The following is a 129,625-nucleotide window of genomic DNA, read 5'->3' on the forward strand; positions in this document are numbered from 1 at the left end:
AACATTTATATTTCAATTTTAACATATATTGTGTGAATACATTAATGTAAGTAAAGAGAATATTTCTTTGATTCCATAAAAAGCACAAATATCAAAATCAAATAAATAGAGTAACTTTTACAATATTTTTGAACATTTCTAAAAGATGAGAAACATGGCCTAAATAACTTACCCAGAAGATATCCACATTGTATGTTAGCTCCATGCCACTTTATTTATAAAAACAAACATCTTTTACTTTACACTACTTTGTTGTATCTGATGTTTGCAAGTCTGTACTCTGCAAAACTCAACATATAAGAAGATGTGGCTTTGTTTACTGAGATTCAAACTTGATGTGATGCTTTAAAATAAACTCAGAGTTTTTACAAACATAAAAAAAAATTGACTGATTGACTATAAAATGGAAGTCTCCAAGATCTATCCACAGAGGGGTTGTGATTTGTGTTTTCACTATACTGTGGTTCTCAAGAATCTGTTAATTAGTATCTTAATTATGTTAATGTGGCTATGCTCTAATAGCACTAACTCCATCTTGATTTTTCTCTTGTAACACAAGCTGTAACTGATGGTCACTTTGGCAACCAACTGATTGATAGCTATACTGATAACTGTGCACTGATATGTAAATGAGATAGTTGACTCCTGGAATCTTTCCCTCCAAATTAACATCTGGAAATTGAGATAATATACCTGGGACTACAAATACAATGGCTTTAGACTCCCATTTTGAGACACACCTCACTATGACATTGTTCTTTAATCATTCTGAATTGGCATCAGCTCTGGAGGCTCTGTCAAGAAGGAACAATTCCTTACTTCATTGCTGATGTTTTGATAACAATAAGGACACATTCAATTGTCACCCTTGAAGGAACTTTTCTCCTGGACCATGTATACAGTTCTTTCTGTAGAAGTATGATTTTTTTTTTTTTTTGTTCATTGCTAGCCTTTTGTGCACAAGTAATTTTCTTTGACCTATTTTTACCTGTTTTTACATGTTTCAGCATAAGGTCATGCTGAGAGCCATTGCCAAGTAGGAATGACGCATGGCAATTTCTTTGTCAGCCTACCCCATGTTGCTTAGAGGAAGGACTCTCCATATTGGACCCAGGTCATTTGCAGTGACTTTGCATGAAAGGTGACCTTGCTCAAGGACCAGGTCGGATCCGAGTTTAGGGCATTCGGGTTTAGGGCGATCCGGGTTTAGGGCAGTTCCAGGTTTAAGGTGATTCCTGCTGGGAATAGGGCATATCCTGCTGCCTCAGGTGCCTTGAGTTCCCATTGAGTTCTCGCAGGATTCAGAGAGTATTTTGGGATTCAGAGCCTGGTGGAGAGCGTGGATTTTGCCCAGAATGTGTGTGTAGAGTGCCGGTGACAGTTCGGGAATAAAGAGTTGCTGTTTGAATCTGCAAGGCTGTGTGGTGGCTCGGTTATTTTGTGCCCAGCTAGACTGTGGCAAGGTCAGGCAGCACTGACCAAAAGGACGCAGATTAAAAATGCTGCTGAACAAGGGTTTATTAAGATTCACTCCCAGGCGAGACCCTCCAGACTAAAAAGGTATCTGGGGAGAAGCATATGGGGGTCAGCCAGACTGAAATTTTTATTTGGCTTAGAGCAGGAAAGGAGGGCTTGGGACAGGAAAAGGAGGTATTTAGAGTCCCTTGTCCTATTGGGTTGGTCTGGGGAGATTGCTGAAATCCAGGATTGGTCAGGAGACCCAGGTGAGTTGCTTGGTGTTTTGTTCCTCAGCCAACCTCAAACTCTAACATCCAGTTGATGCAAAATGACCACTGTGCTTTAAAGGAAAATAATACAACATTTTATTATGAACTAAATGTGAGGGACTCAAGCCTCAGAGCAAAGGTTTAAATTGCTTTAAATAAAGAGTTCCAAAGAAAAGGAGGTTGTGATAATTTTTATAGATAGAAAACAAAGATAACTGTAAATTAACACTTTCAGTGATCACATGGTCACTGGGGGCATTATATAAGTGAGTTATGGTACAGTGGGGAAGTTTTAACCATTTAACTGAGGTGGTACCTTACTACATTCTTAGTAGAAGGATTTGGAGATCCTTCCTCATTTGTACACACAACCTCTAGAATGTAGACCTTTCTGTCTATTACAAACATCATTCACTCCAGATAAAATTAGTAGTCTGCTCTTTGTTAAGCTGTGGATAGTTAACCAGGTCAAACCTACATCACAGAAAGTTTACCTAATAGACATGATAGTGTTAAGTCAGATACAAAAGTCAGGATTAATTAATTGTTTTCTAAATGTTGAGGGCCACAGCCAAGTTGTGATGATGCATGGTATTTTTGCCAGAATGGAGTGGTTGAGAGGTGATGCCAGCAAGCCATTGAGATGATGATGGTTATGTTAATCTGTGTATTCAATTGTATATTAGACCCCCTGGCCTGCTACTTTGGAGTTCTCTCAGGATTCCTGGGGAGTTCCCATTGGTTGGGGAAGTGCTGGAGGAGGGATTTCCGGTTGGTGTGTGGTGTGTCCCCGGAGAAGGCTGCATGCTTGACGTTCATGGGAGTGTGGAGAATAAAGGAGTTCCTGTTTTAAATTTATTTTTTTTAGAGAGAGAGAGAGACAGACAGAGAGAGAATTTTTTATTATTTATTTTTTAGTTATCGGCGGACACGATATCTTTGTTTGGATGTGGTGCTGAGAATCGAACTCGGGCTGCAGGCGAGCGTGCTACTGCTTGAGCCACATCCCCAGCCCAAGGAGTTCCTGTTTTGAACCTACAAGGCTGTGTGGCGGCTTGGTTATTTTGTGCCCAGCCTGACTGTGGCATCTAAAGACCAAATTAACCTTTTAAAATAAGCCTCAGGTCTCCTACAAGTCTCCAGTAAGCATGCCTGTGTTTATTTTACATGTTCGTGTCCGGGGAAGATATTGTCTATCTAGTTCATGCTTGAAAAAAATCTAATGGAATAGTATCTTTGGGTAAGTTTAATTTCACACTCCTTTTGTTTATTGTTCCTTATAATACTTTTGTGCACTTCATAATAAAATGATTACTTTGAGAACTATCTTTGTTTTGCTGGACTTATCAATGGATAAAAAAAAATGTGGCATATATACACAATGGAATTTTACTCAGCATTAAAAAAAGAACAACAGACACCAGTATTGCTGTATCTATAAACGTGGCTGTATAACCAATGTGATCCTGCAATCTGTAATGTGGAAAAATGTGAATTCATACCCCATTTGAATCAAATAAATGATATGTCAAGATCATTGTATTGTCTTGAGCAACTAATAAAAAAAAGAACAAAATCATGGCATTTCCAGGTACATGAATGGCGTTGGAGAAGATAATGCTAAGTGAAGTTAGCCAATCCCAAAAATACAAATGCCAAATGTTTTCTCTGATATAAAAAGGTTGACTCACAGTGGAGTAAGGAGAGAGAGCATGGGAGGATTAGATTAATTCTAGATAGGAAAGATGGGGGGGGAAGGAGGGGACAGAGGATTCACAAGGATGGTGGAATGTGATGGACAGCATTATAAAAAGTACATGTATGAAGACTTGAATTGGTAGTCAACATACTTTATATACAAACAGAGATATGAAAACTTGTGGTATATATGTGTATTAAGAATTGTAATGCAAAAAAATACATGTATAAAGGCATAACTTGGTGTGAACATTCTTTATGTACATAGATATGAAAATTATAATTATAATGCTCCTCTTGCAAGAGGAGCAATATTTTTATTCTTTTTTATCTTTTATTGATATTATTATTATTTTTAAATACACAACAGCAATAGAATGCATTACAATTCTTATTACACATATAATCTTTGAGGTTAAAATTATTCCCATGTTTTGGCATAGTGGACCATATTTGTGGGTTCAACATGACAAAGATGATTAAATTCTGTTATTGAGTCAGGAACAACATTGAACAGAGGCCAATAAAATTTTATAATCTCCCTTGTTGGATAAAGGGAAGCCTGAAATAGTATAAGTTCAAAAGCAGGCTTCATGAGTTCTATGTCACTACTTAAGGATTTGGAGATCCTTCCTCATTTGTACGCACAACCTCTAGAATGTAGACCTTTCTGTCTATTAACATTACAAACATCTCTATATTATCAAATTTTTAAATATAAAGAAATTTACTGTGGATATATGTATATTAAAATTATGATCCTAGGATATACTAAAAAATATATACTTGATCTTCATCCTCAGTTCTAGGCACACAGCTTCTAAAACTCTTGAAATTTTCTGGGCTGTAGGAATGATAAGAGTATCTTTTGTTACAATATTTGTGTTTTTCTTCCAATTCCCAAAATAGCTCCAGAGTAAGAAAGATAAAAGGAGCCAGTTTGGTTATTCATAACAATACCCTTTCAACCATACCCAAGTTATCTTTGATGGTCACCAAGATAGCTTCAGAGTGGGTGCTACTTGGGATTAGAAAGTTGAAACTTTCGATCCACTAAGGCCACAGGTTTAATTAAATGTGTCTATGTAATGGATCCTCCATAAAAATCATGGACACATTATTGAACTCAATAGGGCCTTTTAAGTGTCAGGGCAGTTATAGCTATAGGTAATGATGAAACAGACTTTTTGGTTTGAGATGAAATAAATCACAAGGAGAGATGTGGTTATAATATATGACTGTCTGTTTCCAGTTCCCCTTCAAGATGAAGAAACACAGCCTCCAGGATTGAGTCACCTAAATGTTCAGGAAGAGAAGCATTCTCTTCAGCTATATATAGATAAAACAATTTAAAGACCTTTTTTCTTCCTTACCCTTCTCCAATTTATGCTCCCCTAATTGCTTTCTGGTCTTGATCTATGCTGTATTCTCTTTGCTTATTTCCATTCCTTTGTCCTGAACAGGTTTCTAGATTATAGTGGTATGTCTTTAACTAAAGAGTGCTGAGGTGGTAGAAACAAAGGCAAAAAGATGAGATATACCTAAACAAAAATCTAGGTGTGGTTGTGTACTCCTGTAATACCAGAAGAGGCTGAGGAAAGAGGACAGAGAGAATGGAAAATCAGATAAAGAGCAGAATTGTGGGTAACCTCAAATTAAATTTGCAGATAAATTAGCCTGTGTAATGAATAATGAAAAACACTAGCAATAAAGACAGTAATAATTACTAGAGGTTGAAAATAAAACCATACAGTATACTATTGGAGACAAGGCAACTTTGTTTTGTTTTGGGTTGACCTTTTCTGAAGAAGACATGCTATTTCCTATTACCACTGGTTAATAAATTCTTCATAAATCAGTCTTGGAAGTATTCTCTATCCCTGGGATTATACCAAAATTCTGGAAATTACCAAATTGCAAATAATAAAAGATGAAAGTTTCTGATTACTCTTTACAGATTCCAACTGGTTATATCTTGACCCTCATGTACCTCTCAAGACCTTGATACCATAATACCTCCATAGTAGTTATCCTCTGGTGTTCTTCATATAAGGATTTGTTTACAAAAAGATAGTTCAACATTTATGGAAGTAGAACAGTTTGATATTGCAACTTAAATGATTTTCTTTTTCCTTATTTCTTTTAAAGGTTTGGAGTATGAGAGTTAAAATGTTGGGAAGTGGAAGGCAATCTAGATAAGTGATGATTAAACTCTTATGGGCCAATGACCTATTTCAGAGTCTGTTGAAAGCTTTGGGCCCACTTAACAAGTTTTTTCATAAATACATTAACACAAAAATTATATGTAATATTTTATTGAAAATCAATTTTCTTACACAAACAACATAAGCAATATTTATTAAAAAGCATATTTTCAATTTTTTATGAAAATATTAAGACTCTTAAAGAAACAACTAAGTAAATTAGTACTAGGCAGTATTAACAAAATAATTTTTTGAACAAAAATACACCTTAATTATTATTACTAATACCTGGATTAAGTAAAGTTGAATTGGATCCCTAAATCCTGAAAATAAGGATAACCAGAAATAGACTGACATTTCCATATCCAGTCACTCAATTGTGAATGATCTAAATCTCTGAAAATAACTATAGATGATGAAAGAGTAACAGACTTCTCAACTGCATACAACAGGAAAAAGTAATTTTTTCCTAAAAAAATAACAAAAAAATGTCTACAATTCATCCATAGTATCTAGTACTCAATCAAACTATGCATGCACGCGTGCACACACACACACATACACACAAACCTAAAAAACGAAAAAAAACATTAGATCCATGTTGCTCAAGATAAGAGATTTTTAAGATTTAGACTTTAAAAAATGCTTAATATGCCATGAGATAAAAGAAAATATTGACAATTTCTACAAAGAATTGAAAATTATCTTTTTAATATTTACTTTTTAGGTGTAATTAGACACAATACCTTTATTTTATTTATTTATTTATTTTTATGTGGTGCTGAGGATTGAACCCAGGGCCTCACATGTGCTAGATAAGTACTCTACAGCTGAGCCACAACCACAGACTGAAAGTTATTTTTAAATAAAATACTTGGGAATCAACCTAACAAAAGAGGTGAAAGACTTATACAATGAAAACTACAGAACCCTAAAGAGAGAAATAGAAGAAGATCTTAGAAGATGGAAAAATATACCCTGTTCATGGATAGGTAGAACTAACATCATCAAAATGGCGATATTACCAAAAGTTCTCTATAGGTTTAATGCAATGCCAATCAAAATCCCAACGGCATTTCTTGTAGAAATAGAGAAAGCTATCATGAAATTCATATGGAAAAATAAAAGACCCAGAATAGCAAAAACAATGCTAAGCAGGAAGTGTGAATCAGGCGGTATAGCTATACCAGACTTCAAACTACACTACAGAGCAATAGTAACAAAAACAGCATGGTACTGGTACCAAAACAGGCGGGTGGACCAATGGTACAGAATAGAGGACACAGAAACCAATCCACAAAACTACAACTATCTTATATTCGATAAAGGGGCTAAAAGCATGCAATGGAAGAAGGATAGCATCTTCAACAAATGGTGTTGGGAAAACTGGAAATCCATATGCAACAAAATGAAACTGAATCCCTTTCTCTCACCATGCACAAAAGTTAACTCAAAGTGGATCAAGGAACTTGATATCAAATCAGAGACATGGCGTCTGATATAAGAAAAAGTTGGCTATGATCTACATACTGTGGGGTCGGGCTCCAAATTCCTCAATAGGACACCCATAGCACAACAGTTAATATCTAGAATAAACAAATGGGACTTACTCAAACTAAAAAGTTTTTTCTCAGCAAAAGAAACAATAAGAGAGGTAAATAGGGAGCCTACGTCCTGGGAACAAATCTTTACTCCTCACACTTCAGACAGAGCCCTAATATCCAGAATATACAAAGGACTAAAAAAATTAGACAATGAGATAACAAATAACCCAATCAACAAATGGGCCAAGGACCTGAACAGAAATTTCTCAGAGGAGGACATACAATCAATCAACAAGTATATGAAAAAATGCTCACCATCTCTAGCAGTCAGAGAAATGCAAATCAAAACCACCCTAAGATACCATCTCACTCCAGTAAGATTGACAGCCATTAGGAAGTCAAACAACAACAAGTGCTGGCAAGGATGTGGGGAAAAGGGTACTCTTGTACATTACTGGTGGGACTGCAAATTGGTGCAGCCAATTTGGAAAGCAGTATGGAGATTTCTTGGAAAGCTCGGAATGGAACCACCATTTGATCCAGCTATTCCCCTAATCCGTCTATTCCCTAAAGACCTAAAAAGAGCACACTATAGGGGCACTGTTCTCATTCTCCACACAGCCGAATGCTATGAATCTTGGAGTAATTCTGAGACACGAGAATTATTTCTTTTCTATTTTACAGATGGGAAAACAACACATAGAGACCAAATGTACTAAAAATTGACAAAACTAGATACAAACCCATTTGTCTGTTTAGCAAATACATGCCGTCTCCAGTCTGCCTTCAGCAGAAACAGTACAGAATCTCTTTTCTGGGATTAAAAGATGCACTGGTGAATGGTTCCAACATACAGTAGTCAAGTAAAAAGATTAAAAATAAATGCTGATAATTTCACCTCACAGTGCCATAACATAACCTGGCTTTGGGTTATAGATAGGCCCTAAACCAGTCAAGGTTTCAGTGAACCCACTTTGGGGGAAAACCAAAGTGAAATACTTATTTATTCAGCAGCTAAAGAGTCATATTTTTTAAAAAGAAATTAACAATAATAATTCAATATAGTTTGAAGCCTGTCATCCTTGAGAAAAATAATTTTACATGGTAGTCATTGCTAATATGGGGTATATCTTTTCAGGAAAAAGCTATTCAAAAGCACAGCGTTAGAAGTACCACCCGTCCAAACAGGTCTTGTCCCACACTTGGAGGCCCCCATCATCCTCAGTTCACATGTCACAGTAGTTTCAATTATCAAAAGATCCACTCCACGGCTGTATATTTTAAGCATGGTTGAAGAATAGCAGACCAAAAGGAGTCTTTCAACCATGGGACTTCAAAGGTAGAGGATCTTCAAGAGGGTTTTCAAAATCCTACTCATTCAACTTGACTCCAGAGCTTAATGACATGCCTTACTTGATACAGCTAAGGGAACTGTCTCATCAAAAACACTATGAGGCCTAAACTTGCAATTTAGGCTTTATAGGTTGGCTCACTGGGTCATACTGCAAAATCCTAATGAAATTCTAGTTTATCTTTTATAAATAAATAGAATAAGGGAGAATGGTCAATGGTGTGTTAATGGCTACTAATATTTTTATGTTTTGAGAACTTCCTTTAAGTCATGCTTTGTCTATTTCACATCACCTAGTTTCATTCAGTTCCATCCCTTGAAGTGGATATTAATATCTAATTTTATAGATGATGAAAATGACTCTCTGAGAGATGAAAGAAGTTTCTGGTGTATTCACACAAGTACGTGTCAGGATCATGAATTGAACTCAGGTCTCTCCCTCTATAGACTGGACCCTTAACCACTTCATTAAATGACAGCAACGAGTGGCAGAGATGGAGCTAGATTCTAGCCCTTGAATTTGCTTTTGTTCTTATTACATCTGAGCACAGTAAAGCCTCTTTAGGCAAGGTTCTTGGTTCCTCAAAAATCACAAGTGAAAAATCAGCTCTCTGGTGCCTCCTGAATCGTGGCACTCACAGGGACTCTGAGCCTATGCCCAAGAGCCCCTCTTCCTCCCAGGTGCAATGCATCAAATGAGAGGATGTATTTGGACTTCATTTCCCCACTGTCAGCAGCCTCCATCTTAATGAGAAAATAAGAGAGCAGAAAAGTTTAGAAAACAGAGGCAAGCCAAATCATTTCTGCCTGTCTGTCTGTGGACACACCCAGCTCACTCATCCAGGATAACAGCTGTACTCCCAAAGTTGACTCCATTTACTGGACAGACTAAGATTAAATCAACAACCAGGGATTTAGGAGTGCATTATCTAAAGGTCTGGAGATAATACCAAGGGTTTTGCTGGTCAGGTTCCATCTGCCCTTCTGTGTCCCTGACTTTTGATCCTTAAAGGCCAACTCTATGACTCTGTTCATTTTTCCCAGACCAGAGTTATCTTTGTCAATAACACATGTAATTACACACAAAAGCACGACCAAGCAGTATGGATTGGGAATTTGCTCTCTAAAATTGTTTTTTTCCCCCCTCAAAAACTACTGGATTCTGTGAAACTCTTCATGTATTACTCCTAAAGCTCCAATAACTTGAAAATGAAAAGTTGTTCTGACTCAGGATTTTTCACAGCAATATAAAAGAGAAGGGAAGCGATTATAGTATTTCTAATTACCTAATAGCACCATATCCCTGAATGTGCTAGGTGCTTGAAACTAGCTTTTTCTAATGTGAATTCATAGTCTTCCTACACAGGCCTGTTTCTTTTACCGTGTCCTGTTCCCAAATAATGACATCCCATCCATGTACTCATCTAACATGGGATCCTCAGCCATCTTAATCCTTCTCCTATGCTTGTCCCCAACTCCCGTACAATCTGATGTGGAGTGATGCCAAATTTACCTCCAAAATTCCCCTCATCCACCCTTGCCCTTCAACCCTCACTTCTTGGCTAAACTTAGACCTAGGTCATTCTTTATCTTGACCAATAAATGAACTAACTTTTCTACCTCTAATTTCTTACCTACCTTTACTGTTTCCAATCCTTCATCCTAATATCAGAGACAAATTAATAAAACCCAGATCTAATTATGTCTTGTCCTTTCCAAAACATCTCCAATAGCCCAAAAATGACTAGAGGACAAACACCAGATTTTAAGGTAGTTTCAAATTCCTTGACAAAATTTATCTCCTTTATAGTTTTATCTTTTATCAATGATTTATATCCTTTCCCTATGCAAACATGGAGATGATGGGCAATACCTTTCTTTGGTCATTTTTGGCTTCTTACTGTTTCACAAATTCTAAGCACTTTTTTATCCCCTAGCTTTTTAAAAATTCAAATGATTTCATCCAAATAGCATTTCCTGCTTATGATCCTTGAACTTTCACTCATACTTCAAAGAACAATCACATGCTTCATTCTATTCTTACTCCACCATATCCCAATACAAATTAATGCACAATCATTACACAAATTTACAGTGCACTATGATTATTTGTATGTGTGGGTGTGTTTCCTCCTTTTCTCCTATCCTTAGGATCTGAGTTCCAAGTTCCAAACTTTAATTTATTTCCATATTTTTATTTTCTAAATAATACCTATAGTAAATAGTAAGTATTGTTGAATGAATAGAAAAACTAATGAATATGAGCAAGATTCAGTGATTAGACCCAAAACAACAGTACAAAGACATCACTGTATTATATTAATTATATCATTATATAATTTGAACCAAAACAGAAAAAATTAAATAACAATAATGAAAACTAATGATAGCAAAGATATTTAAACTGCATAGAATCTTAAAATGGAGTTTCTGTTTGTAATGGTAGATTGGTTTGGCAATGGCACAGGGACCATAGAGAAAGCTAAGTGGGAAGGTAAGGGAATTTACTCCTATATTTACTCTGCTGGAAATATTTCTCCTAGAAAAATCACTTAAAATTCAAATAGTGACTGCTTCCTGTCTTTACTATTTCTATGCAACTCAATCACAGTTTCATGTACTTGTTGCCAAACTGATAGAATTCAGGTTTTCTAAAGAAGTGCTTTGTAATCACACTGCACCAACATTAAACCAACCATGTGCGACTTGTAAACCCACGAGATCTCAGGATTCGGATCCTCCTGCCAGGGCTCCACCTACAGCTTTCTGTTACTAGATGTTTGGGTTTGGCATTGAACTCATGTGCTTTTTTACAAGCATTCAACTGTCACTTCAAATCCAAATCGCCTGAGAGACTAGTGTTTCAGTCCCTCTTCTCTAGGGATCTTCCCACAAGGCTCAACTAATTTAATTTGCTTCCTTTCCCAAGAAAGACTGTAAAACAACATTTTTTAAAAGTCTAAAATCAAACTTTGGGCAAGGGAGGAAAGAAACCATAAATAATGCAATCCCATGAATTTAGAAATACACACACACACACACACACACACACACACACACACGTGTGTTCATTTCTTGACCTTGATGTCACATGAATGACCTTAGTCACTAAGATTAAGACACTGAGTACAATAGATAGTTCACATCATACTCTCTGCCCACAGGAATCAGATGCTAGACAGGTGGTCATCTTCACATGATCTAGGAATAAGAAAACCTGGCTGTCTTTTAACACCTTGGTCTTTTTACAATACGGAGTGGTACCAACTTGATCTTGTTATTCTTCACTCCAGGGGAGTTCCGTTGTCCTAAGTTAACATTGCTCTTGAACTCACTTCTTAACTGTCTCAATCCCTTCAGTTGGCAGATGACTTGATCTCCGACATTTTCACTGCCATTGGCTCAGTGACGTTAGCCCTATTATTCATCCTCTTGCTGACTGTTGCTGCTTCTATTATTGCCTCCAAAAAAAGGGCAACTCAGGGAACCTACAGCCCCTGCCGCCAAGAGAAGGAAGGCTCTCGAGTGGAAATGTGGAGCATGAGGCGCCCCCCACGTTGGAGAGGTTGATTTAGAAGCATGGTGCCCCTTTGAGAAAGGGGTCGGATTCCGGTGAACTCATGATTGGACTTGAGTGATTTTTAGACATACCTGGAGACACCAATTCAACTTGGATTGCACTGGAATTGTGAGAAGGATAATTTTGATCTCCTTAAAGATTTTCATAGTGGTTTGACTTGACGCCATTGTTTTTTTTTATATTAACCAATCATTAAACTATGTCTGCACCATTAATTTCAGCCTCATATATGGCACAAACATCTTCCAGAGCACTGTATCTTTTGCAAAAAGGTCCAGTGGCTATTGTTTAAACTCTTTACTCTGCAACCTGGGAACAACGTTTTAGTGTGCCCTTTAGCAGACAACTACCATTTTTTTTATACAGGAACTACAGTAACAACAACAAAACAATAGAATACCTTTCTCTTTCTATCATGTGGTGAAAGGTTTAATTATATGCCTGTGAATAGATATACAGTCTCATCCTTTAGTCAAGTACTTAGAGAACACCATGGGAATGACCCAAGGTCAAAAAGTGACCAAACCATAGAAAAATAACAATTGAAATGTGGTTGTTCTTTCTGAGTATTTTTTTTTTTTTGCATTTTGTGGCATTAAATGTGACAAAGCAACCGATGGAAGCATTTGAAAAACATGTTTATGAATCTTTTAACTAAATCATCTCACATTGGTTACACTTAAGAGTCCTTATACTATTTTATATTTTTGTGATACTGAGATTACAGGCATGTGCCACTGTGCCCACTATAGTCTTTATTCTTTGTAAAGGTTAGTTTAAGATCAAAACATTTTCTAGAAAGTTAAAAAAGCAATAAAACTCAAATTCTCAATTCTGAAAAACCTATTTTTGATAGGTCACCAAGAGTGACATTCCAAGGTAAGAACCCTAAGTGAGATTCATGGTAAGGGTTATGTGTACAGACCATCTATGTGGTATGAGGAGGAAAATCCTAGGCCTTCTATTTATATATTTATCTACACAGTATTTGTTATATTTTTACATATGTTTTGAAACACATGAAACAACATACTACTAAAGTATAATACAAATCAAACATTGAAATACATGCCTATATATTTGGGGTATATGCTCAAACATCTTAATGATATGAATTTTTAAATTTGGTTTAAAATAATCTTCTTAATTACTCAAGGACATAATTCCAGAAAATTCCTCTCTCTTTGAATATCATCAGTTTTCCCACTTTATTGGATCATTCCCTTAAGCATCAAACATGCTGTTCTATGTCCCATCACATAGAATTGTCTCCTATGACCATATATCCTTTTCAGTCAAGTATCTGCAAAAGCATTTTCTATCTTCTCTTTCTCTCTTCCAATCTTCTCTTGAATTCAAACTAATTTGCCCTTTCTGTCCATCAAAGACTTTCCCATTGCCAACTATAATGGTCAGTACTCCGTCTTCCACTTCTCTGACCTTTCAGAAGAATATGAAATAATTGTCACTCCTGCTGACATACTTTCCACACAATGATATACTATTCTACCTCCTCCTCTTACCGCACCATCAGTTCCTTCTCAGTCTCTTTCTGGTTTCTCCTGGTCTGTTAAACTCTGCTTTATTTTTTCCATATTGTTTATCACTATTTTTTTTCTGTTTCCCCTGATTGGAATTTAAGTTATATGAGGAAAAGAACTTTCTTTGTTTTCACTGTAAAACCCTGCACTTACAACATACCCTAATGAAAACATGATAAATATTTCGTGGCTAAACCAACAAATAATGAGTGAATGTTATTTGCATTTGTACCTGCCAACAGCAAAATCCCAGTGTGCCCAAGATGAGTGTGTTCTGTCATTGGATGATCTGGTTCCTAAACTATCATGGCTCTGAAGCCTTCTTAATGTCTTAATCTCTGACTTTCCCCCAATATTTAACTTTGCTTTAAGTGTAAGTTCAAGAAGACAGATGTCTCTAGATGTCTACATTTGGAGTATGCCATGAGACATGTTTATCTTTGTATCCCATTAAAGTTACAACTTCTTAATAGAGTTTTATATGGGAAGGACAAAAAGAGCTGTTGCCTAAAGGAAAAAGAAATAAGTAGCTGAGCTTAAAAATACAAACTAAGATATTACAGAATATAAATTTTCCTTATGGATACTAACACAGGAATAAAGAGGTAACTCCAATAGTAATACCATAAATTTAATTGATCTATTAGTCTGTGACATCTAGGTTTACAGCTTCATGGAAGAATATAGATGCATACCTGTGCATGAATGAATGCATGCAGGCATGAATAGATGAACAATTCCATGTGGAAACTCCAAGTGTGTACATGACAACGTGGTTTCTTTACAAATCTTTGCATCCTTGAACAAGTAAAACATTCAATACCTTTATGTGAGCAATGCTTCAAAATTAGCTCTATGGAGTATTTGCACTGAACATCTTTGAAAAATAAACTTCACTTTACATAGAAAAATCTAGGATCTGCCTCACAAATGGTGCAAATGTTCTATTGAATACATTTTGCAATTTATATCCAGATTGGTTTCAAAGATGGTTACAACAGTTTCTGTTATCCTTGTTTGCAATGTAATGTCACCATCCCTCCCATGGAGAGGTGGAATCTGTCTCCCTTCCTCATGAATCAGAGGTGGCCTTGTAATTCCATTCAGCCAAGAGCTCACTGAGGAAATGATATTGTGCCAATTTCAGATCAGGCATTAGAGGCTTGTGACTCCCATTTCCCTCTCTTGGAAGGCGGTTCTGAGACTGCTATGCTGCAAAGAAGCCTGAGATGTAAATACCCTGAGGAGAGAGAGGTCCAGCCATGCCAGCTGAGCCTGCTGATCCTGATCCGGTCTTGCCTGCTGAATGTAGTCACATAGTATGACCCATGTAAGACCAGCAGAGAAACAACCCAACCAACATTCAGTCTTATGAGAAATAATAAACCACTGTACTAAGTCAGTGAGGTTTTCGGGTGGTTTTTTTATACAGCGGTAATAGGCAAATGAGATGTATCCATTTATGTCAATGAGGCAATCCAAGGCAATATAGGGTACTTCGTAATTCTTTTTTTTTTTTTTTTGAGTATGAAATAGTCAATTGCCTAGTAACAATAATTAGTACATTATTAATAAAATATGAATATATGCCTAATTTCTTTCTGAGAGGCAAATAAGAATGAGGATCCATTAAGTTCAAATATAGGTCCAGGAGGAACTGAGAGTCACAGTGCTCTGGCAACTATTTGCAGGATTTGGGACTGGGGTGTAAAGTGGACACAGTCGGCTTACTTCCTGCCCCCTGGTGAACCCTGGCCCAGGGTAGCCCCTGTGAAAGGCACATATGGTGTGTGTTTATAAGGAATGACAGGAAGGCTCCTTTAAGTGGCCTCTTCTGTGGCAGTCTCAGAGCACGTCAAACCTGTCTCTCTTCCTCCTCCTTAAATTACTACTTGCTCAACAGGTCCTCTATGAAATGGAGATCAAGATGCTCCTACAGTCTGGCCCCCGGAGCAATAATCATTATTTTTACCAATTAGTGTTCGTGGTAGGAATTGAAAAGCATCATTCATAATGGGTTGAGAGCAGCATAATAATGATGATGATTATTGGGTTATTAAGGAGGGATCCTTCACTGAGCTCTAACTGTATCACTAGGAGTATGTTAACAAATTTGCCACAATATATATACATGATATCTCATTTAAACCTGCAACAGCCCTTTGAAAGGGAAACTTGTATCTTTATATTAGGAAACTTTGGAGACAAAAACAAACAAACAACAAAAAAACCCTCATAGGTTTAAGTTTCTTTCTGCCCTATCTAAATGATCTGAACTAATCTGAAAAATGAGTCAGTCCACTATCTCACAAAGAGTATTATGATAATTATCCCTTAACTGCATAGTATATATTAAGTGCACAATATCTATTATTATTATTCAGAGAAGATGGAGGGTCAGTAGGACAAGTGACAAACATGGGTAACATTTTGATTGTTTCCACACTCTTACTTGTATCTACCAAACAAACCAAGGGCGTAACAACTTTATTCCTATCTTCTGTCTTACTTATCTCATGAAACATCTGTAATATTAGTTGGTTCACACAAAGGTATTTTTTTCATGTTGTTCTCACACCTCTAAAGTGGCCTCATGATGGAAGTTCCATTAGCTAAAGAAGTTGATTAATCTGTAAGACTGAAATAAACTGTACATATCACATCTTCTTCTCAATAAAATTGCCAGAAAATAAATCAAAAGGCTTCAGGTCTATCAGACTCCCGAAACTTATAATACAGAATTTTTTTGTAGAGTTTCAGTTTATAACCATAATATAACCATCATCATCATCATCATCATCATCATCATCATCATCTGCTTTTTAGAATTACTCCTTAAACCTCTTTTGTGAAGGAACCAAGATCATCTACTACCATCATCAACAAGACTGGCCCAGATATCCTGGTTTAAAGTATGCTTCTGATGATGATTAGCTAGCAAACTTTCACCTAGCTTTATGCTCTGCAAGGGTATGATCCAAACCATAAAATTATTCTTAATTCTGGAGTGGATATGACTTTTCAAATTTCAACCTGCTTCCAGTAAAAGTGAAATTTTTACTGCTTCATATGGCATTGCAGAGTGATGACAAAAAATTCATGTTTCCAATTTAAACCCATTCTTCTATGATTTAGTATTCAGGCTTTGTTTTATGTGGTTCCAGAAACCTGGGAACAACATCCATCAGATATATTTGGCAGTGCCTGCCTGAAGAGAACTGCTTTACAAACCAGTTGAAGGGTCTTCTAATATGTTAGGCAAATAGCTCCCTTTGAAAACTGATAAAATCCACATCTTCCAACACTAAAGGGGGCATGTCTTGGAAGAGTTCAGGGTTTGCAGCTTAAGGCTCCTGGCTCAAATCTGAAGCTCATCCATGGTTAAAATAAGACAGACACTGAATCGAAACACACATATGTGCTATTGAAAGTCTGCAAAGTATAAGTGTTTCAGCACTCTGTTTCAATTCAGCCCTTCATGTCATAGATTTGGTTACATCATGGGTTAACTCATTCAGCTCCATGCTCAACATCCACCTTCATATGGTTGCTAAGTCTTTTATTATTGGAGTCAGGTGGTCCACAAGGTAGTTTCTATGTTAGCTTTCCTGTAACAGAGATATTCAGAAAACTTATATTGCAAAGTTAGTCTCGTTTTCTAATACCTGCTTTAAAAAGAAATTGCTCTACCTTTGAATGATTGGGGAATGTTTTGATTTTTCAAAAATGAAATAACTAAGCATCAACTATCAAGGGTAGGTTTAATTAAACAATATTTTTTTATAAAGAAAAATTCATTAAGTCTAACTTAATAACCTTAACTAAAGGCTAATAATAAGTTTCTTTTGTCAGGTTTGCAAGGCTGTTCAGTTTCATAGGTCAAGAATATAGACATCCCCACATGAACTCAGGCTCAGATTTTACCAAGAGTACTTGTTATTTTTCTAGTGCATTATATTTACTTCCCTGATAGAAGGGAAACCCAAGAGCCCCCTTGATGTGAAATAGTACATGGATTTCAATTCAACATCTCTCCAACTGCCAAATACTAATTTAATTCAATCGAATCTGTAGTTAACAGAGTTTAAGTGGCTCAAGTTGAAGAGAGGAAAGAACAATCAATTTACAAAATATGGGCTGTTCATCTAAAGCATCTAATGGCCACAGGAGAGGAGATTCCAATTAAGGTAACTTATTTAACCTTAATGTTGTATTGGTAGAATGAGAGGCCTTGTCATAAGGAGGCAAAAAAAAAAAAAAGATTAAGAAAGCACCATTCAGAATTAGAAAGTCAATCATGATATTATCATCTGAATTGATAGAGGCTACCAGCTTCTTTTTATCTTTTGAAATTAAATATACATTAATTCTACCACTTCTCTCTTGAAGAAACTAGTCAAGCACACCAACATGATAAAAATCACATTTGCTTAGATTTACTGGGGTTCCAGGGGTTGATAGGAGATATATATATATATATATATATATATATATATATATATATATATATATATATATATATATATATATATATATATATATATATTACTATTCTGAACATATTAGTAGATTTCACATCTACCTTCAAGTTATTAGGCTAGAGATGAATCCATTATACAAATATTTGGTTCATAAAAATATATTCTTGCCATGCATTGTTAAGCTTAAATCAGTTTCATAAATATTCTGTTTATTTTAAAAGAAATGATTGTATATTTTTGTATGGGATATTTATTTCTGTGTTCTTTAATCAAGAAACAAAAGCTAGAAATGATAAAGGTAAGTGAAAAATATTTCAAGATGACAGATCAATGTGTGATTTAGAGCTTAAGGTAGAGCCTAAGAGTGTTAAGGGACAAATTTGGTCATTTCCCTTCTACAAACATTTGCTGATTAAGATATTAGACAGAGTTCACATTATTTAATCAATTACAAAGTAAAAACTAATTTTGGGGATGTTATGGAATTTTTTGTCACTGTTAGAAATAAAACGCTTGAATGTGGCTTAAATATTCTCTAAGGGTCCATTGTACTGGAAGTTTTGGTCTGCAAAGAGGCACTACTGAGAAGTAGATGCCTGTGGAAGTTCTGCCAGGTGGGAGATCTTTGGGTCATTGGGGTCAGGCCCTTAAAAGTAATTATTAAGCCCAAACACTGAATTTCTCTTCTGCACACACATGTTCTCACTATGATTTGTTGTCAAACCAATGGGATTAACTGCTCTTAGACTTTGAATCTTCAAAATTGAAAACTAATTTTTTTTTGGTACTGGGGATTGAGTTGAGTACTCAGGGGCACTCAATCACTGAGCCACATCCCCAGCCCTATTTTGTATTTTATTTAGAAACAGGGTCTCAGTGAGTTGCTTAGTGCCTCACAGTTGCTGAGGCTGGCTTTGAACTCGAGATTCTCCTGTCTCAGCCTCCCAAGCCACAGGGATTATGGGTGTGTGCCACCACACATGGTTAAATAAACTTTTTTGTCTTTATAAAGGTAGGTGCCCTGGTATTTTACTGCAGTAAGGAAAAGTTAATTAATATAGAGTTCTTTAAAATAGCTTATGTTATATGTCAGTCATATGTCTCCTTGCGACTATGAAAGTTACCCTCTGCTGCCATTTAATGCCCACCAGGTTGTACAGAGAAGTGATGCTCCATCCATGGCATCCAGGAAGGAGAGAGAGCAAGAACAGTGGGAAAAGACCATAGGAGAGCTGAATCCTTCTGGTACATGTCCCCAATGACCCACTTCCTCCTGCCACATCTCGTAAGACTACAGTTATGACCCAGTCAGTTCATTGGGTGGATTGGTTAGGTTAAAACTTTAATAATTAATCATTTCACATCTCAATATTCCTGCATTAACATAAGAACTTTGAGGAGATACATCATATCCAAGTCATGACAGGGAGATATTAAGGAGTGAAAGTGATCAAGTTATATACATGTATCAATATACCATAATAAAACTCATAATTTTGCATAATTAATTTGGGCCAATAAAAACAAATTATCACATTGATTCTGAGCTGCAGAATTATTAATTTTAACCATGGACATGTATTTTGCTGATCCGAAAGACATCTAGTAAAAGAATCACAAAATGTCTTGCATTTGGCACCAAGAACAATATGATAAATTGATATCAAATGTATTGCTGTGCACCATGGTGCATGCCTATAATCCCAGTGGCTGGGGATGCTGAGGCAGGAAGATAGCGAATTCAAAGCCAGCTTCAGCAAAAGTGAGGCGCTAAGAAACGCAATGAGACCGTGTCTCTAAATAAAATACAAAAAAAAAAAAGAGCTGGGGATGTGGCTCAGTGGTTGAGTGACCCCGAGTTCAATCCCAGTACTCCCTCCAAAAAATTCAAACGTATCACCTGAAATCTTACCTAAGAGTAGAAATTGTAATGGTAGTGAAGATTGCATTAAACACAGAATACAGAAGTTTCTGAAAAAAGGTCAATTATCCTGAAAATTTTGGTTTGTTTTGTTACTGTTCAGGACAATAAATACTCTTGCACTGAGGGAAATAGTAATGTATTGAAAAGGAAGGGAAGGGAGTAACCAATTACGTAAATACTGGTCTGTTGACATTTAAAATGTGACAAGATGAGAAAGGTTAAAAAATTTTTTTGACGTGCATGCGAAGAAACCCAAGACAAATCATAAAATAAGATGCAACTACTTAGGTTGGAATTCCACCAGCACTGACTGGATCATTCAAATATCCAACATATCAAGATATTATTTCTGGCTTTACAATGAGCCTAGGGTCAAATAATTTAAATATAAAAAAGTTTTAAATGATTTCTAAATCCTTGCTATGTTAACATTTTCAAAATCTCTAAATAAATGTCTGGAGATATTGCTGGAACAAACCAAATGTCAGTTGCTTATATAGATTATTCCAGTTAAAATTTAACATACATATGGCATTTATTGTTGATACGATTTCATTAATTATATGATCATTTTGTAAAGAAAGAGATTATGGTTGGGTAAAAAGTTTCACATTTAAGTTGCTAGTCTAATAATAATCAGGGGGTCTATCTTCTTGAACTATCTTGTCTAAGTAATAACAATTATTTTCCCAAAATTTACATGTTTATATTTTATTAGTCAATCTCTATTGCTTTATTTTTTCTACTTCTGAAGGAGCAAATTTCTTCATATGGTTTTATTTTTCTGAATCATCTTCACTGGAAGTTGTTTTCTGTGGTAATACCATGTGTTCTCAATTTTAAGATGCATCTATAGATTGACTTTGCTTTACTTTTATAAGAGTCTCAGGGTTGTCACTTATTATGGACCATGTTTTATGATAACACAGGAATGTGTTTTCATCAGAAGAGAAAGACCTCCTAACATGGGGGTAAGGGGAAGAGTTCTACAGTGCTGACTCAGCAAAAGACACACACTAGGTCGAAATGAAGACTACCCCAGACCCATAATAGCACAGCTTAAAGCAAATTTTAAAGGACTAACATGATTTTCAAGGCATTCAACTGCAATACAGAATAAAAATCCGAGAATATTTAAACAATACAATGAATTCTAGCATCCAAGAATATTTGGTATATAATAAAAAAATAAAGGCATGCAAAAAAGCAGAAAAGCATGCCCTAAATGCTGATAAACAGGTCAGCAGAAACAGGTCTTGAGATAACAAAAGATGTATGATACACTTTGCAGTCAAAACAACAACAACAAAAAAAGCTGCCACTAATCATGTAAATATCATATAAAAAATAAATTGAAGACATAAACATACATCTAGACTCAGCTTCTGGAGAAAAGTCTAATATCACAAATTAAATATATACAGAATATGATTAATCAGTGATCATGAGAAAGTTATAAAAGAAGCAAGTGATAAATGACACTATCTAGAAGGCATGAATTACAGTAGATTTCCTGTCAGAAAGCCCACAAGACTATGAAGTGGCTACTAAAAGTGCCGAAAGGGCTTTGTTCCCCTGCAAAAAAAAAAAAAAAAAAAAAAAAAAAAAATCTTTCAAAACATATACAAAGAAGAAGGAGAAAAAAAAAGAAAGAAATTTTTACAACAACAGAAATTTATTATTGCCAGCAATCCTGTATTAGAATAAATAGTAAAAGAAGCTTGTAAGATAGACAAAATATGATGCATATGCAAATAGGCATCAGAGAGAGGAGTTTGAGACCAGCAAGGGTTAGTATATGGGTAAACATAAAAGATTCTTCTCATTTATTCTTTTCTTTAAAGGTGAATATTTTAAGCAAAAAATTAAGTTACCAAATATTTAGATATAATTATATGACAAGAGTATTAAAGAACTGGGTGAATATTGCTGTTAGCTTCTTACACTATACATCAAGTAATACATGTTTAAACATAGACTGTGATAACTTAATGATACATATTTTAAACCCTAGATCAAACACTAAATATTTTTTTCCCTTGGCAATGTGCTGGGGATTGAACCTAGAGCCTCATACACATGAGGCAAGTTGTTCTATCACTGAGTCACATCCTCAACCCCTAAAAAAATAAATTTTAAAAAAGATAAGACATGAAAAAAAAAAGATAAGACATGGGCTGGGGATGTGGCTCAAGAGGTAGCGCACTCACCTGGCATTTGTGGGGCGCTGGGTTCAATCCTCAGCACCACATAAAAATAAAATAAAGATGTTGTGTCCACCGAAAACTAAAAAAATAAATATTAAAAAATTCTCTCTCTCTAAAAAAAGATAAGACATGATGATAAAGCATCTGATGGTAAAATATAATTATGAAAATGACTCAATCTCAGAGCAGACAGAAAATTATAAAAATAAATCAATAATAGCACAAATAGAAAACAAGTAGTAATATGCTAAATTTATACCTATTCATATCAATAATTACAATAAGTGAAAAATCTAAACACTACACTTGAAAAGCTAAGAGCCTGCCAGATTGGACCAAAGAAGAAAAACAAGGTGAAATTCTATATATAAAAAATTCTCTTTAAATAGGAGACACAAACAGTTTGTATGTAAAAGGGCAGTAAATATTATCTCATCCAAGCATTAATCAAAATAAGTGTGGCTGTTGGCTACAGTTAAAAGATAAAAGATAGAGAAGAAAATTTTAAGTATGAAAAAGGGGAATTGACCAACATGATGTAAAATACAAATGTAAATGAACTTAATAAATCTGAGTTTTTGGTGACTTATGAAGCAAAAATTGATATAACTCAAAGAAGAAATTTAAAAATCTACAATTTTTACTAGGAAAATTAAACAAACTTCAATATCTGATAAAACATATATTAGATATTAAAGAGTGTTTAAATTAAAATTCAAGCAAGTTATTTTTAATAGGGGAAATATATTCTAAAGTTTATACAGAAAGGCAAAGACCTTGAATATTAAATTTTCAAGAATAAAGTGGAAGAATCAAACTGTCCAATTCTAAAGCTTATTATAGAGTCATCAAGATAGTGAAAAAATGCTATAGAAATGAGTATATAAATCAATAGAAAAAAATATGGTCCATATATAAGCACACATAAATATGTTCAATTGACATAAAATGTCAACAAGTGGTACTAGTAAAAATGGGAAAATCTGGCCCTTAACACAAAATTAAAAAAAATGAACTCAATATGAATCATAGATCTAAATGCAAGTAACTATTAAACTTCTAGAAGAAAGACATTGTGATATTCTGACTAGACAACAGTTTCTTAGGACAAAAAGGTGTATATTGTGAAATAAAAAGATTGCTAATGTTGTATTTCTTCAAAATTAAAACCTTTTTTTTTGAAACATTACTAGGAAAATCAAAAGTCAAGTCACAGAAAGAAAAACTTACAAAACGTATATTAAGGGACATTTATCCAGAATGTTTTAAAGAAAACAAATTCTTACAAGTCACTAACAAGAAGAAAAAATAGCTCAATATGTGTGTCAGCAAAGATTGGGAGTATACTTTCACCCAAAGAAGAGAAATCAATCACCAATAAGCACATAAGATTTTCAAAATCTTCGGTCATAAGAAAAAAAATTGAAATCAAAATGAGGTACCATTACATAACCTCCAGGGTGACTACAACTAAATCTACCAACAAAAGCATTACACCAAGTGAGAGAACTTGAAAGAACCCCTTTATGGGAAATTCTTAAAAGATGAAACCATAGTGAAAGCAGATCAGCTGTGACCAGTAGTCAGAACCAAGAGTGGACAGTCACAAGAGCACAAAGTCATTTTGGGGGTAATGAACTTTTCTAAATCTTGATTTGAAAGTGATTACATGATATATATTTGTTGAAATTCATTGAATTATACCTGCTAAATACGTGAATTTTTATGAAAGTAAATTGTACTTCAAAAAAAGTTCATTTGAAAAAATTGTGAAAAAATGCACCTTGAAAGAAAAAGAATCTTCACCAAACAAAGAAGCAAATTTGTAATGGGTGTTGGTAAAGCAACTTGAAAATCCTGTAAAACACCCATGGACTTTGAGTTTCCCTTTTATTTGTACATCAAAAATCAATTGTGATACCCCTCAATAATTTCAAAGAATAGTATGTTCGCCAGAATGATCCTTTGCAATATGTATATGATCACCAGTCTTAACTAATTATTCTATTATTTTAAAAAGAATAAAATTTAGCCATATCACCAAACACTTATTTCAAGTTTCTATTGACTGTGATTTAGTTAAGAAATACACGATTTTCTAAGTTTGTCAAGAAGTGTCTCTTATACAGGAAGCCTTAAGATAAAGCAGCACATTTCTTTCTAACATCTGTTCATGAGTTGGGAATTTTGCCTAATGGACTGTGTCCAATTTGGACATTTATCAAATCTCAGAAAGCTTAGTGCTTACTTTAAAATATATTTAATATTAGATTTTTGAGGATACAATGAAATATGAAACTAATATTATTAATGTATTTTAATGTCCTAGAGAATCCCTAAATTGGAAACTGGAGTTTCAAAAAGTAATGTGTAAATTATGTTTAATGGTGTTACTCTAAAACACCATTAATATAAAACATTGTTCATATTTAAGGTAGATTTGCTTTATTCAATTTCAATGTTTTTAGTAGTACATTATAGTTACACATAATAGTGGTGTTCATTTTGACAGAATCATACTTATATGGACGATAATTTGTTCCATTTCAGTCTCCATTACTTCCTATTTCTTTTCCTTCTGCCTCCCCTAGGCCTAGGTCCCCTTCCTCTACTCTATTGGTCTTCTTTCCATTTAATTCATTGGTTTTAAATTGGTGCTTTATAGATACATATAAAGATAATTCACTATAGTATATTCCATATGTGTACATAGCATAATTTGGTCAATTTCATAACAAAACTGTAGAACAACAGTTTGTCTTGAGAACTGGTTCTTGAATATGAGAAATTAGAAAAGTAGGAGATAATATCTTTGGATGTTCTATAAGTGATATTTAGATATCCTCAACAACTTCAAATGTTAATAACAGTGGTTCCATATTTTTTAAAACTCACAAGTTAAATCTTTGCCTTTTTCCAAAATAGATTATGTCATCCACATGCTACTGAGGTTATCCTGCATAACCCAAGTGGGTCTCCCCAACACATGCCAATCAAATAGGGTGGACAGAGAAGAGAGAATAGAAAGATAGCAGAAGGAACATACATACAAAAGAGAGAATATTTGAGATAGAATTGGAGACTAGCTGGGGAGTATGAAAAATAGAAAAAAAAAATGAAAAGGAGAAAGTCAAGCATTAATACAAACTCTCAAAAAGATACCAAAAATTTCAGTACAAGATAAAACTTTAAAATTTGAAAAAATAAAAAGGAAAAAGACATTGTCTAATATTAAAGGGGAAAACATGCTGGGCGTGCCATGTAAGTTCTATCCCATATTTCTGTTTAATAGCTTGCAATTCAAATCCCAATGTGGCCATTTGGTGCTATGGAACTTTGAGGATATCACTGTTTTTCTTGAACTTCAGTTTCTTCATGTCTACAAAAAACTAACTATAGAAGGTACTGCAGAATTTGTAGGAGTATGGCCCAATCATCTGGTTATTCTTTTTCTTTTTTCTCTCCAGGTGATTCTAATGAAAAACTAAGAAGATGACACTGGATTAGATAAGAACTAAGGTTTTATAGTTGTATTTTATACTACATACTCCAAGTCACCATAAATTCAAACTCAAATTGATACTTACAAGTATTTTCTATCCCTCATGGCAGATACTATGCATATAGAAGTTTCTCAATAAATATTACATAATTCTAAGAACAGAAACTTTTGTTTAAAATACAGAGAAAACAAAACTTCATGGAAGTTATTAAGCCACAATCAATAGTATAACCTGGGGAAGGTTTATAATTAATCTAGAACCTTCCATTATACGGTATCTTATATTTTAGCTATCAATGCTATATTTTCCGTGTATGTACAACTTTTTACGTCCTTTAATTCACTCTGTTACTTCTGGACAAGAAATTACCAGAGTCATGACCATAAAAATTTTATAGGATATTTCATTTAAACTTAAGGACAATCTAGTAGACTGTAGGTCTTGGATGAGAAGTTCATTCTGCCAGTCCTTGGAGCACTTGGCTATATTTTAACTCTATCCTAGAACCTTATGCATTTGGGCCAATAAACAAAGTTGTCTGGCTTAGATCTTGCTCTGAAACAATCAGTGACACTTTAATTACTTAACTATTTGCCTATGATTTTTCAGAACCTAATAAAATGTTTACTATACCTAACAGTGTGCATACCTCTCATGCAGCCCTATCAGAAAGATTCTGCAGCAGTTACAAAGCTTAGAGATGAGGGTAGTGGGGTCCTTCTAGTCATTCACCTAGAATTCTGAGGGGGATTAATGGTCAACTATGAAAGAAGAATCAGCACCACACAAAGTTTGATTGTGACCAATTTTATTATATATCTGCATTCTTGGGTACTTTATGGTAATGTAGAATTCATCCAATATTTATTTTCTCATATTTAAAAGTCCCAAAGCAATACTTTTATACACAATGTCTTCCAATAGTAGTCAACTTTGGAGATGATTTATATTGTAGCCTCAAGGATGCAAGAACACTGAAGCAAATCTCAATGCCTAGTAAGTTTTTCAGATACCTGTTATCATGTTGAGCATAGAGCTCAAGATCTTCAGTCCTTTGAAATAACTCTTCATCTAAAGCAAAAGAAATAAACTTTGGAAAAGTTCACTTTTGAACCCTTCATGTCACCTTTTGTAAAAAGCTATATGTTTTAAGTTGTAAGATTCATGCAGTTTCTATTTTTTTGCTCTTTTAGGCATGGCTAAATCATAACGGGTTTTTAAAATCTAATTTTTGGTATGCGATTATTTCTCAAAAATAACCTATGAAAACTATATCTAAAGGTTGGTGACTTGACACATGCAGTGCATTTAACATGCACAGTGTTCTAAACTGGCTTTGTTCTAAAAAGCATATCATCAACCACAAGGTGGATTCATTAATGGATCTCAACAAGGCTCTCATCTGAGAACTAAAATAGCAGAGATGAAGAGACGTACATGTTTGTCATATCAAAGAGGTAATCATTTGCAACTTTACAACCTTCTAAGATAAAAGATTGTATATCTTCAATTACTTCATTAAACTAAAACGTGGCTTGCAAAAACAGCCTACTGGATACAAAGCATTCTGTTAAAATTGCTGTTGAGTACCTTGTTTTATTTATTTTTTGGTATATTTGCATATCATATCCAGGGCTACAAATTTTCCACAGTGCTTTCTGCCTCTTTCAAGTATAATAAAAGTAGAAATCTATAGTAGCTCTAAGGTTAAACAAACTGTACATTATGCAAAAATTAACTTAATTTACACACAGTTAAAAAGTATTGGCAATGCCCTTTATAAATCTTAGCAAATGATGTTACAATCTATATACGTGGTCATTTAAATTTATGTGGTGCAGAACAGACTTATGTGTTAAGTGTACTCACATAGAATCAACAGTTTGTACCATAAACATTTCTTTTAAAGTAACAGTATTGGTAATCTAAGGTACAGGATTTTCTTATTGCATATTTATTGATGCTGAGGCAGTTAGTTATGATACAATAATGCAATATCCATAATTATTTTAAATTAAAAAAACATTTTTCTTTCCAACAATATAAAGAATATTTTTTCCTAAAATCACACAGAACATTGCTACATACAATTTTACGCAAATACTGAAAGACATGACCTTAAGGCATCTGCTAGAAAAGCAGATGTGCATATTTATATTAACTAAATTATGAAAGAAAAAAATATTGCACAAAATTCTATTATTTTGTAAAATAAAATACATCTCAGTCTAAATGTACATAATTCCGTATTCCTTAACTAGATCATAATGTTAACTGCTTTGCTCAAAACCAATCTGGCTTTTAAAGAAGTTTTATGAAACATGCACTAACCATATTACTGGGCTCCACATAGAAAAAATGTCAGTACTGACAGAAGGTTTCTAAAAACTCTTTCCTATATTAAAAATTGCTCTGGGGGAATTAAACTTGGAGATTCATCTTACATTCCGGAATTTATATTCTCATTTACAAATATTTTCTTAGATTCAGATTCTTTGATGTTAAACTAAATGGAGTTCTCATTAGAAAACTTATTCATGAAAGTAATCAATCTGAATTTTCAAATAAAGAATGAAGGTCTACCGATTATAAGAATATTCAGTTTTCCCCTCTTGTTCAGGAATCTACTTCATCATTTTATTTAATAAACAATTCATTAGATTTCCTGGATTCTAGTATTAGAATATTAGCATAAAATTCTAATAACAGCATTGTCACTTAGTTTAATTTAAATGGAAGGACCTGTTTCTAGAGAATGCTATTATAAAGATAAGAGAAAAAAGTAAAAACTGGATTTTTTTTAAAAGTTAAATTATTTATTTATTCTAAGTTGTTATATGAGGCAGAATGCAATTCATTTCATATTACAAAAACTGGATTCTTATCAATATGATTGGATTCTGGTCCATACCCTCACTTCTTACTAAACTGAATAAAGTGGCCCTAAGCGTGAAAAAGGAGCATCATTCCCCAGAGAGGAATAAGCCACTTGCTTATCTGACAGAAAATCACTTAAACAAGGACAATCAGTTTCTGAAAGATATCTTAGCAGCATTATTTTAATTAGCATAATGATTAGGAAAGTTAATGAAATCAGATATGGTACTTTAGTTCTGAACTTAGAACATGCTTTAGATTAAGCAGGTATTAAAAAAGAAGAACATCTTTCTTGACTTTCGAATCTTAGGCTGATAACTTCTAAGCAAAGCACATTATTATATTATTATTTCAATACTTTTGCAATTCCTTTCAGAGCAAGAACAATGTTAATTATTTTATTTCCCCTGCACCTTCAGTTATCGTACCTTGTGACTGGTTTAAAAAGTCCATATTTTAAAAACAAAGGAGTTATTAGTTTTAAGTTGGAAAAATAATCATGCTTTATTTTGGTGCCTAAGATTTGCTAAACTAGTTAATTATAAAAATATGCCAGTTAGCAACATTTTCACTAAACAAAACAACAGCCGCTAAATTTATATTTCTCTATTTCCCTGAAAGACCATGGATGCAATCTAAGGGCAAAACAATAAAAGCTACAGCAAGATTCAGGAAGAGTCATGACTCAGTTTAGAGGTCATATAAATGATCATATCACAAAATGAAAAGTCATTAAGTTTATATAATTTTGCTAAAGAGGAGGTGCTGTTTTTTTTGAAAAAAATTCAAACAGGGAGGGAATTTTTGTAATCTGGTTTAGTTACAACAGAAAATATGGGCACAGTATAAAATAAAACTTATTTATTTCAGAATTCATGCTAATTTCACTTTATTTGCACTATATCTACCTAAATATTGGGAAGCTAGTTTAAAAGCAGACTCTGAGTACTCAGAACTTTGATGTTTTGAGATGCCAATATCTGCTAATGGTCTTCTGGATTTTTTTCAGAAGTAACAGGTAGAATTTTGTTTTTGATTTTGTCTTTAACAGAGTAAAACATCTAATTTTGTATGTAAAATTAAGGCACAAATCACTTTAAAATTCCTTAAGACAATTAACGTTATTTGTGAGTGGCTAAGTATCCTCAAAACAACATAGTATTAGAGCCAAACATGTTGTGAGATGACTGAAAGTTAGAAAAAGAACATAAATTTCTGTGACCATGCTATTTATTAAGAAGTCAATTGACACCCCAATATGGTCTGTTACACTCATCATCATCTCATTCTTCAGACTGAGTTCTGAAGGAGAAAAAAAATACCTCATTTCAAAATTTGTATTAAAAGATGACTTTGTATTCTTTCACAAATAATGGAGCATTTGCCCAGCAGATTAACCATCAGAGTAGCCTTTTTTACTTCTCAGTTGGAACAGCTCTTCTGATATATGGAGTTTTTATTGCATATTTCAATAAAGTAAACTGAAATTTGAAATGAACATATAAAGGCAAAATTTGACAAGAACTCTGAATCTTACTTTTATGATAAAATAAAGATTAAAAATTTTTCCTTAATATTAGAACCCATTCTTATAAGGAAAACAAGATTCATCTTCTTTTACAATTAAGAATGATTAATCATCCTGATTACAATATACTCCTTTAATTTTGGAATGTAATTTTAGAAAAACTGACCTGAATAAACAATTTTAAGTAAAGTTTTAAACAAACCTACTTTTAGATTTTTAACTGAAATTATACTTCTTCAGTAAATATTTACAGTGGTGTCTTACTAGAGTTCTTGAATGGTTTCTCATACATTTTTTTCTTTTTTCTTTAAAAAAGGTATTTTTAAAAGAATATAATCATGACTGAGGCTAGAGAAAATAAGTACACAGAGATAAATTAGTCATAACATCACTAGTCTGCCCTACCATGAAGTAATTATGTAATTTAGATGAATTCCAAAGCTTAATAGTAAATTTGTGGGAGACAAATTTCCCATGAAGAATTCCAAATGATTTTCCAATAACCCTCTGCCTAAAGGAGATGAAGCCTAACTCCTTAAGAGTGGGAGACTCGTAGTGACTTCCTTCCAAAGTCCACAGTGTAGAAAGGGGGTTGAAGAGTAAATTAATGTTGGAGAAGCCTGACAAATGTTACCTCAGCCAAGTTATCAACATCAACATCCACAAAACATGTTGATATAATGTGATGAAAATGACACTTTACTTCTGTGACCTGTTCCCCCAAACCCATAATCCTACTGTGATTAGGAGGGAAAAAAATCAAACAAATTCCAAGAGGGGTACCCTGAAATATATCTGACCACTACTTCTCAAAACTGTCAAGGTCATCAAAAACAAGAAAAGTTTAAGATAAACTGCCACAGCCAAGAAGAGCCTAAGGAAACATGACAAATACATGTAATATGGTGTCCTGGATGGGGTATTAGAACAGAAAGCATCCGTTAAGGAAAAACTGCAGAAATCTTAATAATGTATGGACTATCAATACTGGTTCATAATTATGGCAAATATATTCCACCAAAGTGAGATGTTAATAATCTAGGAAACTGAGTACAGGGCTATTGTGGGAACTCTCTGCACTGTCTTTGCAATTTTTCTATAAATCTAAAACTTCTACATACAAAATCAGTTATTTGAAAAAAAATAAATCTGAGATAATGATATGAAGCATTTTGTTGGAAAAAGATTAGCTAAGAAAAAAGAAAATTTTAGTCTGGACAAGTTTACATTGCATTTGGCCTTCTTTCAGTGAACCCCTAGCTAGCAAAGGCATACACAGAGACTGAAAATGCTGTATGTGTCTCATTTGTAAACAGAAGTCATTAACTTCACATTGCAATTCAGCACTTCATATATTTCACTGAGTGAAAGGTAAATTTATAGCTTTATACCTTTTGGAAAACATGGCTACAGTGTCCTTATAAAAGCAAATTAAATATTTCCACAAGAGAGCTTTTGAGCCTTAAAAAATGAATTTTGATCTTAAATTGATGAATAGAAAAAGGCATTATTGCTCTGAAGGACAAATAACTTAGCTCTCAAAGTTTACATGTAATTTCATACATTATTAAAGTATGCTTAATATAGTTTTAAGATTAAGGCAATTACTGGGTTAACAATTTCATCAGTTTCAGGCTAGTTTTGACATCCTGATCAGGTTCATGCTCAACCAGATTAGTACAATGGCTACTGGTTATATGCAAGAATTATATATGCATACTTAGTTTAAATAAATGAATGGCATTTAAGCACCAAATACTGGGAAATCATATGTTCAATACTTACTTTAGACATACATACAAACTAGTACCTGATTTAATAGCACAGTAGAAGAATTCACTTTACATGTTAAAATCAATGGATAACATACATATCCACAAGATGAACAAGTGGGGGAAATGTTTGTTCCAAATAAAAAATAAATAAATAGTACCAAGAGTTATCATTCCTACAAATGATTTTGTTTACTACATAAATTTCAGGCAATCCCAAAATGTTTCCATAGAAGCTTAGATGCAAGTGAATGACCCTTAATTGGTGACTTAAGCTTGGTTTCCCCTTGTATTTTCTTCTGAAATGGTTAAACCTTGTGGGAAGTCAGATGACATGTGACATAATGACACTATTTCATTGGAGCAGTCCAATATCTTCTGAAGTTGTTTTGACCTTCCCTTCTTTCTCCCAAGGAACGAAAGTAGATGGACGTTGCCCAAGGCTGGGCACAAGCAGATCATCTGAAATCTGGCTTAGTGTTTCTTTTTTTTCTCTTCTTCCTTTATCATTCTGGGATACTTCAGTGGCAGCTATTGGAAAACTCAATCCTGCAGTAAGATCTGGCTTTTCCACCACAGTAGGGCTACTCAAATTGTCAGAACTGAGGTGTTTTTTATTGTTTTCCTCTTTTAGGATGAAGAGAGAATCTGTCAAGCCAGAGGAAACCCTCTTCCTGGGAGATGGAGGGAGGTGTTTACCATGGAGAGCACTATCATCCTTCCCGAGATTCCACTCTGTTTGACCACCAGAACCACCACATAGGAGAGCCAGGTTATTCTCACTAGGAGCATTGGATTTATTCTGAAAGAATAACAAATTCAGAACACTTTTAATAAGATCACAGCATTACTTTAGCAGCATTTTTTCCATTTTGAAATCAATGTTCATATCTTTCAAGACTGGCAACTTGAAGTTCTTCCCAGGGGAAATTATAGCACTGACAGTTATTCTGACACCTCTAAATCATTCTATGAACAGGAATGAAATGTGATGGACTTTGGTCTCTATGTCTTTATAATTGTCACCTGTCAAATTCAAACTAGACTATATAATTCATGCCAAGTTCTGGAGTCTCTTACAATCGGAACAGGGTTGCCATTGCTCATACTATTATCCTTCATGTACTTAAAGCATTTATTCAATTGTTTTTATTTTTAATTTTTTTAATACCAGGAATTGAACCTGGAGGCATTTAATCACTAAGCCACATCCCCAAAGCCCTCCCCCTCCTTTTTTAATGTTAGAGTTGCTGTGGGCCTCCCTGAGTTGCTGAGGCTGACTTTGAACTCACAATCTTCCTGCCTCAGCCTCCTGAGCTGCTGTGATTCCAGGTGTGCAACACTGTGCCTAGTTTTAGTTCAATTTTGTTTAAAACACCATTCATTTTGGAAGTAAGAAGATGGAAAATGACTCAAAAAATCCATTTATTATACTTTTCTGAAAACCCAGGAAGTAAAATAAAAAGGTAGAAACACTTAACATTTTAAAAATTCCCCCAAAGAAGACAATTATAAAATTAGATTATATAAAAAAAATTACTTCCAGACAAAAAATTCAATTAATAGTAATAATCACCAGAATTAGGTAAGTGTAAGGGAAAATATAGGGATTTTATTATTAGAAATAATTCTTAGTGATTAAATTATACCAGTTTTGAGGTTTGAACACCTATTTAGAGGTTAAATGCTTCCACCAACTAAGATTATAAGATCAGTCAATCACAGCAAGGGCAAGAATGTTTTCATTTACTTTTATAAGCTGAATGGTCAACTAACTGTAGGTTTGTAATCAATATCATCCATTGATCTAAAGAAATCCAAGCTCTTTGCAGCTGCCAGCTTTCCTTGATCTGAGCTATGTGTGCTCAGTGTGTTGAGAATCTCTCCTATCAAGTCCATTTCACCTGGATAAGGAATCTTTGCTTTTGTTTCAACAGAGTCATCACTTTCATAAAAATAAGTAGAAGCTTCCTCGCCATCTTCAGAAGATAACCTGGAGAAAATAAAACATGAAGTAGTAGGTGGACACCGTGAGATGCTGTGTCTCAGCTCACCAACCACATTCAATCAACGAGATGGTTTTAAATTCATAGCAGCAGTTCACAGTGGAACAACACAAAACCAATAACTGGTTCATGGTCAAACTAATTGTTCTTAGTTATTTATGCACCAATTCAAGTACTGGAAATTTAAGTACATGCATTAAGAACAAAAACTTTATGGTACCTTAGCCATCTAGAAGCAGCAGGGCTTTTCACAGCATTTAATCCTGTGGGATTTGGGCCCTTTACCTTAGAAATATTTGCATGAACACTTAGAAAGTTGTAATAGTCCAAGTTCACTTTCAATATTTTTATATGGTTTTCCTTCTATTTACTCACTTATTTTATAGAGAAATGCATATTTTTATATAAAACATTTATTTAATGTAGAGAAATACTATTTTGTCATTCCCATATATCAAAATTATTAAAGTCTACACTATTATTTCCCTTGCCTAATATTATAATTGATTTTAACATTTGTACTAAATTTTTCTATTCTGATATTATCCTGTACTAAAATGTCTCACTCAATTCAATTTGATTATAACCTTTCCTCATATTTAAACTTGCCCCTTTCAGCATAAGGGTAAGAGCCTAATTTAGGTGTCTTCTTTATTTTTATCTTTACCTTTATCTTTATGTCTTCTTTATCACCATCCAAGATAGTAAAGTCTCTAGACATTGCTGCTTTCCAAGAACAAGGTATTTCAGGCCTGTCTTTCTTTCCTGTCCCAAGACAAGAGCACTGTTTACTTTTGCTGAAGGACACTGCAAGGGAGTAAAACCTGAGCTCCAGGAGTGTGCATTCTTTGAGACATCCTTTGTAGCCTAAGGCAATGCTACCAAGCCACGCCCTGGGTAGGACACCACACTCCATGACTTACTTGCTTGCTCTTTCAATGTCGTCCTCCTCATCGTCATACAGAACACCATCAAGGCTCTTAAGAGGCCTTTTTAAGCGTGCCTACAAAGAAATTGAACAATAAAATGACTTTCAGAGTTTAAAACAAATATCTTTAGTAAATTTTAAAGAAACAATGTGATTTTATTAGGAACATTTTCAAAAGAAAGTTTTTGAAGGTTACCCAGTAACTTGGCAAACAAGGAAAGAAGAAATGAAAGAAAAAAGTTGGTATTCATCTCAACACTTAATAGTTCTGCAAACTAATAATGAAAAATAAATCAGTGGACTTAACACACATAAGCACACAGTTGCACAGACCTTGATTTACGTGTGTTTGACTCAGTACCAACTCTACCTCCACCATGCACCTGTCACACAGTATTAATAATCATCAGTATTTGCCTAACTTGTCTTTCTTTTATTCCTTGCTCATACTCCTCCCCTACACCAAGTATTTTAGAGCTGTACTTCTTAATCTTTAGTGTGTACATAAATCTTTTAGCAATTTATAAAAAGATAAATGTAGGTTCTGGTTCTACAGAGATTCTGGGGGTTTTGAGAGTTCTCATGACTTATGATAACCACTGACTAAATCCATCATTTCTTTAGGAACTGCAGAATTATGCTTTTCTAGAGCATTCCTTCTATATTAATTTCAGGGCATTCTCTAAAGAACAACTTTCTTTAGCTATCCCAAAGTGCAATGTACATGGGAAAAGAGAGGATAAAACACCAACTGTTTCATTTCATTAACAATTTTTAGAGTAATGAGTTAGTTCTCTAACAATTTCTAAAAGTGAGCCATAAGGACTTTTTATAAGCATGACATATATTTAATATGGTTCAATACACCATAGTTATTATTATTCTTGGTGTTCAAACTGCCCCATTTTAAAAATTTAAACCATAATTTGTGTGTGTGTGTGTGTGTGTGTGTGTGAGCAAGTACCAGGGATTGAACCCAGGGGTGCCTAGCCACTAAGCACCCTAGCCCTTTTTTTATTTTTTAAATATTGAGACAAGGTCTCGCTAAGTTGCTTAGTGCCACATGCTAAGTTGCTGAAGCTGGCTTTACACTTGTGACCTCCTGGCCTCAGACTCCCAAGCCACAGGGATTACAGGTGTGTGCCACCACACCTAGCTACACCATGATTTTGATTTAAAAATAGCCTTTATCTTTTAGAGATAGAACCTGAAACATTTACAGAATAATATACTGTTGGTTTTCTTTTTAAAAAAACATAGGAGACACACACACACACACACACACAGAGGGAGAGGGAGAGGGAGAGGGAGAGGGAGAGGGGGAGAGAGAGAGAGAGAGAGAGAGAGAGAGAGAGAGAGAGAGAGAGAGAGAGAGAATTTTTTAATATTTATTTTTTAGTTTTCGGCGGACACAACATCTTTGTTGGTATGTGGTGCTGAGGATCGAACCTGGGCCTCACACGTGCCAGGAGAGCACATTACCACTTTAGCCACATCCCCATCTCGATATACTGTTGGTTTTCTACTTCAAAATAATACAGTGGTGGAAGAAGGAGCATGCATGAGCTGACCCTGCGTTGACTGTTACTGAAAGTACATGAAAGAAACCTGGGAAATATTAATAAGTGTCTCTCTACTATTACACGTTTGAAATATTTCAAAATAAAACTTTAAAAAATTATCCCATCCTTCATCAGTGGTAGCTATTTAAAGTTGGTTCCTGTGTTCTTTGACATAACCTCAGAAAAGATTCCTAGTTTTTCTAAGTGGAAAATGACATTTAAAGGCCAGAATCTGTATGTTTTAGTTGCTTAAGAATGCATGCTATTTTTTGAGACAGGCAACATGAATGTGTACACTTCAGCCATAAAACCACAGAGAAATAATTTTCTGTCTTCTCATTTTTATTTTCCAACCCAGATAACTGCCTTTATTGTACCCAAAATTAATAAGCAAGTTTCTGCAACCTACAGCACTGATCTATTCTTCTCTACTCCTCTAAGTTCCCTGTAAGGCTGATGATTATAAATATATTTGGGGAGGGACCAGGGTGCATGTAGCTCAGTGGTAGAGTGCTTGCCTAGCCCATACCAGGCCCTGAGTTAATCCCTACTACTGCAAAAGAAAAAAAAAGAAATAAAGGGGATGACCTAAAACCATAGTATCACTTTACTATCATACTACTTTACTGTAAGTTGGAGGTTTATGAGTTAAGTGAAAATTTGCAGAATCACCACTCACAACATTATTTCTTTGGGGAAAATATATTTCATCCCCCAACTCACAAAATATAATACAATTCTTTATTTCTAAAGACAAGGCATTATTATTGCATTGAACCCCGTATATGGCATTATGCCAGCCAGTTGGTCTTACATTTAACTTTTTGATGAAAGAAATCAAAATTAAAACTAAATGAGCAAAACTATAAGAAATCTGGGACTTTATGTTGCTATTTGTTAGTATCATTAGAATTTAAGAACTAATAGAAGAGGATGATCAGAAAATAAATATATAACAATATACAGAGTATTTTACAAAGCATTCTCACATATATACAGGGTTGGGTCCTGGGAATACATAATTGAATTAATTAAATTATTCCATTAAGCACTCACTTAGTGTCTAAAGGACTGTACAAGAAATCTGGAAGAATACCCACATAGGCTTCATAATCTACCCAAAGTCACACACAGTCAAAAATAGAAACCAGAAAACCGAATCCATGTCATTCTCTGTTGTGTTCCAAATCCTTAGATAATAGTTTACTTTATATCCTACAGCTTCCTTCATATATTGTAGATGATTTTATTTCAATTCCAACTTTTTTTTAAATGAAGCTACTATTTTTTTTTCTAAAATCTGTAGCATCAAAGTCATAATGTGGGCTTCATAAGCACATCTGAATTAGGATTTCATATTTCCTACCTACACCAGGGTTCATCACTTCTATATGGGAATGGTATTAAACAGTGTATACTGTGATCAATTTCCAAAACATAATTATAATTAGAAAGAAAAAACTGATTAATATATTAATAATTTTCTATGACTGTTAACCTTTGTCTAACTGAACTAGTGAGTTTTGCATCTGCTAGCATTTCAATATTTCCAACGACCTATGGACTGTCCTTTGTATAATCTCACTGGTTTCCTCAATAATTAACTAAATAAAATGATTCATAGTTTTACTTTTTGATAATAGTTACCCTTTGTTGTAGGCAGTTAATGTTTTCTGAGTAAATGAGTATCATACAAAGTAGGTAGTTTCTGTTGAGTATTCAATGAGTTAAACAACTAGTAAGAAAATATACCCTACTGACTGACTAATATAAGCACTTTAAGGATCCATGAGGTATAGATGATTGTTATATTCATTCCTTCAACAAAGATTAAAGAGGTGTCTTCCATGTGCCAGGTACTGGGCTAATGCTAGAGGAACAAAGAAGAACACTCTCTGCCCTCATGGGTATTACCTTCTAGTAAATTACACATGAATTAAAGTGAATAATCATACAAATAAGCATAAAATTATGACTAAAATTAACTTGTACTAAGCTGTGATTGCAACAAAAGCAATTTGACCTAACCTGAGAGGTCAAAGGAAGTCTTTCTCTGAAAGATTTTTTGAGTTGAGCTCTCAACAGTTAGCTGGTTTTAATAAGATGATGGTAGTAATTAACAATACATACAAAGTCTCTATGGTGGGACCATCAGGGAAAGTGGTGTGCTGTGAATTAACTTGGTACACAGGACTCCTCAAAGGGCCCACTAAACTGTGCAGTTACCTTTTTGATCACTAGATGGCAGACACACTCTATAAAGGCAAAAGGCTGGAAAAATTTAAATTCATGGTGGTTATATGGAAGTGGAGGAGGTCATAGATCTAGCAAGCAAGTGAGAACTTGGTGGGATAGGCAAGGAATATATCCTAGACTTGTAGGTCCATATTATGAAGAATAACATTAAAAGCTACTTAATCAAATCTTAATTGAGAACCTACTGAAAGCAGGGTAGTAAGCCATGCCTCTTAGCATCTCTTCCTTTATAAACATTCACTAAGCACCTACAGCATGCAAGCTATTTTCTTCAATGCTATGAGTCATATAAAAGAAATGAAAAAGATATTTCTTCTTCAGAAGACATTAAAAAGCACAAGACAAAAATGCTAAAATCCTGAATGTAAGATTTAAAAACTTACTCTTCTCATTGCATGAATGTAATTCAATTAAGACTTTAACAGACAGCATATGAAAACTTATGTACATTACTGATCAGACATTATTTAAAGTAATTATGTAATGCTAGTTATAATTAATGTCAAATAGAAACATTCTTAATAATGAAAAGATAGCATTACTAGTCTATACACTGAGCAATATAGAACTGCAATTACATACTACAAACAATAGTAAATTCTTGGATCAAGTAAGGAGGTATAGAATCTTCTGAAGTGTGCTTGCTTTAGCTGCTCATCTAGTAAAACTGAAATAATAAAAAGTTTCTGGACTAACACTGGGTTATACTAACACAAGTTACATAGAGGATGTGCTATTAGCAACTGTCTTGGAAACCAGTACTATACAAAATAAAGGCACATTTTGGGGATGTAAAAACACTCTTAAAAATGAAATAAAGAATATATATCACTTTGATACAAAAGATTAAAATGAAACAGGAAACAAGATGTCATACATCCTCAATCAGACTCCTACTAGGTTCTGAACACACATAACTATATAATTAAATTCTGCTTCCATGAAAATGTAAAATACACATCTAGAATATATGAAAATTCATGAAGTCAATACTTGATTTGGAAAAATGTATTGAAAAAGAAAGGCTATCAGTAAGGGATGAAAATTATTAGAGAAAATCCTACTAGAGAAGTTAAACATATAGCTAGAAATTGAATGAAATAAAGTTGGCTGATGAAGACGAGACGAGAAACTATTTTATATGAAAGAAAAATCATAAGAAAACCTTAGGGGTAAGACTAAGTTGCAAAACCATACAACTCAATGTCTGATGAAACCTCAAGAAGTAAGTCTTGTTTAGCTGATTAATAAAGCTAAATGTTTTTTTTTTCTTTTCACTATAATGGTCTCCAGAAAGTGTATCATCAGACTGTAGAAAGGTGAAAGAAGTCTTCCAGAAGCAACAAGGGCCAGGTGATCTGCAGTTACAATTTTGATCACTAGATGGCAGACAAATACAAATAAGGCAAAATACAAGGTAAATTTAAATTCTTGGGCTGGGGTTAGATAGGGGAGATAAGGAATATAGACAGATGAGCAAGAAAATGAAGAAAATGGAATTTTTATACTTCATAAAATTAAGGTGTTTTTAATACATGAATTATTGAAGGTAGATGTAATCTTTGCTACTGCCCCTAATTTGGAGTTGAGGCAAACTGTTGTCCAAAAGTTTCACTTTGCTTACCCCCAAGTCTGAAACAAATCTCTGAGCTTATGCATTTTTCATCCAAAGACAAAAATACCTGCATGAAGTGCTATGAGAATAAATTGTGAATGTCACATGAGGCTAGGTCAGTAAAAAGATTCTGAAGTGGTCCTGACATGTTGAGGACCCTTTCCCAATTCTCCCAGATCACAGTGATTTCTTATTCTTTGTCAGCTTTATTTACTTTATTTCTACCACTCAAAGGTTACCTGGTATATGTTCCCTTATAAAATCAGTATATCATGTTCAGTTCATTCCTATCTTACCAAGCCCTTGAGACCAAGAATCTTATCTTTTAATTTCTTTTGCTTCTAATTCCACTTTCATCTGCAATGCAGAAAGCTGCAAGAGAATGTCACTCCCACTCTGACAATGAGAAAGGGCTGGAAAATCTAAAAAATTAATTGTTTGTTCTTGAGCCTCTCAGGTTCCTGAGCTGCCAGGTAACCAAATACACTGAATTTCATATATTTCAATCTCTTCGAAAGAGAGATGGGAGAGAGGACTAATTTCACCATTTGCAAAGCACAAGGAAAGAGAAAACTGCCATATAACCAGGTAAGAAGAACTCTGCTAAAATTTTAATAGTCTTAGAGGCCAAGTATGGGCCAATGTGTTAATTTGGAATAGCTGGGAATCTCAAAGACAAGGGGAGTTTGGCTCTTTTCCAAAGATAAAAGTCCATAATTTTGTTTGCTAACTGGGCTACCTCACCACCCAGTGCTCACAAGAAAGACTGAGGTGAAGATGGGAGACTGAAGAGCTTCCTTACTGGTTCAGGTATGCAGAAGGTGACAAGCTCAGCGACAAGTAGGAAGCCTCAATTTCTTTGAGCATTCCTTCAGATCCAACAGAGAAGCAAAATCTCTGTGTCTTAAGAGGAAGAAGAAACCCTTTTAAGCAAATGATTTTACATTGATACCAAGCAGAGGTCTATTCCACAAGGGAGGTACATGTAACTCTCATCCACCCTGGATGAAATACAGACTGATGAAGTTTGTCTATCACAGGGAGAAGGGAGAGGGCTACTAAGACACTCTACACCTGAAATAAAGGGGAACATAGTCCCCAAGACTGAAGCTGGATACAGCACAGAAAAGCCCTACGGCCAGGACAAGGAAACAGCGGCTATGGAGGGTGAAAAACATGGAGAGGTTCCCCCTGTCCCCATTAGCCCAGTGTGCCTCAGATGTAAAAGGTCTGCTGATAGCTGAGAGTGAAGTAGGAACACTGAGAAAACCTAGTAACTGCACTGGCAAGGCTCCACCTTAAGGACAAGACAGCAACCCACTGAAGGAAATGATATCAACAAGAAAGTCCAAATCCAGTGCAACTTCTGGTAGACTCAACTTCTTAAACTAACAGCATTACAGAAGAAGAATCTTGCCCATTTCTGGATGTAAACAATTTTTTGTATCCATGGGGCCCAGTACTCAATTAAGCATTATGAGATATGAGAAGAATAATAAGGATAAACAACATACCTGAATAGATAGATCAGCCTATTTTTAAAAAGTGAAAATGATATGAAAAAAGAAACAACAGAATAGGAGAGTTTAATTGTTTTAATCAGCTCATCAACAGACTGAAGAAAGACTCACTGAATTTCAAAACAGGTCAATACAAATTATTCAAAATGAAACACAAAGATTAAAGAAAGCAAGAAAAATGAAACAAAAAAAAAACTATCAGCAAAAAAGAGCTGAGGGGTATTATCAACCAGTCTAATTCATACTGCTTCTAAAACATAATAGGCATTAATTCTTCCTTTTTTATTTTTTTCTGGTGGTTGTTGTTGTATTTGATAGAATGGAAATAATATTACCTCATACTTATGAAACTTCTAGTGAGTGTTGGAAGAACAAATTTTGTCAGTATATAACATCCACAATAATTCTATGGAAGTGAACATAATCATCACCATGTCATAGACCTGAAGGCTAAGAGGCTTGGGGAGCTCAGGAAAGTTGCTCAAGTTCATAAACCATCCAAGTGTTTTCTAACAACTGATGAGGGTGATGGTTAAAAAAGTAAAAGGGAGAGTACATGTATTTTGAAGTGTTGAAAGAAAAATAGTACTTTATATTCTTTATCATATCACTTTTTATACATGAATATATTCATGTTTATTTTTCTATGTTCTATTTTGTAGCCTTAACAAGTGTTTCAAACATAACTGAATGTACAAAAAAAGAGTAAATGCCCTAAATGTTGTAATGCTGCATTATATATAAAACTGTGCACATATATTACATTTTGTCTCTTGAAAAAAAAAAAGTAAAAGGGAGAGTGAATACGACGGTCAAAGGAGGAAAGGTTTTCTGAATTTGTAAATGAAAGTTCTCAGAAGCCACAAAGAGGTAAATGATCTTGAAAACCTTCAATCAGCAGTCACTAGATATTCACTAGATAGTCACTAGATAGTTGAATTAAACTAGACTCCAGGATGGTGTGTCTATTCTGTCCATATTGCACCACTAATTACATTAATAAAAGCTTATTTTAATTAATATTAAGTTGTTCCAGTATTTGACTAAAGAAATACCTTTATTAGACAGAATGCTAGAAATCAGAACTAACCCCATTTATAAAGAGCTTTTTACTGAGCAGAGATTAGGAGTTTAAAACCATCCTGGAAATGAAGTATTTTAGTTTCATTTCTCCACTGTTGATCAGAGACTTTATAAAATTCACCCCATGGCAACAGTGCTGGGTACCCTAAGATGGTCTGTCATTGAAGTGTGTTAATAGGTGGAAAGAAGGTCATTACTCACAGGAGGTCTCATTATTCACCTGAGTGGGTACAAGAAATATGGCTGCAAACAATATTTTTAAGACAACTTTTAAAGGCTGTTTATATAACAAGTGATTATATCAATAATATTTAAAATACTTTGTTCCATAATTTTTGATCTTTAATATTTGAAAATGCAAATATTGCCAATGATCTTGCAGTAATTTTTCAGGGCCAGATTATTATTGGTCAGTATAAACACAATTTTACAAGACTGATAAATAACATTCTCAAAGCAAAATAAATAAATATGTCAGTAAACCTTTGATAAATGGCAATCTATTTCACTTTTGTTGACAGAGTTTCAATATTTCAACATTTAAAAAAGGGTTCTTATACACGTCAAGTCCATTTGTCTTATATTCTCAATAAAACACAGAATTTGGTTTTCTTCATTAATTAATTTGAAGATGAACTTCTACCTGGGATAAATAATTCAGAAGTCAGCATTAATCAACAGAATCATATTATTGCCAACCATTTTAATTAATTATGCTTTTAAAAAGGATTAAAAAATATTTGATTAGGAAAACAACTATAGATATTTTACTTATCAAATTTATCACATCAATATATTAAGTGTATATATGTGCATGTGTGATATCACACATAGGTACAGAGAGATTTAAAATGTATGTGTGTGTGTGTGTGTGTGTGTGTATGTTGAATATAGTCAAAATTTCACCAAACATTGCACTGATATTTTGGTCTCAGAATCAAATAATAAACAGTTTTTAAAAGCATTTATTACAAATGTCAGAGACACTGATAAAGCCACAAAGGGAATAGATTTCTGTGAAATGACTAGTATTATATTCCAATGTTAGAAAAACCATAAAGAACTTTCAGAGAAGGCTGCAAATATAGTAGCCCTATTTTGTAATTGGCATGGGGGCACAAGCTAACTTAAGATATTTATGTATCATTCTACTGTTTTATGTTATGTATTAGAAAATATAACAATGTGTATAGATATAAATCAGGCTCAGATTATAATAAGATTCTATTATACTCCTGTAGTTATATATCTATTGACATTTCTGGCAATTTCCCTCTCAGGGGACAGTAAAAGGCAGCAGGAGTAACCTCTACAAAAGAAATGACTTTCTTTTCCTTTCATCAACATTAACATTGATCTCTGACAAACTTTAAAAGCACTTCTCTACACAAAACCAGAGGAAAATTGCCATTTCTTTATCCTAAGATGCCTGAGAGAAAATAAGAATTTGTCTGCAAAATTTAGTTTTTTTTTTTTTTAAATAGAGAGCTGTTGTTAATCAGAATTAAAGAGGTACTAGTTTAAAAAAAAGAAACTTCAAAAACTAATCTGGATGAAAAACAGGGAGGAAAAATATTAGTTTTGTGATTCCACATAAAGAGTGGTAATATTCATTAAATTTACTAAATGGAAAAACTGAGTACCTTTATTTTTGTTGGGAAGATTCTGTAATAAATAATAGTTGTTTGTGACAATAAATTTGAAGGGTAAGATTATAACATAAGGGAGTTACATTTTAAAATATTTCAAAATATATATGAAATATGTTTATATAATTAGTATTATTTTTCATTATTTCTTTTTAATATGCCAGTTATTATTTAGTAGAGCTAAACATACAAAAAATGACGTCCCAGAGTTACTAGAAGGAATATTTAGTTTTAAATTATTTATTTGATTGAATGTTCTTGAACAATTTTATGACAATATAAATGTCTCAATGTGTGTCCTATTGTGTTTCTAAGAGACTATTCTAAAACGGCGCTATAAATGTAAATGCTCTTCTTTTAATGAAAGTACTAATGATTTCCACTAGATGGCACCCTTGTAACCCATAATGGATTTTATTATTATTTTTTTCAAACAGGTTTAGCTAAAATCAAATTTGACCTGTTGGAAATTAATATTATTTCAACAGAGAAACAACAGAGAAAATAACTTTCTAACTAACAATATGGTATTCAGAGTTTTCAATGTGGACTCAAAAGATCAATTGCAAAAATCTCTGACATTAACATACATTAGACTAAAAATATCCTATGTGAAAGAGTGACTTTGGGATGGAGACTGCTGCAATGTACTTTCACTTTGGCAGTACTTTTTAATGGGCATTTGTTGACAGACACACACTCATTTAACTTATTTCAGATGTTTATCATTTCTCTCTCTCTCTCTCTCTCTCTGTCTCTCTCTTTTTTCTTTTTGTACCAGGGATTGAACTCAGGGGCACTCACCCATTGAACCACATTCCAGTCCTATTTTTTGTTTTATTTAGAGACAGGGTCTCACTGAGTTGCTTAGCACCTTACTTTTCCTGAGGCTGGCTTTGAACTTGTGATCCTCCTGTCTCAGCCTCCCAAGCTGCTGGAATTACAGGCATGCACCACTGTGCCCAGCCAATTGTTTACCATTTGAAGCCTTCTTCAAATTAATTACTTTAATCCAGCATTTTAGTTTCAAATGTTCTCACGATTGAGCCAAAGTAAATGAAGTGCTAAAAGTACAAATTTATTTATTGATTGATTTATTTATGTATTTGCTAATTATGATTTAGTCAAACTTATTTGTATTATTTTGTAAAAATAAACTTATTTTACAAAGTTAAGTATTATTTTCAATTATCTGTCACCTACTCCAACACAGTTATCCCCTTGTGATTTACAATCACTTTTTTTACTTGGTCAGAAGCAAGTGGCTACTTCCCTCTGTAAACTATGACTATGTCTTTTCTGTACTGTCCAGTCCAGAAAAGCTGTTCAATGAACTGTATTTTTCCAAAGATCCCAAAACAAGTATATCATTTTCTGAAATCTATTATTTCATCTGTGCACCTATTATTCCTGGAATCCTCTGAATTCCTATGAAGTAAGTTTGTCATAAATATATTAATATGAGTCACACCCTATTAGGTGTGAATACCTCATCTTGTTTTATCCTTAGGACTAAGTAATTTAAGAAAACACCTACATTTTCATTTGCTCCTATAAGTTTCATGAAAGCAAGTTCATTTTCAGCATTTTAAAATATGATCATCTATAAGACAAATGTCTTCTCACATTTATAAAGATGCTACCATATTGGGATTTCTTTTTAAGTTCAATGAAAATATAGCTTTCAAATGCCTTACAAATCTATGCAAACCAAAAAAGTAATTATCTTCAGAGCATATTTTTTACAGATAAAAGTATACTACTCATTAATTATAAAATGAGCTCATGGCTATTGTCCTATATTCCACAAAACCATTAGAATGATTTACAAATCATTCTAATACACAAAGACTCAAAAAGACAGCAAAGTTTCATTCATTAATTGGGCATGGCACCTGGCACAGTAGATAGAAATGAAAAAGCTCATAGATCATATTTTATGGTGAAAACACATTCCTTATGCATTCAAAAGATAACTGCTCATATCTCAAACTAGTTCATATTAGTCCATATGACTATATTAAAAATATGTCCACCAATTTACTTGCTCTTATCAGTTGCTATTATGACTATTACACATATTTCTATTTGTAAACACTGTTTAAGTTAAAATTCTGACTACATTCCAAACCTATTTATTAACAGGCACATTGCATTATATCATATTATTAATGAAAATAATCTTCCATTCATATTTTCTTGTGCAGCTTTTACATACCTGATAGAACAGGTAGAAAATCTAAGAAGATTGTTATTTTTCCCAGACATGAAAGAGTTAAAAGTGATATGTATGCCAGGATTTTAATAGGGCTTAACAAAAAGCTTCACTCCTCCACTTTCACTAGATTTTGTTGCAGTGATTTTTTCCCTTGCTTAGGGCCATCCATCTGTTAATTCTGACTTGTAATATAGCTCAGCTCGCATACTTGTTCACTAGTGTAATTGTGTGTGTGTGTGTGTGTGTGTGTGTGTGCATGTGCACATGTGTGTATCATACACTTAGATAAATACATGCTATAATTCTGTAATTGCCGGACTAAGTCAAGAATGGCTAATATTATTAAAATGGAGCAGAACCTTAAATTTATATAAATTTTACATATTATTTAAAAGAATTTCTTATTCTTCAAAAATTTTATAATTTTTTAAAAATAACTTCAGATCACAGTCTTAATAGTCTAAATATTGTTCACTCAGCATTTAGCATTCTTTTCTAAAATAAAATTGATGAAAGAAGGTAAGTACATTGTCAGGATTAAAACTGCTCTGGACCATGACCAGTGGCAGTATTCTCACTGGACTCAACTGGCCCTGTTTTCAATAAAACCAGAGGAGGCTCCTTTCCCTGGAGTCCTGTTAGGCTGGGGCTGCTGTTAGAACTGTCATCTTCACACAAAAGGGAAAAGGGTTGGGCTTTACAAATGTGAAGCCTAATTGGGAGATCTTCATGGCTGTACCCTCGACATTTATTTAAGCCTCATCAACAAAACAGAAAATAACCATCCTAATTAGCAGACCAGCACACAAATTACTGCTTGTTGGGGGTGGACTGTAGATTTACAATCTATAGCAAATATAAGCTAAATAATGGAACACAGGCTTAAAACAAGACATATTTTGGATCTTGTTCTTTTTTATAGCACCCAGATTACAAACTTTACTTTTTTACTTTAAAATATATTCTAAAATCATTCCATTTTTATAATTTGGAAAATATCAAATAAATATCAAATGCAAATAAAGTCTTTCACTGGCAACTCTCACTGGAAACTAGAAATGTAATGTTATTGCTACACTTGAGATCTACTTCTAAAATAGATAATCAATTGGACTAGGAACCCACATGCATTGCTGAGATAATTTTACCAACAATAAAATAACACACATAGGGTCTTACATTTTGACAAAAAGGGGATTTGCCAGTATAATGGCATATATATTGTTTTTCAAATCATATACTGAGATTTCAAGTCATGCCTACTTCAAATAAAGAAGGTAAATTTCAGGAACTCTTGCTCTTTTAGTGTCCAGATAATTGTTAGTGACTCTGGGCAGTAACTACCAAGAGAGAAGAAAGTCTGATGGTGGCACTGCCTAAAAGACCTGGCAATCAAGATTATGTATAGATATAAATAAACACCTACCAACTATTGAGTACTTTTTATGTGGCAGGTATTTTATATGCATTAAATGTCTATAGAATCCCAGGAAAATGACATATATTGCTAAGGGATGTTCTTTTTGGATGCGAGCTCAATCAATGCTACTATCTTTTTCAGTCAGGTCACCTTGTGGCACTAACGCTGTATGCCCTCATCTCCAACTTCCTGTCTGCTTCAAGCACTCTACCCAGCCCAAAGGTACCATGGTAGTGGTTAGGCAATCAAGCATTAAAACTCATCTTTCTGCTTTTGAATTCCTATTCTGCCATTTATTACCTGAAGAACTCAGTGTGAAAATCTTAATCTCTCAATTTCCCTGCTTATAAGTCTGAAAAATGGGGAAGGGATAATAGTTTTTACCCTCTGATTGGATTGTTGGGAGTTTTGTATGAATCACATAATGCAGACAGACAGAGAGGTCCTCACTGTATCAAGAACCTGTCCATCTTTCTCCGTGTTTTCTAAGGTTGGTCTAGTGCCCTCTTTTATGATTTCAACTCTATAAAAATGGAGGAATAGAAAAGAAATTAAGAAAAGGAATATTATTCGAAACACCAAATCCTAAAATTCCCTCCAGAATCTTGCTTTTAAGTCATTAAATTTAGCACATGACGTATCTTTTAAGATAATTTGGTTATTTGATGAATTAAATAGACAGGAACTGGAGCATCCCTCCTTTTGATATGTAACTCAGAGGCCAGTTCTAACACAAGAAAGTGATATTATTCTGCTAGACAGCCTTATAGAAGGAAGAAAAAGTTTATATTTTAAGTGTATTTTCAGTTGTAGTTTTTATTTTTTCAAGTGATTCAAAGTTCATGTGAGAGCTAAGTAAGTCCAGTGCTAGGAAATATAACTGTCTTTGAGAAGGATATTAATGAATCTGAACAATTCAAATAATAAAAACTGTACACAGAAGAGATCAAACAAAGAAAAACAAGTTTTTGTCTCTTAAAACAAAGATCCTTGTCATTGTTTGATAACTCCATCAAAATATGAGCCCCTGGAATACTAATTTATCTGTGGATCCAAAGCATCTTCCCTATTTCCTAGGATGATTATGTAATTTCTGAACAACTTAAAACCCTGTACATAATAATTTGCATAGTTGTGCATGTCTCTTCATTTTGGCTGCTGAGGAAGAAAAAGTGCTTTCACAACTTCTTATTATACTTACTTTCTGTTAGTCTTCAGTCTTATCTAACTTAAATAGATGTATTTAAATTTTACTCTTCTATGATTACTTGTAAGGTGTTAAATTGTATTTTTGGAAATAGGAAAAATATAAATGAATAAATAAGAATTAGTGTTACTGCAGTACATACTGATATCTAGATTCTGATTTTAACCACATTTAACTTTTCCTAGAAATATTTACATAATTAGTTAAAAATTTAATCTACTCATATTATTATACATGAGGAATTAGAAGTAAAAAAAATAATTGATTTGGAAATCAGCCTAAAAGAATATGCTCATGACTCTAGCAGCAGCTTTCTGTCTCATCTACAATATAGCGGCTCATGTTTTTATTAAATCAATGGGATTGTATCATTTCTAAAAGATGGATGCTCCAAGGAAGCTTCTACAGTAATAGACTACAAAGAAGAGCAGTAAACTATGGCTGTCCCCTCTCGATTTCTTTGCTCAACATGCAAATAGTGTATTCTAAATTTATTTCTGCTTGTAACCTTTTTTGTTTGTGGAAGTGGCTCAATTGTCATATGAGAATTAAGGCAAGAGAACATTATGATAGGCTGACCTTAAACTTACCTTCAGATAAGTTCAAAGATCCAGCTTCTAGGAACTTAACAATATGGATTTGTTTTTTTGTTTGTTTGCGTTTTGGCAAATAGCTTTATAAAGCAATTATAAATAATAGACATTTTATGAGATACTGTCATAGTACTGAAATTCCCTTCTCTGAGAATTGCTTCCCCTGATCACCCTACTCACTCCTACCACCTCCCACTGTCCCTGATAACACGGTCTCTTTCTGTTTTCTCTGGCTGGAGTTTATTGAACCAAGGATTAATTCTGGGTCCAAGTGGGCCGATTACATCCTTCCATAAGGAATTGGATTCTGGAATTCCTCTCCATTTCGAATAGTAGCTGCTTCAACTGAGGACCAGCAAGATTTATACCAGGGCCCAGAGAAGCAAAGAAACCAGTATACAGAATGCACAATGAACATAGAACAGACCAGGTACTGCAGGGGTAAGTGAAGGGAATCTGACATTCTTCCCTGACTGCTCTTTCCATTTCCTGTTTCCAGTTCTATCGCAGGCCTATGTATTTTCTTTAACTTAGATATTGAAGGAATACCCATATCATGGATCACAAATGTCCTGATACTGTTTTTTTCATTTGTTCAAATTTGCTAAACACTAAAAAAATAAATATTTCAAATAAAGGATTAGGACAATTTCAATTTGAATACACCATGTTCTGCTTTTAGAAATAAGCCTCTGGCCACAAACAGTCTATCATTTCAGAGTAATAAAACTCATCTCAAAGAAGTAAAATTAGCATTATTAGAAAGCATGAATTCTGCGAGACTTGGGGGAAAATTTAAGATGGAAAGTAAAAATGAAAGAATTGCTCCAAGATGACTTTTTAGCAAATAGTTTTATAAAGCAATTATAAATGATAGACATTTTATGAGATACGGTTACAGCTCTTAAAACCCTTCTCTGAGATTACTTTTCCTGATCACCCTACTCACTCTTATTACCTCCCAGTGTCCCTGATAACATGGTACTCTCTCTTATTTCTCTGGCCACAAATTTAACTCTTTGATAAGTATATACATGAATCTAAAATCAATCAAACTTCAGTGATAGAAAAAATACAAATAAAACATTAAATTTTTAAAAAATATTAGGACACAAATGTTTGGACATACGAATATATTTAGCTATGAAATAAAGACTCTCGGATATACAAATCCACTGATATAATGGGAAATATACTGGGTATACAGGCTTCTTGAAACTAGATACTTATCACTTAAAATGTAAAGATTTCCTAGACACTCTTAATTTCTGCATCATAATTATAAATATGATGAAGAAATTCCTGTATAGTAATTAGAATTTTTTTTTTTTTTGCAGTGGTGAATGACATTGTTTCATGGTTTATGATTTGGCTTTTTGTTTGTCTCCATATTTTTTATTGATGTATTTTAGTTGTACATAATGGTGAAATTTGTTGTTAAAGTCACACATGCACATGATATAACAATAGAATTCATAAAAGAATAAGCCCTACTTCTCAATTCTTTTTATAGCCATCACTCTGTCATATCTTCTTGAGAACTCATATAATGCTAACTTACAAACACCAGTAACTTAGTGATGTGACAACAAATGACAGCCTGAAGATTCATACAATGAATGGGACCTGTTATCATGTAGGGTTTTCTATGACCTAATATATTTTTTTTTATCAGAATGTACTGTGTATTGATCAGAATTGTTAATATTGTATTTTATATTGGAAATCTGCGAAGGAAGTAGCTTTTAGGTGCCCTCACTATACTAAAGGTAACTTGGGAGGGTGATGGATATGTTAATTATCTTGAGTAAACATTTTATCACATATATCAAAATCTTTGTAGACTTTAAGTGTACACAATAAGAAGAAAAATTTGTCTCTAGGAAGTAGCAAAAAACAAAACCAGAAATTAAAAAAAAATGATTTTAAAACTAAATTATATTAGACATGTTATGTCATGTTAAAAGAAAGGAATAGTTTTAAATACAAAAACCTGACAATAGTTTAACTTAAAACTGACATTTAAGAGTTTCTTTAATTTACATATTTTGTTTTCATCTTCAAGCATCCTATAGGTAAAAAAGATCTCATATTTTTTCATATAAAAATCTTTTTTGCCATGGTAATTATGATCTAAATGTCCCATTATTAAGCCAGTAAATTGTTCTACAAAGTTTTTTTTTAAAGATATTAAGGGTTGAAAACAGACAAGAATTGAACATACTTGTGAGGGGAGTAGAATCAGAAATATCAATAGCTAACTTGTAAACTAATGATATGTTTATGTTTTTCAGTTAATAGTGACCACAAAAGCTTCTACAGGGAATAAGGGCTTTATAAAGGCTTCATTTAGCTCACAAGTATTAACAATATGCTGCAATTAAGCAATTCTAATCATTTCAGAGTAATATAACTAGATATAGTAATATAACTAGATATAGATATCAGTTTAATAAGTAGAAAATGAAGAGAAACTACTTAACATGTTACAGAATAGTCCCATGAAAACAGAAGTTTTAAGTTTCCTTCTATATACATACTTTGTATCTAGAAAAGTGCCTAACACACAGTAGGCGTTGAACTATCAAATGAATGGGTTTTCTTTACAAATGTCTAGGATGTTAGTACAGCTTTACTGGCCCTTTCCCATTCTTAAAGACTGCTATGGTTTGAATGTTTGCTCCCTCCAAAAGTCATGTTAAATTTAACTGCAGTGTAACAATGGGATCTTTAAGAACCGATTAGATTAGGAGGGCTCACCCTCAGAAGTGGTACTGGTGCCTTATAAAAGGGTCAGTTTGGCCATCTTGTTCTTTTTTGCCCTCTACCTTCCCTTCTGCCCCTTGATGACACTACATAATGGCCTTACCAAATTCTCATGCCTTTGCCCTGAACTTTCCAGCCTTCAGAAAGATAAGCAATAAAGCTCTGTTCTTTATAAACTATCCAGTCTCAGGTGTTCTGTTATAGCAGCACAAAATAGACTTACACAAAGACATATTTGCATTTTATGGCCATCTATAATCTTCGGTATCCAGCTATCCCTGATAGTTAACTAAGCATTAGAAAGAAACTTCTATACCTCCTCTGCCACTGATTAGTTATGAATCTTAAAGCAAATTGCCTTGTGATGGGACCATTCTAGCCATCAACTTCTGCTTATAAACTCTGGTGGCTGTAATAAGCTTTGTAGCTACTCTCTAGTTCTTTATTTTTGTAATTTGTATATCCATTCAAGAATTCTGTTTTAAACATTGTTTTCTAACAGCATTTAAAATATAATTTGATGGATATAAATTTTCCTTGGTTAAAAACCTACAGAAATATACTTTTGATACTAAATGAGAGGCAAACAATGCTATGATTCAGAAAGCTTTACCACTGTCTTTTAAGTGGCATTAACATAGAGGCAGAAGCTTTAAATATTTCTAGCAAGTAAAATATCTACCTCTGAAAAGTGATAGACATACAGAGAGCCCCCAATTTACAATGGTTCAACTAAAACAATTTTTTGAGTTTATAATGATAAGAAAAAGCAACATGTTTCTAGAAGAAACCATACTGCAAGCTGTGGATTATTCCCAGGCAAGTCATATGTGATGCAACACCCTCTCTCAGCTCTGGACATGGCAGTGAGTCACAGCTCCCAGTCAGCCATGCAGTCACTAGGGCAAATAACTCCACAGTGTACTGTGCTCCTAAGGTAAAGGTTTGGTAAATTAGGTGTATAAAATCATTTTCAATTATAATATTTCAGCTTAGGGTGGGTTTATATCAGGAGTAACCCCATTGTAAGTTGAGCAGCTTCTACAGAGGTTTTCACAGACTGTTTTAGTAAACAAATGTCTATATATGAGTTTCCTTTGATTTTTTGTAGTAAAGGAAATCTGTAATTTCTTGTTCATCAGCACGGTGTTCATACTCTCTGGAAATCAAATATTTGTCTCCCCTCACTGGATTATGAGCTCTGTGATGACATGATGAAGTACAGGCTGAGCATCCCTTATCTGGAATGCTCAGAACCAGAAATGTTTTAGATTTGGGAGTTAGGATTTTAGAATATTTGCATCTACATGAGATCTTGGGAATGGGGCCCAAGTCTAAATGCAAAATGCGTTTGTGTTTCATATATATTTTATATAGCCTGAAGATAATTTTATTCAATGTTTTTATAAATATTATAGTGCACCTGTGTTTTGAGTTGCTCAGTTTTGGTTGTGGATTTCAGATTAGGGATGCTCAACCTATATATAGAGACTGATGGCTGGGACATCTGGTTCTTAATCTAATACCCAGAATCCACCATCATTTCCTCGACAATACTGCAGGTTTTCTTATCATGAGACAAAAAATTAATGGATCCAAAACTGTCCTTAAAGAATTCACTAAAATTATGTAATTTTAGAACATGGAGCCAACAGGGTAAATGACCTTACCTGGGCAAGCTTACGCTTTTCTATGTTTCCTCCCTTTTCGCTGTGTAAAGTGTAAACTGGTGTATATTGTACCGAACCAGAACAGGTCCCATAGTCTTCCTCATTTTCCTATACATGAAAAAATGAGCAAGGAATTATTTTAGCATATTTATTCTATTACCAAAGTTATTTGATTAATAGACTTAGTATCTGATACACATGCATACAATAAAAAAACACTTCAACTATAAAATTTAAATAGTCCATTTAGGAACAAAGTACATTCTTCTAAAATGTGAATTAATTTTCATAATAAACTCTTGAATAACCTGAACTACTCTGAAAATTTCAATTATTATGCTTTCTTGAAAGGTGAAAGTAAAAACTGTAACAATTTATAATAAAATCTATCATAATATATAATCAAACAAAATACACATATACTGACATAATGATTCAAATACCTGCAATATCATAAATTTTAATATAAATCCTCATATACAAAATTAAGAATATTCTTCAATTTAAAGTAACTGTTTTGCAAAGAGCCTCTAAACCAAACAATGGCATTTCTGAATTAATTCTATTTCAAAGGTATCTTTTTTAAAAAAAATTCTCAGCATGAAGCAAGAACTTCAATTGTAATATCAAGGCAATCAACTTTATGAAAACATACATCTGGTTAATCATCTTTGAAGATCTCCACAGTTCTGTGATAAAATATTCAAACAATAAAGAAATGATTGTTCAGAGTATGCATATAGAATGGCAGAGAGTTGCCAGAGGGCTTGTTATGAAAAATACACTTTTGAACAAAGGGATAAGCATATTTCAAAAGTCATTAAAAACATAAATCTCATGTGATTTGTAAACATATAAGCTTCAGATGAAGACAACAGTGAGGGTAGAAGGAAACAACACCACACACCTTGTGCTTCAGTTTACTCTTCACTTCCTTCAATCCCAGCTTTGCGTGTTTTTTTTTTGCCTAGAAAATGATAATGAATGTGTCTGGTTCAGCATAGTTCTATTAACACTTTAAAAATAAGTACACATGATCACATTTAGAATTACTATTTGCATAGAAAAGGAGCTTATTATAACCTAAAACTATTTTCCAGGACACCATCATTCACTATTTCATTATACCTAAATTAAATCATATTTAGGCTGTATTTAATATTTCCACAAATCACACAAAGGCTAACATTTAGTCTATTTTGTCTGGTAACCTATAAAAAACACATGGGGGATCTACCAGATTTCTAAAGTACAGCCTTAATTTAAAATTGTGACAAGCTAGGGGCAAAGAGGAAGCATATCATACCAGAAAATTATTGGGGCAAATGTTTAAACTTCAAGAAACTCAGGCAACTTTACAAAATTTTATTAAGGTGCTTTTATAGGCAGTCACAGAAATTTTACAAATAAAGCCATTGTGATGGTATATCTATTTCATACATACATACATATATATATATATTTTAACACTTTGAAAGCTATCTGTTTTTCACTAAAGTTTGGCTCCAGATTTGAGTGTCCCAAGTCCTGCTGTGAAGTGTGTGGAGTATAACTTAACTAAAGACAACTGGGAGTTTCACAAAAGCCTTAGCCTTTGCTCTACTTGAAATTCCCATTCACTGTGGCCAGAGTGAAAAAGGAGAAGAAAGGAATTCACATTTATTTTCTGTTTCCTAAATACATGATTGTGTGCTGGGTGCTTAGCATACATTATTTCTTTTAGTCATCACAGGTTGAAGTTCAGCATGATTGTTATCATATCTAACAAATAAGGAAAGTGACTCAGGAATAATAAGTCCACCTAACCAAGATTCAAATCTCAATCTATTTAGTCTACTTCTCTTCTTTTAATTTATATTAAAATTATAGAGTCCAACTTCTCAAAGGAAGAAGTAAAGTTGTAAAAAATATAATCACTGAATTTAAGTCTCACCAAAAAGAAGGCATTGCGAACCTCACTGTATAGACAGAGAAACTGAAGACACACATGCTGAAAACTTCAAGTACAAAGGCCATGCTCCACTTAACCCATCCTGAACTCTCAAGGTGCTTTTAGAAAAAGTAAACACACAACTTTCCCAATTTCTTTGCAGAGAAGGATCTTATTTCCTTCCTGTTAATATCTGTAGTAATCAGTAGAGTATTTGGCATACCATAAGGAATATCTTGAACTGAATAAAACAATTAATTCTTCATTGTAAATGAAGCAAACTAAAACATACCACATAGTAAAAGTAATCCAAAAAGCCAATAACTGTAAATTATATCCTATTCTTCTTTAGACTTGAAAGCACTTTCACATTCTTCATTCATAAAGCTACCTAATCTATTTAAGAGGTCCTATATTAATTCCTATATTTCATTGGTAAAAATATGTAATTACCAAGGAAAAATGCTTTTGTTCCCATCTTTTAAGAGTTTGTACCCATCTTTGCTTTTACTGCATTTGGACTATATTCTAGTTTATCCAGACATCCTCTAATCCACCTGATCATACTTATCTTTCCAGGTTCTCCTGTATCAAGTTGAAGCTAGTATTAATCTCTTCCATAGTTCTGCAATTTGTGCACTGTATTTAAATGTATACAACCCTGCCTACTCATTAGGTTTCCTTCATACTACCTAGAAGATGGAGTAGATTCTTTCTATCCTTTTCAATTCACCAAACTGACATTCAACAATGTCAGCAACTATTCACTATAGAAACGCACCAAACAAATGGCTTTGACTAATGCAAGGATCTAATGCAAAGATGAATTAGAAAATCTTTTAGTCAAATCAAATATATAGTTCACTTTGCTGTAATTCTTAAATTATGAGAATGTGTGTTCCATCTCTTGTTTGCTTTATGGGCTCTTTTAATATGGAAAAGTACAGAAAACAGAGAAAAAACTTTCTAGCATAGAAATAAGTATAGAAAAAATATTATAAGTACAGCACAAAATCATTATTTATTCAACAAATACACATTCAGTACTTCAGTAGTGTGTTCAAAACACAGGGTGAAATGATACCAATATCAATATAACATCAGGAATAGCATCTCAATTACTTATAGTACTTTATATGCTAAGCTAACTCCATGATGAGAATGAGGCCCAGTTCATGACAGTTATTCAAATAATGTGTTTAGTGTATAAAACAGAGGAAAAACATGGCCTCTGCTGCTTAAAAATCTGTTATACCCACATAAAGAAATTAGAAGTAGTATTCACAGCAATTTATAGTCAAAGAAGGAATTTTAGTGCACATATTTTAGAACATGAGCAATCTGGAGAGATCAGTTTTAGGTAAAATTATGAAGGTCACAAAATAACTGATTAACTTGCCTCAAATCTTTTGATTCATGTCTGATATGATACAAGATAAATGATAAAAAGTTATTAAGTATATCCTAAATATCATAATTTGTTGAAATTGATTTAGGGAATAATTCTTCAAAGAGCAGAATTCTTAATTTGAAAAGATTTCATTGCCTTGCAGAAAAGTGTTCAAAAGAAAACATCCTACTGACTAGAAGGATCAAATTTTAAATAATGAATGAGTCTGAACATGTTTTTTTATTATTGTACTTTTATAAAAGATAAGAGTGAAATTCAGGAGAAAAGCACACATTTGGCAAAACTATACAAGCTATCTAGGCTTGCTCCAGGAATAAAATGAGGGCCTACTAACTGCAAAAACTTTCCTAGCATCTAGAATTTTGTGTGTGTGAGAAACAAGGCTTGATATTAGTTTGTTTTTTCACTTGGTAGCTGTGTGCTATTTCATTGTGAAAAAAAAATGCTCACCATCTCTAGCAGTCAGAGAAATGCAAATCAAAACCACCCTAAGATACCATCTCACTCCAGTAAGATTGGCAGCCATTATGAAGTCAAACAACAAGTGCTGGCGAGGATGTGGGGAAAAGGGTACACTTGTATATTGCTGGTGGGACTGCAAATTGGTGCGGCCAATTTGGAAAGCAGTATGGAGATTCCTGGGAAAGCTGGGAATGGAACCATCATTGACCCAGCTATTGCCCTTCTCGGACTATTCCCTGAAGACCTTAAAAGAGCGTACTACAGGGATACTGCCACATCGATGTTCATAGCAGCACAATTCACAATAGCTAGACTGTGGAACCAACCCAGATGCCCTTCAATAGATAAATGGATATAAAAAAATGGCATTTATACACCATGGAGTATTATGCAGCACTAAAAAATGACAAAATCATGGAATTTGCAGGGAAATGGATGGCACTAGAGTAGGTTATGCTTAGTGAAGCTAGCCAATACCTAAAAAACAAATACCAAATGTCTTCTTTGATATAATGAGAGCAACTAAGAACAGAGCAGGGAGGAAGAGCAGGAAGAAAATATTAACATTAAACAGAGACATGAGGTGGGAGGGAAAGGGAGAGAAAAGGGAATTGATTGATTTCCATGCAATCATGGAAATGGAGGGAGACCCTCATTGCTATACAAAATTACATATAAGTGGTTGTGAGGGAAATGGGAAAATAAACAAGGAGAGAAATGAATTACAGTAGATGGGGTAGAGAGAGAAGATGGGAGGGGAGGGGAGGGGGGATAGTAGAGGATAGGAAAGGTAGCAGAATACAACAGTTACTAATAGGGCATTATGTAAAAATGTGGATGTGTAACCGATGTGATTCTGCAATCTGTATTTGGGGTAAAAATGGGAGTTCATAACCCACTTGAATCTAATGTATGAAATATGATATGTCAAGAGTTTTGTAATGTTTGTTGAACAACCAATAATAAAAAAAATTTTCCCTTCAAAAGCAACTTAAATCAGCCCTTTAGAGGCAGTGATCTCCTAGAACAGCAAAGTCATGAGGAAACCAACAAAAGGCAGAGGCTGAAGTTTCTAAGGCAAACTGATGACTTCTTTTCACTTAACGCTTTATGAAATGACTTCAAATAGTTCAGAATGTTAGAACTTTATTTTTTAATCAACTCTGTAGATTAGCTTCCCTACCAAAAAAAAATGCAATCTTTGAAACAGATTTTTTTTCAATCGGAAGAGTAACTACATTTACATTGCAATTGCATGTAAGAAAAGAACATAAATTCTAAACATTAAAATATATTACTATTATTTCTATCATATCAATTATTTATTGAGAAAGCACTTGAAGATAAATTTTTATAATATCACAAATACTACCCTGAATATATTTAGAAATATAGAATATATGTGACCTACTGAACTTAAAAACACGAACAAACAAACAAAAACACTTCACTACCACTAGATAATCCCTAGAGAAGCTACTGGTCTAGTGTAGAGATAAACATATATGAAGACACAGAAAGTGCTGAAGCAAGTTCCTACAGTTCAAATGGAACCATAGAAATAGTTCTATAAACTTAGCTGGTTTTTTATTGTTGTTGTTGTTTGTTTGTTTGTTTTTTTAGCATGGGATTGGGAAAACTTTTTTTCCAAGGGACATTAATAGATGAACCAGTGGTTTACTAGATGGATAAAGACCAAGAAATGGATGTTCTAAGTAGTAGGAACAACTTGAACAAGAATAGAAGGGCAGAAGAAAATATCTTGCATTAAAAAAAAAGGCATTGCTAAATATGTTCAGACATATGAAAGTTTCAGAAGAACTGGGGAAAACAGAACAGAATACAGGGAGGAACAGGTAATGCAAGGTCTTAATTAGCATATTTAAAGATATTTTAAATTTATTATTTGTTCATTGTTACTGTGGTTATTGTAATTTACTATATGCCATGGAGAATCACTGAAGAATTTTAATTTTGGAGAGTCAATGAATCTTTGAGAGAAGAGATATTGCCACATTTTTCTACTTCTGCCTCAAATGCACAATGAGAATTTAAAATGAATGAAAGAATCAAATTTACAAAATGATACCTCCTCATGAACCATTTTAATGTGCTGCACAATTGTGCTGGTAGCTTTGAAATAAAATGAAGAACCATTTTTAGATTATTTAAAGGAAATGCTCTTTCTATACAATAAGATAACTTTTAGCTGAATTTGTGTTGGTCAATATTAATTCTAAAGTTTTTTAAAGCTTATTGAATAATATTTTGAATCCACATGTGTATCTTCTAGAGAGTATATAAATCTGTCAACAAAATTATTAAATACCATAAGAACACTTACAAATTTGTAAGCTGTCCGTACTGCAGGCGTTGCTTTGGTCATTGCTGTGTTGAACAGTGCACCTCCTTTCTGCAAAAGAAAGAAATGTTTCCAAAAACTTTTGGCAAACTGTCCTGAGAACAAAGCATTATTAATAGTATACAAAAATAATTTTACTCACAAGTTAAATACCTTTTAAAATTATTTTTTAATGTTTTAAAATACTACAATAACTTAACTATAAACATTTGATTCTGTTCTTTTAGTTGGTATATTACATCATTTAAAAGACATTTTATCTTTGAAGTTGCAGACAAGTAACATGGATAGTAAAACCTACATATTTAAAACTTAATAAAAAGGGAATAAAATATTTATCAGCTGTTTTAATATTGGGTAGTAAAGTTTAATCAATAGAAGCAAGATTTTATAAAAAGTCATATTAACAAAACTATGTTATGAAGAAGTTATAAAAGTTCCATGAAATCTGGCTATTTCAACTAGTTCCTTATAGTATAAAGTAACAAGAAAATATTGCTTTACAAAATATGTCATTTATCTCTAGACAGAAACTTTCAAATTTAAAATTATAAATTTATGAATATCAACAAACTATAAGCATAAAATAAGAATATGTACACTGAGAAAATTTGCACACATTTCAAATATTATAAATAAGTAGCAAAGTATAAATAGCATACTTTTACTGATTTCTCCATATCACATTGAAAGAAGAAACTTTGAAAGCATATTATTACCTTTACTGTATGTACCCACTGTTGATATGAACTTGGGTTCCCTGGAATATAGAAAATCTGATATCAGGAATCAAAAATAAAAATTTATAATTTAAATTCATCAATAACTAGTATTTCTAGCATCTTAGTAGGCAAATTTTACTTACAATGTTGTAAAAGAGGCAATGGCACAATGAGAATTAATGCTTTAATTTTTATAATTAGCACTTGAAAATGGACACTTTTTTCATTGACATATGAAAATAATATATTATTATCTATTCTTTTATTTTCATATTGGCCTCAGAGGACATATCTCACCTCTTTTCAAATCCAAAATTTCTGTTTTTTTAAACTTAATTTTCAATGTCTTATGTCTCTGCTGTTTTGTAAAAGTTGGCCTTTTTTACATAATTTTACTTAAAATGCCACTCAAGTGCATAGAGAAGTGTGAAAAAATCAGAAGGAAATTTGGAGCTGAAAGAATCTGAGGTACAACAAATTTATTCTGTGGTTAATTATTAACACATTAATTAACTTTATTTTAATGCAATTAAACCACAGTTTTAATTCTGAGCATATTCTCTGGTTACAAATCTATAAATTTGAAAGGTATCACCCAAGGAAATGTAAAGCAAATGTAGCTTTTAAGCTACAGTGTACCTGGTTATTATTATTACAAAGCTCAAATGCTGACAAAAACTAGTTCTAATACAATTTGGAACTGACTGACTTTGAAATACGGTAAATAATTTGGCCAATAAAATGAGATTCAAGGCAAAAAAGTAATCCATATTACTAGCCTAATCTTTCATATCAACTGATTTCAACTACTTTCTTGTTAGTATAAATGTTTAAATATTCTCTAAAGAAGTGTGAAAAAATCACAATAAAAATCAAAGTGTTACTAGGTGTAGTGGCAGTGGCACACTCCTGCAATCTCAGACTCAGGAGATTAAGGCAAGAGGATGGCAAGTTCAAAGCCAACCTGGGCAATTTAGCAAGACCCTATACTAACATAAGCAGTAGAAAGAGCCAGGAATGTAGCTTAGGGGTAGTGTATCCTTGTGCTCGATTCCCAGTAACTTCCTTCTAAAACAAACAAAAAATCAAAGTGCCAGTGGCTACCCTGTCAATTACCAGGTACAAGTGACTTCTAAAAACGATGTTCCTTTGTTAGTGGTTGTGGCTTAGAGAGGTGGGGAGGAGAAGTACCACCTTGCTGTTACAAAAACAGAAGCAGAATGATCCCAGCCTAAGAATTTTTTCCTGTTATTCTTTGTCACCCTAATAAACGTCAGGCAAAGCATTGTGCTCTGGATTCACTCTTAGACTTAAAATCTTTTCCTAATTTAAAGAAGTATCAAGAAATCACTTTTATTCTGATAAACTTTTATTCTGATAAACATCTCTTACCACTCCACACTGCATTATGCCTTTTTTGGAGAAAATAATCTAGAGAGAAATACTATATATTTAATTTTGTAAATGACTACACAAAAATGTATCTACCTAAAATAATTTATGTAAAATAAGTTTAAAAGGGTAAGCTTTAAGAGGTCTTGGCTTGTCCAAATTTTTTAAAATGTATTTTACATTGTAAAATAACAAATTCCGAGTTATCCTATAAATTTATTTCTCAAGGAGATTTTTATTAATGATAAAATTAAGTGCATATTTTTATTCATCCAGATTATTCACTCGTCTATTAAAAAGTCTCATCAGTTCATATATTTTTTACTTCTTTATTGTTAAAAATGATTGAGTGAAAATCATAAATTTAAGATTTAGATGTTATTTACAGTTATTCTGTAAAGTATTTAATTATTTTCCTAAAATGAATTTAAGAAATCAGAGAAATGCCAATAATACAACACTTCAGCATTTTTGGATACTCAAACACAAAGAAAATAGCTATGATAAGACAATGGATCTGTTATAGAAAGGTTAGTGTCTTATTTAGGATTGTAAGGTTTAAAAAAAGTTCCTACTGAGCTCTCCACAGGTCACAGATGTTTTTATCTACATTATGTTATTCGATCCTAACCTTTCTACTATAAAACAGGCAAAGCAGGCAATGCCATAGGCAACATAGCTGGATGGGAAGGAAGCAGCATTCGGTGTGTAACAGACCTTTGTAGTCCAGATCCACCCTGCAAACCATGTGATATGGAACTAGGTTCTTAATAGCAGAGTCTCACCCTCCTTATTCATCAAAGCCTATCATTGCCTTTTAGGATTAATGTATATAAGAATGAAAGGTAATTATTATATGATATTTAGTAGGGTACCTAACACATCACAGAACCACCATAAATGTTAGTTATTATTAATTATTATTAATAAGTTTCCAAATAAGGAAGCTGTGGTTCTGAGATGATACATTCTTTGCCCAAATTTGGAAGTCTAACAACCAAGAAAAAATAATCTAGGCATTTTAATTCTTGGTTCATTATTCTTTCAACTCTGAAATACTATCTCTAAGACTACTTACTAAAATATCAGAACATTTAAGTTATACAGAGGTTTCTCTGTATCACCTCCAAAGCAATCACATTAGAAAGGGATGCTGGGTGCAATGGTGCACGCCTGTAATCCCAGCAGCCCTGGAGGCTGAGACAGGAGGATCATGAGTTCAAAGCCAGCCTCAGCAAAAGCAAGGCACTAAGCAACTCAGTGAGACCCTGTCTCTAAATAAAATGCAAAATAGGGTTGGGGACCAGGCTCAGTGTTTGAGTGCCTGTGGAATTCAACTCCCATCCCCTCCCCCAAAAATAAAGAAAAAAGAAAGAGAAGAAAGGGAGAGGGGCTGCTCAAGCTAGAACTTTGAAAGGGAAATTAAAAATCTAGAATAATATAAAACTATGATATATGAGGGCAAACAGTAATTCCCTAGGAATAAATAAACTGGTTAAAATGACAGCAAAATGTGAAACAATTTAGGTAGATTCCTGTTTTAAAAAAATTTAAGGACTGTATCCCTAAATTTTACTGTTTCATGATATAAGTAAGGTTCCTATTTCTATGAAATTTATGAGACAAGCACATAATCCTTTGGTAATGTTAAAAAAATAAGGCTGCTTTTCTTCTTAAAAATTAATTTGAATGCAAAAAATAATCCATCAATGTTTCTTTTAAGTTAACTGTTTCAGGCAATTAACAAGCCTTATTTAAAAGATTTAACATTCTTACTAAACAACTCATTTTGACTTACTCAAGGACAAAATATCTTTAGCTTTCACTTATGCAAAGACTGTTTTTTCAAATGTATTTGTTTAAATTCCAGTAATGTGTAGTTATTTATCAAAATATGTAAATTGATCTAAAATGCTTATGTGGCCAGAAAAATGCCACTAAAACTGATAAATATCTACTACCTCATCAAATTCTTTAATACCTTAGTCAGTAAAAAGAAATAAACAAAGATCTGACCAGATTATATCAGGAAGCTAGTGAGGAAATACATGCTACTAATGAAGAGAAGCCACATACTTCTATATAAAATTCAACATTAAAATCGTTCTCCTTTTTAAAGTTTAGTCTATGATGAGGATTTAAGAACTAGTATTATTTTAACTGAAAATATATTTACAAAACAACATTCCTATTAAACTTTCTTGAGTGGCTTTCACAGACTAATCAGGAAAAAGAACCTTAGTTTGGTGAGCCTCAGCCTCATCATTCATCTTAACAGTCAATGGCTTTTAGGATTAATGTGAGTATGAAAGATAATGATGATATGATGTTTAGCAGGGTATCTAACACATCCCAGAAATATCATGAGTGTTAGTTATTATTATGAATAACTTGTCAAATGAGGAAACTATGACTCTGAGATGATCTGTGTTTACATAATTGAGTCTTATTATATTCATGTCCTCTTATATTATATTTCAACATCCATGGATACATTTCCCTTCATATATTTCCTGGTATACTATTCTTATAAATTAAGATTAAACATTCTGCAAAAGTGATGAAAAGAATCAAGTATAACATGAATTGCTTAGTAGTCCTGATTATGAAAACTTATGGGACAGAAAAAGGTTTTATAAAATCTCTATGAATTCACAGATTCTTTAATCATATTTCTAGATTCAAATTTGAATCTAAATGTTCTATATCTGATTATACTGCCTTGTATAATTTTAATTAGAACCACAATTATACCATACTCAACAATCATTTTATCATAAAACAAACACTAGCAACAAAAATAGCACACAAATTACTACTGTCATGATGCTGCTTGGTAAATTACTAACAATGCAGCATGCAATTTTTATTTATTATTGGTTCATCATACCCATAACTTACCCAAACAGCAACAACAACTGCAGCAGCAATATAGCACTGGAGGGAGCTATTTGGGGAGATAAGGGAGACCATTAAGGGTAAAGTGTAAAAGACACTAAGTATAAAACTCCCTAAGAGAGGAACCACAACAGACCAGTCACATGTGTGAACACACCTGGTAAATCATCTTCATCTTCACTGAAAACATTTGGGTTGAAGACAGGTAAGTTAATATAGTCCATGGAAATCTTCTGAACTTCTGGGAGATAGATTGTCATCTGCTGTGGCTGGAGATGCAGCAGGCTGGTTTTATAGATCACTGTGAGGATGAAGAAGGACACATGAATAGAGGTATGTCAGAGGGGAGCCAAAGCACCAGTGGAGTAGTGGTAAGAGAAAAGAAGGGCTGTGGCTCTCTGCCATCAGAAGACAGCTCTACATGTAGGGCCACGAACCCAAGGAGCTCCTTGTCCCTGTGCACCTCTATGCAAGGCTGGTGCTCGGGCTGATGGCTAAGGGACTCATGTGTTCACCACTCCTGCCCACAAAAGAAAAAGAATATAAATTTTGGTGAAATCATTATGTATGGTTCTATATAACTTGAGAGTTAATGCATTAAAGTGCTATTCTTTGTTGTCCAGATTGACAAATAGGGAAAAAAATGTGAGGAGGGATTAGGAAGGCAACATCAGCTGCCTCCAGGAAGAAAACTAGGTGTCTTTGATTTTTACTGTATATTCCTCTTAATCTATTGAATTCTGAATCTCTTATGAATTTTTAAAATCAAGAAATGCTAAAAAATTTTCACGGGTTAGGCAGTCCTAATTGAAGGAAATAAAATATCTAATACAGTGAACTACACTCACTTTTTAAGTTCACAATATACAGACTTTGAAAATATTTAATGGGACACCATATATTATATATATATATATAATGCCTCCCAGAATCTAAGAGTTAATATCTTTTCTCCAAGAGAATCATGTGGAAAATTTTTGTAGTTTGATAACAGTAACATATAGACCCAAGTGCTCTTTTTAAAAAGGTTAACGATTTGAACAATGATTCCAATGCTTTTGTCTTAGGGCACCCAGATGACTGGTAGCAGGCAGCATCTGCTTCTTCAAGGAGTCTCACAGACTCATTTGTGGATCTACTCATCATACAAGAAATAAGGGTAGAATGAGAAGATCCTTTAAGTGAAGTCTGACTTCCATTCCTTTTTTCAATATTTACTATAGGCAGATGGCTGAGTTGTCAGCTTACTGATGTGGGGATAATAATGATATTCAAACAGTGGTTATTAAAAATCAACCATCTCCATCAACAGGGCACTGATGCACAGCTGCACAGACTTTTGTGGTCCTCAGAGAACTTATAGGTTGCAGAAAATATGCTTTCTTTGCATCATGAACAGGGGTGGTGTGTTGTTATCTCCTCACTTTTATGTTTTACTTTTATTCATCTTTTTTCTTTGAAGCTAAGAAACCCTAAAATGAAAAAATCCAAATGCAATGCTCTTGAATAAATCTCTGAAGATGCATGCAGAGCAAAAGATCTTTTTTTTAAACATCTGATTTGCAAGAATTATTTATATTAAAGGATCTGCATGAAAACAATCTTACAGATTTTAAATTTTTCAAAAACCATTTTTAGTAGGTGACATAGCACATCTGAGATGCAGCCACAGGCCCGTCTGACTGAGCTGGCCTGGCAGAGATGTGTATATGGGAAACGAGATGGCAATGAGGAAGATAGGGATGGGCCACCCAGCAGAAAGAAGGTACTTTTAAAGAATCTGCCGTTTTCCTTTCTTCTTTGTCTCTGATGTCAATCTCACAAGGGAGCACTCCTCAACTGGGCAGGATGCAGATGAGAACCAAGGTCTGCATTCTGGCCCAATTTCAGTCCCCTTAGTTTGGTTTTCCTCTGTGTCTCAAATTTGTCATGGGTGGGGCATTTATCTGGTACTGAAAAATGAAATTATAAATATTTACCACTAAGAACAGTCAGCCAACTTCTTAAATCCCTTAAAACTATTTTCCACCATTTTGTTCAGATGTTTCTTGTAATTCAAGAAGCTGGACTCTGGTCTCATGTGCTCACATAAACCAAAATAGCTAAACATCTTTGAGAGCTTTGACAGAGTTTTATATTTCTCTTATTTATTTATTTCTTTAAATTCAGGAATTAACTTTTTAAAAAAGTGCCAGTAGCAAAAGTGATCTGAAAAATTAATTCATTCAAACTTTTCTGGGCTGGAGTGAAGGTTTGGCAGAACACACAGGCTAATCTGGTGCTGTCTTAGGAGCTCATTTTCCACTTCAGGCTGCCAAAGGTTGAAACTGAATCTTTTAGTCTGATTTCAAATGGGGCAGTGGAATAACAGAATAAGAATTTTTTTTTTTTTTTACCTGCACCGAGGTTGGTTGGCAGGAAAGCAGCCAAACCCACAATCTTAAATTTGGTTCCCCAGATATTGGACGTGACCTGAGCAAGATAATTGTGCTGTGAGGGAAAAAAGAAAAAGAAAAAGTCAGAATCTCAGTCTACTTCCATGTTTTTTATTAGTCCCTGTAAGAATTTTCATACTTATTGCACACCATCAATCATTCCTGCCATCCTTCTGTCGTTTTTAAGACCAGGTGTTAACTAGAACAGGCCAGGCTCCCATTTCCTAATGGCCGTGCACAGAGCAAGAGTGAGAGTGGTTCTGTCCTAGCATGTCCACGTGCACAGTTTAAAAAGCCATCAAAGCTGGAGTATGGGGTCATGTACCCGTAATCCCAGCTACTCAGGAGGCTGAGGCAGGCAGATCACTTGAGCCCAGGAATGTAATACAAGCCTGGGTGACACAGAGCAAACCTGCTTAAAATAATTTAAATCAATAAATAGTCCACCAAAGTGGTTTGGGCACAGTTTTCTTTGCCCCTGCTTTCCCCCAATCACTGGTCTAAAAAAGGAAACCGACTCTGAATCCACTGTTCTCCTTGGAAATTCTCTTGGAAACTCTTTGTGTTTCCAGCAGGCTGAGTGGAGGCAAAGGAGGCAGGGGAGTCAGGTATGGCTGGACTGAGGGGCCATGGCTGGGGTTCTTGCTGAAGACAATGGCGAGTCACTCTAGGACAAGAATTGGCTTGAAGGGGCACAGGTAGAAAAGTGGATGTGCCTCATTCAGAGTGCCACTGGAGGAAGTTTCTAGAGGCAGAGAGGCACATGGAACAGAACCAGGCACCTGAATGCAGGTAGTAGAGAGTAGGGCAGGCAGGTAGGGGAAGGATGATGGAGTGTCCAAGTGGCTGGAGGGTTCAGCCATGTGTGTACTACCTGAGTGATGTCTTCAAAAGGAAACTCTCTCCGAGTCAGGCTGGGTGAGCCGATGGAAGGCTTTCGCATAGGCAACCTTGGAGATCGGGAGATCTCCTGAGCAGCCCGGGGCAGCTTGGGAGACTTCTGGGCCTCAATGCTGATCCTGTGGAGACAAAGTGAGGGGGGTCAGGCCAGTATTTCTTCCCTTCCAAGGTCAGCAGTGGACATCAATTCTCTGCAGCCAAGGTCCTATTTTCACAAAGCTCTTACTCCTGCTTTGGCTTTAGGAATATGAGGAAAGAATGAATTGTATATTGAATAATAAATACAACATCTGAAAATATGTTGAAATTAGATCAAGATTTTTTTTCCTCCCATTTCTCTGTATGGGGGATTGAACCCAGGGCCTTGTACCTGGTAGGCAAGTGTTCTACCCCCAGCCCCCAATTAAGTCATTTGAAAGGAACTTCATTTTTAAGGGAACTGTCTTTCACTTTCTACCCACTTAAGAGTAAGTTTGGAAATGTCCACATGACTTCTGTCAGGGGTGTGTACAATCAGTCCTGGGGAAAATGCAAGAAGGGAAGTCCTCTCTCACTCTGAGGCCACTATGATTTTTTAAAATTCCTTCCACGACAGTTTGAATTTTAACAGATTCATCTAACACTTTACTACCTGCAATAGTTATATCAGATCAATGAATTTAATACTTTTCTGCTGAATTCTGACACCAGATTCTAGCTCTGCTCGGTTCTTTATACTTTCTTTCTTTATACACTGAGGTGCACATGTTCAATGCCAGTCTACCCCAAAGAGAGGGTTACAAATGAATATAACAAGGTTTCTAACATCCTATAAATATGTGTTGAACCTCATACATAATGCTTGCAAGCTTGTTGAGAAACTTCAGGCTCCTGAGGAATAGGGGAATTGGGGATCAAGTTAATGAAAGCTGTGAGCCAGGGCTATCAGCCTGGATGCTGTGTGGAGGGGTTCCAGGCAGGAAGAGGAGGAGGAGGAAGGGACCAGGCAAGAGGTGGTAGCCTTAAATGGACATCTACATGCCAAGGGTTTAATTTCTTATATATAGTAAGTGCCCACTGCCCAATGAACTAATTGCTTCAGAGCTAGGCATTTGGGTGTTTACATCTAATGGAAAAAATCAAGCACTGTGGCAGCACTGTAAGGTTCAAAATTTTATGTGCAATTTTAACAAACTTTAGAATAAAGATGAAAAAAATCAGATTGCTGGACCAACTGATATCTATATGGGAATATAAACTTTTACCTCTAATTCACACCGCACACAAAAATTAACTAGATATAAAGTTGATCTGAGATACAAACTCTCGAGCTACTAGAAGAGAACAGAAGACCATCTTCTCAGCCTTAGGGTAGACCAAGATTTTAAAATAGGACACAAAATGCACTAACCATAAACGGATTTCACATGGTGGACTATTTGTTAAGTATACACATTACTAAAGACCCATTGCTAGAATATACAAATAACTCTTGCAAATCAGTAAGAGAAAAACAACCCAATAAAAAATGGGCAAAAGGAGATAGATAGCCAGGTGGGCTGATCTGCATATGAAAAGGTACTTAGCCACTTAACTGGTCAGAGAAACTAGACCTAAACCATAATGCAATATCACTATATACCCAGAAGAATGGGCAAAATTATTTTGAGCAATGACAATGGAGCTATAGGTGAGAATGGACGCAAGTAGAGCTCTCATGTGCTGCTGCTGGGAATTGAACTTGCTGCAGCCAGTTTGGAATAATGTGTGGCAGTTTTCAGAAAGTTTTAACAATGATCTAACTCATGACTCTGCCCCTCCCTTCTTAAGTGTTCACCCAAGAGAAATGAGTGCATGTATTCAAAAAAGAATGTTTATATGGATTTATTCACAGTAGTCCTAAACTACTAAACATTCATGGAAATACAATAAACACACAGAAGTATATCTGCAATAGTGGAATAATTCCACAGAGCAAAAAAGAAAGACAAACTACTGATTCATGCAATAACACAGATAAATATTGAAATCATGTTAAGCAAAAATCCACATATTGTTTGATGCAACATCATGAAGTTCTAGAACAAGTAAAATAATCTATCATGACAGAAGTCATATAAAATGGAAGAGACACGTGGGATTCTCCCTGATGATGGGCATGTTCTTTACCTTGAACCGAGTAGGGACACCCTGGTATATCAACTGCCCAATGAACTAGTTGCTTCAGAGCTGGGCACTTGGGAATGTCTATATCTGTATGTAAATTGATTAAACACCTTAATTTTGCATAGCATCATGGAGCTGTAAAGCTAGTGGGGATCTTGGCAAGGATCTGGTCCATCCATTATCATCCATAGATAAGGAAGCTCTTATTTCTATCCAAGGTCATACTGCCTACAATGCTGGCGGCAGAGAAGGCAGGCAGTACTCTCTAAGACAATGCAGGCCTGTCCATTTACTCTTAGTTTTCTGTCTTCAGACAAACCCTAGGAACTATTCTTTTTTAAATTTACTATTACTTTCTCAATTACAGCATTGTAGGCACTTAATTTGGTGTTCTCAACATGCAGCACCCACTGTAAAACCTTTTTCTTCCTCTTCTTAAATTGTAAGAAAAAACAAATAAACCTGAGAACTATGACCAGCCCTATGTCACCCACCATTGCTACTAACCCCTGGAGATATTCTGAGGCTTGGGTAAACTTCCCACCGAGTGTCTTTTCTATCCTTAAGAAAAGCAAAAAAGAGCTGTAATTATTCCAAGTGCAGTCTCCCAGAAGAAAAAGTGATGAGGGGGAAAAAAAGGTTGATCTTGACAAACAGCTGTCAGCTTCTTCCTTCCTTTCTTTTTCTTTTTTTTAGAAGTAGTTGAACACAATAACTTTATTTTATTTCTTTTTACGTGATGCTGAGGATCAAACTCAGGTCCTCGCATGTGCTAGATGAGTGTTCTACATCTGAGCCACAACCCCAGCCCGTCTTCCTTTTTTTTTTTTAACATAACAAAGTTTATTTATTTTTTTTAAATTTATTTTTTAGTTGTAGATGGATACAATATTTTTATTTATTTTTATGTGGTGCTGAGGATTGAACCCAGTGCCTCACATGTGTGAGGCAAGCATTCTACCACTGAGCTATAGCCCCGGCCCTAACAAAGTTTATCTGAGCAAAAAATGTTCTTGAACTGGGCAGCATTCTGGATCAAAGATGGTTCAGAATATGCCCCTAGTGTCAGATTCAATGGGACTAATTTGCTAGCACAAACACATTTCTGTCCAGAGCTTAAAAAAAAGGCGGGGGTGCGGGTGGGGAACACCCTAAAGACTGGGATTACCTTGGGAGTTTGGGTGACTTGCTAGCTCTGGAAATTTTGGGAGATTTCTTGGCAGCCCAGTCATCACTCAGCTCAATGTCACTGGAGTCTGAGCAATTGCAGCTGTCAACCACAGTAGAAATCAAGCTGTTTCCATAGATCTCATCTGCAAGATACCAATTTAAGGGAAGCTAAATCAATTAGACTTTAACAATGATCCCTGCATAAACCAGAGGATAGACTGGCAGATATAGACGAACAGGAGCCTTCCTAGGTCGTAACCAGGTTCCCAGGGAGGTGGTCAGGGAGCCTTTGCTTGGCATGGGTTTCTGAGCTGGCTAGAAGTCCCAACAAGCCAGGTAGTTCTCCATGTGTCATGAAGCACAACAGCAAAGCCATTTTGTTTTCAACTTTCAGTTCAGTGAACAGTGCCAGACTATTTTGTGTATTCCTTGGGGCATTAAAATACCATGTCATTTTGACAATGGCAGAAAAAAAAATCCTAATTCTGCTTAGAAAATAGCATAAAAATGTCAAAGGAAAAAATACTAAGCTCCTTTCTATTTCAGCCTCTAAACCTAAAGTAATGGCCTAGTCAGTCAGTCCTAATCCAACAGAATTAGGACCTTATAAAAAGAAAGAGCAAGGTCTCTTTTTAATGCACAAGGTCCGAGGACAGGCTGTGTGAACACACAGAGAATTCTGGCAGCTGTCCAAAAAGCAGGAAGAGCTCTCCCTGGAACTACCTGTGACAACGCCCAGATCTTGGGACTTCTCACCCTCCATAATTGTGTGAACCAATTCTACTAATAAATCACATACACACAGAGGATGAGTTTTGTTTCTCTAAAGAACCCTGATTAATCCTGATTTGGGTACCGGGAAGTCAGTGTTGCCGTAGTGAATAGTGGAATAAACAAAGAAGCTTTGCAACTGGTAATGGGTAGAGGATGGAAGGTTTTGAGGCGCAGCAGAAACACAAGCATAAAGGGCAGTTCTGACAGTTTGGGACTCAACGCTTATAACCTCATTTAACTTTAATTATCCCCTAAAAGTCCTATCAAATACACTCACACTGGAGGTTAGAACTTCACATGTGAATTTGGGGGAGAGTGCACACAGTTCAGTCCATAGCAAGTTCTGATAAAGATTCCTTTTGAAAATCTGTGAATTTTCACTAAAAAATATACTTGGAGAACATTTACAACAGTGGATCACAAACTTCAGTGCATAAAAATCAATGAGAACCCACAGTGAGCAGGAACTTATATTAAATAAGTCTCCCTGGTGGTCTGCATGGAGATGGCCCATGGACAACATTTTGAGAAACAATGATGCATAGGCTTGGAAGAGTTAATTGGCTTCTCAAGATGAAAAATTCTTGGCTTTTCAAAGACAGGAATCATTTCCTTCTCTGAGCTAGTTTATATATACCATTCAGTTGGCAATTAGTCACACTGTGCCTTGTGACACAGCTTCTATTTTTGTCATGAGGTATTTAAATCTTGATTTCTTAACTGAACTTTTCAAGTGTTTTTCTTGTCTCGCAGAAGGGTTTGCAAACTCCTTAAAAACAGAGATAATCCTGGGCCTTCTCTGTTATCTAGGAAACTAAAGGACCTCATACAAAATAGGCACTGTTGACTGGTTTGCTTTACAACTTATAATTCTTTAATTATAAAAATAAAACATGGGAATCCCCAAAGGATTTTTAGCAATTGGTCAGCCTCTTTGGTATGAGCTGACAAATGTCAGCACTAGGGGAAAACAGGCCTTTGGGTAATGAGGTTAGGCTTTAAGCAAGTCTGGCCTTAGGAGGCTGCAGCCTTGGTGCCCACATACCCCCTCCTGTCCCCTCTGTAGTGGGAGGACATACAGTTCTTCAGGAGTACCCTATGATTTCAGCATAGGTTTTATGGAGTCCCATCCAGAGGAAGGGCCTTAGATACTGACAGCCAGAGAGAACATGTGCGCAGGCTCTGCTTGGGCAGGTCTAAACAGCCCATTATCAGGGATGGTACATTTCTAGCCAACCACAGCTTCCTACTCTGTTTTCATCACTTCCTCTTGAACAGGCCTTTCTATGACTTTATGCTTCCTGGTCTCAGGTCATGAAGCATCAAACTATGGAATGGTTGCCCGTTTCCCTACAGGGTTCTGGGTCTTTGTGCTGCACTCTGCTTTCCAGTTTCTAATTTAGACACGTTGTATTTCTGACTTGGGACTGCAGAGAAGGCACGGACAGCACAGATCCTGGCTTTGGAACAGACTGTCCAGCTTCCAGCTTCGGTGGGGACTTCACTTCAGCCTGCCATTCCAAAGCTCCTGTGCCATAGTCCCTGTGGCACTGCATTTTTCACTTTTCTTCTGGCTCTTAACTACTTTGGATGAGAGAAGTTGTCCCATACCAAGTGCTTTGTCCCCTCCATTCCTTACCAGTCGTTCAGCTCTTTCTGTAGTCTGTCTTTCTGTACCTCGTCTCTAGGCTGAAGTGATTAAGTCACAGGAAGTGAATAGGATTAGCACCCTTATAAGAGAGGCTAAAGGGTGCTTCTGTCCCTTCAGCTTAAATTTCCTAGCTTTCAAAAACCATAAATAAGTTTCTATTATTCATAAACATCCCAGTCTAGGGGATTTTGTCAGAGCAGCCTGAATGGACCCAGGTGCCTGACACGTCTATCCTTTGAGTTACTCATCTCAAACCCATACTTCCTACCCGACCCTGGCTCTGGCTATTCTGCTTCTTTACTTCTCTCTGCACAAAGCTTTATCATTTGTTTGTAAGCATGGTCACACTCAAGGCACCACCCGCTTTCCCCTTCTCCTCAATCCCTGTCACACAGTTTACACAGCTAAAACTTCAGTTATATCTGCTGCCTCAACTCCCTCATGAGTCATTTTGTCACTCATTCTTTATCTTAGCTACTACAGCTGTCCATCTAGCATCTAGAACAAAGCTTGGCACTAAGATGGTTCAATAAAAATTGACTGATGAAATGAACCAACCTTTTATAACATGACTGCCATCACCATTATTCCATTGAGAAGACTTGTTGACCTTAAAACCTCCAAATCCAATTTTCTCATGTCTACATTCAACCGTTGTCCTCTTAGTTGACATATTTCCTTTAATGGCTCTTTTATGACATTCCCCTTGCATCTCTTTCTTCCTTCTGCTGCTTGCTAAATGAGGATTATCACTCTACTATTCAAGCTCTGCACTTGGTCGTCTGCTCCTCTGTCCTCTCTCTACATTTAATACAAATTCTTTTCTCCAACCATGGTCTCTCTACACAAGGCTCTACCTGTCTCTTTGATCCAGTCTCCTGCCTGAGTTCTTGCCCCATCTCTCCAATTGCCTTCCAATTACCCCACCCAGACATCTGGCAGGACTCCTGGCTGAAAGCTTCTGCCTCTGGAGCCAGCACCCTCCTCCTCCTGGGTGGCAAAGAGCCAAGTCTAGTGTCATCTCGCTGAATTCTGCCTCAGCCACTCTATTCCCACTTCCTGGCCTTCTCCCTCATTCCTTCTGGCTGGGATTACATTGCTCCCCTGAGAGATCAGCCTTCCCAAAACCCTGCTGTCTTTCCCTTGCTCATAAAACAAAAATTCAAAGACAACAAAGTCTAAACCTCTTGGCCAGTGCTGCTGTCTGAATGTGTCCTTCCAAAACAAAACCAATTCCCACTGCTGTAGTAATAAAAAGGTGGGACCTTTGAGGAACAGATTAAATCATAGGAAATGAATAGAATTAGCATCCTTATAAAGGAGGCTGAAGGGCGCTACCTCCCTACTCTGTCCCTCCAGTCCTGTGAGGCACTGAACCTGCACTTCTTGATTTTGGACTTCCTAGTCTCCAAAAAACATGAGAAATAAATTTCTATTATTTACAAACTACCAAGACTAAGGGATTTTCTTATGGCAGCCTGAATGGACCAAGATGCCAGACACTCAAGACCTCATACATCTGTCCTACAGCAAGTGTAATCTTATTTCCTGTTGTTGCTCTTCATCTAACCTATGCCAGAGTTAAACTATACTCTATTTCTCAAAGTAATTTATTACTATTTTTTTAGAGAAATCATACTATAATTGCCAGTAGCTGAAGAAACTAGGGGATAATACAAATAGCAAAGAATCTTATGTTTTCTGACCCTGGGAACTCATTAAGCAATGCATAGCAACAAAAATGGGTAGTCCTGAGGCTCAGCCACCTACTGAACCACTGCTTATTGAGACCCTACCACAAGCCAGGTGTGGTTCTAGGCACCTGAAGGACAGTGGTAGATAAGACACACAAGGTTGCTTCACATGGGTCCCTTATAATCTAGTGGGATGAAACAACTACTCAGGAAATAAAATTGAAGAATTTCAGATTCTGATACATGCTAAGACAGAAACAGCCCAACAAAATAGAACGCGACTGTGGAGTGGAGTATTGTGAGGAAGATACTATGCAAAGCCTCTCCTGGAAGGTGAGACTCAAGCTCAGACTGAGGGTGAAGGAGTCAGTTTTGAGAAAGGCTAGGTTAGCAGCCAAGGGAAGCCTCTAGGATGGCACAGCCACAGAACTTCTGCTACCTGAGGATGAGCAGGACACATCTGATAGGCGAGATAGGCAAGGCAGAGGGCGTGCATGGCCTGGTGACAGTTTGCAGGAGGAAGTCTCTAAGGAGTTTCAAGTAGGACTGACATGCTGAACAGAAAACCTGCAGGGGGTGTGAGGTGAGAGTTCTCAAACAGTACCTCTTCTAGATGAAAATTGCTGATCATGAGGGTCTCCTAATGTAGTAAATTCACTCTTTAAAAAAAACGTATTGCCTTAATTCATGGTGTAAGCAACTGCTCTGTGTTCAGCAGAAACATCTGAATATAGCTACAGCCCTGGCATGAAGGCTGCTGTTGTTCAAGTGGCTCTTTCACTCAAAGATACCCTAATATTGACAGAAGGCTTAGTGTGCATAAGACATCGTGCAAGAACAAGGAACAAGACAGGACCCTGCTGCCATGGCCTTGAAACAGACGAAGAAATAATGACACCTTTGAGGAACATCACTACAACTAAAAGGACAGAGTGCTGTGGGGTCTGCAGAATGATGCTTCCTCTCAGACAAAAGCACAGGCAGAGTGGCCCGGTGGTGAGTGGGAAGAAGTGTGCCTACAGAGGGAACAGTATGGTGCAAGTGGAGGAAAGTGAGCTCCGGCACGACTGAGGAGCACAGGATGAGGACTGGCAGGGTTAGAAAAGGAGGGGATATTGACAGCTAGTCCTGCAGAGGATGAGGGCCAGCTTGTGGAGGTCCCTTTAAATCATAAGAGACTCTGACATGGCTGCCAAGGGAAGAGTGGCCCAGGAGGGAAGGTGAGAGAGAGGGGCTGGGACAGAGTGGTGAGTGGCAGAGAAACAAGGTATAGACACTGAGTTATCTAGGAGGTAAAATGCAAAGGGGAGTCAGGATGACCTGGCCTGCAGCTGGAGCTGCGCATGATGGGGCCGTGACCCAGAAGGAAGAGGAGCTGTCTGTGTGGGGGAATGCCCCGAGGGCTGGACATGATGGTAGTGAGTGCTGGACTATCAACAGGTGTGTGAGTGAGTAACGGGGTCTATACAGGCCGCTGTCTAGAAGCCACCCTTTATAAAGACAGTACTTAAGGGGCTGGGGAGGTGGCTCAGTGGAAGAGTGCTCGTCTAGCACGTGTGAGGCACTGGGTTTGATCCTCAGCACCATATAAAAATAAGTAAAATAAAGGTACTGTGTCTACCTATGACTACAAAAATAGTAAAAAAAAAAAAAAAAAAAAAAGAAAAAGAAAAGAAAAGAAAAAAAAAAGACAATACTTAGAGCTGTAGGAGTGACTGGAATGGCCTGAGGATTGGTGGGATAAGAGGAGGGACCAGCAGAGCTGGAAAAATATCCACCAAGAACAAGTCTTAGTAAGACTCCTTTTCTCCATGCTACCATAGCACCTGGAAATAGTTCTTCAAAATCTAATTTTGGTGTATATTTGTCTGCCTTCTTTAACTGGCTTCCAAGCTTAGAAGGAAGGGATGTATCTTCCTTATCTACTCCTAAATAGCAGTCCTGAGAGCTCAGTGCCAGTCACACAGTAGCCCCTCAAAGAGTTTGCAGGATGCTTGAACAAACAAGGACAGTATGCTTACTTGCCCAAGAAGATGTTATCAAAGATATACTTAAATCTCACAACTCAACAACAACAACAAAATAACTTGATTTAAAAATGGGCAAAAGATCTAGGCACAGTGGTGCATGTCCTATAATCCCAGCAGCTTGGGAGGCTGAGGCAGGAGGACCACAAGTTCAAAGTCAGCCTCAGCAACTCTGTGAGACCCAAAGCAACTCAGCGAAGTCCTAGCTCTAAAAAAATACAAAAAAGGGCTGTGGATGTGGCAGTGGTTAAATACCCCAAGTTCAATCTCTAGTACCAAAAAAAAAAAAAAAAAGGTAAAAGACTTAACCAGATGTTTCTCTAAAGACATACAAATGCCCAGTGAGTATGTGAAAAAGACACTCAACGTCACTAGTCACCAGAGAAACACAAAACAAAACCACAGTGAGATGTCACCTCACACCTGACGGGATGGCTACCATCAAAGACCCCAGAAAATGAATGTGCTATATTCATGGAGTTGAGTATTACTCAGCCTTAAAAAGGAAGGAACTCTGATATATGCCACTGTACAGAGGAACCTTGAGGACACCATGTGAAGCAGAATAGGCCACAAAAGGCACGTCATGCACAAGTCCACTTAAGACAAACACATAGGCCACGCTCAGACACAGAAAGAAATAGCAGTTGCCATGGGCTGGGGGAAAGTCCGCCTCCACCTGCCAGGACATGCCCCTTTCTGCAGCAGGAGGGCACAGCACTGCTGGGGACTCCAGGCGAGAAGGCCCAGGACAATGACCCTTGCTTTGTAGTGCTGAAACAGAGGCTCTCCCCACATTCTCTCTTTGCTTCAGCAGAGCAGTTTAAGCCAAAGCCCCAACGCCTAGATCGACTTGAGGGCTGCCTCCGTCTCTGATTATTTCCTATGTTTGTGAGAGGTGTACGTGCATCAGACTTCTGTGTATTTCTCTGGTTATTTCTGTCCTTTGTTAGGAAGTCCCAACTAAGAAGTCATAAAGATGATTTTCACTCTAAGTGAATAAATGAAGATTCGGCCTTCACGCCAGAGTGCTGTTCAGCACTAGCTCCCTCTGATTATTTACTACTCATTCATTTGACTGGCTAATACAATAAGGCATTCTGGTTAAGAGGCAAAAACTGTTCTCTCCCCTATTAATCCTAGTTTATACAACAAATTCAATTAAAGTAAAAAAATGACTGAAATACAATTTGTCAAAGATAACTGAAGTGAGTATAATAAACTCATGAATGTCTACCAGACTGGGTATACTGACACAGTGACTTTTCTTTAATATCATTACCTGAACAAGCGTGTCCAGTGTGAAGATGTGCTCCCCCCGAACACTGTAGAACTTGACCATGGCACTCTTCAGAAGGGGGCCATTGGGGAGCTCGCTGAGTTGGGTCTGCCGCTCCATCCCAGCAACTGCCAGCAAGTCTCCCTGTGTGCACCACTGAGCTACCACCTCTGAAACCATACAGAAGAGACACTCAGCATGAGGATGCAACCCTCCTCAACTGCCAGTCAGCCATACTGGCATGCATCTTCAGTAGTTTAAAACATAGAGATGCTAACCAAATATACAAGTAGACCTCCCTTTTCACGAAGATAACAACCCATTTCTTTTATTTTAATTAATTTATTTTAACTAGGTATATATGACAGCAGAATGCATTTTGATTCATTGTATACAACTGCAGCACTTTTCATTTCTCTGGTTATACACAATGTAGCAGCGCAACACATGTGCAGTCACACATGTACTTAGGGTAATGATGTCAGTCTCATTCCACCATCTTTCCTGCCCCATGCCCCCTCCCCAACAATCCTCTCTTTTAAGACTTACTATAAACAAGCTGTTACATGGTTGGAGATTACAGTTTCTCTAAAACATATCTAGATCAGGTAGAAATCCAGATATAAGAAGGTTGCCATGTTAAAGGTGGGTGTGGTGGAGCAGCTGCTTGGGAGCCTGAGACAGGAAAATCACAAATTTGGAGGCTAGGCTGAGGAACATAGTGAGACCTTATTGAAAGAGGGGGGGAGGGGGAGGGGGGAGGAAGGAGAAGAAGAAGAGGAGGAGGAGGAGGAAGAGGAGAAAATGATGATGATGATGGTGATGAGGAGGAGGAGAAGAAGAAGAGAAGGAGGAGGAAGAGGTAGAGGAGAAGTAGTAGTAGTAGTAGTAGTAGTAGTAGTAGTAGTAGTAGTAGTAAGAGAAGGAAACAGAGGAGAGGGAGGGAGAAGAATAAGAAAAAGAAGAACTGTTTTAACTATCTCTAAGCATTTCCATAATCTATCTACACCAGCATTTCCATACTGAGACTGTGGAACATTTCTGCTAAGCAAGTTAAGTGATAAAACCTGTGACCCTATACATGTCACATCAGTGTTTCCCACTGCTGTGCCCACCACTCCCAGAGAAGACGCCGAGTTTGTACATGCTCAAAGTAAAAAGTTGAGTCAAGGAAGCCCATGTTTACTCATTTGATACCTGGGTAACATTAGGCAAGTAAATCTCTGATGAAGGATATACACACATACAAGGGTACTGACTTCTATTTAACACTTTTTTTTTTTAATGCTGTCAGACTTAGAAAAGAAGATAAGCAGTCTTGCTGGGGGGCAGGTAGTACTGTCAGAGAAATTTTCACACTAGAGATGCTAACACCCATCTACAAGCCATTATTTAACTAACAAGTAGCTGTTAAATGGTTTGTCTTATCCCAGTGTGAGCAATTACCTAGTTCTTGCTGGTGAACAGATCTATAAGTACCAACAAGATTTATAGCATTTTTTCTCTCTTAAAACCACAGAACCATAATCTGGCTTATACTAAAAGCTCTGAAATCTATATCTAAGTAGCCCTTTTTGCAGAGAAGCTGAACTGAATTAAAAGAAGGTGCACTGGCCAGGACAGGCACGTATTCCAATGCCGGGGCTATAGTGCAGCAGCTTCTAAGCTCCTTTAGTCACATGACCATAACATCCCTCTAGTTCACCCTTAGAAAGAGTTTCGGTGCTAATTCCAGTGCTTGCTGAATTCATTGATGCTCTTGTACAATGGCCTTGAAAGTGAGCACACTCCATGAAGCAAGACACCTCATCAGGGTTGCTGCAGCAGAAACCAGGAGACAGAGAGCTGAGCTGCAGCAGTTATAGACAAACACAAATCAATCCCAAATAGTGACAATACCAATAAAGGATTTTTTGTATGAATAAAGTTAGACACAAACCAGAAAACAAAAAATAAAAAGAATCAAGTAAATATCCTGGTAAATAAAATTTTTAAGATGTCAGAAAATGGAGGGTAGAGGATTTGTGCCTCTTCTAAAATGTGCTCTGAATATTCACTGCCAGGTCTAGGTCTAGAGAAAATCCTGGTAGGGATCATGAATGAAATAATCTTCAGTGAATGGCAGTGTTAAGTAGGTACAGAAGAACACCAAAAGGAGAAGCAGCTAATAGTCAAAGTGCTAACAAGACAGAGTCTATGGACTCCTGGGCAGAAACATCACTGTAATATGGTAGGTAATAAAGATGCCAGCACTGTGGTTGCAGTGGCAAATGCCTGTAATCCCAGCGGCCTAGGAGGCTGAAGGAGGATTGCAAGTTCAAAGTCAGCCTCAGCAACTTAACTAGGCCCTAAGCAACTTAGCAAGACTCTGTCTCAAAATAAAAAATAAAAAGGGGTCATTTTCTGCCCCCAAAATAAGCCTTGCTAGGTGCTTCACCATTTGACTCCTCTGCTGAACACCAAATAAAGAAAAGCCTGCTGGAAAAAATAATAATAATAATAAAAGAGGGGGCTGAGGATGTTGCTCAGTGGTTAAACCCCTGGATTCAATCCCCAGTTCCCATCCCCCACAAAAAAAACACAGATGGTAACACTAAATTCCATGGCTCCTCATCTGACCTGTATTGATTCGTACCATTCTTTTATTTTTTAAAAATATTCTTTGAATTTTGTCACAAAATGGTTTTGAAAGTAAGAAGCAGGCTGCTTGATGCCCTTATAGTGCTGGCCTGGACACAGATGCCTTCAAAGACTGCTCACAGCAGAGGCCAGCACACACGGAGCTTTTCTGTTGGAGGTGAGAATGAGTCCAAATATGTCTGAGCACACACTCAGGGATTTCTTGAATTCAGTTGCAAAGTCACACTGACAGTTGTCATCTGAAAAGCAAGTCACTCTTTTGCAAAGAAGAAATTCCATATGAAAACTGCCACTTCATGTTCTGGCAGTTACAGGATGTGTAGCATCAAGGGATGTAGATGTGGGCTCCTCTGATGCTCAGCAGACCAGTCCTGGTCCACATGGTGGGCACACCAGCTGCCAGAGGAATGGGCTATTTCATAAATCCTTGACACCAAGAATTCAGGAATTAAGAAGGAATATCCTGGAATTGTCCAGAGTCAGTCAGGAGTATCGAGTCCTCATCAGGGGCTGAGTTTCTGGGTTTGGAGTTTAAAATTGTCATAAAAACAACAAATTGAAAGTAAAACTGAAAGTAACAGCAAATGTTCATTCAATTCCCAGATATCACTATGATGAAGAATACAGAAGCCCAGATGATTGGGACAGAATTTTTCTGTTTCAGAAATGTTTTGTAAACCATGTCTATTATATTTTAAAAAGCAATCTCCAATATCCTTGCCCAAGGTTTCTGTAATAACTTTCTTATTCTTTAAATCCCTAAGATTGTATTTAAAATAAAACTTAGGAGAAACAAATGAATATTATATTCAGTAGCCTTCTTTTGACTCTCCCTAAAACTCCTGGCCAAGAGTTTCTAATGTTCCCCATTCGGAGAACTGGAAGTTCAGAAGCATCCAGGTGATCCATCTTCCAAACACACTTATTTTCTCAATGATTTGGGGATAAGACATGGGGGGCATTTTGGCCTCTTAAGTGTTTGCAAAGAAAATCAGTAGACTGGTCTGGGGTTGTGGCTCAATGGTAGAGGATTTGCCTAGCATGTGTGAAGCACTGGGTTCAAGTGTCAGCACCCGCATATTACTAAATGAGTAAAATAAAGGTCCATCAAAAACTATAATTTAAAAAAAGAAAAAAAGAAAATCAGGGCTGGGGTTATAGCTCAGTTGGTAGAATGTTTGCCTTGCATGTGTGAGGCACTGGGTTCGATCCTTAGCACCATATAAAATCAAATAAATTAAATAAAGGCATTGTGTCCATCTACAACTAAAAAAATATGAAAAGAAAAAGAAAACTAGCAGATTTACACTGCTCAACTTAAACCAGACAATCTTATGGATCTTTCTTGGTAAAAGCTGGGGGTCAAATTTTCATCTAAAGTTAGCAGTGAGAATTGGTTCTTTCATGTTAACAAGAAACCTCTTTTGTGGGATTAGTGCTGGGTTCAAATGAGGCAGCTAGGTTTTAGCAGGAAAAGAGTGGTCTCTTAACAAACACCACATACACTGCAGCTGCCTCGTGGCTGCCTGAGGTTAACCAGCCCTCTGTCCCTTAGGTTTTCATAGTAATGAATCACCTTTCTGTTAGTTGACTCTTGTTTGTGGGCACATGCATATGCACGTGGTGCGAGAGTGAGAGGAAGGAGACAACAGCAGGTGATTCCTCTTTAGAAAGGCCATTTTCAGTGAGTATAGAAAGGACTGGAAAAAAAGGGCCCATATCCACTGAGGACCAATCTCCTACCAGGGGCCCCAGCATCACTGACCCCTGTCTGTTCCCTCAGAATGAGTGACGAAATGCTAAGAGGAAGAAATTCTGCAAAACAAAGCATGGGGTGGAGACCTTTTATTTCATGGCACACAGGGATGAAAGAAGTGCCTTTGAAAGCTGCTTACAGTACTGAGGTACCCAGCTCCTCGGGGAACACCTGAACTCATGACTGAATCACTCTTCCTCAAGAAAAAGTAGAAGTCATAGAGGGTAAAGTCCGGGGGAATAAACCAACTCAATGCTTACTGTGTCCCCAGCTGGGTTCCTCCCCTGGTGGAACTTCCTGGGCAGTAGCTACAAAGCAACATCAGACCCTACTTCCACCCCAATCCTAGAAATCTGCAGCAAAAACCAAGGGTGGCAGGTGGTGCAGAAGAGGGCTGGTCACAGGGACAAGGGATGACCTGGAATCCTAATTCTTCTGCACATGACATAAATTACAGCACTGGTGGTAAGTCAAAGAAAGGGCATGTGAGTCACCTTTTTCCCCTTGAAAAGTTGTCTAAGTTAGTTACAGAGAAAGACCCAGGGGATCAGAGACCTTAGGGATAGGTGACAGACCTGTCTGTGATAGGGTAGATGACTGTGGCCAACTGCTCTTTTCTCTTTTATTTTTTAAATTTATGTGGACAAAACATAAATTTAAAAAATAAAAAATACTGCTGTTCAGGCTACATGTAAGATCAAGTCTAAAATATTCTGATACCATGACAGAAAAGAGAAATCATCTCCATGAGGTACCTCCTGGATGGCACCAGTTCACTTCAATTTCATTCATCTTTCTGAAATTAGGAAGACTTAGTACAACGGCATCTCCCCTCCAGGAAGGTGTAAATAATTGAAAACATTTTAGACTACATTAAGATTTCTAGTTAGGCAATGACTACAATGCTGAATTTGTCTGAGTTTTTAGAATATGACTCAGGTAAAAAATCTTTACCTTAGTGAGGGCCTCTTTAAATCACTCCTCAAATCACCAACTCCTCCTCTTATACTCAGCACCATTGATGGGGCTATGTCAGAAATGCTGCTACAGCACAACATGACTTGACAGGTATAACATAAGTCAACAGACTTAAGGAGCCAAAAAAAATAGTTTCCATAAGCAAGATGGTAAAAAAGACTGAAAAATTCATCTTGTGAAGAAGAAAGAGGAACTGAGTGGTAATTATATTATTTTCAGTCATGACCAGATATTTCATAGAGAGCAAATTCAGAATTCCAACAGTAGTGGCAGATTTTTAAGAAAAAAATAACTTGGTTAAGAAGTTTGAAAATGTAATTTGTGGGATCCAACATGGCGGCCGGCGAGGAAGCTGCACTTTCAATATCTCCACATTAACGGGATCAGAAACACCCATTAAAACAGCTACATTCTACCTACTGAGGATCTTCTAGCAAAATTCCGTTGAAAGGAGACCTGCCGAGAATTAGTAAGTTTATTAGACGTGACAGTTTGCCCCAGACAAGTGAAACTTGACCGGCAGCGCGGGCTCAGAGTCCAATCCCGCGGCCACCCGCCGCTTCTGCAAGCGGCAGGCGGCCCAGAGCAGCGCGGCAGAAGGGTCCCCGCCCGGCCAGCAGACAGCTCCTGCCATCCCGGCTACCCTGGCGGCCCTGCTCTCGCTCGGCGAACAGCCACCCCACCCGGCTGGTTCTTAGCCACGCGGCTGCAGTCACCCGGCTTTACAAGCGGCCCCCAGCGGCCCTGCTCGGAGAGAAGGGTCCCCGCCCGGCCGGCAGACAGCTCCCGCCATTCCACTCTTGTTCTGCAAACAGCCACCCCGCCCGCCTGGTTCTTAGCCACGAGGCTGCAGCCGCCCGGCTTTACAAGCGCCCCCGGCGACCCTGCTCGGCGAGAAGGGTCCCCGCCCTGCCGGCAGACAGCTCCCGCCATTCCACTCTTGTTCTGCAAACAGCCACCCCGCCCGCCTGGTTCTTAGCCACGAGGCTGCAGCCGCCCGGCTTTACAAGCGCCCCCGGCGACCCTGCTCGGCGAGAAGGGTCCCTGCCCGGCCGACAGACAGCTTCCGCCATCCCGGCTACCCTGGCGGTCCCGCTCTTGCCCTGCAAACAGCCACCCCGCCCGCCTGGGTCTTAGCCACGAGGCTGCAGCCGCCCGGCTTTACAAGCGCCCCCAGCGGCCCTGCTCGTCGAGAAGGGTCCCTGCCTGGCCGACAGACAGTTTCCACCATCCCGGCTACCTTGGCGGTCCCGCTCTTGCCCTGCAAACAGCCACCCCGCCCGCCTGGGTCTTAGCCACGTGGCTGCAGCCACCCGGCTTTACAAGCGCCCCCGGCAGCCCTGCTCGGCGAGAAGGGTCCCCGCCCTGCCGGCAGACAGCTCCCGCCATTCCGCTCTTGCTCTGCAAACAGCCACCCCGCCCACCTGGTTCTTAGCCACGAGGCTGCAGCCGCCCGGCTTTACAAGCGCCCCCAGCGGCCCTGCTCCTCGAGAAGGGTCCCTGCCCGGCCGGCAGACAGCTCCCACCATCCCGGCACTCCTGGTGGCCCGCCCGCTCTGCGAAGGGTCACCCCGCCCGGCTCTTAGCCACGCGGGCGCCATCTGCCTGGCTCTGTGGGCGCCCCCGGCGGCCCAGCGCAGCCAGAAGGGTCCCCGCCTGGCCCGACAGAAGGCCCGTGCCCTTCCGGCTCTGCTAACGGCCCTGCCCACCCGGGAAAGGGCTCCCCCCCTTGAGAGGATGGGAAGGAAATCTAACCAAGCCTCTATGAATTAGCGAACTGGGATCTAAAACCAGAGATTGTGTCAGACCAGAGACAAGCCAGTTCCACCTCTCCCTTCGGTCACTCCTGCAAGGAGCCAGGGGCCCGCCATAGCAGAGAGGGGAAGTCACCAAAGATCGGCCAAAGAGATTCCTTCCCAGCGGATTCTAAATTAGCAGGAGCGGCGAGGGAGCCGGCCGGAGCTGGCGGGAACCGCGGCAGCGGCACGGGAACAGGCGGGAGCTGAGGCGGCACTGACGCAGGAGCCGGCGGGAGCCGCGCGGCGCGGGTATCCCAGCTACCGCTCCCACCAGTGCTGACAACTGAGGTCTCTTGCACCAGATACGGGGGCGTGGCTACCAGAAGGTAAGCAAATTTGCTGGGGGTTCTCAGCCCCAAGCTCTACAAACTTAGGGCCTGAGGGAAGCAAACAAGGAGAGTGTGCCCAGGCACTAATGAAACAGCTGCTCCACGCGTGTGCAAGGTAGGCGGAACCGTGACCACCGACAAAACAGGCCCAGTGGCCCGCCAGATACATCGCCCCGGTCGGGGGAGGGGTAGAGCCGCCACCAGCGCCTTTTAGGTAGACAGATCTGCAACCGACAGACAGAACAGGCCTAGTGGCCAGCGGAGGGGCAAAGCCGCTGCTCACGCCTGCAAGGTAGGCGGACCTGTGACCACCGAAAGAACAGGCCCATCGAAAGTACAGGTACAGCGGCCTCCTGGCGTGGAAGGCACATTGCCTCAATTGGAGGAGGGGCAGAGCCACTGCCAAAGCCTGCGAGGGAGACTTTGCAGCTATACAAGAGCAATATAAATATATAGGGGGAAAAATCAATAACACAACAGTTTCACCAAGCAGAAAGAAACGCGATCAGTATGAAAAGACAAGGAAAGAAAGGACCACAAGCAATGCAGGTCAACTCAACTTTAGAAGAGGTAATATCTGCAGCAGATGGAATGTCAGATAAAGAATTCAGGATATACATGCTTCAGATGATCTGGAGTCTCAAGGAAGACATTAGACAGCAAAATCAGACAATGAAAGACCACTTCGATCACTTCGACAATGAATTACATAAACAAACCCAAGAAGCAAAAGATCAATTATACAGGGAGATAGAGGTTATAAAAAACAAACAAACAGAAATCCTGGAAATGCAGGAAACAATAAACCAACTTAAAAACTCAATTGAGAATACTACCAGCAGAGTAGAACACTTAGAAGATAGAACATCAGACAATGAAGACAAAGTATTTCAACTGGAGAAGAACATAGACAGCTCAGCAAAGCTGTTAAGAAACCATGAGCAGAACATTCAAGAAATATGGGATAACATAAAGAGACCCAACTTAAGGGTCATGGGGATACAGGAAGGTATTGAGGTCCAAACCAAAGGAATGAGCAATCTATTCAACGAAATAATACGAGAAAACTTCCCAGACTTGAAGAATGAGACAGAATCCCAAATCCTAGAAGCCTACAGGACGCCGAATGTGCAAAATCATAAGAGATCCACACCTAGACACATTATAATGAAGATGCCCAACATACAGAATAAGGAGAGAATTTTAAAAGCTACAAGAGAAAGGAAGCAGATTACATTTAGGGGTAAACCAATCAGGATAACAGCTGATCTTTCAACACAGACTCTGAAAGCTAGAAGATCCTGGAATAACATATTTCAAACACTGAAAGAAAAGGGGTTCCAACCAAGAATTGTGTATCCCGTGAAATTAAGCTTCAGGATGGAAGATGAAATTAAAACCTTCCATGATAAACAAAAGTCAAAAGAATTTGCAGCTAGAAAACCATCTCTTCAAAACATCCTCGGCAAAATATTACAGGAAGAGGAAATGGAAAATATCAATGAAAACCAACAGCGGGAGGTAGTACAGTAAAGGTGGGGGGGAGTAATCAAAGAGGAAAACAAACCATGTTTAGTAACATAAATAAACAAATATGGCTGGAAGAACAACCCATATCTCAATAATAACTCTAAATGTTAATGGCTTAAACTCACCAATTAAGAGACACAGGCTAGCAGAATGGATCACTAAACAAGACCCAACAATATGCTGCCTTCAGGAGACGCATTTGATAGGAAAAGACATACATAGACTGAAGGTGAAAGGTTGGGAAACATCATATCACTCATATGGACTTCGGAAACAAGCAGGAGTGTCCATACTCATTTCAAATAAAATAGATTTCAAGCCAAAGTTAATCAAAAGGAATGAAGAGGGACACTACATACTGCTCAAGGGAACCATACACCAACAAGACATAACAATCATAAATATATATGCCCCAAACAATGGTGCAGCTATGTTCATCAAACAAACTCTTCTCAAGTTCAAGAGTCTAATAGACCACCATACAATAATCATGGGAGACTTCAACACACCTCTCTCACCACTGGACAGATCTTCCAAACAAAAGTCGAATAAGGAAACTATAGAGCTCAATAACACAATTAATAACCTAGACTTAATTGACATATATAGAATATACCACCCAACATCAAGCAGTTACACTTTTTTCTCAGCAGCACATGGATCCTTCTCAAAAATAGATCATATATTATGTCACAGGGCAACTCTTAGACAATATAAAGGAGTAGAGATAATACCATGCATATTATCTGATCATAATGGAATGAAATTGAAAATCAACGATAAAAGAAGTAAGGAAAAATCATGCATCACTTGGAGAATGAACAATAGGTTACTGAATGATCAATGGGTTATAGAAGACATCAAGGAGGAAATTAAAAAATTCTTAGAGATAAATGAAAACACAGACACAACATATCGGAATCTATGGGACACATTGAAAGCAGTTCTAAGAGGAAAATTTATTGCTTGGAGTTCATTCCTTAAAAAAAGAAAAAACCAACAAATAAATGATCTAATACTTCAACTCAAAATCCTAGAAAAAGAAGAGCAAAACAACAGCAAAAGAAGTAGAAGACAAGAAATAATTAAAATCAGAGCTGAAATTAATGAAATCGAAACGAAAGAAACAATTGAAAAAATTGACAAAACTAAAAGTTGGTTCTTTGAAAAAATAAATAAAATCGACAGACCCTTAGCCACGCTAACAAAGAGAAGAAGAGAGAGAACTCAAATTACCAGCATACGGGATGAAAAAGGCAATATCACAACAGACACTTCAGAAATACAGAAGATTATCAGAAATTATTTTGAATACTTATACTCCAATAAAATAGAAGATAGTGAAGGCATCGATAAATTTCTTAAGTCATATGATTTGCCCAGATTGAGTCAGGAGGATATTGACAACCTAAACAGACCAATATCAACTGAGGAAATAGAAGATACCATCAAAAGACTACCAACTAAGAAAAGCCCAGGACCGGATGGGTATACAGCAGAGTTTTTCAAAACCTTTAAAGAGGAACTAATACCAATACTTTTCAAGCTATTTCAGGAAATAGAAAAAGAGGGAGAACTTCCAAATTCATTCTATGAGGCCAACATCACCCTGATTCCTAAACCAGACAAAGACACTTCAAAGAAAGAAAACTACAGACCAATATCTCTAATGAACCTAGATGCAAAAATCCTCAATAAACTTCTGGCGAACCGGATACAAAAACATATCAAAAAAATTGTGCACCATGATCAGGTAGGATTTATCCCTGGGATGCAAGGTTGGTTCAATATACGGAAATCAATAAATGTTATTCACCACATCAACAGGCTTAAAAATAAGAACCATATGGTCATCTCGATAGATGCGGAAAAAGCATTCGACAAAGTACAGCATCCCTTTATGTTCAAAACTCTAGAAAAACTAGGGATAACAGGAACATACCTCAACATTGTAAAAGCAATCTATGCTAAGCCTCAGGCTAGCATCATTCTGAATGGAGAAAAACTGAAGGCATTCCCTCTAAAATCTGGAACAAGACAGGGATGCCCTCTCTCACCACTTCTGTTCAACATAGTTCTCGAATCACTGGCCAGAGCAATTAGACAGACGAAAGAAATTAAAGGCATAAAAATAGGAAAAGAAGAAGCCAAATTATCACTATTTGCAGATGACATGATTCTATACCTAGCAGACCCAAAAGGGTCTACAAAGAAACTATTAGAGCTAATAAATGAATTCAGCAAAGTGGCAGGCTATAAAATCAACACGCATAAATCAAAGGCATTCCTGTATATCAGCAACAAATCCTCTGAAATGGAAATGAGGACAACCACCCCATTCACAATATCCTCAAAGAAAATAAAATACTTGGGAATCAACCTAACAAAAGAGGTGAAAGACTTATACAATGAAAACTACAGAACCCTAAAGAGAGAAATAGAAGAAGATCTTAGAAGATGGAAAAATATACCCTGTTCATGGATAGGTAGAAGTAACATCATCAAAATGGCGATATTACCAAAAGTTCTCTATAGGTTTAATGCAATGCCAATCAAAATCCCAACGGCATTTCTTGTAGAAATAGAGAAAGCAATCATGAAATTCATATGGAAAAATAAAAGACCCAGAATAGCAAAAACAATTCTAAGCAGGAAATGTGAATCAGGCGGTATAGCTATACCAGACTTCAAACTATACTACAGAGCAATAGTAACAAAAACAGCATGGTACTGGTACCAAAACAGGCGGGTGGACCAATGGTACAGAATAGAGGACACAGAAACCAATCCACAAAACTACAACTATCTTATATTTGATAAAGGGGCTAAAAGCATGCAATGGAAGAAGGATAGCATCTTCAACAAATGGTGTTGGGAAAACTGGAAATCCATATGCAACAAAATGAAACTGAATCCCTTTCTCTCGCCATGCACAAAAGTTAACTCAAAGTGGATCAAGGAACTTGATATCAAATCAGAGACATGGCGTCTGACAGAAGAAAAAGTTGGCTATGATCTACATACTGTGGGGTCGGGCTCCAAATTCCTCAATAGGACACCCATAGCACAACAGTTAATAACTAGAATCAACAAATGGGACTTACTCAAACTAAAAAGTTTTTTCTCAGCAAAAGAAACAATAAGAGAGGTAAATAGGGAGCCTACGTCCTGGGAACAAATCTTTACTCCTCACACTTCAGACAGAGCCCTAATATCCAGAATATACAAAGAACTAAAAAAATTAGACAATGAGATAACGAATAACCCAATCAACAAATGGGCCAAGGACCTGAACAGAAATTTCTCAGAGGAGGACATACAATCAATCAATAAGTATATGAAAAAATGCTCACCATCTCTAGCAGTCAGAGAAATGCAAATCAAAACCACCCTAAGATACCATCTCACTCCAGTAAGATTGGCAGCCATTAGGAAGTCAAACAGCAACAAGTGCTGGCGAGGATGTGGGGAAAAGGGTACTCTTGTACATTGCTGGTGGGACTGCAAATTGGTGCGGCCAATTTGGAAAGCAGTATGGAGATTTCTTGGAAAGCTCGGAATGGAACCACCATTTGATCCAGCTATTCCACTACTCAGTCTATTCCCTAAAGACCTAAAAAGAGCACACTATAGGGACACTGCTACATCCATGTTCATAGCAGCACAATTCACAATAGCAAGACTGTGGAACCAACCTAGATGCCCTTCAATAGACGAATGGATAAAAAAAATGTGGCATTTATACACAATGGAGTATTACTCTGCATTAAGAAATGACAAAATCATAGAATTTGGAGGGAAATGGATGGCATTAGAGCAGATTATGCTAAGTGAAGCTAGCCAATCCCTTAAAAACAAATGCCAAATGTCTTCTTTGATATAAGGAGAGTAACTAAGAACAGAGTAGGGAAGAAGAGCATGAGAAGAAGATTAACATTAAACAGGGATGAGAGGTGGGAGGGAAAGGGAGAGAGAAGGGAAATTGCATGTAAATGGAAGGAGACCCTCAGGGGTATACAAAATTACATACAAGAGGAAGTGAGGGGAAAGGAGGGAAAATAAAAAAAAAATGTAATTTGTGAAGAAAAATGGAGATTAGATTACTAACTATATGGGGGAGCTTATGATGACCAAACGTATTATTTAGATCCATGAAAGACAGAACATTCAAAAAACAATTTACAGAAAAGCAAAGGAATTTAAGTTCATCATCAGCATGAAAATATTTACTTAGCTCATAATGAGGCCTATCTGTGTGGTATGAAGGAGGGCTTCTCCATACTTCATGCTGCACAGGACTTTATAGGCTAAATAATTCCTTATAAATCTAGTTCTGAAACAGCAGAAGGGGATACCTAAGAAGGAGTATAACCTGCTTCTAAAAATATTCTATATTTTTAAATTAGAATTAAGTAAGGCTTGGGGGTATTAGAGATGTATGATATATTTCGGTCAACCATCAGTGACATATATAGACCTGATTCCTGAAGAATTCACACAAGCAGCAGCAGCAGTACAGGACAGTAACTCTCTAGACTGACATCCAATTTTGAATTTTGGCAGTTAACTAGGTTGCAGTCAAGTTCCTGGCTGGCTTCTCACCTCCCTTTTCAGGTTACAGTAGGTCCTTTGAAAATATTAGCCAGAGGCAATCCAGGAATTTCTTTCTTTCTTTCTTTCTTTTTTTTTTAGTGGGGGAGGGTACTGGGGATTGAACTCAGGGGCATTCAGCAACTGAGCCACATCCCCAGCCCTATTTTGTATTTTATTTAGAGACAGGGTCTCACTGAGTTGCTTAGGGCCTTGTTGTTGCTGAGGCTGGCTTTGAACTTGAAATCCTCCTGCTTCAGGCTCCCACAAGTATGCATCACCACGTCCAGCCAGGAATTGAATTTTTAAATCTTTCTACACTGCACCATTCAATCCTCAAGAAACAGACTGTTTTTCCAAAGAATTCACCAGGGCCACAACATCAGTTAATATTCTTGAATTGAAAAATTTAGAGCATTTCCAATGCCTATGGCCACTGATTTTCTATCCAGAAGGCAGCAGTGCTTGATGCCTGCCCTTCACATCCACGCCTCCATCTGGCCGTTGCAGAACCTCCACAAGTCTTTCAAGGTAGCATTACTGCACAATGATTGGTACCTTAATAAGCCTGTCAAATTCTTAAAATTACAGAGCTTCTGTGTAAATGATGACTGTACACCATCTGCTGCCTCAGGAATGGCAGGTGCTAGTATCCGTTTACTGTGCAGACAGTGTGAACCAGATGCAAACACACATACACCTGGGAGGGTCATTCTTGTCAGAGTGAGGAAAGGAGTAGGGTAGGACAAAGACTGATGGGAATCCCTCTTCAAGATAAGATCAGCTATGGAGTTGTCAGGTAAGCAGAGGAGCTAGGGGAGTGACCTGTGTTAACAGACTTCATTAAGCCCAGAAGAAGTCACTGCAGAGGACAGGAATCAATAAGTACCACGTGTGTGACACCAGCCCAGAAGGCATTCGAGCACAGGGCTGCGGGGATGGGGCATGGCAGCGTTTTGTACCTTTCAGCCCTGAGCGGATGACAGTGGGAGACAAGTCATCGTAGTTGTTCATTAAGCTGATGTCTCCCGAGGTGAAGCTGACAGTGAGCAGAAGCTTGATGTTCTGCACTGGGATGGGGTACGCTGCAGGATCATCTGTGGAAACACAAGTACCAAGTGAGAAGCAGGCAACAAGGCTGTGCTCTTGAGTGGTGCCCTAAAAACTGCCCAGTGATGCAGCTCTCACTCTGGACTGGGATGTCACCAAATGAGGCAGTCACTGCACCATTCAGGAGCCACACAAGTCATCAGTAGAGCACTAGCAGAAGACCTCAGAATGAGGAGAAGGACATGGAATATGCAATCCAAGGCAACTTCAAGGTAGTGAAAATATGTGTGAAGTTTATTAACTTGTATATTAATGTGTCATGCAAATTAATAAATGCAAATTATTTTAATGCTATACAACATATAAGAATAGTGGGAAGGAGAATAAAAACATTTTCTTAATTTGGGTCCAAAGTATCAAAAAAAGCTCTTTTCAATACTAAATGCTCTTTCATTGAATGTTGAAGGCAATAAGCAACCACAGTAGTCACAATCAGTTCTTTCCCGCTTAAGTTTTTCCCATAAGAGACTGAAAATCTGGAAAGAAGGCTGAAGTTGGATGTGCTATATACGCAGCACCTGGGCACCATAAAGAAAATCCTGCTTTGCACATTCCAGGAGTGCTTGTATGTGAGGGGCTATGGACTGGGTCTTCCACATGCTATTTGAGAAAGTGAAAGTCCCTCTACATACCTGGATGAGGCAGGGCTCTTTCAGAAAGTATCATGGTCACATGAGCTCAACTCCAGCAGCCATCCAGGGTGGCCTGCCTGATATTCACCTGACTTAATGTCTTCATGCTAAGACACTGCACTATACCTACCTCTGCACTCCAATTCTCTAAGCCACCAAGAATATTGTTACATCTGAAATGCAAATACCTGTCATCCCCTAAAGTGCTCCCTGCTTCTGAGAAGGGTAACTGGCTAGAGGAGCACCATGGACTGACTAATGTCTTGGGCTGACTCTGGACTTTCTTTGTAAATCTGGTCTCTGGATCCCATTTCTTCCAGTAATAAAATGGTTTGAGTGAATCTAAATTCACCCTACTAGAAAGGAGTTCTGAGCTAAGTCCATATTTTGACTTTCTTGCTCAGAGACTGTAGAAATATGACCAATGATTCACCTGACGCTGTTGTCTATTTGGAAAAGGAAAGTCACCATCCAAGTGGATGTATAGGTACTAGGAAATCTCTCCCTCTCAAGACCCAGTGATCTGGAAACCCTACAGCCAATCTTAATGCTTTTCACGTGGGAAATCATCCTTCACACAACATGCAAGTTGCTGGGAAGCATACCATATTATTTCTGTCTCTGTGACAAGAGGGAGAAGTACCAGTGGAGACAGAGGCTGATGGGGGTGACTTCCAATTTTTTCTGGACCAGTTCCTCCTGGGATGACAGGCCTGAAGTGGCAGGAGACGTCAGAAACTGTCCAGGACAACAGCCTGCAACAGTGTGACCATTTCTAATTAAGGGGCCAATCCCTTCCACTGTGTCATAATATATTTTTCTTAAAAAAAAAATTGGTGGGTGCAGAGTATGGGACTCTGGTAAAGGATATAGGCCAGTGCTGCATACTGACTCTGGTGAAGGGCAGAACCACACCAGAGGGTTCCTTCTACTTTTTTTGGTCTTCTAAGGGGAGGAGAGATGAAACACACTGCTTGAGCAGAAGAGGCTGGAGTTGCCTAAAGCAATTCCCACCAAGAGTGTCTGGTATCACAGTGAGGTCACGAAGGGTTGGGGGGGGATCATGTGACCTGAGAAGGGGTTTAGCTTCTGCCTGAATCAGGAGAAAACACAGGCATGAAATATGGCCCAGACCCTGGCCTTCACTGTGGCAAAACTGATTCTCTTCTCATGCAGTAAAGCTACAGGCTTCAGAACCCTGAGGGATCTGTCCATGCCACACATGAAGCTACTTAACTGCACAGAACTCTCCATCTTAAAGCTCTTTATTCCTGCTCAGCAGCAAAACCCCACAGCACCCCAGGGACACAGGAAGAGCCATCTTTATTCTTTACATCTAAGAAAACCTAATCCCATGGGGCATAATCAATTTCACCCTGATCCTGAGAAAAGGGACAGCAGAGAGGAAGCATTCACACCAAGAGGGGAGATCAAGCCAGTTGTGCCTTGCATTTCAGTTCAAGAACCCTTCCCAGTAAGTTAGAGAGCCGCAATGGCAAACCTTCACCCTTTCTTTTCCAAATCAATTCTTTCTCCTTATGGTGCTCCGGTCTGTTAAATGAGTAAGAAAGAGAGGGCCAGCGAGCTGGCTACCTTGGGGAGGGGAGTAGTCGTCTGAGTCGGTATCACTCTCGCTGCTGTCTTCCACCAGGAAGATGGGGTAGTTCCAGAACATGCTGAGGATGCCGTCAGACTCATGCAGGAGGACGTGGGCCAGCATCCTGCAGTGGCAGTCCATGACAATTATCTGCCTGTCGGCCGTGCCAAACAGCACCTGCAACCAAGGACCAGAAGCCTCGACTGAGTAGGACAAAGTGCTGTGGTTTCTGGCAAACCTTGTTTGTATCAACTGGTTTTAGGACAAAATATATTTAGACTAAAAAAAAAACAGTGAAGTAACTGAGAGTGACTTAAAATATTAAATAGCAAACACTCAGCTGGCCATTATTGCAAGAATTCTAGACCTCCAATATTGAAAAATGAACTAACAGCAAAATGAACACCTTAAGTTGTATGGACATTTCCAAATGACACCAGCAAAATTTATTTCTGTTTTGTGTTTTTTCATTGAAGAAGGGTTAAGAAAAGACAATATTAATTTACTTTTCTGGAAAATAAAAATAAAAAAGAGATTTATTATAATTCTCTTAACTTTAGAAGAAAATGTTTAAATTTGTTGGCCAAAGAGAAAATATATACCACACAAATCACTTATAGACTCAAATCATTTTATAGACTCAAACAACTTGGGAGAAGTCAAATAGGCTGACCATACCACGAAGTGATCAGGCCAGGCTGGCTGCCTGACTAGAAAGGCTAGCACTTACACCCAGAGAAAGTTACTCGAGGCCTCTTTGTCCTTGCTTCTCTTTGGTCTTGGGCTTCTGACATAACCTCCTTACAGCAGATGGCACAGCTGGATCTTGGCACCTGGCAGTTTGGGTGCCCAGTGGGCACTCATAACCATTTTTTTGTGTGAAATGAATGAATTACAGTCAGTGACAATGGAAGGCAATTCTGCTGATGACTGAGATAGACTAACTGCCAGGGAAAACATGGGGCGCTTAAGCAATATTAAGTTCACAGAATTACAGAGCTGTTTAGAGTTGTTTTAGAAGAAACCAACTATTTATCAAATATTCTATTAATCAATATCTATATTTTAATGAATGAACACTAAAATAAGGTTAAAATAATTTCTCCCAGAGCAATGATGAGTTCATTAGTGTATACTTCATAAAGGAAAAGCAGATGAAACTGCTTTGAAACACTGTGAAATTCATTTTAGAAAGAGCTGGAGTTCTAGCTGTCAATAGAATAATAAGTATTCAATGGCATGGCATATCTACAAAGCTCTCATCCAACACAGTCTCAGGGATGGAGACCTCAGGGCTCATAGACCTGCTGAATTCAGCTCTGGAAGGCAGACCTTTTTTTTAATTTTTATTTTTATGTGGTGCTGAGGATCGAACCCAGGGCCTTGCACATGCAAGGTGAACGCTCTACGGCTGAGCCATAACCCCAGCCCAGGGCAGATGTTTAATGTGCCTGTCCAGCAGTTTTCAACAACAATAAACAGAGAATGTGTTTTCTCAAAACTTTACCTGAGATGTACAATTTACATGTTTTACAGGTGAAAGAGGTGTGGGAATCCCAATGTGCCACTAGTGCTATGGGTGATGTGCATGGAACAGGCTAGTCTACATTCTCATTTCTTCACTATGGGTGTGAGTGTTGGGGGGTGGAACCCAGGGCCTCTGCATGCCAGGCAAGCACCCTACCACTGAGTTACATCCCCAGGCCTATTCACTATTTTGAAAAGGTACCTATGAACCTTCATAGTAGGTGAAAGGATTGTTTTATCATATAAGACTCTATTGATGAAAATAATTCATTAGCAGATGCCAGCAAACAATTATTCTTCAAAAGTAGTTAGGACTTATATTTACCAATTCCAACAACTTCCTAGAGCCCTCCCTGCTATAGGTCCTCCTAACACCCCCGAGTCTTCCCTTTGGAACATTTGCTATTGTTCTCCTGTCTTTACTTTATGGTATTTGGTTTCCTTCCGACTCCATACCAGAGTATAAGCTCCTAAGAGGATGGACTGAATGTTGTGTACCTTCCGCCAACCAAATTTATATGTTGATGGTATTTGGAGGCAGGGCTTTGGGAAAATGATTAGATGTAGATGAGGCCTTGAGAGTGGGGCCTTTGTGATAAGAGATCTGAGCTTGCGTGGCTTCTCTCTCCACCATCAACCACTGAGGGAAGGCCGGGTGAGGACACAGGGAAAGGGCAACTATCTGTGAGCAGGAATGGAGCCCTCACCTGCAATGGCTGGCATTTTCAACCTTCAAACCTCAGAACTGTGAGGCCACCCTCAGTTGTTTCAGCCACCAGGTCTGTGGCATCTTGTTACAGTGGTCCAAGTTGAGACCTGAACCCCGTGAGCGCTGCTCATCAGTGTCTCCCGGAACCTCTCATTGTGCATGATGTGCGGTAAAGTGTGTGTGAATGAAGGGTGGGTATGTCTCTGTTCTGAGTAATGCTCAGATTTTTTTTTTCCATTTTAGAGAAAAAGGAACAGATACCAGATAGAAAAACAGACACATCATTCCTGAATTCAGCATCACACTAAAGCAAAACACAACAAAAAAACAGTCTCTAGATCCCCCACCATTAATCCATACCAACTATGGCTCCCATAGAAAGACAGTCTGTGATTAAAATGGGAGAAAAATGGAAAAAGAAGCACTTATAGTCTGGTTGTCAGCAGTGATGGAGGAAGCTACTCTGTTTTGGAACAAGTTCATCACAGATATGTGACAAACACTGGTAAAACATGAAATCAGATTTTAAAAAAATCTCCTCTTCATTATAAGTTGTTTCCATGCCTAAAAACCTCCAATGAGATAAAGCTTATGCAAGCAAAGAACTTCATGAGAACCAGACAGAGAGTCTAAGAATAATGAATACACACATGGCAAAGGCATCAATCTCTGCTGCTTCTGCTCCCTAATCCTGGGCAATGAGCCAGCTTGAGATAGGCTGGAGCTGGGGGTCCCTTACAAGGTACAACCCACCCTTCAGGTAATCCTTTAATACTCCTCAGGGATGGTCCTAAGTTCTCCTCTCTCTTAAGAGAGCACAACCAGACCCACAGTACCACAGACTCCATTCACAGCTGACACCCTGCCAAGCTTTTCCCCGAGTCCCAGACTTATACAAAGAGATGCCTCGGGATCATTTTCCCCTGGATATGCCCAAGGCCCACTGAAGTCAACATATTCAAAATGAAGTGTGTTAGTATCTTTATCTCAAGCAAGCACACAACCAGCTCCCTTCCAGTTAAAAGTGTGGCTTGTGTTTCATCTCCAGTGTCCCAGGTAATGTCTAGTATCTAACAAGTACTCGGAGAGCTCAGGTGAAGGGCTCTAGAGACCCATCAGACAGAATTAATCTCCCACGAACCATGGTTCCCCAACACTCTGAACCTGGCTCTGATATTGTGTGCCTGTTTCCCTGTAAACCACAAGCTTTTTGATGGCAGGTCTATACTCCTGGCTTGTCACATGCTGCTGTCCTGACTAGATGCTCAATGACTAAAATTGATTTCCTGCCCAACATTTCTTACAAATGAAAACTTTCCCTTTCTTCTGAAAACTAGAAACCAATGTTCAAATCTTCCTATGAAACTGGTTCCTGAAACACTATCGATGATGAATTATGTAAATCTATGTCCTCTATTTTCATGCTGTTTCCTTTTATGGCTTGTAGGCTCCACAGGGCAGGTACAATGTTCCTTCTGTGATGTGTACCCCGAGACCACATAAGTTGGCAGAGATGTGTGGGTCAGGCCATACCACTTCAATGGCTGTCTCTTTGGGTTTATTTTATTTTCCAGCAAGGAAATTTTTAAGAGCAATGCAATTATGGTATGCATATATAATCTTTTCCTTTCAATGTAATAATCCATTTTAAGCTATTTTTAGGTGTGATTATTTTTAAACAAACACAATTATTACCAGTAGTTTAAAATGAACCAAGTCATGAACCAAAGGCGGGTAGGGAGAGAATGCCAAATCATTCGGAAGATGTGTCTGGGAAGCAGTGACATCTCTCCAGCACTGTTATCTTTGATATGGTACTCATCTAAATTCTTGAATAAAACTACATTGAGAAATTTCAACTTCAAAAGGTAAAGTACCATAAATGTTTAGTTCTTTCGTAATGGAGTGTGAGTACCAACACTGGATCTAGTTCCTGAAGGAGGCATGACAAATTCCTACTAGAAACCTTAACTCTGCTGGTAGAAGACAGCTGAACTGGCTACGAGGATGCAGGACTGAGAGGACAGCCACAGCAACCCTCCCTCCCTCTAAAAGGAGTCTGTGTCTAAATGCTGTCAGAGGATGGCTGTTTTTTTTTCCTGCTCTTTCTTTCTTCCTTTGTTCTAAAGATCTCCATTTTGAGTTTCAGAACACTTGCCTTCAGAGGTGCTTCAAGGCCAGGTCTGACATTTTTGCAATGAAATAAACAGTTATTGAAATCAGACAGCTGAAAATGACAGAATTGCTCACTCAAAAAAATATTTCCTTTCCCCCGCCCAAGAGATATGAAATGTTATTTCACAGTTGACTGTAATACTCACTTCTAAATGTGTATCTTTGGGCTAAACATGTAATTTTAAAGTCATCTCACCTCTTTTCTGCAGAAAAGACCACTTGAAAACTAATGCATAAAGACGAGAGACTATCCCATGTTTGAAGATTTTCAGAGGAGATATGCTATCTGCCTCAGGCCTCAAATTTAATTTTATTAAATAATTCCTGTTACTAGAATATTTTCTCCCCAAATCTTCAAATTCCATTGTAAAGTTTATCCAACCTTGAAAACATGTGGCAATTTCTGAGGTTTCTGAAAAGGAGCAGTCTGACCATGGGGGTGATAAAAAGTGGCCTCAGTGAGAACATCTTCAGGACAAATACCACTAGAAGCACATGCCTCAGGAAGTGCACTGGCTGCTGAGGGACAGCGGAAAGGGCCTTTCCATCATGTGTTTTCTGGAACATGGAAATGCTCTATCTTTCCCACACCAATGACTGAGGGTGGGGGCAGGGCAGTGGGGCTAGTCCCAGGGTGACACCTACTTACCTAGTAACAGTGCCCATTTTGCCTGAGTGCTGATCTCCTATCTGCCACAAAGCTACAACATATGAACTCTCAAACCCTTCCTATTTCAAATGCTACAACTCCTTAAAATACGTCTAAATGTTTCTAAATATGATGAAAGTAACTTTTTCCCGTGGCTACTAATAAGGGTCTTCACCCAAGGGCTGGGTGGACTTCCAGGGATATAAGCCATGGCCGTTGGCACAATGGTGGGAGCAGACCCTGTAGCACTCGTGATGGGTGCCAACAAACGAGGCCTGACACAGGTCACACCAGGCAGAACAGGTTTTAATGGGCGATAACTGCTGTGGCAGGGACAAGAGTTCAACATGAGCTTAATTTTACTTCCCTCTGTGCAGAGTTGACTGGAATGAAGGAGTGAGGGGACGTGTCAAGGGCCTGAAGAGAGCAGAAATGAACAAAAGTGGGAAGGGGTTTGTCAATGTGATTCGAACTCCGAGGTCTGCTAACCAGGGCTTATCATAATTAGGCCCCTGCCCTCCCACAGTGACAGGAGATGGGGCCCAATCTTCAGGTGATGGCTGGGAGAGTCAGTTTTCTTGGCAGCCTTGAGTTTTCCCAGGCAGGAACTGAAAGGGGCTGGTGTCATCATTCTAGGGACATAGCCTTGAGATGTTAGAAGTGATGTCAGAGTGATGCCAGTGTTTGTTCAAGCTATTAATTTATGGAGGAGGGCAGGAGGGGAAAGAGGGTGTGAATCAAGCCATTTGTATGCAGATCCTGCAGTTCTTGTGAGGTCAGGTGCAGTTGGAAAGAGGGCTCTGAGGGGCCTGAGTAGAGCACACACCTTGCTTCCTCCCAGCATGCCACAGTATGCACTCTGTGCTGAGGGCAGCGATGCTACATGGGCTGCTGAGGACAGAGGAGAGAAAGGACAGTCACTGCAATTCCACAGGAACACCAGAGGGAATCCTAAAAAGACCCAGTCTATAGTTTAGCCACCTGGCCAAACATTGGCATTTAGGAAAGGTTTTTTGAGTCAAAACCAAGGCCATCATCATGATGTGGTACTAATAAAAACACACAAAGAAAATCTATGGAACTGGGGTAGTGGCTCAGTGGTGAGTGCTTGCCTAACGTATGTGAGGCATTGGGTTTGACCCTCAGCACCACATAAAAATAAATAAAGGTATTATGTCCATCTATAACTAAAAAAAATTAAAAAGAAAATCTAACACTAAATAAGCAAGAAACTACCTTTAAGAAGGTATATGTAAAGAAAGCCAGTGAATATGAATAATCTCCTCCCGTCTTCCACCCCGAATCTAATTTGTTCAATGTAAATTTCAGGAAATATTTTTAGTGTATTTTATAATTAATTCATCTATACTGAATCTTCAGTGATTCAACAATGATCTGAGTCCAAAGATAGTACAGAGCAACTGCGCTTCCAAACATCTTAGTTGTCACTGTCAGTAATCAAAACAACACTCACAAAGAAAATGAGACAGAGTATAAACCCAGTAGCCACATCTGTTTCTGCTAAAGAAACATTTACTCCCACAAAGAGTTCAACAAAATTTCCAGAATACACACATAAAAAGAAGCATCAAGAAGCAAAATGGCATAATAGTTGGATAAAGAAAGCCAGGAAGGGTGGGAGGCCATCTCCCAACTTCTTTCCTGAGTAGCTTCCACTCTTCCTTAACTGTGATGATTCATGTACTTCTTGCCTATTTTGTCAAGAACCATCCTATATATGTTTAGTTTGGGGCTTAAAATAAACCTGGGCCTCTCCCTTTGCAATGCACGTGCTACAACAAAGTCATGCACAGATCTGGTGGGGAGGGAGGAAGGAGGATCATCCCAGCACTGGTTTAATCTCACTAGCAAACTGTGCTCCCTGAGCTATGAGCCAGCAGTTCTATACAACAGGTCCTCTAACCTACTCACAGATGGTGTACAAGAAGGATCTTCAGCACAGACATGGAGGTTTTGTGGTTATTTTTTAAGGGAAACAATCTAGTTCAAGAGTCTGTATGAGAGAGATTACCCTCCTCTTTTATTGTTGAACACCAGCTTTTGAGTCTTTCCAGGGGAGTAATGACCTATACCACAGGATTCCCAGCCTGCAGGCTCCTGGAAATAGAGCAGGGCTGGAGATGAGGGAGCGGGCCTTCAAGGGCCAGCAGGGGAAATGTTTTCTTACAGCTAGTGAAACCTGCCTGCTAATAATGAACTGTGATTGACCTGGGGGTTTGCCATGTTTGACTTTTTTCTATCAAGCGGGGTCTAGTGTGTTAGTTATTACCTATGTGTTAAATCTCAGCAACTTATTTTGGTTTATAAAACTGTTTTTAGCTGAGAAAGCAAAGGGTTATATTACTTTTTAAACTTCCCTTTATAATTCCCTTACAATGCAAGACAAAACAAATCTTCGGGAGGAATATCCATCTCCTTGATGGACACTGCCCAGAGCCACAGGCAAACCCACATCTAAGGACCCTCCCTGCTGTGAAGAACAGCCGGGCTGTGACACTGACCTGACAACACTGCCTGGGATTTGATATAAGAAAATAGCAAGGGAAAAAAAGGGAGGAGTATTTAAAAAGTGATGCAAAATTTGTGGGTTCTTTATTTACTTTTTATGACATACTAAAAATTTTCATAAATTAAGAAAAATTATGTTATTATTAATGAAATTTATTTTATTCAATTAAAGAAGAAGGATACATACAATTTAAAAACCCTAAGAATCATTTATTACTTGGACTACATTTGGGAAAGTAGCAAATTTCCTTGAGTTCTAATTTGTTACTTCCGTCACAGCCTTATATTTTAAAAGTAAGTGAATATTCTTTCATTTACACACTGACTATGTGAGTTATCTGTGACAGTTCATTTCTCACCAATTAATATCTCCAACAGGTGCCCAGAGGAAAGAAAACAGGGAAGGGGCCCAAACTTGGAGCCTAGACACAGCATGAGGGAGTGTCAGTGAGGAAGCAGTGGAGGCAGAGGTGGGAGGCTGGGAAGAGGCGAGATCCAGCTGAGAGGGCAGGTGTTGCTGGAGAACAGCACCCAGGGCTGCAAGGGAATCACTGCCCACAGCACCAGGCAGAGGAGGGGCAGTGCAGTGAAGCACCAGGCTGCTAGGAACACCTCAGCGGGGACCACAGCCCAGAGATGAGGTTACTTGTGCACCTGTGGCTAGGAGAGCTGCAGGTAAGCCTGAGCAGAAGACAGGTGAACTGAGGGTGCTGGATGAAGTGCTGCCTAGGGAGGGAAGCCACACATGCTGGCAAGACAAGCACTCCCATCTGACCAGGCCACACCCACCATGGGAGAACACAGCTGTTGCTGACTTTCCTAAATGTGTACATTTGAATGCCTTGAAATTCTCCTGAAATTACTTTTTTAAAAGATGGTTCGGGTAGCCACAATATGTAAGTGCCATGATGCAGGAGCTCTGGGAGGAATGGAGTCCAGAGATGAGAAAGGAACAAAGTCACAAGCACATTTCTTGTAGAGCCCTGTCCCCATAGCAGAAGGCACTGAGGAACTTCTTAGGGCTCTCCCAAGAACGCCAGGAATCAAAGAAGTTTCTTCCCATACTGTGTGCGCTGAGAACAGCTAATAAATAATTTTTTTTTTATTTGAACTGAATCCCTGAAATTTGAATTTGAGGCTTTTCCCTTTAGTCCTGTTCTCAGGGGACACAGACATGCCAGTTAGTCTCTGCTCTCTGAGGAGAGTCATGGTCGTCCCAGGAACATGCCGGAGAATGTCACCATTTTTACATCTCAAGCTCTCAGCAGAATTCTTCAGTGCACAGATGGCCACTAACACCCAAAATGTGCTGGAAGGACAGCTTCAAATACCTCCATCTCAAAGCCCTTTCATAAATCAAGGGATATGGTCTCCTACCAACCCCTGGAGAACGTAGAGGAAATGAAACATCTTGTCCATACAAGTTAGGCCGTGAATCAAGGGCTTCTCTGCTGCATTACTCTGGATCAATGTAGGAGCCACAGATATTTTTTCCTATCATATTTATATTTATTTCTTTGTCATTTTCTATTGATGCCATTTTGTTTTTCCCCCAAGCCCTACAAATACTGTTCTATTTATAAATTTGCCTTAAGTTTATCAAGCTGAGTTTATGTCATTGTTTTTTCTATGAATTTTGTGTTCTCTGGTGTAATTTTTATTAGTTTGTTATGGGCTAAATGTGCCCCAAAATTTATATGTTGAATTTTGTTCAGCAAATTTGTTTAACTTGTTGGATTCCCAATATTATTATCACTGCCAGGATATCCAATAACCACCTTCTCTCTATGCTAATTTTGTCCATGAATCATCATGCTTCTGTGCCCTGCAAACCATTTTTGAAAGACAGTGGAACATTTTGCTGAGTATAAATCCTGCCTGGAAGTGACAGCAATCATCAGGGCAGAGGGTCTGGTCCTGAACCCCCCCACCCCCGCCCCCGCCCCCCACCATACAGGCTCTGCCCTTGCAGATGCCTGCAAACTACAGAACAAGCCATGCATGTCAGCATGCCTCATGGCTCCCATAGCCACAGCCACAGCACTGTGGGCTCCTTTGGTCAGTGTCCACTGCTTCAAATCTAACCTGAGAGAATGGATACCCCAGGCTCTACCACATGCCACATTCATGTGGCATACCCCACCCTCTAGATAGCTTAGGGTCTGTCTGCTCCACTGGCAGGACCTCCACCAGGCACAATGGCAGTATGCTTATCATCTGTCTCCTCCACAGATCCACAAGCATTCCAAAGGAGGAGCGATGTTTCACTCACTGGGGCATCTCCAGTGGGACCTATACCTGTTACAAGGTAAGTGTGCAGTCTGTTGAGGACACGGGCTGGCACAGCCTATCAAGGGACCACGAGGTGAAGGCACATGGGCTCGTGAGAGGAAGGATGTGAAGCCTATTTTTAAGTACGTTCATATCTGTTCCTTCATCTGATCATGACTAAAGCCCTGTGAATGAGGCAGGAAATAATTCACACCTGTCCTTACAGTGGAGGAAATTGATGCAGGAAAGGTCAGGTGCTTTGTACAAGGCACTTCATGGACTTCTCTATGAGGATACTCTAGGGATAATAAAGCTTTACAATAAATCCAAAGGCTTCCTATGAATACGCACATGTGTGGCAGGGAGCAAGGGAAGGAACTTGCAGTTGAAAATATGTTCTCATAAATCTAGTAATACTAATTTTAAGGAAAGAAAAAAATTTGCCTTTCTTAATTAAAAAAATGGAAACATGAAATAAATATGTGGTGCTCAGAGGAAAGCAATTCAGTTAAAAAAAAAAAGAAAGAGGCTCAAAAACAAAAATTACAGTTCCATATTGTATTGCTTGCTTTTACAAATACTAAACTTAAATCTCTGTAGGAAATTTTCTGGCATAAAACATAAGGTTTATATTTACAAAGGTTTTAGCCTGTCAATCCTTATATTTTAAGAGTGAATTATCAAAATGTAATTTTATAAAGTTATTATATACTATCATGAAAACTAAATAGGCATAATAAAAACAATTTTGAAATTAAGAGTTTGGAAGATGAGCCACAGAATAGGGATGTGGCTCAGTGGTACAGCACTTGCCTAGCAAATGCAAGGCTCTGGGTTCAATCCCCAGCACTACTGAAAAAACAACTAAAAGAGAAGCATCTTTGTAGAAGATGAACCAGAGATTCACATCCACCAAATAACTACTGAGGAATTCTGATTCATTTCTGTCCAGTCCTTTCCAACTTATGGATGGGTTTCTTTTGGTTGTTTTATGATGTGGCAACACAACACACATGCCATTTCATATCCTAATTTTTTTCCACATAACATCTTAAAAGCTCTTTTAGATTATTATATCATCTTTATAACCACAATCTATAATTTATTGAGTTACTGTATATATTTTAAGTGATTATGCCATGGTTTATGTAATCATTCTTCTATTTTATTTTTTTATTTATTTTTAGTTGTTGATAGACCTTGATTTTATTTATTTATATGCAGTGCTGAGAATCAAACCCAGTGCCTCACACACACCAGGCAAGTGTGCTACTGCTGAACCCCAGCCCCAGCCCCATCTCCTATTTTAGACAAGGCTGTTGACAAATTTTACTACCATATATAATGTCTTTATAATTATAGGTAATTTTGTCCACTTTTGTTTCTTTTAGATAAGTTCCAAAAGCATATTATAAAGGTGGATAGTAGTTTGTAAGCCTTTCAACATATTCTGCCAAATTGCTTCTCCAAAGGTCTAATATACATTATTACCAGGAATGAATAAGAATGCTTACTTGCTTACATTCTTATCATAATCAGTAAATCACCTGTGTCATTTTATTATCATTATTTTTTTTTAGAGAGAGAGAGAGAGAGAGAGAGAGAGAGAATTTTTAATATTTATTTTTTTTAGTTTTCAGCGGACACAACATCTTTGTTTGTAATGTGGTGCTGAGGATCAAACCCAGGCCGCATGCATGCCAGGCAAGTGCGCTCCACTTGAGCCACATTCCCAGCCCATTTTATTATTTTTTAATAATAGGTGAAAAATATACCCTCCTAGTGCTAATTTTAAAATTTCCCCAGAGAATGAATATTTTCCTATCATGGTTATTAATTGAACTTCCTCTTTTGTGAATTATTTTTTTATATCCATTATTTATTAATTGGTTCATATGAATTTTAAGATAAATTTGTTTGAATATTTTATAAACTAAAATGTTAACTCAGTTACCTTACTGGTGGAAAAATCTATGCTTCATTTAGACTTTTTGTTTTAGTTTTTACCTTGATGGTTGGTTCTCTCCACTGTGATGATCTTTAAGAGGCTTTCACACCAGCTCCCTCTCTCCCACACCCTTCTTCCTCCTCAGCCCCCAAGATTTTACCATTACACATGCAGAGTCAGAGGCATTACCTGTTGGTCATCAGGAGTCCATATGCCACATGTGATTTGACTTTCCAGGTTGATCTCAGATGACCAGTGTCTTTGTCCACTGACAGAACCAACCAGGACAAACCCATCTCAATACGAAATAAGTGCTTGAGTCCCATCGTGGCTCCACGTGAAATCACTCACCTTCAGACACACAGAGAGAAGGGTCAATTGTTATCTGAAAGGGGAAACACTTTTACCAAAGCCTAGATAGAGTCGTTAGCTTGGCCTTTCGGCTAAGATCAAGAGGGCCTGAAGAGAAGCCGCAGTGAAGGCATTATCAGAAAAACTCCAGGGACTGCAGTGAGGGGCAGCGTGGTCCTCATTAGCACTGTTTTATGGACTGTGTGGACATTCACCCATTAAGCCCCATACCAATTGCCCATGAAAGTGCTGTCCCCCATCTGCAGAGGAAACCAAGACACACAGGGGCTACGTGATCTTCCCCCAGCCACACTGCAAGAGAGTGGCAGAGCCGAGAAGAAGCCCAGGGTTCTGTGGCTCCAGGGTTCTTACTTTTAACTGCTGTCACATTGCCTTCCCCTTAAGATTGGTGACAGATTCTCCATGAGTGTCTGTGGTCATTTGCCAAAATAGTAAAGCTCTAAGTTTCTGATTATATTCTCTCATAGTCTTGCTAATAGTATTCTCTCAATCAAAATGGGATACATTTTAATTTTTCTCTTTTATGGTACTAGGGTCAAACCCAGGGCCTTACAGGTGCTAGGTAGGCATTCCCCACCTCTTGCTATTGTCTGTGCTTTTGAAGAGTGTTAAATTATGGAAGCCCCCAGGGCCCTCCTTGTTCCCCATGACCTCTTATTTATACTAAATTTCCCTGTTTGCACAGTGACCACTAAGCTACATCTCCCGCCTTATTCTTGATCAAAACGAAGGTAAAGAAATCTAAGTGGAAAACATTACTTACAACTGAATTTATCAAATGCATGTATTGAATCTATCCAAATGACATTGTTTTTTCTCTCGTGATCTATTGTGGTAAATTCCTTCTATGGATTATCCAGTATTATTATACTATTCTTATATACCTGTGGGTATTTGGACTCTGCTGTATAAGTAATTAAGACTGGGGCTAGGGTATAACTTGTTGGTAGAGCACTTGCCTAGTATGTGCAAGGTCCTGGGTTCCATCCCCAGCATGAGGGGGCAGGGGGTGGGGGATGAAGGCTACACATTTCTCTCACATTACCACTTTAATCCTATCTTACAAATTTTAATATATGCTTTATAAACATGCATTAAATGTATTTTTTAACCCAGGAACTATTTCACTACACATTTTTTTAAAAATCTCAAATATGCAAGAATTTACTAACTCTTTTTGTTATTAAGTTTTAACCCAGTTTCAATGAACTCATGGGATTGTGATCTATAGTCATGGTACCTACCACTGGAAGTCTACTGAAATTTACTTTATAACCCAAATTAAGGATTGACAAATCACAACTTATGGGCAAATCTAGCCTGTCAGCTCTGTTGGTCTACCACTCAAACTAAGAATGGTTTAAAATAGTTGAAGGAAAAAAATCAATAGCAGGATATTTTGTTATTCACAAAATTCAAGTTTTTTAAAATTTTTTAATTTTTATATGGTGCTAAGGATCGAACCCAGTGCCTCTCATATGCTAGGCAAGCACTCTGCCACTGAACTACTGCCCCACTCCCGAAATTCAAGTTTTAACAACCATAAAGTTTTTTTATTTCATCAGTAAGTTTTCAAAATTTGTTTTCTCATTACATAATACCTGATTTTTGGCTCTTGATCCACAAAACCTAAAATATTCATATTTGCCCCTTCATAGAAAGTTTACAGACTCTTATGCAAGAACAGGTCAATTGTTAAATGTTCTGTAAGAAAAACTGTGTTCTAACTGGTAGACTTGGGACCTCCACATATCTACTAGGTCCAGTTTGTTAACTGTGTTGCTCCAATCTTCTGTATCTTTGCTGGTTGTTTGTCATGAGTGTGCTATGTCATTAACATAGACAAAAAGGTTTGTATCTTCCCACAATGTCAGAATTTATCGAACAATAAACAGTTCACAGGTACTTTCATCAATGGTAATTCACTGAATACTCATGGGTCACCTGGTAGTCATAGGATAGGCAATCACAGGTTCTTTTATTCCTGTCTTAATTTTTATTATCTACAATATTCAAGTCACATATCACACTTCACCCAATTATATATATAGGTTACAGAAAGACAAGGAAAGGGCCAAGGCAGCCACAGGGGTTCCAGAGGCTCCCTGAGAGCAAAGGCAAAGAGCAGATAGGAATGCAGAGTCACTATGGGTGGTCAGATAAGATTAAAAACCAATCAAAGAACTTGTTCAGGACACAATGCAAGAATTTATTCTAGGCCAAGGTCTGGAGGTAGTTTCACAGTATCAATTTGGAGGGTCAGCTTGGAATGGGACTTGTGTGGTCATCATGGGCAGGAGAAACCACACTCTGCTAAAGATTCCTCACGGTGGTGATTTTCCAGGGCAAGGCTTGTGACCAATGACCCCAGTGAAAGAATCAGGGTGCCTCTGTGTCCAGTCTTACAGTGTGCCTCCTTTTATGAGTCTTGACTGAGGGGTTGCATCATTCACTGGTCTGGTGTGTTCCATAAGCTCGTGGGCCTGGATTTTCTGATATGAGTTTGATTTGCCCATATATCCATGTGCTTCTGATTAATTCAATAAGTTCATTCTTATTAGCATGAATAGTTTATCAGTTAATGCCTTATGAGTGTGCCAGGCAAATGGTGGTTGTTTACTTGTACAAACAAGGTGTAGAGTCATTCCTTCTTAACACTTAAAACTCACAATTAGTTTGTTTATGGCAAACTGCTGCTTTTCAAAATGAACTGACAAAGATTCAGGAAGAGCCTGGAAATTGCTGTTCTACACACCACGGACTAACTCAGAGAGGGCACAACCTGCTCTCCACACTGCTGCCAACACACGTCTGAGTATGTCAGTGGATTGATCAATTTTTCCTTTCAGTTCTACCAGTCCTTCACTATTTTGATGGTATTATTAAAAGTATATATATTAAAAACATCTTGATAAACTACAGTTTATCATTATCTGATGTCTCTATTAACAAAGTAATATTTTCTGTCTTTAAGATATTTTATCTAATATTAATCTAACTACACCAGCTTAATTTTTTTTCCCTTGGTATTTGCCAGATGTATCTTTGTCATCCTTTTACTTTAAATTTGTACATGTCCTTAAGTTCTACATGTGGCTCTAAAAGACATAGATCCCAGCTTTTAACAATATAATCCATTAAGCTTTATTTTCTGATTTAGTCCATTTGTATTTATTCTAATTTGTGCCGTACTTCTATTTAGCTCTTGTGTGAGTACATGCGTGCGTGCACCCACCTGTGTGGTACTAGGGATCGAATCCAGAGTACTTTACCACTGAGCTATACTCCAGTCCTTTTTATTTTTTAAGACAGGATATCACAAAGTTCCCAAGGCTGGTCTTGAACTTGCAATCTTCCTGCTTCAGCTTCCCAAATCACTAGGATTACAGGCTTGCCTCACTGTACTTTCTTAATTTACTTTTTCAGTTTGTACTAACTTTTGTTTCTTTTTAATCTTTTCTAACACAAGAATTACTCTGTGATCGTCAATGTTGCTTATACTTGGAACTATTCAAGTCTCTTTAAAATGTGACATTATGGGGCTGGGGTTGTGGCTTAGTGGTAGAGCGCTCGCCTAGCACATTGCAAGGCCCTAGAGTCAATCCTCAGCACCACATAAAAATAAAATAAAGGTATTATGTCCAACTACAAATAAATAAACAATATTTTTTAAACAATGTGACATTACTAGATGAATCATATTTTAAGAAATAAGAAAAATATATGAACTAATTGCAAAAGGGGCTAAAGGTTTATAATAAGTGACCAGCAATATCTCTTATCATGACAATGGCAGATTTGTTAAGTAGCTCTTGAATAACTGCTCTGAGAGTCCTTAAAAAAAAAGACAAACAAACAAAAAAAACCCATTTCTTCAGTTAAATCTAGAACCTTGGGTTCCTTTAAGTTATATCCCAACCACCTGAACTACCTAGTTTTTCTTAATTTAAAACAAAAATTGTTTCACACATTATATTCTGCAATAAAATTTAAAAGTTCTTTCATTTTGCAAAGATAATGCTATTACTTACCAGCATTTTAACTATGTACTAAGAGGAAAAACATCTTAATAGAGAGCTAAGGCAAGGCCAGGAAAATGAAGCTTCTCAGGGATATTATAGCAACCCATCTTTTTCAACAATCATTGTTTCTTTGTAGTGAAAAAAATGAAAATCCTTTCTTATAGCTGTTTTGAAATACCTAGGACACTCATTACTGATAATTACCTTACTGTGCAACAATACACCAGAACTTCTTGTTCTTACCTAACACTAACTTAATACCCACTGACCAACCTCTCCTCATCTCACCCTCTCAACCACTGTCCCCAGCCTCTGGTAATGATCATTCTATTTCACCTTCTATGAGACCAACATTTTGTAGATTCTGCATATGAGTGAGATGGTGCAGCATTTGCCTTTCTGTATCTGACTTATTTCACTTAACATGACGCTCTCTGGTTCCACCTGTGTTGTTGCAAATGACAAAATTTCATCCTTTTTCGGTTGTTGCATTGTGTGTGTGTGTGTGTGTGTGTGTGTGTGTGTGTGTGAATCCTTACCCATATAATTACTCATTTTTAATTTTTGAGGAACTTCCAAACCCTTTCATATTGGCTGCACTAATTTACATTCCACCAACAGTGGGAATTTACACCTCCCTCCCCTAATGCTTACTGTCTGTCTTTTTAATCACAGCCATTCTAACTTGAGGTGGCAGCTCACTGTTTTTCTGATGATTAGTGATGTTGAGCATTTTTTTTTTCATATACCTACTGGCCATTTGTAGCTTTTCTTTTGAGATGTCTCTACTTAGGTCTATTGTCCAGTTTTTAATTGAATTATCTGGAAATTTTCTTTTGAGTTATTTGAGATCCTTATTATAACTCATATATTAACCCACTGCCAGATTTACAGTTTGCAAATATTTTCTTCCATTCTGCAGAGTATATTATATTGATTGTTTCTTTTGTTGTGTAGAAGCTTTTCACTTTGATATAGTTCTACTTGTTTATTTTTGGTTTCCTGCACTTTGGGGATCTTATTTAAAAAAAAAAAAAAAAACATTGGCAATCTCACATAAGGTGATGCAGGATTTTCACATGAATTAACTGGGTTTATTAGGCAGCATGGAGCAAAAAGAATATATCACACCTAGAAAAACAAAATAGTGAAAACCAAAAATAATGTGAAGTCAAATACTGAATGCCGGAGAGAAAATAGAAGAAAACTTCCCTTCTTCTGGTTGCTTTTCAATTGCACAGGGTTACAATGCCTTTACTTTATTAAAGATAGTACTCAGACGAGGAATAACTGAAGCTGAGCAGCAACCCAACCAATAGCTGCCTGAGGCAGCTTCTCAAGAGACTATCTCAGTGCATGTGCCTGGCACAACCGTCTTCTTCAATGACTAATATGGTACAATAATGTGCGCACTGTTGCAGACCCTTTTTGAAATACAGGACTTATAATCAATGCCTGAAAAAGAAATTGTTAAGGCCATCATTTAGCTTCAGCCAACTTTTTGCTTACTTACTCCATGACAGTGAGAGACACTCTCTGTATCGAGGATCACCTGTTATTTCTTCTAAAAGAAGAAAAGTGGCACTCTTCTCTAAGCCGGCTTCAAGAACGCTCATCCTCCAAGCTGCAGAACTATTCCTTTCACTAGATGCTCTGTTGAGAGAGAGAGGGGGTCAGGGAGTTGCACACCTCAACAGCGAGAAGCACACCTGGTGCCAGAGCCTGGATTCTCAACTCCATTCTCCCATTCTCTGCTCAAAGGATCCAGATCTTGGAGAAAGGGCTGAGTGCAGGGCTTCTGCCGGCCAAGTGTAGGATAAGCCCTTCGACATCCTGTGCCAACCATTGAGGAGGAAGTCAGAGAAAGGGGAACACATGTCAAAACACAGGGAGGCTATTTGAAGAGGCACCCATTTTGAGCATCAGAATACATGACAATGAAATATGATTACTATGGATTATAAACTACTGACTAAAATAGGAAGCTCTGAGTCCCATACTGATATATAAACTGCAAGTTTTGTGAGGGACAGAATATTTACTTATCTCAAAATAATATTTACAAAATATTTAACCAGAACAAAGGAGAGGTTTTGTTTTTTATTTTTTTCCAGAGAATCTTAATTGATGCCACCCTAAGTGATCAAACATATCCCCAGAAGTGGGACAAATCAAAATCATGTTCTATGTAGAATAAGAGCACACCACTGCTTTCATACTATCCCTGGACAAAGAGGCACCAGCTACATTTAATCATGAGGAAACATGGGGAAAACCCAAATGGAGGTTGATCTTATAATTTTCCTTTAATCTTGCAAACTGTCAGGTTATGAAAATTAATGATAGGCTAAAGAACATTTTCAGATTGAAGGAGACCCATGAAACACTCTAACAAATACTGAACTATTATCCACACTCTTGTTACAGAGGACAATATTGGAACAGCTGGCAAAAGTTAAATGTAGCCTGAGACACGGTGGCAATAGTGCTTCTCGGTAACTTCAGAGAGAGCTCTGATGTTTGCACCATGGCTGTGCAGGAGAACATTGCACTCTGTAGGAAAAAATACACTAAAATTTCCAGGAGTGGCAGGTCATCAATCCAACAACTTACTCTCAAATGGCTTAGAACAAAACCCAGAATTCCTTGCAATTTTTCTGTTAGCCTGAGTTTATCCAAAAAATAAAAAATAAATAAAATCTAAGATTGAACAGATGCAGAAGTTCTCTTAAGTGATAGTACAAAACAATCTGAGAGAAGCTCTAAACTAATTTAGCATAGTTCTGTTTCCTCAACTGATTTTGTATTCCCATTTTTCATTTAGGTAATATGATCAGAGCCCACCTTGTGAACCTATGTAGTAAGTTATTACTATAACAATATTGAAACTCCAGGAAGACTCACTCATGCCAACCTTCTAGCTTGCCTAAATTTTCATAACTATAGTCTTTCCCAAGGGCTAAGAAGATTCTTTTGGACATAATTTCCTGAATGGCAGGTGAAGAACTAGTAACGAGAGAGGGTATGTTACAAAGCACATGTGCAAAGTAGGATCACCTGATCCTTTTCTAAACGTATTTTGAAAACATGGAGAGGGCTATCAGAAAATGTCAGTCCTAAATAAAATAAAAATGAGTGACAGTGTGGCTAAGTCGGTATGAAGACCAGCATAGCCATCCATGGAGCAGAGCCCCAGGAAGTCACCTTGACCAGGGAGAAAGTGGTTCTAGGTGGGTAATTGATCTGGGGAAGGGTGGGCCAAGAGAACCAGTAGACATATTTGATTATACCTAAAAGATAAAATAAGCCTGGAGATGGATGATAAGAAAGGATTGTTTACCTATATAGTGAGCAGAATCTTCTATCTGGCAAGTTCTGGAGTATGCAAGTTTGGTGATCCAAGATCCCATTCATGTCAGCAAGTGTTCCTGGCCCAGAGCTCCACTTCAGCACAGGTAGGTGGGATTCCATTTTATGATCCACATACAAGTTCAGCTGACTCTTGTGTGCCTTCTGTACTCTTTAACTCCTCTGGTCATCCCAACTCCTTGATTCCAGAGGCTCATGAACTGACCCACTGACAATAGTGGTCAATGTCCCTTCTGGAAAACTCCTCCAATCAGTGGCCATCTTCAGTTCCTAGTTCCAAACAAGTAAAATGCTCAGAGGAGATTCAGGGAGTACTATGAACTTCCCTCTGCACAGTGTCACTAGCAGGCACATCTTACAATGAAGGCGAGTCTAATGATGGAACTTCAAGAGAACACCAGCACTGCTACCCTAGGCCCATTGGACCTTCATTACTATTAGATTGTTTTTGGCATATATCAGTACCCTCCTTGGGATTCTAGCATTTTCTTCCTGAACACTGAAATTCCCCAAAGCTGACTCTTTAGACTGCCCACCATCCCTACTATCGATTACGGTACAGACTATTCGACCTAGCCTTGTTCCTTGGGATTTCAGAGTTGCACTGTTAAAATGAGGCCTTCTTATACATTTGCCTCAATTAATTCAGTGCCTTGTTCCCAATAACATGTTATTTCAGCTGTAATTCCTGCCCACCTCAGGAACAGAAAGGGGTCTCAATTACCACCTTACAGCAGTGGGTAATACAATTGAAACTGACAGATAAACCATTCAACTCAGTTATACCTAAGTATAAACTTCTGAATTCTTCTTTCTTAAGAGAATTATTTTCTTTACTTTGGCATACCAATACATTAATAGGCATAAATTATTCATAAGAAATATGTGTATTCTGTTTGAGTAAAGCCCTTTGAGATCTTTAGATTACATAGTCAAGCTCTCTGATGTTGGGCTTGACTTTTGACAAACATCACTACACCTCCCACTTGATTTGTCATAGTGGATACTTAATAAAATGCCACATTGTACATCCAATGTTCCCTTAATAGCTACCACAAATATAATAATAATTTTGTTCTCATCTGGAAAAAAGTCAACAAAACAATTGGAACTGTTAACTATTATTATTCCCAAGTAAGTTACATTAAAATCTGTGTGTACTTTTCTCAGAAAGTTAAATTGCATATTGTTATATTTTAACACAATGAAAATGCATATTTAACCTTAAAATGCATGTTTTTGCAAGAGCATTTGATGCTTGCAAAGTTTCTAACATAATGTTGGTAATAAAGAATGGGAAAGGCCCTCAAACCTTCCTCCAATAGAGTAATGGAGCAATGCTTTGCCATCACCCTGCTAATGGTTGGTGTAATAAAAGAGGTCATAAACCTCTCCTCCTTGAGAAAGACTCTTGTAATGGGCAAAATTCTCTGTGTCTGCCTTGGGAAACTGATTCTGCATAGATGTGAGGAAAAGAGTCTTTTGAGAAAGGGGAGAGCTGAAACAGCAGAGAATTTAAATGTTTTACATTAATGTTTTGTGGAAATTAAGGAGATCACAGCCTCCTAATTTTCTTCATTTTATGAATTCTCTGCCTTTTACTTAAAAGAGCCCAAAGTTAGCTTGATGAAAAAACAAGGACAAATACTTTAATTTTGGAAAATGCCTAAGAGAGTGTCACATTCATTCTGGCTACTAAATAGCTGTGCATTTGAGAATTGGCAAAACCATTCATCGGTTAGAAACAGAATAGTAAAGTGATAAATACAGGGCAGTATGTTTGCTTGCGCTGAAAAGTGCCTATGTGGCTGCCTACCATGTCTAGATGCATGGTTTTACTTACCCCAGGTCCAAAATACCTCCCCAAACTTCAAGCTAGCTTGAAGTCATTTATGGTTGACAAAAAATACAGTAAAATGGGAGAAATATTGTTTGGCTCTGGTCAAAATGAATCCTCAGTAGGAGGAAAGAGGAACAATGTCACTCATGGTGTATTAAGATAATTGTATAAATCTGAATATGAACACTTGGATTTTTTCTAAACAAGTTGAACTTTCAATCTCCAACATTGCCATCAAAAGTAGCCACTGTGATGTGCAGGAAATCAAATATCATACAATTCATTTTGGGGAACTTATATTCATCAACAGTGGACTTTTGACAGCAGCTCACAGAATCAGCCAATAGTAGCTGTTTGTATGAGAAAGCTAACCAGGTAGAATTAAAAAGCTATGTATATAAAATGCTTCAAATCTCTGGAGTCAGACAATACTGAAGCAGATTGCCTGTGTGGTTGGAGAAAGAACATTTAAACACCCCAAAAGTTGAAGAGAGTACTTGAAGAAATCAATGGAGAAAAGGCACCAAACTTTAGGAAATATCCATTGAAGATTTCTGAGCAAAAACTCAAGAAAATTTCTAATAATTTATCTTTTCTTTTTCTTAGGGATTTAATTTTTTGCTATTTGTTTTAATTAGTTATACATGACAGTAGAATGCATTTATGCACTTTGATATATCATACATAAATGAGATATAATTTCTCATTTTTCTGAGTGTACATGTTGCAGAATCATATTGGTCATGTAGTCACATATACACATAAAGTAATAATGTCTGTTTCATTCTACTATCTTTCCTGTCCCCACATCCCCTCCCCTCCTCTCCCATCACTTACCTCTACCTAATTCAACGTAAGGCTATTCTTCCCTAGTGCCCCCCCACCTTAATGTAAATTAGCATCTGCATATTGGAGAAAACATTTGGCCTTTGGTTTTGTGGGATTGGCTTAGCATGATATTCTCCAACTTCAACCATTTATTGGCAAATGCCATAATTTTACTCTTATTTAAAGCTGAGTAATATTCCACTGAGTATATGTACCACATTTTCTTTATCCATTCATCTATTGAGGGACACCAAGGTTGGTTCTATAATCTAGCTATACACATTGACGTGACTACATTACTGGAATATGCTGATTTTAAGTCCTTTGGGCTAATGTGTTGCAGAATCATATTGGTCATATTGCAGAACACCTCCTTGGTAGCATAGCATACAGCTCTCAAAGCCTGCTGCAAAAAAGACATAGAAAGCTAAGTCCCAAACCATAGACTTAATAGTCAAGGAACTAAGCTCCAGGAATTGTTAAGTTCCAACAAATGTGGGTCTGATGTGACAAGCTCAGAGCTCTAGCTGGGGGAAAATTGGACTCCAACAAGTGAGATTGGCGAGTCTAAATCTTGAATTTTAAGAAGCCCCTAAACCTTCAGGACTGCAAAAGCAGTCCACTTCTCCCTCAGTCCTCCCTTTTAAAGGAGAAGCAAGCCTTCCTCCCTTCTCAAAGAAGTTGCCTAAAGCTATCCTCCCAAAGTGACATTTACTCTCCCCAGGATCTGTCTCCCTCTTACCTCCTAGGCAAAAGGCCAACAAGCAGCAGTAGATTATAACATAACCTGCTCAGAGGAGATTATCTCATTGAGGAAAAGCCCCCAGAACAGAGAGATCATCAGATTGACAATTGTAAGATTTGGACTCTCATTCTAGCTCTGCCAAGGCTCCTCTGTGTGACCTTTGCTAGGTGATCTCACTGTGCTGTACTCTTTTTATGTATGAAAGAAGGTAAAACGTCTGCGCTTGGTTCATAGATGCCCCATCCAGATAGGTGAGTGCACATCTTCTCAGAGTCGTCATTGAAAAACAGTTCTGTGGGAAATCTTCCAGAGGGCACAGTTTCATGTACCTGTTCACCCATTCTGTGTGAGAAGTGGCCAAAAGTGTATTAGTATACGTGTGTGTGTTTGTGTGTGTGTATACATATTTATATATACTATATTTTATAATATATACTCTATATATGCAAATACCTATTTATGTTATATTTTATAATACATACTTTCTGTACATGTAAATACATATGTAACATTTACCTATATTATATATGTATATGGGAAATAGAATGTGAAAGGAAAAATATTGAAAGATCCATGGCAAGGAGGTCTGAGCTGCAGGCATGTAAACAGACAAATGGGGGTGAGCAATAAACATGAAGACCTTCGTGTCATATGTTATGGACAAGCACATACCATCAGACAAAGGAAAGGCTAACCAAATGACTCAGCCACTTGCCACCAGTCTCTGTCACCAAACCCTGGCTAAGGCACACATGAAATAGTAGGCAGTGGCAGGGACAGAAACCATGCATGGACTAACAGGCTCCAACATTCAGACTGATCCAAGGTCTCCCTCTACCCAGCATCCCATTCACCATCAACAGAGGGCCCTCACAGGGCATTATCAGTAAAGACCAACCATTAGTGACCAGTTTACTACACACTGAATGCCTTACAACCAGGAAGAGAAGAAGATTCATTTTGATAGGATAGACCTATATTTGGATATGGGTTATGTTCCCTGCTCATATAGCTTCTGAAGCATGGGAACCAACATAATAACCCACATTACATAAAGAAAGTGCAGGATGTGGTGTAATTTGGGGAAACCTCTGTTGCTATCACTCAGGAGCTTCCAATATGACAGAGCATAGAACAGCCTATCAAAAGTATGACTGAAATTCACTCAGAAGCCCTGTTTTACAAGAATGAGACCTATTTTGATAATGCAATGTACATACTAAATGAACAATCTGTATTTGTGGCTACATCTTCAATTTATAAGCCCAAGACGAACTGGTATGTGGTATGCAGAATTCTCACTTGGCCTCCATAATTTCTTAACATCCACCCACCCCTGCCAGTGCATACACCCTGCATAATTCCCAAGATCATGGATATATTTTACTTCTGTGATTACACAGCACAGTTGGGGAGATTATTCTAGATGGTCTGGCCTAATCACATGAGCTCTTTAAAAATCAGATAGTATTCTCCAGCTTGTGGTAGAAGAGGTTTTAAGCACTAGAAGGATTTGATATGCAGTTGCTGCCTTATGGACAGAAAAGGCCATGCAGCAAGAGATACGGGTGGCATCCAGGAATTGAGACCTGTCCCCACCTGACAACTAGCAAGGTAAACAGCACTTCAGTCTTAAAACCATAAGGACTTGAGCTGGGGATGTGGCTCAAGTGGTAGTGCGCTCGCCTGGCATGCGTGCAGCCCGGGTTCGATCCTCAGCACCACATACAAACAAAGATGTTGTGTCCGCCGAAAACTAAAAAATAAATTTTAAAAATTCTCTCTCTCTCTCTCTCAAAAAAATTTTTAAAAAATCATAAGGACTAAATTCTGCCAAAGAGAGAGAGAGAGAGAGAGAGAGAGAGAGAGAGAGAGAGAGAGAGAGAGAATAAGTCCCAAAGCAGACTTTTCCGTAGAGCATCCTGGCACAAACTGAGCCTCACCAATACTCCAGAATTTGGACTCACAGAACTGCCAGCCATAGATGCTGCTTTAAGCCCCAAGTTCATGTTGGTTTTTTATGATGCAGTAGAAAATGAATAAAGGGAAAAACTAGAAATGACCTCAATTACCATTTTTCTCATAAAACCATTTAAGGAATTTGTGCTTCTCACCTCTGCAAATCTGTACTCTATGTATTTAGAGGTACTGGTCTACAAAAAGAGAATGTTCCATCATCTTAAGAGCTTTATCATACACTGAGGTATGGATGTCAGTCTGCCATGAGCTCCTATGTCAAGAGACCAGCAAGAAGTGCAAACATTACCTTTTTAGGAGAAGTTGATCCTGATCATCAAAGATAGAGTGCAAATCTTACCCACTGTGGTCAGGAAGAAATGAGCGAGCCACTTCCCTGTCACCTGCTGCTCCATTCTTGAATTTCAAATGACAAATGAGGTAACCCATGCAAGGTCTCCTGGGAGTGGGCCAGGAGTGGGCCCAAGGGTACAGAGCCTTTGAGGATGAGTGTCAGTGTTGAAAGCCAGAAACAAGTGTGGCATGTTCTCTTTTTCTCCTGAACGACAATCCTATAATGCCTAAGGTTCAGCACTGGAAAGCAGTTGCCTCACATATTTTGTCAAGTTGTTTAGTTGATTGAAGCATGTTTTAATTAGCTTTTTCACTGCTGTGACCGAAATATCTGACAGGAACAATTTTAGAGGAGGAGAACTTTATTTGGTGCTCACAGTTTCAGAGGTCTCAGTCCATAGACAGCCGGCTCCATTGCTCTGGGCACAAGGTAAGGCAGGATAACATGGCAGAGGGCTGTAGAGAAGGAAAGAAGCACAGTACATGGCTACCAGGAAGAGGGGAGAGATTTCTGCTTACCAGTGGCAAAGTATAAACCCTAAAGTCACACTTCCCAGGGACCCACCTCCTCCAGTCTCACCCTATCTGCCTACAGTTACCACCAGTTAATCTATTCAAGGGGATAAAGCTGATGATTAGGTTACCCCTTGCCATAACCTGATTTTTCACCTCTGAACATTCTTGCATTGTCTCACACGTGACCTTTGGGGGACACCTCATATCTGAGTTATAACAAAACAGGAGAGTAAGTTGGATATCAGCTACATGATCATGCTTGAAGCAGAAGTTAAAAGAAATTTCTGTTTTTAATTTAGTTTTTTACTGTTACATAAAAGCAGAAAAATTAGAATATTAATGGGGTACCATGTGATCTCTTAGTACCATGCACAAATTTTATGATGTTTAAATCAGGTTAAACATATCTATCTCCTCAAACACTGATCACTTCCAAATGTTAGAAATATACTGTACATCATCACTATATACACCCTAGTATGCAATAGCAAACCAAAAATTCTAACTCAAATCTAAATATAAGTTAATACCCATGGATCAGTATCTCCCCCATTCCTACTGCTCACCCACTAGCCGCTGGTAATGACCATTCTACTCTCAAATTATAGAAGATCAACTTTTAGATTCCACATATGAGTGAGATCCACACAGGACTTGTTTTTCTGTGCCTGACTTTTTTCATTTAGCATGCTTTCCAGTTCTATCCATATTGTTGCAAATGGGAGCATTTTATTTGATTTGTGGTTAAAAATGTTTGCATTGTTCTTACGCACCCCATTTGCTGTACGCACTCATCAGCCGATGGACACTTGCGGTGCTTCCATTTCCTGGCTATTATGGCTCATGTAATACACAGGAGTGCAGAACTCTCTGACATACTGACTTCATTTCCTTTGGGAATATAGCAAGTAGTGGGATTGCTGGCTCCTAGGGTAGTTCTAATTTTAATTTTTTGAGGAAACTCCATGCTGTCTGTCCTGGTTGTACTAATGATCACTTCCACCAGCAGTGTCAAGGGTTCCCTTTTCTCCACATCCTGCCAACACTCGTTATTATCATTTTAATTACAGCCACTTTTCCTGGATGAAGCAAAATATCATTGCAGTTTCCATTAAATAAATTGCCCTAATGATTAGCCATGTTGAACACCTTTCCACACACCTGTTAGCAGTTTTCATGTCTGTTGCCTTTTCATTGGGTTTTTTTTTTTTTTGCTATTTAATTATTCTTTAGTTCCTTCCACATGCTGAATTTTAATCCCTTGTCACATGTATGATTTGCAATACTTTCTACAGATATGCAGATTGTTTCCTCACTCTGGTTTCTTTCTCATACCAAAAATTTTTAGTTTGATGTAATTCCATATGTCTATTTTCCTTTCATTTTCTGTGCTTTTGAATTTTCATCCAAAAAAAATTTTGCCCTTTCCACTGTCTTGAAGTTTTTCCGTCATGTTTTTTGTTTGTTTGTTTGTTTGTTTTGTTTTGTGTTTTTGTTTTGCTGAAAGTTTTATAATCTCAGGTCTTACACTGAATCTTGAATCCATTTTGAGCTGATTTTTGTAGCAGTGAGAGATGGGGTCCAGTTTCATTCTGCATATGGACAGCCCTTTCCCCAGCATCATTTACTGAACTGATTTTCCTTTCTACAGTCATATTCTTAGCCCCTTAGTCAAACATCAGATGCCACATACATATGAGTTGAATTCCAGTTTGACTTCTCCATGCTGTTCGCTGGTCTCTGTATCTGTACTGTGCCAATGCTGTGCTATTGGGATTACTATGGCTTTATGGCTTATTCTGAAGGCAGGAACTCTAATGCCTCCTTCTTTGTTCCTTTTGCTCAGGATTTTTTGGGCTGTTCCAGAGTAGAGTTGGTTTTTTTGTTTGTTTGTTTTGTTGTTATTGTTTGGGGGGGGTGTCCTATACAAATTATAGGGTTTTTTTTCTAATTCTATGAAGAATAGTATCAGTACTTTGATAGGAATTAGATGGAATCTAATTTGGGTGGTACAGACATTTTAACAATACTGATAATTTCAATCCATGAACACAGATATCTTTACTTTTCTCTCTTAAATATGCACATTATGGGGGACTCAAGTCAGGCATAAAACTGGTCAATACCATCTACCTGGATCTAGTTTTTGTGATTGAATAACCAATTGAGTTCTTAAATAAGACAGCAGAAAATGGAAATTATTAAGTAAAGCAAACACCATTCTAGATACAATATACATTAGTATTCTTTGCATGGTTAACCGAGTTAAGGGTATACACAGAGTGATTCTAGTTTTAAAATCTCACGATAATCAGCATGGCAGGTAACCTCCTGACAATCCCAGGGAACTAGAGTCATGTTTTTAATCTTGCCCGTCCTCCTCACTAGACTCTTCTCAGCACTTTCCTGGGTCCCTTTTATTGAGTTCCACCCTGGCTTTGCTCCATCTGCCAGATCATGGCCCCTATCACGGGTTATCAGATTTGTCAGATCCCTTGTGTTTATATCCAAGTCCTGTCATTAAGATTCATACTTTATCCCTTCCAACACCCCAAAACCTAATGCTTATCTTTCTTATTTTCCCCTTTGATGTCCATTTCTTTTTCTCTTTAAAATCTATATCAAAACACCTCTGTATGATAAGAAGCAGATTTATTCTTTCTAAAAATGGGAGAGGTTACAAAGCATGCCCATTGTGGAAATTACAATGCATAAAATTAGCCTACAAAGAACCCAGGCACATTTACTGTGCACCAGAGGAAAGAAAAGGGGACATAATCATGGTCAGCATGTTCTATATTAAGATAAAGCCTAATAGTTGCATTGTCTTTTTAAGGCAAAGAAAACTCAGATTCTGTGAGGACTTAATGAGTTATCTCATTGTCCTTTTCCACTGTTCGCAATTAGAAATAATTATACATATATAGAAATGAACAAATGCTAAAACATACCCCTCTGGTATGGTCAGGGCATCAACTCAACAGTTTTTCCTAAAACACCCAAACCAGAGGGGTTATATCATGAGATGGACCACCTGATGTACTAAGAACATATATGGCAAAAATTTTTAAGCTCCAGGGGCTATCAGAGAAAAATCTTTTTTATTCTGACATTAAAAAAAAAATGTTCTCTTGAGACTCAAAAAGAGTCAATGTGAACCTGACATCACAGAGTTTAATTTCTCCCTCAGCAAACCTGTCCCCTGTGAGAAGTCAACCTTAAGATTCAGGGAAGGACCCATGAAAAGTGGTGATTATACATAACACTGTATTTTCCCTGCAATAATAGAACTCGTTTTTCTTTCCTTTTTATTTCTTTTTACACTTTTAGAATTCCATAAATGATCACATAATTGTAGATTTATGATACAGGTTTCAGAGTGTTGTGACTTCTCATTTTGTTTTTATATAAGGATGTTGCTTTAATATTTTTATTTAATTGTAATCCAGTTATATAAATTTGAAAGTCTGTATGAGTTTAAAACAAGGACAAAATGTTCCCAACTCAGAGAAAAGGCAAAACTCCATTTCAGCAGATGCAAAGAACTTTTATAAAATTGAAGGTTCCCTAAGCCTTACCTTAGCTCCCTGCCACCTCCCCCATCAAGGGAAGCACACTCAATTTGCACATCTGAGGAAAAGAAGTTTGTCTGACAGAGTTCAGTGGAAGGGGAACCTTGCCTTCCTACTTAATGGTGAGCTGACAGCTCTCAGAGAAAGACTAGCGAGTGCCCCAGAGGCCAAACCAACAAGACCCAGGCACAGAGCTGGGGTGTTATTAAATGTGGGAAGATGGGATTCAGGGTTCACCAGAGAGCAATGTTGACTCTCTCTGGATGAAGAACTGGCACAGGAGGAACAATTGGCTTCTCAGGAGCGGCAGAAAGCAGGGCAAACTAACACTTGTTTCTCCTAGTCAAGGAGAGATCTTCCCCATGTTCTCCTACTCCCCAAGGCAGCTGCCCAGAACTGCACTGAAAAACAAGACTTTTCATGAAAAAGGGGTGGGGGGTGAATAGGGAGAAGGGTCTTCTAGACCTGCTTCCTCAGGAAGCTGTGTACCAGTGTTGACAGTCTCCATTGGAAGGAGAGATGGCTTCAAATTTATACTGAGATTCCACATGCACAGGCAGAGGCCCTCCCTGGCCTCTCCTCCTCCAGGGACCCTCTCCTTTGCCTGTCCTCTGTCCTCTGCTCCTCTCTCTCCCCTCCACTGTCCCCTTCTTCAGTCCTCTTTCCTCTCCTCTGTGCCTTCTGAATATTAACAGAAACATTACGTGGATATGCCAAGAAGATGAATTTGATTTCATTAATGAATTAAAGTACGAGAATAATGAAAAATGAGGCAGGTGAGGAAGGGAACGAGGAGGGAGGAATTGATGGGATTTATTGAAATCCAGACCTGGAGATTTGGGATGGGTTGGACTAATTTGAGCAAACTAGCATCATGATGAAAATAATGTTTCAAGAATAATTTTTTTTCTGTAGAATGTGGAGAGTGAACTGAATCAAAAGAAAATCATCTCAGTTCCTCTTGAATGAGTGAATTCTATGAAGATATTTGAGAGCAAGGGAAGAACAATGGAACTATGCTTGACCAGAGGGCCTGGACCCAGCCAACACTATATACAGTAGTTCTGAACCCTTAGCGAAGTGAGGACCAGTGAGACATGCTTATAGCAAAAGAGTAACAAAATATCTGAATGCTACTAACTGAACTTTATTCTTAATATTTTTACTGGAATTTAGTTAATTTAGAATATCTCCCTCATGAACAGCTTCAATACATATGGAAACAAAAATAGCAAAGTAGAAAAGTAGCTTGTTGCAGAACGCTAGATGGGTGTATTTATCATATGTCCGAACAGAACATTGCTACTGAATATACTATATATATGATCTAAAAGAAGTGATTAGTTTTTTTTCCTAATTACTAAAACTCCAAATAAGATAGACAATTTTCCTGGTAAAGAAATTCAATACAAGTAGCTGGTACTTTCAATTACAATTTTTTACTACAGTTAAAAAAAATCAAATTACTAAAGCAAAGTGAAAATAGTACTTCTTATGGATATACATCCATCTGTATAAGACTTAAAAAATATAATAAAATTCTAATACTCAATTTTGGCAGTCTATTTCCAGAATCTTGGACATATTCTTTAATTTTATCCTTTTCCCTTATAATTGAGCACACAATTAGCTGAATACTCAACTGAAGCTAAATATTCACCATTTTTAACAGAGCCAATTTTTTCAATCTTGTCTCAATTTTTGAAGTTTATGAGACCTACACTTATTACTTTTTTAAACTTATCATTCAAGTTTCTTTTCTAAATAAATAAGGGCAAGTCCAATAAAATCTTCAAATAATGAAGTGCAAAATTGGCAACACTGACAAACAGAACTGTTGGCTGTCAGGCAGGATCAATGTAGCTCAAGATTCTTATTTTTCAGATAATGCATGAAGTTTGAATCCAGAGTACTACTTGAAGAGGCTTACATATATCAATTTCTAATGATGTAAGATAAAATAAAACTTATGAAAAATGAAGCAATAAGATTGAAGTTTCAATTACAGTTTTTAAAATCCCCTTTCCATTAAAGCACCTAGATTATCTCAATGAAAGGTGGTGGGGTTTGTTTACAGTTGAAAATAAAGAGATTAGAAATATATCAACCTAAACACAGAAATTATGACCTTTTTAAATCTCTGATGCTTAATATATATTGTCTTTCAGTAAGAAGAACAAAAAATGAAGATGCCCATCTATAATTTATCTTGACAATGAACAAGAAATGGTTCATGACATGGAAGCAATAGTATCTTTTAGAAGACATCTTGGAGACTCCCATAGGATTTGAAAGCATTGCAGATGTGTGTAAAGGGCATTAAGTACTTCCAATGTTTCAGTGAAAAATTTCTAAAAATTTCTAAAGTACACTTCTTAGTCCTATAATCTTTTTTTCTCATTTCCATAATAAAAAAATTGTTTTAAACCACCAAGCTTAAATTAAAAAGTATTTAATATATAAACACAATCTCAGTTACACTTCTGTAATTCAGTCTTCCATATTAAATGTTACAAGTTTAATGTTTTGACAAGTGTACAGATGTTAAAATTAGAAATAAGATTCAAATCTAGTTCTGCATGAGTTAGCTATGCAACCTTGAGCCAGTGAGATAATTTCTTTATAAACTTAAGTTTCTTTTGGGGAATAGGAACAATACCTATGTCATAGAAAGATTAATGATATTATATATGTAAAACAACTGAGATAGTTCCTTGCATAAGGTATTTAGCCATTTATTCATTAATTATTTATCTTCTGAGAGCTGACTGTATACTAAATACAGTAGCTCCCACTTATCTATGTCTTTACTTTCCATAATTACTGTTACCCATGGTCAACAACAGTTCAAAAATGTTATGTAGAAAATCAAGAAACAGACATTGAATAAGTTTAAATCATGTGCTATTCCGAGTAGTATAATGAAATCTCACACCATCCAACCCCACTGTATCCAGGGCAGGAATTGTCCCTTTATTCAGCGTATTGGCACTGTATACATCACCTACCCATTAATCACTTAGTAGCCATCTCAATTATCAGATTAACAATCATAGTGTCAGGGCATGTGTATGCAAGTAACATTTATTTTATTTGGTAATGGCCCCAACATGCAAGAGTAGTGATGCTGGGAATTTGGATGTACCAAAGAGAAGCCATAAAGTGTTTGCTTTGAGTGAAAAGGTAAAAGTTCTCACTAAAAAAAATCACTATGTTTAGGTTGTTAAGATCTATGATATATTATCCTTAAAGAAAAAGAAGATAATAAAATACCATGCTTCTGAATGTTCCCTATCTATTCCCCAAAACCTAACCAAATTAAGGAAAAAATGAGAGCAAGTGAGCTGTGAAGTCCAGATACCTATTATCTTAAAGGACACTGGCTTTATCTCATGCATGTTGAAAGCTAAGACATTAGTTGTCTGTAGAAAGCACTTTCTTTGCTTTCTTGCATATATGCCAGGAAAGTTGCTCCATAGAATGCTGGTCATACAAGCAAGCTAATGCTGATGATGATGTCACAGCTTCTGCAGCCTAAGATATAAAACCCCCTCTCAGTGGTGACTGGAGCAGAACTGCGGGCCCTGCTGGAAGGATATG

The 129,625-nt window shown here is 37.2% G+C and overlaps 2 pseudogenes; both read right to left on the minus strand.

Moving 5' to 3' along the window:
- Positions 1-32,157: 32,157 nt before the first annotated feature.
- Positions 32,158-65,682, minus strand: LOC143386711 (DENN domain-containing protein 1B-like; annotated as a pseudogene).
- A 38-nt stretch (positions 65,683-65,720) lies between these two features.
- On the minus strand, positions 65,721-121,636 carry LOC143637773 (tubby-related protein 4-like; annotated as a pseudogene).
- Positions 121,637-129,625: the final 7,989 nt, after the last annotated feature.

Source organism: Callospermophilus lateralis, unplaced genomic scaffold, assembly GCF_048772815.1.
Source record: "Callospermophilus lateralis isolate mCalLat2 unplaced genomic scaffold, mCalLat2.hap1 Scaffold_120, whole genome shotgun sequence".
Classification (NCBI taxonomy): Eukaryota; Metazoa; Chordata; class Mammalia; order Rodentia; family Sciuridae; genus Callospermophilus; species Callospermophilus lateralis.